Source organism: Schistocerca cancellata, chromosome 5, assembly GCF_023864275.1.
Source record: "Schistocerca cancellata isolate TAMUIC-IGC-003103 chromosome 5, iqSchCanc2.1, whole genome shotgun sequence".
NCBI lineage: Eukaryota > Metazoa > Arthropoda > Insecta > Orthoptera > Acrididae > Schistocerca > Schistocerca cancellata.
This window is the reverse complement of record NC_064630.1, coordinates 162,829,998-162,974,176: the sequence shown is the minus strand read 5'-3', so window position 1 is coordinate 162,974,176 and position 144,179 is coordinate 162,829,998. Positions and strand designations below refer to the sequence as shown.

General features: G+C 43.1%; 1 protein-coding gene and 1 pseudogene across 1 annotated transcript; both read right to left on the bottom strand.

Annotated features, from left to right (window-relative positions):
• Positions 1–31,283: 31,283 nt before the first annotated feature.
• LOC126188417 (myosin-7B-like) lies at positions 31,284–136,811 on the bottom strand. The gene is made up of 9 exons (XM_049930021.1): positions 136,602–136,811; positions 128,412–128,624; positions 110,310–110,524; positions 103,667–103,766; positions 88,446–88,802; positions 71,151–71,438; positions 57,250–57,434; positions 50,200–50,354; positions 31,284–31,402 (listed from the first exon to the last, which is right to left on the bottom strand). The coding sequence occupies exons 1-9, from the start codon at positions 136,809–136,811 to the stop codon at positions 31,284–31,286; spliced, it is 1,842 nt and encodes a 613-aa protein (XP_049785978.1).
• A 5,559-nt stretch (positions 136,812–142,370) lies between these two features.
• Positions 142,371–142,488, bottom strand: LOC126189775 (5S ribosomal RNA; annotated as a pseudogene).
• Between the last annotated feature and the right edge of the window lie 1,691 nt (positions 142,489–144,179).

Below are 144,179 nucleotides of genomic sequence, written 5' to 3'. Positions count from 1 at the left end.
AGGTTGTTGTTCCTGCTCCATATCTTTATTATTTTTGGACCTTGTGATCATTAAAAAAATCACCTCTGTGAATAATGGCCACACTATTTTACATTCAAACAGTTATTGTCTTTAGCTCACCTGGCATAGAGTTCTAAGCTGCATCGATGAGGTGTAGAATTGGCACTGATGAATAGCATGAGCGCTGGTAGTGCCGAACACTGGTCGTGGCATCGGTGTGCGCGAAGCCAGCAACTCAAATGGCAGCCAGTAACAGTGGCGAGTTACTGTATCAGTGTCGGCAGTGGCTGGTTACTGTGTCGATGTTGGCTGGTTACTGCATATGTGAGGGTTGCTTCCTTCCTACACCCAAATCTTGTTAATCGAATCCTACAAACCAATTTTTCCATCTTGTTACTAAGGGTTGCTATGGCAACTCTCAACTTCTTCTTGTCTCAACCTACTCCAAAAAGTTCCTCCTTTTTGAGTCCTGTAATGGGTCACCACATTCTGGCGGTTTCCGGCGACTAGAGGGAGCAATGTGGTGCTTGTGTGCCAGACTCCCACTCCCACTTTATTATTGAGCTTACGTGGAGTTGCTTCGCTGATCTTCTTTTCAGGATAGCCAGCTGCAATTGTCTGCCCAACTTCTTCTCCAAAGATAAGATGCTGTTTTGGAGGAATTTTTTATACTCTTAAAATAACTCTGTACACTCAGGATACTTTTAAACCAATCTCACTATATTTTCACTTCCACAAACAAGACACCATATAAATGATTCACTTTTTTGTAAGCCCAACAACTACTGGTCTGACAGATACTATTGCATACTTTATAACAAATACAATCTAGAAAGCTCTAGCAAGTCCATCATCTAGACATCATGTAAGTAAGTGAATAAGTAAGTGTCTTTTCTTTTCTTTAACAACATCCAACTGTTCTCAATAATGACTGACGTAGCACCGTCACGGAGTACGTTGCATTTGTTCCTTGTGCTGGGCGTGTAACTTCTGAGGCGAGTGCTGTGACTGCCAGCCCAGGCTGATCAACCGTCTGATACATGCCAGTCCTGCACACACATAATCATGGCACCCTAGACACAGTTCCACGTTCACACACTCATCTTAAAAATAACGCATGTTCGAGACGGTGAAAATAGGAGTGTCTCTAGAATTTACCCCAAAATTCTCAAGGTACTACAATGTTGAAATATGGATGCAATTATGGATGGCATTAAATTATCAGCAAGAGTGTGCTTATCAGCTGTCTTAACAAATGAGGTGAGAAATCACTCTAAAAGCTCATGTCATCTATGGGAAGAGAGTGCTCCTGTATATAAGATTTAAGTAGATGTAAGGAAAAGGTGAGAATTACTAATTTCTTGTGTGTTTTTTGATACAGTAAAATATCTAAAGTGCATTTAAGTAAAGGTTTTATACCTGATGATTATTAAAAGGAATTAAAAAACAAATTAACAGCTAACTAAGAAATATTCTTAAAGAGATTTAGTAAGTTAGGCTTTCATATATATGCAGATGGTATTGCTAAAGAAATGTAGAGAACCAAAGATAATGACCACTAGATTTCTACCTAATTTTTAAAACTAAGTGGTTTATAATCATGTTAATAATACTGAGCGGTACAAAATATTGTAATCCAGTAAGAACACATAGGTTCTAAATGAACAAAGTTTAATAAAGCAAAATCTAGGATGAAATATGTTAGTAATGTAAGCCATATGGTGCTGCAAAGTGCATAATGACAAAGAAAGTGTTAGTAAACTAATGTTCATAATAGCTCGGTAGAGTCAATAGGCTATGGAGAAACTTCACCTGGAGACTTTATAAGAATAAGGGTATTAAATTGTGCACATAGTTTCAAAGATTTAAGATGACATGGACCTAATTTTATGGTGTTGGAGAGTCAAGGATAGGGAGACCAATAGAAAGAGGATGGTCTAATGTGTGGTCAGGTGCATCCAGATAATTTTAGATTAGATTCGTTTTTCGTTCCATAGACCCAAAAAATGAGATAATTCTTGTGGGTGTGGAACATGCCAGAAACTACAACATAAAAACATAAAAAAAATTGAATGTAATACTTACTACCCTGATCAGGGGATATTTGAAATAGGTTAATACAAGGCAGTAAAATGGAACAGCTAATATTTACAGAATTAACACACTCTCAGAATGAAACACTGTTAAGCACTATTAATAAATTTATCATTCACAAAATACCTAATATTGACTGTTGTGATGAAGTGTTGTCAAAACTGAAATCTAATAGATATTTTTACTTAAGCTGGCTTAACAGTCTCTATTAAGATATTCATCTATGGAGTAGAAGGAGTTGCCTATCAAAAAGTCTTTCAAACTCTGTTTAAACCATGCTTTACCTGAAACCAAGTTTTTAATGGTTGCTGGCAATTTATTGAAAATGTATGTTCCTGAATATTGGACCCCTTTTTGGACCAAGGTAAGTGATTTTAGGTCTTTATGTAGATTGCTCCTATTCCTAGTATTGATACATTGTATTGAGCTATTGGTTGGAAATAGAGATGTATTACTTGCAAAAAATTTCATTAAGGAATAAATATACTGAGAAGCAGTGGTTAGAATACAAAGTTCCTTGAACAGGTTTCTACAATATGTTCTTGAATTTACACCACACGTGATTCTTATCACATGCTTTTGCACCCTAAAAACTTTTGCTCGGTTTGGTGAGTTGCCCCAGAATATGACCCCAAGTGACACAATAGGACGAAAGTAAGCAAAGTATGCAAGTTTTTCTATATTTATATCTCCTACATCTGACACCATCTCACAGCAAATACAGACTTGTTTGGGTGCTTAAGCAATTCTGTGGTATGCCCTTCCCAACTGAATTTATTATCGAGTTGTAATCCCAGAAATTTAACACTGTCAACCTCTTCAATCTGCATGTCTTTATATGTTATACTCATGATGAAAGGAAATCCCTTACATGTTCTGAACTGCATATAGTGGGTCTTCTCAAAATTTAATGACAGTGAATTAGCTTTAAACCACTTATTAATGTCAGTGAAAATTTGATTAGTAGCTATTTCTAAATCTGTACTTGACTTGCTACTTATTGCAATGTTTGTATCATCTGCAAACAAAACGAACTAACCATCTGGCAATGTAACAGATGAGAGGTCATTAAAGTACACAAGAAAAGCAATAGACCGAAGATGGAACCTTGAGGAACACCACATGTAGTTAATTCCATCAGATTAAGACTGACTGCTTACTGCACAGGTATTTTGAAACAACTCCCTTTGTTTCCTGTTAGATAGACAAGACTCAAACCATTTTGCAGCATTGCCAGTGACACCACAATATTCTAATTTACTTAAGAGAATGCTGGGGTTCAAACAGTCAAAGGCTTTTGACAGGTCACAGAATATGCCAGTAGTCTCTAATTTATTATTATTATCTAATGAATTAAGTACGTTCTCACTGTACGCGTAAATAGCTTTCTCTATATCAGAGCCCTTAAGAAATCCAAACTGTGTCTCGGACAATATATTATTTGCAGTCAGATACTTAAGGAGAGGCTTGAACACAACATTTTCAAATATTTATGAGAAAGCTGGCAAAGGTGAAATTGGTTGATAGTTTTATGGCATCTCTTTATCCCCCTTCTTGTAAAGAGACTTAACTTCAGCATATTTTAGCCAGTCTGGAAATGTTCCACTGATAAGAGATTGATTACACAAATAACTTAAGATAGAACTAAACTCACTTGAGCACTCTTTGATTAACTTTGTTGAAATATTATCATACCCACTGGAATACTTAGTTTTTGAGGATTTTTATGATGGATGCTACTTCTTTGGGAGACGTGAGTGTCATTTCCATTTTACTGAAGTTATTTTTATAGACTGGTCTCGGATACTCCATTGCACTGTTCACCAAACCTGATAACCCCAAGCTGTCAGTAACAGAAATGAAGTACTTGTTCCAGAGGTTTGCAACACTACATGTACTTGTTACCAATGTCTCATTTATTTTTAGAGCTATCTGCTCCTCTTCCTTTTTGGCCCCACATGTCTCTGTCTTCACTATATCCCATACTGTTTTTATTTTGTTACCTGATGTAATTATCTTTTCTCATAATAAAGCTGTTTCAATTTCTCGATTACTTGGTTCAATATTTTGCAGTCTTCTTTGTAATACATTATAATTCTAACATCAGAGCTGTTCCTTGATAGTACATACAGTCTCCTTTTTCTCCTGCATGATATCTTTATGCCTTGTGTAATCCACAGTTTATTGTTTGACTTTTGTGTTATTTGAGTTACCTTCAGGGGAAAACAATTTTAAAAAATGGAGGAAACTTTATTAATGAATGCTTTGTATTTTCTATTTGAGTCAGAAGTATTGTAAACGTCTATCCAGTTCATATCTTTGAGCAATTTCCTGAATTTCTCAATTTTTGATTTATTTGTTACCCTCCTGTACTCGGATTTAATAGATTTTTTATCCTGACATGTTTCAAAATTTAGCATAAGATGCTGCATGTCATGATCAGATAGCCCATTTGCTATTGGTTTTGTGATATGACTTTTTTCCTTAGATATGTCTACAAAGCTCACAGCAAAGTTCACAGTAGGAACTAAATTGAATGATAGTGTTACTGACTGCAATAATTGTTCACTGACAGAGCTTTTCAATAAATCCACATAAAATCCCCAGCAACGACTATTTTGTTGTTTTTTACCATGAGATGGGACAGCAGAGCTTCCAGATTTTTTATGATGAGGTTAAAATTTCCTGTATATACCTACTATTATAAAGGACTTATTATGAAATACTAAGTCTGTTGCACAAGCTTCTAAGTGCTGCTCTAACAAATTTTATTAATATCAATGTTTTTGAAATTAGATCATTTTCTGACAAATATGGCAACTCCTCCTTTCACCATATTTTCTCTACAGAAATAAGAAGCTAACTTGCATCCTGTAACATTTAACATATCTGTACCAGTGGTCACATGATGTTCAGAGAGGCAGATTATATCAACTGGTTTGCTCAACTCTAATTCTTTAACACAAATAAACAACTCATTAAGCTTAATCCTTAGTCCTTGGATATTCTGATGCAATAGTGGTAACTGATTTTGTGCAATGGCTGAATTACAACTGGATGAACCCAATTTTCCTGCCAATTTTTGAGTATCTCTAATTTCAATCAGAGACTGTCTGTATGAGTTGTGTACATTAAAATTTGCTTTCTGGCTGCCTGTTTTATCAATTGAATGTCATTTTCAGGCTGTCTCTGAACATCTTTTGTTTCTGCCCTCCCTACCCTAAAAAAACTGCTGATCTGTCACCTGTAACCAGTGGTACTTTACCACTCATGACAGTGCCCCCCTTAAGTTATTTGCTATTAGCCCAGACAGTTTTCCCTTCCCTTTTCTGTTGAGGTGAAGGTCATGCCTAGTATAGTCCCACCTGCGGATAGAATCAACAGGAACCACACTGATATGAGACCCCATATCTGATCCAAGTAGCAGTTCCACCTCTAAATTAACTCTCCTAACAGAAGAGTTTAAATGAGGCTGGTCATGGCGCCTCAGAACAGACACAAGCCCAACACCAGTATGTCTTGTTGCTGAAGCTATCTTTACCAGGTCACTTTCACTTGAATAATTAGGGTTCCTATCTATGCTGTTGCCTGCCCCACCCACTCTTACCACAGTGTCTTCCTTTGTGAAGTCTTTATAAAGTAAACCTACATCCTCTATCACCTGACTCAGACTTGCACTAGGTTTAAAGAAGCTTGTGACCTGGTAACATGACCCTAGTTTATCCTGCAACAGTTGGCCAACACCTCTACCTCTACCTCTACCTAACAACAAAACTTCCTTCTTCTTCACAGCTTCTTGTGACTTCTTACTTTTCAAACACTTTTTGAAAGTTTTTAGTGTCCTGTCTACTCCTACATCTATTTGTGGCTCATCAGTTTCCAACTGTGACAACAGATCAAACCTGTTCTCCACATTCACAACCACATTCTCTGAGAACATCCTATTCCTATTTCTTTTATAACCTGTTGTCACTTCCCACCTCTCTTTTCCCTTCTCCCCCCTTAACCTTTCCAGATCTTGCTTCAATTTATCTAGTTGTGCCTGAAGGGCAGCAATCTTCTCCCCCTGTTCCACTATCTTCCTGTCTCTACAGCAAATCCTATACAACCAGTGAGTCTTGTTTATTTCCCGAATTCCCACACCGCTACAGTCACCCACATGAAAGAAACTGCAACAACCCTCACACCACACCCCATAACTAACAATCCCACAGCAAGTCATACACTTCTCACACATGGCAAACAAATTTTAGCTTTAGTCTGAGTTAAAACAAGAATAACTTCATAGACTACTCAATTAATATATTAAATTTCTTAGAAAGTTTGGGCCTAAAGGTTGGATACTAATTCATAACTTCTGGAGAAACAAAGACAATATAACCTGTATTGGTTATGTGATGAAACAAAAAGTTAACAAAGAACTGAGCCTGAGGAATGGCCTGTAATGTATTATGATGGTGGAATAGTGAAAGGATAGATGAACCCAGAGGAAGGGATGACCTATATCTGGGTCAGGTGCATCCATGTAAGACATGACCTAAGCCATTCTTTAATGCAGAGTTGTAAGGAAAGGGAATCCACATCACAAAGACAACAATGTATGCACACATTATCTGACTGAAGGTAAGGTGTGAATGCAGTTCTTACAAAGGTATGAACTTGTAATGTGACTGTTAGTCGTGCTAATAAAGTATTCTCCAAGGTAGTCAAAAGTGAATGGACTTAACATGAACAATGATTAATTCTTTGAATCTTCATGTCTGCACATGTTGATTTATGAGCAATGATTAATTCTTTGAATCTTCATGTCTGCACTTGTTGGTTTATGACAAATCTGAGATTGAAGAAAGCAGTAGATAGCAAAATGTCAGTATGTAACTCCTTATGGTAAATAAAAACATGTTCCTGTCTCTACCTAAATACATTTGAGAACCTAGTAATGTTATGTACCATGGTTTAAAGCTGATTACCTTTGAGCAAAATAAATGAAAACATGTTTTAGCCTGATGCAAAAGGACAAATTGATTATTTTTACATGTCAGACAAATCTCAGATTGACTAAATACCTAGTAGCAAGTCAAACTTAAGTACGTTAGGAAGGAATTAACTTGTAAATGAGACTCCTTATACTTTAACTAAGTTAGTGTGAGTACATGCTAAATATTTATATAGAACAGAAAAACAAACCAAATTGATTGTGAGTAAAAATTACTGAGCTTTGAGACATGCTCAACCATGTGATATAGTGTAAAATGAAGCTTATTCTTTTGAAAGTTGAAGCTGAAGAATGAGATAATCTTTGACAAAACGTGTAGATTAGAAAAAGACTGTAATTAATTGTTTAAATTGAGTTTCATGATATCTTTTGTCTAAGTGGGGGAATCTGAAGTGAACATGAGAGTATCTGGAATAATATACTCCACTATTATCCTCTTAGGCTGATGAAAGATGCTTGTGAAAGTAGAAAATGTATTTCACATAGTTTGTAGATAGCATAAATGCAACTGTGAATGTTTTATATTGATATGTGCAGAGATAATGAACAAAGTGTGGACACTAGACATGAGGAAAGCACTATGAAAATTGTGTGCCTCCACCTGCTGTGAAGGGGTCACTTATGCTTTGGTGCTATAGATTGGCAGTGTTTTGGGTGGCATAGAAAAAGGGGCACTGTCTATAATGTCAACACCCAAGAAAACAATCTGATATGCAACTTGCCTTGGTGTATTCTTTGAGGTGACATCATAAGATTCATTCCATAAATGTTGCTTGATTTGAGATTTGCTCACCTAACTGTGTAATAGTTTTATTTGAAAAGGTAGTTAATTCATTTTGTAGCGAGTTGATGTAGTTGTGAGCTCTCTTACAGCTCTCAGTCCTCTGCATATGGTGAAAAAGTCTGCACAATGTAATTAGTGGAACTGAATAGCAGGTCAACAGTGTCATCGAGGTGATCATCAAGCCTGAATAGGATAACTTTCATTATGAATAGCATTGAAGTGACAGATCAAATGAGAAGTTAAACCTTAGTTACAATCCTAAATAAGGGAATCCCACATTGCCCCATTTCAGTCTTAAGATTTTCATGTGTTACATGCCAAGAGACAAATGTTTGAAAATAAGTTAAAAAATAGCAAGAAAATTTGGTTATGTATGGGAATGGAAACAGTTTGTCATTGCATCTGGAATGACCCCTTCACCCCATGTCTACAGATTCTCTTGTTGGGGCAGGAGCAAATCCAGTCACTCTCGGGTTTAAACTAGTTGATTTATTTCTTGGGTTCACCAAACATGGGAGGTCCAATAACCCACATCCAACAGGCCATGGGTGGGTGTCAATCCATAGTTCTTGCCTTTGACTAGAAAGGCTTAGTGTAGCCCAAGAGTGTAGCAGCTTTGTAAGGTAGGCATTCCCAGCCAGTGATGGAGCTACCTCAGTAGTTGGCTCCACAGACTTACAGACTTGTACGGCTATGCTGCATGCGGGAGATGCTGCTTGCCCCAGGAACAGCAGTGATGAAAGCTATGGCATCTGGGGAGTGAACCCAGGTCTCCAATATCTAACTTGGAGACAACAGATGGTAAGTGGACTGATGGCTTGAAGAGTGCTAGTTTGACTCTCTGCCTGTTGAAGCTAATGCTACACCATATGGTGTATGGTCCTATAGAAGATAAACAATGATGATTGCACCAGCAGACAATGGTAGAGTGATGATACTTCTCCAGGCCATGTGGAACCACTCCACAGTTGTTGCTGATTTGAAGCCTTTTGCTGGCTGGGCAGCTAGTACTTTTTTTACATTCCAGGGCCACAAGTACTGACATGCAAATGTCCTAGGCATCACACAACTCATCTGTTGCAATGTTGCAGAAGCATCATGGATCTAACAAAACCACTGCTTGCTGACAGTTGATGGTACCAATCTACTGATGTCAGCTATAATTGCAAAATGTGGCACCAGTATCAATGTGGTTATTAACAGTGGTGGTATGTGCAACCAGTGCCACTACGTTTCTTTTCTCTTTGAAGAATTTGGCCCCCAAATTCTGTGCTGTTGTCGAATTTGTAACTGTCTGGATAATGACTGTTTACTTCACAGACAGTTCATACTGGACACATTTTCAGTTTTTATTGAATCTTGAGTTCCTTATTTTAATTGACCACAGCTTCACATTATAGTCTATACAGACAGGCAAGTCTCCTGTGCTTGTGAGTACTGTTGAATTACATACTTCACTTGGGCATATTGAACTATTAAATATTTATGAAGACTGCTTTGGTTTTTTCCAAGTTTTTGTGCCATTTCTCCATGGGCATTGACACTGTTGGTATAGGCCTGTAGGAGGAAGGATAGATGGTGGGATTTGGATGACTCTCTGCTTGTGGCAGTGTAGATAATGCTTATGGTCAAGACTAAGAAGTGGCTGAAGTACAAGTTCCTAATGTAAGGAATAGATGCTGATACTCTGTTGGATGTACTGGGGTGCCTTTGGATGGATAAATTCACTTCACATGCACATCAGGAGCTGTAACTTCACACTGACTGAGGATGTCACCTCAACTACCCAATGTACTGCATAATGAATTTCTTGTTTTTATCCTTATAAACATAAGGGTTGGTTAGTATTACTCATTATCTGATACAGAACATAGGCAGTTTGGTTTGCTCTTTTTGTGTGCTTTTTTGCTGCTGTAGGGCTTAGGTATTTGCTGCCCTTATCTGATGCCACCCATCTCCCAAGTTTTTTGTAAAACCACAGATGGCTGATACATGTTCCCCAGGGGTACCCTACATTACTCAAAAGTGGAAGGAATTTCTGCCCACAGACAACCTCACAGGGTGACAGTCCTGTCTTTTCACGCCTCTTTGAGGTGTGTGTTGCTACTATATATTGTAGCAAAGCATCTCAGTTTGTGGCCGAGCGGTTCTAGGCGCTACGGTCGCAGGTTCAAATCCTGCCTCGGGCATGGATGTGTGTGCTGTCCTTAGGTTAGTTAGGTTTAAGTAGTTCTAAGTTGTAGGGGACTGATGACCTCAGAAGTTAAGTCCCATAGTGCTCAGAGCCATTTGAGCCATCCCAGTTTGTATGGTGATGGTTATAAAGTCACTCAATATTTTACTCATGATGTTGTGCAACCACTCTGTTGTTCCATTAGATCGTGGGTTGCACTGTGGCAGAATTTTCTCTCTAACAAAGATGTCTTCCCTGCTGAGCAATGTGAGGTAATTACTTATATGTCAACTATTAAAAAAATTGTGTCTTTTCTATTCATATTGTGTGCATGAATTTATGCCAGTGCAGGCCAGTGTTTTTCTACTGATGGGGTAGTACAGATCATTTCTACACTTTTACTTTAAGCTGATGCTCAGGACAAGACACTGACTGTATTGTCAAGAAACCCGTTGCACATTATTAGGATGAGTATGTAAGGAATTTACAATGCATCGTTTATTATATGTGTTTGAATTCCACAATGTTATGTTCTAACCCTTATTGTCTGTTGCCCTTCATTCATAATTTGCAGTATATCATGTGAGAAAAGGCCAAGCTGCATTTCACGTAAGCAATGCTTTTTAAAATCATGCTGATCTGTGAACATAAGCTTTTCAATCTCAAGGAAATTTATTGTGTTCAAACTGAGAATGTGTTCAAGGACTCAGCAGTAAACCAATGTTAGGGATATTGGTCTGTAATTTTTTGGGTCCTTTCTTTTACCCTTGTTATATACAGGAGTTACTGTTCTTTTTTACAGTCACTTCAGGCTTTGTGCTGGGTGAGAAATTCACTATAAATTCAAGCTAAATAATGGGCCAATTTCATAAAGTACTCTTTGTAAAACCAAATTGGAATTCCATTCAGAACTGGCAGCTTATTTGTTTTCAGCTCTTTCAGTTGTTTCTCTATGCCAGGGATGTTTATTACTATGTTGTCCATACAGGAGTTTGTTTGATGGTCAAATGATGGTATGTTTGTATGGTTCTCATGCATGAACATTTTCTTAAAAATTAAAACTTTGGCTTTCATTTTGCTACCTTCAACTGCCACACCATTTGGTCAACAAGTGACTGGATGGAAGCCTTAGACCTACTTAGCAATTTTACACAGGACCAGAATTTTCTTATTTTCCCAGTTTTGCTAAGGTATGAGGGTGATAGTTGTATGCTTCAAACATATTTTCTCACAGATGCATTAATCTCTCATAACCTTTGCTTGTGTCAATTGGGCATTTTCTTTTGAACCAAGAGAGGAACTGCTTTTGCTTCCTCTGCATTTTCTGAATTTCACTGTTAGACCACATTGGGTCTTTTCCATCCATGATCCACTTGAAACTTCCTAGCAGATTAAAACTGTGTGCCAGACTGAGACTCGAACTCAGGACCTTTGCCTTTCGTGGGCAAGTGCTCTACCATCTGAGCTACCCAAGCACGACTCATGACTGGTCCTCACAGCTTTAATTCTGCAAGTACCTTGTCTCCTATCTTCTGTGTGGGTAGCTCAGATGGTAGAGCACTTGCCCATAAAAGGCAAAGGTCCTGAGTTTGAGTCTCAGTCCTGCACACAGTTTTAATCTGCCAGGAAGTTTCATATCAGTGCACACTCCGCTGCAGAGTGAAAATTTCATTCTTGCATAATCGACTTATTTACTATCTGTTTAAATTTTGCCCATATTTTCTCTATGTCCATCTTACTGGAACTAAATGATGTCAATTCATTGTCTGAGTGAGAAGCTAATAACTGCGTATCTGTTGTTTCTAGCAGAAACATTCTCCTAGTCTTCTTGACTGATTTATTAACTTTTGTAACCATAATCTCTATGATGACATCACGATAACTTATCCCTGTCTCTATACTGATGCTGTTGATAAGGTTTGGCCTGTTTTTAGCTGAAAGGTCTAAGATATTTCCATTGCATGTGGGTTGTCAAACCAGTTGCTCAAGACAGTTTTCAGAAAATGTGTTCAAAACTACTTCATAAGACTGTCTGTCTATACCTCTTGCGATGAATCCAATGTATTCTCAATAGGTTAAAGTCATCCCTACAGGTATTGTGCTGCTGGTCACAGATTTTCTGTGAATGACTCTAGAACTTCCGCAGTGGAATTGGGTGGCCAATAAAGACATCCAACAATTAACTTGGTTTCACCTAGACCTGTTATAAGCAACCAGATAGCTTCACTGTCACACTCAGCTTCAAACTCAATACAGACAATATTTTTCTCAGCTACAATGAACACTCCCTCTCCTATGGCATCTATTCTGTCTTTCCAATATATGTTCCATGACCTGCTAGTGATGAGGTAGTAATGGAATGTAAATGGAGAGGAATATTTATTTTATCAACTTAACAAAGCGCTATGGACATTGGAATACTTTGTCTTTGGCGAGTTTCTCCATGATTTTGCTTTTAACTAATACCAGAGATAAGATTTAGAAGAATTTAAATTATGAAGGTTCTCTCTGTTCTCATCAATGATGTGAAAAACCTGTAACAAAATAATAATTAATTGGGATCTTAATATTCAGATTAAACTGTTTGAAAGAGAGAAATATGAGAATTTACATCATTTTGTAGCTGTGCCATTTGCCCCAACGTCATTCAAGTTATGAAGTATGAGCCTCGCCTACCAAGTGATGAAAGGAATATTAATTAAATCTTATATTTGAACACCGCAGGAAAGTGCACTTGTCCATAGCTTCCAAATTCACAGGAGCCAGCCTAATTGTTTCATCAGTTCAGATATAAAATTAATTTCCTGTTTGGTTAGCAGGATTTATGGTGTCCCAAATTTCAAAATCCAATGGTTAACCCATGTCTGAACCACTTTCTCTGCTTGCTGATTTCATAGAGCAATTATGTAACATTAGAAATGATTAGTGAATTAAAACATACAAATTCCACACTTGGTGTTTGTGTGATGGATCCATAAATATCCGTATCAGTCATTTGAAATGGTTGGCAGACCTTCGAAGCAGCAGCCTGGTTACAACTGTCCACTACTTCAGAGGTATGAGCATTGCTTTGGTCTGTTGGGATGGCCTAGCTACTCTCCACTGGGGCATTGTGAGTTTGTTTGATAGGTAAGGGAGGCAAGTCTATTGAAGCTGAGCGCAGCCATAGAGGCAGATTACAGTCAAACTCTTTATTATTACATCAAGCTTGGCAGACAAAAGTGATTGCCCTTGTCTGATCCTGAAATTCCTCTGCACTGTGGTATTCCATCCACACTATGACAATGGAAACAAAAACACCTGATCAAATTTTTAGTACTTCTGATAATTACCTTCATCAAATCAAATTGTTAGCACTTCTGACAGAAAAACTTAAAATGGGAAATAAATACACCTAATTATTGGATCTCATGTCTTCCTTCCTCAGGGAGAAATAAGGAGGTTGGAAAGGAGAGGCATGTCACTGAGACTGTTTTGAGAAAGTCCCATATGTTGTGAAGATTGTCTTCTTGGTGGAATCTATAGAGCACAATGCATGAATTGAATCATGCAGTGTATGATGCTACTACTCATTCTCTACATCTAAATTTATGCTCCGCAAGCCACCTTGCAGTGTTAGTATAGGGTACTTCATGTACGAGGTGTGGCTAGAAAAAAACTGGACTAGTACTGGTGAAACAATAAAACGAATGCAATAAGGCTGAAAGTCGCGTGGCCTGTCACGTGACTCTCGCTCCACCTACTGCTCAAGTTTCATCTGCCTCCTGCACTCAGTCTGCCCGTGGCGTCTGTTTTAAGTAGTTGACGTTTTGTCTGTGCGTCGGAAAATGTTGAGTGTACAGAAAGAACAGCGTGTTAACATCAAATTTTGTTTCAAACTAGGAAAATCTGCAAGTGAAACGTTTGTAATGTTACATCAAGTGTATGGCGATGATTGTTTATCGCGAACACAAGTGTTTGAGTGGTTTAAACGATTTAAAGATGGCCGCGAAGACACCAGTGATGACACTCACACTGGCAGACCATTGTCAGCAAAAACTGATGCAAACATTGAAAAAATCGGTAAACTTGTTCGACAAGATCGCCGTTTAACAATCAGAGCAGTGTCTGAGTTAACAGGAGTTGACAAGGAAAGTGTTAGGCAGATTCTTCATGAAAGTTTCAACATGAACAAAGTGTGTTCAAAAATGGTTCCAAAGTGTCTCACAATTGAACAGAAGGAACGCCGAAGAATGATTTGTTCTGACATCCTGGAAAACATTGAAAGTGATCCCACCTTCTTACAAAATGTTATTACTTGCGATGAATCGTGGTTTTTTACTTACGATCCCGAAACTAAACGCCAATCGATGCATTGGAAAACTCCTGGTTCTCCACGACAAAAAAAGCACGAATGTCAAAATCGAAATTCAAGGCAATGATGATTTTTTTTTGACATCAAAGGGATTGTGCACATTGATTGGGTACCAGAGGGACAAACAGTGAATCAGCATTACTACATTAGCGTCCTGGCTACCCTACGTGAGCGAGTACAGAGAAAACGGAATGATTTGTGGAGAAAAAAGTCATGGATCCTTCACCAAGACAATGCCCCAGCTCACAGTGCGTTGTCAGTGAAGACGTTTTTGGCAAAACACAACATTCCCATCTTAGATCATCCACCCTACTCACCTGATTTGGCCCCCTGTGACTTTTTTCTTTTCCCTAAAGTCAAGTCAGCTTTGAAAGGAACTAGATTTGAGACTGTTGAAGCAGTAAAAGAAAAAGCGACGGAAGTAATGTATGGACTTACCGAAAATGATCTGCAGCATTGCTATGAACACTGGAAAATTCGTATGGAGCGGTGTAGAGACCGAGGAGGAGAGTACATTGAAGGAGATAACATGAAATTGTAAATAAATGTTTTTTCCAGCATCAGTCCGGTTTTTTTCTAGCCGCACCTCGTATCACTGTCATTTTCTCCATTTCCTGTTCCTAATGATGCAAGGGAAGAATGACTGTTGATAGCTTCCATTTGAGTTCAGGTATCTCTAGTTGTACCTTCATTGTCTTTTCATGAGATATGTATATAGGAATTAGCAAAATGTTAGTTGACTCCTGAGAAACATAGGCTCTCAGAATTTTAAATGTAAACCACATCACTATACACGACACCTTTCTTGTAGAATATGCCTTATGATGCATAATGCCTCATTTGAAGTATCTGGAGTTCCCTGAGCATCTCCATTATACTTTTGTGCTTACTAAATATATTTGACAAAAATGTGCTGATCTTTTGCGTATCTTTGCTATATCTCCATTATCAGTCTTATCTGGGAAATGTACCAGACTGACAAGCAATGTTAAAGTATCAGTCACATGAGGGTTTTGCAAGCCATATCCTGCTTTGGTATACTACACATCCTGAGCATTCTGCTGATGAATGTCAGTCTGGAATCTATGTACCCATTAGTAGTTTTATGGGTTAATTTAATTCCTAATTGTATCATCTGCATAATCCCAAATATTTAATAGATATGACTGATTCCAGTGAGAATAACTTAACATCACAGTAATGGATCTGTGGTATTGCAAGTACGAATGATATATCTCCGGCATCGCAAGTTCTTTGACTCCGAACCTAATGTTCCACACCATCTTGGTTGTTCAGTTCACTGTATGATTTGTTGTAGTGTAGACGTCTGTATGAAATATACCAAGTCTTGTAGCAATGAGCGTGTTTCCATGGGCTGCAACCCAACAGAAATCCCACCATGGTGATCCTGGCATGATTTGAGCACACAATCCCACAGTGGTGACACTGAGTAAGAATTTGCACACCGTTTCTTCATATTGCAAGTATTTTCACGTCTACCATACTGGTTTTGTTTAATCCTTCATTCGTTTGGCACGACCATGTATGCTGCTGCACAGTATGTGGATATTGAAGCTCTGCACCTACAATGGGACATTTTGTTTCTTCACCACCACCTGGATTCTACAACACATTTCCTGCAGTTTCGTTGCCTCAACACTTTCACCACCCGACAGTGCAACATGTGACTGCAGACTCTCTAGTGAGTATGCATCGACATATGCATTTCAAAAATGATAATGAAGAGGGCAAAGTTCCTGCATTTCATCATGCTGACATGGATTCTGCATTTTGTGCACAAACCATATATCAGACGCTGGCTGCCTGGGCAACTGTTACAACAGTACTTTACTGCTTCATTGGTTTATGAAATGGACAATGCCTAGTGTGCATCACAAACATTTCCAGTCCAGTTTCTGCTTCCAGTGACCATTTGGCTCCTCAGCGTACTGTACAGGCCCCCACCTGATGTGAACAATGTCCCGCGTAGTGATACTAACTGTGGTTTATGCCCCTCCAAACATGTCCCAGCTCGTCAACAGCCCAGTGGGAACATTTTATTGTGCTGCTCCACACACGTCTGCTCTTCCACCCCCTCCCTGCCACCACAAGTAAACTTGCAGCGGGTTTTGGCTGCAGCCGTTCACCCACTCACTTTTCACGTGGCACCAGCCATTCTTTCTGTGTCAGACTTTCACACTGCGAATGTTGCATCAGACAGTTCTACAGCATCATTTCCTTATGCTTTGGTGTTGTTCTCATCAGCTCCAACAGACTGCTCATGCACACCCTACGCAGTGCCATCTGCATCGGTCCAGCACCCATGTCATACGAGTGATACGAGGGAGTCAGATACAGAACTAGCTGAGCCTTCATCACCACCAGCAGACTACTTACCAACCCTACCCCCACTATCCGAGGACAACCCAGCAATGTGGTTTGCACTGGTGGAGAACTTGTTCAAACTGTACCGTGTCACTGATGACAATTCAAATTTCTTGTGCCTTATGACTCAACTCCTCCCACCATGAACCATGGACCTTGCCGTTGGTGGGGAGGCTTGCGTGCCTCAACAATGCAGATAGCCGTACCGTAGGTGCAACCACAACGGAGAGGTATCTGTTGAGAGGCCAGACAAACATGTGGTTCCTGAAGAGGGGCAGCAGCCTTTTCAGTAGTTGCAGGGGCAACAGTCTGGATGATTGACTGATCTGGCCTTGTAACACTAACCAAAATGGCCTTGCTGTTGTGATACTGCGAACGGCTGAAAGCAAGGGGAAACTACAGCCGTAATTTTTCCTGAGGGCATGCAGCTTTACTGTATGGCTAAATGATGATGGCATCCTCTTGGGTAAAATATTCCGGAGGTAAAATAGTCCCCCATTCGGATCTCCGGGCGGGGACTACTCAAGAGGACGTTGTTATCAGGAGAAAGAAAACTGGCATTCTACGGATCGGAGCGTGGAATGTCAGATCCCTTAATCGGGCAGGTAGGTTAGAAAATTTAAAAAGGGAAATGGATAGGTTAAAGTTAGATATAGTGGGAATTAGTGAAGTTCGGTGGCAGGAGGAACAAGTCTTCTGGTCAGGTGAATACAGGGTTATAATTACAAAATCAAGTAGGGGTAATGCAGGAGTAGGTTTAATAATGAATAAAAAAATAGGAGTGCAGGTAAGCTACTACAAACAGCATAGTGAACGTATTATAGTGGCCAAGATAGATATGAAGTCCATGCCTACTACAGTAGTACAAGTTTATATGCCAACTAGCTCTGCAGATGACGAAGAAATTGAAGAAATGTATGATGAGATAAAATAAATTATTCAGGTAGTGAAGGGAGACGAAAATTTAATATTCATGGGTGACTGGAATTCAACAGTAGGAAAAGGGAGAGAAGGAAACATAGTAGGTGAATATGGATTGGGGCTAAGAAATGAAAGAGGAAGCCGTCTGTTAGAATTTTGCACAGAGCATAACTTAATCATAGCTAACACTTGGTTCAAGAATCATAAAAGAAGGTTGTATACATGGAAGAATCCTGGAGATAGTAAAAGGTATCGGATAGATTATATAATGGTAAGACAGAGATTTAGGAACCAGGTTTTAAATTGTAGGACATTTCCAGGGGCAGATGTGGACTCTGACCACAATCTACTGGTTATGAACTGTAGATTAAAACTGAAGAAACTGCAAAAAGGTGGGAATTTAAGGAGATGGGACCTGGATAAACTGAAAGAGCCAGAGGTTGTACAGGGTTTCAGGGAGAGCATAAGGGAACAATTGACAGGAATGGGGGAAAGAAATACAGTAGAAGAAGACTGGTTAGCTTTGAGAGATGAAGTAGTGAAGGCAGCAGAGGATCAAGTAGGTAAAAAGACGAGGGCTACTAGAAATCCTTGGGTAACAGAAGAAATATTGAATTTAATTGATGAAAGGAGAAAATATAAAAATGCAGTAAATGAAGCAGGCAGAAAGGAATACAAACGTCTGAAAAATAAGATTGACAGGAAGTGCAAAATGGCTAAGCAGGGATGGCTACAGGACAAATGTAAGGATGTAGAGGCTTATCTCACTAGGGGTAAGATAGATATTGCCTACAGGAAAATTAAAAAGACCTTAGGAGAAAAGGAACCACTTGTATGAATATCAAGAGCTCAGATGGAAACCCAGTTATAAGCAGAAAGGTGGAAGAAGTATATAGAGGGTCTATACTAGGGTGATGTACTTGAGCACAATACTATGGAAATGGAAGACGATGTAGATGAAGATGAAATGGGAGATATGATACTGCGTAAAGAGTTTGCCAGAGCACTGAAAGACCTGAGTCGAAACAAGGCCCCCGGAGTAGACAACATTCCATTAGAACTACTGACGGCCTTGGGAGAGCCAGTCCTGACAAAAGTCTACCATCTGGTGGGCAAGGTGTACAAGACAGGCGAAATACCCTCAGACTTCAAGAAGAATATAATAATTCCAATCCCAAAGAAAGCAGGTGTTGACAGATGTGAAAATTACTGAACTATCAGTTTAATAAGTCACAGCTGCAAAATACTAACGTGCATTCTGTACAGACGAATGGAAAAACGGATAGAAGCCGACCTGGGGGAAGATCAGTTTGGATTCCGTAGAAATGTTGGAACACGTGAGGCAATACTGACCTTACGACTTATCTTAGAAGAAAGATTAAGGAAAGGCAAACCCACATTTCTAGCATTTGTAGACTTAGAGAAAGCTTTTGACAATGTTGACTGGAATACTCTCTTTCAAATTCTAAAGGTGGCAGGGGTAAAATACAGGGAGCGAAAGGCTATTTACAATTTGTACAGAAACCAGTTGGCAGTTATAAGAGTCGATGGGCATGAAAGGGAAGCAGTGGTTGGGAAGGGAGTGAGACAGGGTTGTAGCCTCTCCCCGATGTTATTCAATCTGTGTATTGAGCAAGCAGTAAAGGAAACAAAAGAAAAATTTGGAGTAGGTATTAAAATCCAGGGTGAAGAAATAAAAACTTTGAGGTTCGCCGATGACATTGTGATTCTGTCAGGAAGAGCAGTTGAACGGAATGGACAGTGTCTTGAAAGGAGGGTATAAGATGAACATCAACAAAAGCAAAATGAGGATAATGGAATGTAGTCGAATTAAGTCGGGTGATGCTGAGGGAATTAGATTAGGAAATGAGACACTTAAAGTAGTAAAGGAGTTTTGCTATTTGGGGAGCAAAATAACTGATGATGGTCGAAGTAGAGAGGATATAAAATGTAGACTGGCAATGGCAAGGAAAGCATTTCTGAAGAAGAGAAATTTGTTAACATCGAGTATAGATTTAAATGTCAGGATGTCGTTCCTGAAAGTATTTGTATGGAGTGTAGCCATGTATGGAAGTGAAACATGGACAATAAATAGTTTGGACAAGAAGAGAATAGAAGCTTTCGAAATGTGGTGCTACAGAAGAATGTTGAAGATTAGGTGGGTAGATCATGGAACTAATGAGGAGGTATTGAATAGGATTGGGGAGAAGAGAAGTTTGTGGCACAACTTGACTAGAAGAAGGGATCGGTTGGTAGGACATGTCCTGAGGCATCAAGGGATCACAAATTTAGCATTGGAGGGCAGCGTGGAGGGTAAAAATCGTAGAGGGAGACCAAGAGATGAATATACTAAGCAGATTCAGAAGGATGTAGGTTGCAGTAGAGATGAAGGAGCTTGCACAGGATAGATTAGTATGGAGAGCTGCATCAAACCAGTCTCAGGACTGAAGACCACAACAAACAATGACTCAACTGTAGGGGCACACAGATCTCGCTTCCATCGGCCGTCGTAATTTAATTGCAGAAATTGATTGGTAATGTTGATTGCTGCCGACTTACATCATGGGCCTGAATCAAAATGATATTTCATTCAATTTTGATTTGCAATTAAATGCTCTTGTGAAGTTCTCTTTTTTTAACAATATTAAACTTGAGTGGAAATTATTTTTTACGTTAGTGAATGTTAGACTCACTGAATCTTAAAGCATGAACATATAAGTTGAACAATGGAATAAACTTTTCATATTAATTTCCTCGGCTAGTCAGTTCACTTTAAAGCAAAAAACCTTTAGTTATTAATTACAATTGTGGCCCACACATGTACGAGAGTATTTCTTCTTACCTCCATTAACCATTGCATTGTAGTTGGATTCCTGGCTCTGGCTCTTGGCTGTGGTACTGAAAATAAGAATCTTAAAGCTACGTATTTTCTGCAACCTCGGGCAGCTGTGGAAAAAATGTATAATATGTTAATAGCGGGCGAGTTTTTCACTTCCGCTAATTTTTATAAGTTAATATCACCACATATTGGCGTTGTTGGCTGCATTGGCCACTGCGATTGTTGCACTGTAAATTACTCGAATGCAGGTAAATTCAAGGAAGGCGGGCATGAAATCGGGATCGCCTCTTACAAATTAATAGTGCACAATAATATTAAATCAATATATTATTTGCTTAATTAGTACAAATATGCTTACATTTGCCAGCACTTGCAAGATGTCCATCTACATGCAACCAAGACAAGAGAAGAAGTGAAGATGACAAAAAAATTAACAAAAGAGCATATCTTGTTGTCTCTTTAGATCATTTTGTTATATTTCTTTGCCCTCGAAACTTATACAGAGAAATTATTATAATATGAGTACATGAGAAAAATGTATGTTATTCAATTTTTAAATGTCTCTTCTTTACAAATACTGTTTTTTAAGTCTTTTCGTATTATTTCACTGGGGATGCTATAGACTTCAAAGCTATTTATTGATTTTGATAATCTGTGGTAAGGCATGTATATGTGTTTGATGCTTCTTGTATTACAACAATGTACATTTTCCCTATGTTTCACATCTACATCTACATCTACATTTATACTCCACAAGCCACCCAATGGTGTGTGGCGGAGGGCACTTTACGTGCCACTGTCATTACCTCCCTTTCCTGTTCCAGTCGCGTATGGTTTGCGGGAAGAATGACTGTCTGAAAGCCTCTGTGCGCGCTCGAATCTCTCTAATTTTACATTCGTGATCTCCTCGGGAGGTATAAGTAGGGGGAAGCAATATATTTGATACCTCATCCAGAAACGCACCCTCTCGAAACCTGGCGAGCAAGCTATACCGCGATGCAGAGGGCCTCTCTTGCAGAGTCTGCCACTTGAGTTTGCTAAACATCTCCGTAACGCTATCACGGTTACCAAATAACCCTGTGACGAAACGCGCCGCTCTTCTTTGGATCTTCTCTATCTCTTCCGTCAACCCAATCTGGTACGGATCCCACACTAATGAGCAATACTCAAGTATAGGTCGAATGAGTGTTTTGTAAGCCATCTCCGTTGTTGATGGACTACATTTTCTAAGGACTCTCCCAATGAATCTCAACCTGGTACCCGCCTTACCAACAATTAATTTTATATGATCATTCCACTTCAAATCGTTCCGCATGCATACTCCCAGATATTTTACAGAAGTAACTGCTACCAGTGTTTGTTCCGCTATCGTGTAATCATACAATAAAGGATCCTTCTTTCTATGTATTCGCAATACATTACATTTGTCTATGTTAAGGGTCAGTTGCCACTCCCTGCACCAAGTGCCTATCCCCTGCAGATCTTCCTGCATTTCGCTACAATTTTCTAGTGCTGCAACTTCTCTGTATACTACAGCATCATCCGCGAAAAGCCACATGGAACTTCCGACACTATCTACTAGGTCATTTATATATATTGTGAAAAGTAATGGTCCCATAACACTCCCCTGTGGCACGCCAGAGGTTACTTTAACATCTGTAGATGTCTTTCCATTGATAACAACATGCTGTGGTCTGTTTGCTAAAAATTCTTCAATCCAGCCACATAGCTGGTCTGATATTCCGTAGGCTCTTACTTTGTTTATCAGGCGACAGTGCGGAACTGTATCGAACGCCTTCTGGAAGTCAAGGAAAATAGCATCTACCTGGGAGCCTGTATCTAATATTTTCTGGGTCTCATGAACAAATAAAGCGAGTTGGGTCTCACACGATCTCTGTTTCTGGAATCCATGTTGATTCCTACAGAGTAGATTCTGGGTTTCCAAAAATGACATGAAACTCAAGCAAAAAACATGTTCTAAAATTCTACAACAGATCGATGTCAGAGATAGAGGTCTATAGTTTTGCGCATCTGCTCGACGACCCTTCTTGAAGACTGGGACTACCTGTGCTCTTTTCCAATCATTTGGAACCTTCTGCTCCTCTAGAGACTTTTGGTATACAGCTGTTAGAAGGGGGGCAAGTTCTTTCATGTACTCTGTGTAGAATCGAATTGGTATCCTGTCAGGTCCGGTGGACTTTCCTCTGTTGAGTGATTCCAGTTGCTTTTCTATTCCTTGTAGGTTCTTCTTTGTATATATTAGGACATTGTATATATAGAGGTTTATTACTGTCATTATTTTTTGTTCAGTAAATAAGGGTTTGCAGTGAGCCTTATGTTGAGAATTTGTAATTTTCCTAATGGCTTTCTTCTGGAATAATAGGATGTCATGTATATGACTACAATTACCCCACAAGATAATGCCATAGGATATTATACTTTGGAAAAATGCGAAATAAGATGATATGATGTATGATTCAGGTACACAATTTCTGAGTTGTCTTAATAAATAAATTACTCTAGTTAGCTTACTACTAACGTAGTTTACATGTTGGCCCCTGGATAACTTTTCATCTAAATAAACTCCCTGGAATTTAACAGAAATAGGGTCATTAGATAGTGGCTTGTCTCTTAGAGTGAAGATTATCTGTTGAGTTTTATTTTCATTTAGCAAGAAACCATTTGCTCTGAACCAATATGCTGCATGAGTGAGTGTATTTTCAGCACAGGTTTTAAGATCTTTGGAAGATTGTTGCTACTATGTAGAAAAGTCATATCATCTGCATGCAATACAATGGTGGATTTAATAAACAAGGGGAGGTCATTGATCATTATCAGAAACAGGAAGGGGCCCAGTGCAGATCCCTGAATCACACCTACTTTAACATTTTCTATATTTGACATTTCCTTACCAACACAAACTACCTGCTTATGGTTACTGAGATAAGCTTTTAATAGTCTGAGACTGTTTCCTTTGATGTCATAGAATTCTAGTTTCTCTAGTAGCGGTGTGTACTCAACACAGTTGAAGGCCTTGCTTAGGTCACAAAATGAGACCTGAGCAAAGCCCTTGTCCTCAAAAACTTTGAGGATGTAACTGACTACCGTGTCAGTTGTATCAATTGTCAACAGATTCTTCCTAAACCCTTATTGTGTAACATTAATTATCCCTAGGTTCACAAAGTGAGATGATAATTGTTGGTACATGATGCATTCTATTATCTTGGAGAATGCGGGTACTACTGAAATAGGCCTGTAACTAGATGGAGAGTCTTTATCTCCCTTTTTGTATACTGGGATGATCCTAGACAGTTTTAATTCATCAGGAATATATCCCTCAAGTAAGCACTTGTTTATGCAATGGATTAAAGGGTACAGAATGCAGTCACACGTTTTTTTTAGCAATTTGCATGATAAGTCATATATATCTAAGCTATCAGATGATTTCAGTTGTTTTATGATGTCTTGTACAAATCTAGGTGATACTTTGGAGAAGATTAGCAAGCTTGTGTTTAGTGACTGTATACCCCAATTTTGAGAGAGTAACTCTGATGGACTAATGTCTGGTTTGATAATTGTATCTCCTATTTCTCTCACTGAATTAATAAAAAACTCATTGAGTGTTTGAGTTGGGATATTAATTTTGTCTTTTTTAGTATCTGTGGCAGCACTGTTAATTACTTTCCAAGCAGTTTTGCATTTATTGGTGGAATTACGTATGCTGTTGGCAAGGTAGGTTTATTTGGCGTGCAGGATGGCTTTTTTGTATTCATTCCTGCATTCCAAATAGGCTGATTTGGCATTATCAGACTTCATACTATTGTATATGTTGTACAGTAACAAAACTTGTTTTTTTTTTTTAGATCTGTCAGCTGTTTAGGGTACCACACATTTTGTCTGTTTTGAGATCTGGATTTGTGGCTGCTATCCATTTTTTTTATTTTCTTTATGGGAATACTGTGGTTAAATTGGGTCAAGAATGCGTTAAAAAAACTATCAAATATTATTTTGGCTGGCAGGTCATTACTTGATGTGTAATGTCCATCGACACTACAATGGCCAATGTTCATAGTTAAAAATGTTATGTATAAAAACTTTGTACACAAATATATTTACTATAACTTTGTAACAATATGATGTTTGCAAAAGCCATCATTTGATGACTTCATACAAAACGAAATATAAATAAATAAATGTTGTGTCTGTCCCTCTTTGCTGAAGAAGGCTGTGGCCAAAAGCTATATTGAGTGTCTTTTAATTGTGCCTGTCTGCACCTTGACATGTCTTCTTTATGGTAAGTAAGTCATCTGTCTTTTCCTACATTGTTGATATTCCGACTTTACTGTTTCTCCTGAGTGGACTTATCTTTCCTTTGTCTTTCACTTATCTTATCTGCTTGGATTCAGACCTAAGGGGACGTTCTTGTGGAAAACTCATCTTGCTGTAGCAGCTTATAATGTAAGTTGTACTTAAAACCTGAAAAATATAATGGTTATTTTTTCAAAAGAATTTGTGTATGTAGTCAGTCAAATGGTAGTCTGATACCTGGATTGTCTTAAGTAGATATGGGCCTTAACAAAGAATTTTCATTGTTAGCCACCATATTAGAAAAATCTTTAACATTTTTCTTTCAGCTCATCTACAAGACGTGCCGTCGGTTAGGACAATTAACTTTATTTCAGATCCCACGAGCCCAGAGGCAGCTACTTATAATTTAACAATTTTACTTACAGAGTTTCTTTATACAACAAGATAATATCCCAGGCAGAAAAGGTCTGGTCACAGAATTCCAGTTCCATTATAGGATTTCATTTGTAGATGCTACTCTTGTTATCTTATATTGGGGAATCAAGACGTAACCACGATGTTAAGTTACGTATTGCAGTAGTGTATATCGAACAGACTTGGCAAATATTCTCTGGTGCAATAAGCACACGACTTCTCATGAGCCTGGAATAATATCTGTAGTGTTGGGTAAATAAGAAAAGGACAATTATTTATCAATGATTACGTAACTACCCTGAGAACTGAGCTAGTTTACTGAGTGCTTATACATGTTGGGCTAATTTAACAACATATTACACTGTTAATAATATTCCTACATTAGTTATTTCTCTTTTATGCTGAGCCATTGCGTTAATGTGTGTGGCCACAGAGAGCATCCCAGGGTGCCCCAGAGAGCTACAACACCAAGAAGAATCGATTCTTGGCTTCTGGCAAGATCAATGTGAAGTTTTTTTAGTAGATAAGGATTAAGGATAAGGAAAGAAAAAAGAAAAAAAAGCACTCCATCTTCAGGCCATGAGTGGCCTACTGGGACCATCCGACCGCCGTGTCATCCTCAGAGGAGGATGCGGATAGGAGGTGCATGGGGTCAGCACTCCAATCTCCCGGTCGTTATGATGGTATTCTTGACCGAAGCCACTACTATTTGGTCAAGTAGCTCCTCAATTGGCATCATGAGGCTGAGTGCACCCCGAAAAATGGCAACAGCACATGGCAGCTGGATGGTCACCCACCCAAGTGCCGGCCACGCCCAACAGTGCTTAACTTTGGTGATCTCATGAGAACCGGTGTATCCACTGCGGCAAGGCCATTGCTTTAAGGAAGGGAACTTTATTTAATTTCTATAACAATGAGTCAGATCACCAACGAGTGTGATCTTTTTTCAATTGTCAACACCTTTCACCCACACTGAGACAGATTCCAATTAATTTATTTTACGATGATTCCAGGTCCTGAGAATCAAAGGCATAGTTGACATGTAATATGATGAAACCTTATCTCTGTTGTACACTTCACAAATCTGAAACATCCGATAAGCGATGACATCACATGAATTGAAATTATCTAGCCCTTTCACTTTATCGACTTTTGGTCCACGTACAAGAGCAACAGTGACCCAGCCGTTACCGTGTTCATTCGTATCCTTGCTAGCGAGAATGAAGTTCAAAACTCCACCACAAAACATACCAACTACCAACAGTACCTGCATTTTAACAGCTGTCATCCCTTTTACACCAAAAAATCCCTCCCATATAGCCTGGATACTTGGGGATGGTGTATCTGCAGTGACAGAAAGTTCCTTGTTCAGTATGCTGAGGTCTCACCAATGCCTTCACAGACAGGCATTATCCCCCGAACCTGGTCCACAAACAGATCTCCCATGCCATTTCCCCTCACAGCCCCAATACTCCCACCACCCCCAAAAATGAGCCACAAGGGAGTGTCCCCTCTGTCACCCAGTACAACACACAGGACTGGAACAACTGAACCACATCCTTCACCAGGGCTTTGATTACCTATCATCATGCCGTGAAATGGAGGACATCCTACCTGAGATACTTCCCATCCCTCCTAAAGTGGTGTTCCGTCAACCACCCAACCTCCACAACTTCCTAGTCCATCTCTGTGCCAGTCCCAATCCCAACCCCTTGCCACAAGGATCATATCCCCGTAGAAGATCCAGATGCAAAACTTGCCCAATCCACCTACCCAGCACTTCCTATTCCAGTCCTGTCACATGTTTATCCTACCCCGTCAGGGGCTGAGCCACCTGTGAAAGCAGCCATGTAATTTTCCAGCTCTGCTGCAACCATTGCATGACTTTTTATATTGGTATGACTACCAACCAGCTGTCCAGCAGGATAAACAGCCACTGCCAAACTGTGGTGAAGAGCAAAGTAGACCACCTTCTGGCACAACATGCAGCTGAACATAACATGCTTGATTTCAATGGTTGTTTCACTACCTGAGCCATCTGGATCCTTCCCTCCACCACCAGCTTTTCTGCACTGTGCAGATGGGAGTTATCCTTACAACACATTCTCTGCTCCCGTCTTAAAGACTATCTCATTGAAAAAGAGTTTTACAGTGTTGCAGAATACTTATGCCATTAAATTTGTATATATTCTTACTCGTTATCAGTGATGTAACAATGTAAGCTAAAGGTGTAGAAAAATAAGTGATAAAGAATGTTAACACTTTGACATGTCCTATATTACACGTACATTTACTGTACACAATGTAATCTTACAGGATCAAATAAAATTCAGTTCAATTCAATTCTGCTCCCGTAATTTTCCTGGCCTCAACCTATGGTAACATACTCTCCCCACATCCTCCAGCCAACAGTTTCTATCCCCTCTGTCCTGTCATCTGCCCCCCATTCTCATCCACTATCCTGTTTATTTGTAGCTCTCTGCCAACACATCTGCCCATCTTTCCCCAATTATCTCCTTTTTTGTTCTTTTTTTCCCCACCTCCCTGCCCCAAAATGTCCTGATGCTGCACCTGTTGGTAGTCTAGTCCTTGCACACTCCACCAGACAGTCTCTCTCTCTCTCTCTCTCTCTCTCTCTCTCTCCCTCCCTCCCTACCTGTACACCACAATCCCTTCCTCTGCCCCTTCCCCACCTCCTTCAGATTGCTGCTTCAATTCTAGGTGATGTTGCGTTCCAGTCCAAGATGCTGGAGTTGGCGGTTGTGTGTGTCTGAGGTGTGCTTGCTTGTGTTTGTGTGTGTGTTTGAGTGAGTGTGTGTGTGTACTCCGCTTTGCAGCAAGGACTGGGGCTGAAATCTATGTGTGTCTTTTGACTGTGCCTGTCTGCAACTTGATATGTCTTCCTTACGGCAAGTAGCAATCTGTCTTTTCCTACATTGTTGGCATTCCTACCTGGAGTTGCCATTGTTTGATAAATGAATAAAACATTGTTCTAATTCTTTGCCAGTGTTTCAGGTTTCTTTTCTGAAGATGTCCTTTGACATCCCAAACAACACAAGAATGGTATTGAGAGTTTACTAACTGATTTCTGATAAGGAGACAAGTTTTCTTATTTTGGATAAAGGAGCACTAAGCTTCACAAATGCTGTTGATTTTCTAGGAAGTATTTAAGTGCTCTAAGAAGCAAATTCTACTTTCTTCTTTGTCAGTAAATACAATGAAGTTAATGTTATTTTTAATTTTGGTACTTTGGAAGACTGAACAGCATGTCAATAATACAGGGTGATTCAAAAAGAATACCACAACTTTAGGAATTTGAAACTCTGCAACGACAAAAGGCAGAGCTAAGCACTATCTGTCAGCGAATTAAGGGAGCTATAAAGTTTCATTTAGTTGTAAATTTGTTCGCTTGAGGCGCTGTTGACTAGGCATCAGCGTCAGTTGATGCTAAGATGGCGACCGCTCAACAGAAAGCTTTTTGTGTTATTGAGTACGGCAGAAGTGAATCGACGACAGTTGTTCAGCGTGTATTTCGAATGAAGTATGGTGTTAAACCTCCTGATAGGTGGTGTATTAAATGTTGGTATAAACAGTTTACAGAGAATGGGTGTTTGTGCAAAGGGAAAAGTTCTGGACAGCCGAGAACGAGTGATGAAAATGTAGCACGCATCCAGCAAGCATTTGTTCGCAGCCCAGGAAAATCGACTCGCAGAGCTAGCAGAGAGCTGCAAATTCCACAATCAACTGTATGGAGAGTCCTACGAAAAAGGTTAGTTATGAAACCTGAACGTCAACTACCCGAGGCGATGGATCGGCCGCCAGGCAGCCCGTGACAGAGCACTTCATCACTGGCCTCCAAGAAGCCCTGATCTTACCCCCTGCGATTTTTTCTTATGGGGTATGTTAGGGATATGGTGTTTTGGCCACCTGTCCCAGCCACCATTGATGATTTGAAACGAAAAATAACAGCAGCTATCCAAACTGTTACACCTGATATGCTACAGAGAGTGTGGAACGAGTTGGAGTATCGGGTTGATATTGCTCGAGTGTCTGAAGGGGGCCATATTGAACATCTCTGAACTTGTTTTTGAGTGAAAAAAAACCTTTTTAAATACTCTTTGTAATGATGTATAACAGAAGGTTATATTATGTTTCTTTCATTAAATACGCATTTTTAAAGTTGTGGTATTCTTTTTGAATCACCCTGTATAATTAGGTAAGTATAAATTTTGCTGTTGAAAATTTCAATTGTTCAGCCATTTAATATGTAATGCACACTCATTGTACCCTTTTAAAATATGAATTCCCTTTGAATGATTAACATAAACTTACTTTAACTATGATGGTAATGTAGTTCACAAAATGTAGTTCTTCAAAAAAGAATATTAAGAGTGGTGCATGTTTTTATTTGTTTCACATTCCTGAAGAATAATGTGAGTCTGGTTTTCATTCACAAGAGTGCAGTGCATAATCTTTACTTTTTGATAATTTTATTTTTGATTCTCATCAGTAAAATACTGTAATCATTTTGAGAAAACAAATAACATGGAGACAAGCAATTGGAATAAACTATTTGTGCCTTTATAGCATTAAGTGACACACTCTAACATCAATCACAGAAAATCATACAGATGGCTTTGTTGTTCCTTCTAAACAGTGTTTAGCTGTTTGTTCTGTGGTTTCCTGTTTTATGAAGAGCTTTTCACTTTCATCCCTTGGACACAGAGTTAATTTCACAGATTTATGATATTCAGAATGACAGGCTTTTGGTATCAGTTGGTTGAAAGCTTCTTCAAAAAGATATCTTGAAGTAGACAGTTCCTCTGCACACTGTTGTATTATGCATAGCTTTTCGACTCGCAGCTGTTCCACTTGTTCCTTTAACTGCTGTATTTCATTCTCCAGATGAATAGTTTTTGTAAAAATAGTTTCTTGATATTCATTGCTGAAAAAAAAATAGTAATATGTAGGGATTGTAAGAAGACAGACGGGAAACAGGTAATGTCTTTAAACCATTTCTAATTCTAGATTTGACAAACTGTCAAGTTTAAGATCTCGCTTATTTACTGGGGTCAATGTAGTATTATGAAATAGAAATATTTCTTAAAAATTTAAGTATATGTCTTTGCTATAGCTTATGTGGGTTTTGCAGGCCAACTTGAAGTGGTTTCCCAATGTGATAAATGCAAAGTGTCCTGTTTCAAACTGTTAGTCTTCACTTTCTCTACACCACTGTGGTACATTGTAAACAATTATCATTTACATCCCATATACAGGGACACTATCTCTGTAAGGGAAGGGAGAAATGTTTGGTGAAGTAAGAGAAGTATGTCTGAGGACAGAGGTGTGTGAGGTAATTTCAATGAGGATGAAATACTGATATTTTTGAGACTTTCTCCAATGTTGTGCAGAAGGAAACCTGCCTTATTTGTAGTAGCTTGATAAATAATTAAATAGGAAATTAATAAAAATGTAAAGAGCACCTAAGTTTGTATGGTTAAAATAATGGAGATTTAAGAGACAGAAGAATTATGACATACGTGTTGTAGGGAAGTTTAAAATTTCTAAGTACTCAGAATGTAATACCACCTGGATTGTTTTTAAAACAAAACTGTCAAACTATAGTGCAGCCAGAATCAATTGTGTTCTCATAAATATATGTACTGTGAGATCATTTGTCTAAATGGGGGAATTTGTGATGTTACATGACAGTCCAGAGGAATAATGCATACCCTAAGTATTCTTACTGATGAATGATACTCATGGGTGAAAACTATAAAATAATTAACATACAGGAGGGACAAATACTGTGTGGATTTGTTATTTTATTTTGCATCTGGAGAATCACGCAGAGGGATGACGTGTGTCTTCAGTATGATTGTAGTCACTTTGTGAGAGAAAGTTTCTGGATGGATATTGTTATAGAAGCCCCTAGAACTGCTGGCCTACTTGTGAGAAGCATGAAGCCCTCAGAGAATACATATACTCTTGGCAGTAGTTTACTCATACAAAATGTCATTCTGAATCTATTACTTTTTGGATGTAGAGATTTTGTGTTGGAAATTCTGATTTGATGTTTGTGTTATCCAAAGGATTCTGTATATGTTTGTGGACAATATATGGATTATACACTCCTGGAAATGGAAAAAAGAACACATTGACACCGGTGTGTCAGACCCACCATACTTGCTCCGGACACTGCGAGAGGGCTGTACAAGCAATGATCACATGCACGGCACAGCGGACACACCAGGAACCGCGGTGTTGGCCGTCGAATGGCGCTAGCTGCGCAGCATTTGTGCACCGCCGCCGTCAGTGTCAGCCAGTTTGCCGTGGCATATGGAGCTCCATCGCAGCCTTTAACACTGGTAGCATGCCGCGACAGCGTGGACGTGAACCGTATGTGCAGTTGACGGACTTTGAGCGAGGGTGTACAGTGGGCATGCGGGAGGCCGGGTGAACGTACCGCCGAATTGCTCAACACGTGGGGCGTGAGGTCTCCACAGTACATCGATGTTGTCGCCAGTGGTCGGCGGAAGGTGCACGTGCCCGTCGACCTGGGACCGGACCGCAGCGACGCACGGATGCACGCCAAGACCGTAGGAACCTACGCAGTGCCGTAGGGGACCGCACCGCCACTTCCCAGCAAATTAGGGACACTGTTGCTCCTGGGGTATCGGCGAGGACCATTCGCAACCGTCTCCATGAAGCTGGGCTACGGTCCCACACACCGTTAGGCCGTCTTCCGCTCACGCCCCAACATCGTGCAGCCCGCCTCCAGTGGTGTCGCGACAGGCGTGAATGGAGGGACGAATGGAGACGTGTCGTCTTCAGCGACGAGAGTCGCTTCTGCCTTGGTACCAATGATGGTCGTATGCATGTTTGGCACCGTACAGGTGAGCGCCACAATCAGGACTGCATACGACCGAGGCACACAGGGCCAACACCCGGCATCATGGTGTGGGGAGCGATCTCCTACACTGGCCGTACACCACTGGTGATCGTCGAGGGGACACTGAATAGTGCACGGTACATCCAAACCATCATCGAACCCATCGTTCTACCATTCCTAGACCGGCAAGGGAACTTGCTGTTCCAACAGGACAATGCACGTCCGCATGTATCCCGTGCCACCCAACGTGCTCTGGAAGGTGTAAGTCAACTACCCTGGCCAGCAAGATCTCCGGATCTGTCCCCCATTGAGCATGTTTGGGACTGGATGAAGCATCGTCTCACGCAGTCTGCACGTCCAGCACGAACGCTGGTCCAACTGAGGCGCCAGGTGGAAATGGCATGGCAAGCCGTTCCACAGGACTACATCCAGCATCTCTACGATCGTCTCCATGGGAGAATAGCAGCCTGGATTGCTGCGAAAGGTGGATATACACTGTACTAGTGCCGACATTGTGCATGCTCTGTTGCCTGTGTCTATGTGCCTGTGGTTCTGTCAGTGTGATCATGTGATGTATCTGACCCCAGGAATGTGTCAATAAAGTTTCCCCTTCCTGGGACAATGAATTCACGGTGTTCTTATTTCAATTTCCAGGAGTGTATATACGAAAGGTGTTGGTGTAATAATATAAGAAAAGAAAAAGTAATAATATTACATTTCCTTACAGCAATAATCAAGCATGGAGCAGACCAAGTCTTCCATTGCCACATTGAAGGCCACAGTTGAGTAACTGAGAGCCAAAGAAGAACAATATTAAACCTTCATTAATCAATTCATGTCCAACCCAAATGAGATGCTACATGCCTCATCTGGTCCTCACTACACAGGAAGTTTCGTACTAGTTCAGACATTCCTCTTCCACAACACCAAATTGGACTTGTTTGGTCTTTTTGAGCCTACGATTACCATTAACAGTGGCTTGTACTTTTTTCCATATTCTGTCAAAGTGCTCTTTAATTCCTTGGATTGTTAACACATTTTTATCCAGTTGCCAGAGCAGTGAAGCTGTTGGTGATATCTGAAGTGAAGCTAGCAGACTTCCAGCTTCTCTTGAACCACTTGCCCTATCTGGCTGGTCTGATTATAGTCCAGTCATTTACCCTATTCCTAAATTTACTGTTAACAACTGCAGCCCTCAACTGTTCTCATTCTGCTTGTGCTACTGTCAGATCAGTTCTGAATTTTAAGATCAGCTGCTTTTCCTCCATAACCATGGAGCAAACTGTATCTGTAATCTGGAAACCACTATAAATTGCTTGGCAGTGGGTACTCCATATTGTAAAAACCTATTATGGTTTCTTTGCATTCAATTTGCATATGTAGAGAGGAAAAAGTGATTCCTTAAATGCCTCTGTGCATGCTACAATTAGTCTATGTCTTCACAGTCCCTAATAGAGCTATACTTAGGGCTTTTGTTGATACTCTTACATTCCTCAATTGAAGCTATTGAAACTCTTTAAATGGGCTTTCACAGGTTAGGTGGCATCAATCAAGCATCTGCCAGCCCAGATTTTTCAGCATTTCTGTGATGCTCTCCCATCGTCAGACAAATCTGTAACCTTTCATACACTGTTCCTTGCATACTTTCAATGTCCCTTGTTGGTTCTTTTTGGTATGGGTCTCATACACTGGAGCAATATCACAGGATGGTGTGCATGAATTTTTAAGGGATTTCCTTTGTAAACTGATGGTATTTTCCCAGTTTCCTACAAATGAGAGAAAGTTTATCATGTGCTTTATCTATAACTGAGCTCATGTAATTATCCCATTTTAAATCCCTATCAATTTTTATGTCTAGTTTTTGGTATGGTTGACTGATCACTGACATTATAATCACAGGACACTACATAATTTTCATTTTGTAAAATGCATAATTTTACATTTTTGAACATTTAAAGCCCCGTATTTGGAGCAATTTGAAATGTTATCAAGAAATGATTCAATATTTGTGCAGCTTTTTATCAGATAGCACTAATTATAGATGACTGCATCACCTCTGAAATGTTTGAGGTTACTATTAATATATCTGTCAGGTCATCAATATACAAAATGAATAGAAAGAATTCTAAAAAACTTCCCTGGAACACACATGAAGTTTCTTCTAAACCTGTCAATGACTGTCCATGCAGAACAACATGCTATGCCCACACTAACAATAAATACACAATCCAGTCACAAACTTTGCTTGATACTGCATATGACCAAACTTCATTAATAAACGTTGTTGTGGTATTGAGTCAAATACTATTTGGAATTGAAGAAACAGTGCTGTGTGACTGAATTCTACAGCTACATGTATATTCTCCACAGGCCACCATATATTGCATGGCAGAAGGTGTCTTGCACAATTGTTAGACATTTCCTTTCCTTCCCCTGGTGGGACTGCTGGGAATCGATGCCATATGGCCATTTCATTTCATTTTTTCACTGAGTCCAATAATAGCTAGTTTCAATGACAATAATATTATATACTGTTGATAATAAGAACACAGTTCACAAAAATATTCATTAATTTTACATATTGAATTTAGTCAACAGTAATTAAATATTAATGTTCATGAGTTTCATGGTTTACAGTGTGTGTATTCCCATGTGCAGAATGTACATAATGTAAATGTGAGTCAATAATGAGAGCATGTCTAGCATAGGTATAACTTGCTAGCTGTCAAACTCGTGACTGTTTTGTGTGACATCCGACTACTTACAGTCTGGTGCAAGGATAAACTGTTGTTTTGAAAGCTACATTATGTTTTGAAAAGTGGTTAGGTTTTTTTACTGTTTCTGATGACCTACAAGAACCAACAGAATTTTGTATTACAAAAAATGTTGCTGGTTACAAATTTATAAAAATACATCAGCACTATTTTTCTTCTGCAGTTTTAACCTGTATGCCCCTGCCACTGCCTCAACTGTAACTCAAAGATATAGTGGGGGTATGTCCAACAAGGTCTCCAACCTAACAGCAGGAGTGCTGCTAATTGCATTCATTATGGCTAGGCAGGCCAGTTTCTGTACTTTCTTTAGCTCCTTAGCAGCCACCTTCTGTTCTAGTTTATTCCACCACACTGTAGCTCCAAAATTATCATAAGTCTTAACCCAGAGGTGTAGATCCAATGAATGTTCTTGGGAGTAAGACCCTAGTTTCTTCCACAGACCCTAATGGTGTAGATAGAGCATCTTTTGCACCTCTAGCTACGTCACCACCACCTCTGTTGGTAGAATTTTGGCGAAGAGCTAAGATTTCAGTATGTGTCCTAGATATGCTTCATCATGAGTGGTGATCCAACAGTTTTCCTAGGACTAACCCTGAGATACTGTTTCCTACTTCCGTTTCGCACAGTGTTCAGAATGCATTGTGCCAGTGTTCTAAAAGTACTTGCAAGTTTGCCAAGTATTACTTATGATGTTATTATGACTAAACTGACTGCATATCCTTGGCAAAGTTTATCATTAGCTTTTAGCTCTTTATGAGCCCTTTCACCATTAGCTTCCACAGTAGTGAGGTCAAGATCCCACTTTGTCGACACCCTCTAGTGGTGATGATCATTTTCACATCCAAGATGATGGGTTCTACCTATATTCACTCAGGATGGTATTCATCCACCTGTGTATCGTGGTCTTGGTGCCATGACTTCTGCAGCTTTAATTGTGTATTTGAAGGTCATGTTGCTGAAAAGCCCTCAATATACAGGATTTAAGCACTTACTTGAACAAAATATATTTTTGGTGCCAAGTAATTTTCCCTTGTCATTGTCTAATGACAAAATTAAAAAAAAAGGATGAATATGGTGTTCGTGTGATCTCTGGCAGTCTTGTAGAGTGGATGCAAATTGAAAAGTGAGCTTGTATTTTTAACTGATAGAAGCAATAAGCATAAAGTTGTTATTATATTAGTGTTGTCTACATAATTCAGAAACCAATTTTTAAATTATATAATCTGTCTGAAGTTACAGTATTAGCTAATATTGTGAGGGACTTATAAATTAGAAGACTTTTCCTCAGATATAAATGAAAAGTTAAGAGAATGCCTCAGCCTGCTATTACACGTTTCCTAATTGCACTATCATTACTGGAGGCTTAAATCATCCAACTATTGGTTGTAAAAATTACTTTTTTGTAAGTGCTGACCATGACAAGACATCCTTGAAAACAGTACTAAAATTAAACATTTAATTCACTGCATGTTGGTGAACTGCAGCCAAATTTAGAAGAAAAGTTGACCAAGTGTACCTAGTGGAGCAGTTTCATGATGGGAGGGGCACTCCCAGGTACACAAACAATGCACAGGAATTAGTAAAGAAACAGCAAGTCTGCGCTACAGGTGCAACACTTTAAGATGAGATTATAGATATGTAGAAGCTAAATGAAACACTTTTGTCTGTCAGAAGAGCATTACATGATGACTTCAATTATTACCATGGTAGAGCCTTATTGAAAGATCTCTTACAAAACCCAAATAAATTATAGTCACATGTAAAGGGCATCAATGGCACCAAAGTTCATCTTCAGACATCTGAGGATGAGACAGGAACTGAAATTGTTGGTAGGAAAGCAAAAGCAAAATTTCTGAAGTCCATTTTCATATGTTACTTTACAAATGAACAGACAGAAGTACTGCCCAAGGTAATCCTTGTACTACTATAAAGACTAGTGATATATGTAGTAACCATGAAAAGATTGTTAGAAATATTCAGCTTTTGTACATAGTTCTTCATCAGAGGAAGAAAATTCACACACACACACACGCACACACACACACACACACACACACAAACAAACAAACTACTGTTGTCTCCAGACAATAAGAACTGATCAGCTTTCAAACAAAGTCTTAGCATCTATATATGACATTAGCCATATGTGGGTGGGTTCCACTTGCTTGAATGTGTTCGTCTCTGCCAGTCCTTGAATACATTCTTTACCAGGTTCTTGAGAATTATCTCACTTCCCTTGAGCATTGCTTCAGAGTTCTCAAATCGAAAGCCCTGAAGCTTTGCATTTAGTGACTGAGGGGAAAAAATAAAAAAAAAGATCAAGGGGAGCAAGATTGGGGCTATGTTGAATTCAGCCAGAAACTGCATGACTTGATTTGTGACATGAGGCCATGCAGTGTCATGATGAAGTCGCTACCCAGTTCAGGAAAGTTCTGGTCATTTCCTTGCAATGTGCTTTCTCAGCTGCTGCAAAAGTAGTGTGATGGGGATTAGCATGCTGGTAAATTATTCCACAACAGTAAAAAATGTGATCACCATTTTCCCTGCAGATGGAACAACTTTTGTCTGATGGTTTTCCACTCTGCTCTGGCTCATTTTCCTTCAGGATCATAACACTGCAACCATGACTCACCATCGGTGAGAACTGATTCCAGAAATGTATCCCCTCCATCAGCAAAGATAGCTGCATATCATAGCTTGTCTCCATTTGTACAGCCTTTTGTTCAAGAGTCAACAGTAAGGGCACCCCATGGGCACAAACACGAGTTGTACAGAGACGATAATGCATAATCATAAAGAAACTGCCATATGGAACCAGAATGAAATTTTCACTCTGCAGCAGAGTGTGTGCTGATTTTGAAACTTCCTGGCAGATTAAAACTGTGTGCCGGACCGAGACTCAAACTCGGGACCTTTGCCTTTCGCGGGCAAGTGCACTACCAACTGAGCTATCTAAGCCTGACTCACGACCCATCCTCACAATTTTACTTCTGCCATATGGAATTCTCAACAGTTCATTGAGGTTAGATGATTTTACCCACCAACCCTCATAGACAATCACATCAGCTGTATTGATGTTGACTTCAATCACAGCAGAAGCCAAAACAACAGGTCCACTTTGCTTAACACAGACATGCTGACCTTCTTTGAAGTCCTTGAACTCCCTAAACACTGTTACATGAGGTAGTACATCTTCACCATAAACTTGCTACAGATTTTCATGTTCCAGTGGCTGCATGGTTTAAATGAACATAGAATTTTATTACGCTGTACTGCTTCTCTCACATCACCTCCACTGTTTGGTATGTGAAATGCAAAGAGAGTCTGCAAAATAGAGCATTACTACCAACCTACCAATACGAAAGTGCTGTCACCTATGGACATTGTGCAAAAAACCTGTTCTTTTCAAATACTCATGGCTTGGATAGGACACTATCATGGAAACTACACAAAAAAAATCAATCTATCTTACTTGATTAGCCCTCATAACACACAAGAAAATTATTGAAAATACATTTTTGTATGTTGAAGATTCATCATAAGGCTCAGTAATAATACTCACATCAACAAACAGAACTACGCTGCCTGACAAAAAAAAGTGTAGCACACAGAAGGATAGGTGGAAAATTACATGAAACTTCCTGGGTTCAGAGAATGCATGATGTTACTTCATGGATTATAATACTGAATCAAATTTACAAATAACTTGATGATACAAGCCCACTGATCAGTATGAAGTTGCACCCCCTCTGGCCTGAATTCATTCAATTGGAGAGTGTGTCACACAGAAATTTTACCCTCTCCTGAGGCAATCTGTCCTACAATTGTGGTAACTGGTCCTTAATATCTGGAATACTGGCACTGAGGTGGAGTTGAAATCCATGCTGGTCCTATCGCCTTCTACCAGGGATAGATCTGGGGATCTTGCTGGCCATGGGTGTATATCAGTATCACATAGACAATACATGGAGGCATTGCTGTGTGTAGATGAGCACTGTTTGCTGCAAAATGGCACAACTTTACCGTTGCATGAGAGACAACACATGAGGGAACAGGAAGTCCATGATGTGGCATTGTGCTGTCATATATCCTTCAATTACTACTAGGTGTGGCCAGAAGTCATATCCGATGGCTCCCCGTACCGTACCACCAGGAGTAAAACTACTGTGACTTTCCAAAACATTGGAGACTGGGACCTCTCCCCAAGTTGCTGTCATGCTCACCTATGGTGGTGGCCCACAATATTGCAGAACTGTGATTTATTGCTGACCACAATGTAATGCCATTCATTAGCAGTCCATGCATCCCAGCCATGCTAACAGTCCAAACATAGTGTCTGTGTTGTAGTGGAAATGGCAACCAATGTAGGAGATGGTAATTTCCTAGTCTACCTGCAGCTGGTCTCCAAACAATTTTGTGGGATGAGACAGAATATTGCAGGGGGTCCATTACTCTCACTTGGATGGCAGGAGCAGGCATGAAGGGGTTACGGTGTTCTTGGTGCACAATATGGTCATCCTCCCATGTCGTGGTCAGACATGGTTGACCAGTACCTTGACAACAAATATGCCTGCCCTCACATCCCCATGCACTGCAACAACGCAACAATTACGCTCCTTTCAGAACTCTGTCAGGTGCTGGTAATGCCACCTCACACGAGCATGCAGAATCTATATGTCCTTCACTCAGCATCTGACACTGTTCATGCACTTTATGTTCTGTATCAGACCTGGTAAAAACACTAAATGTGAACAACACTAATGCACTCTGTGGCTGTTCTATCTGTCACAAAGAATTCTAAGTCTACCCATTTACACATCTGCAGATGGTGTGTGTGTACAAAGTTCCATTGACATTCAACCATGTCATATTCACTTCTTTTGTCAGGCAGAGTTTTTTGGATACTTGGATATATGATGGCAGATCATGGTACCCTTACAGAAATGGCAGCAATGGACAGGAAAAGACACCATGTGCACTCAGTGTGTATGCCTCGGGGCCTCATTCAACATGTTTAAGTGGCTACTCCAGCAGCCACTAAGGGAACAGCAACCAACTGCAGATTGTGGGACACATTGGAACATATGATGCCTGTCATCTGAGGTCACGCTTGGCTCATTACAGTGACTGGTAAAGAGGTCTGAAAAGACCAGCCTTATGCGTGGAGTTCCAAAGAAGCTCACAATTTGGAGCATTATCCCCAGAGCTGATCATGGCTCTTTGGTTCTGAGGTGAGTGGAGGGACTGCTAGGCTGTGACTTTCTCAACTTGCGCCATTGGTTTGGGAACTGTAGGGCCCCCTAAATGTGTCAGTGTACTACACACCAGAGGCTGCAACTAAGGTAGCAGACTGTGTGTGGGGTACACACAAGGGTTTTTTAGGTTAGGCAACTCTCCATTCGATCAAGATAATGATAGCTGTATGAAACTCAGAAGTATCAGTGTAAGATCAAATGAAATGCCCCCAAAGATGAGAGTATTAAAATCCTAATGGTTAACTGCTGAAGCATTCACAACAAACTGCCTGAGTTTGAAGTGGTCACAAAAAACAGTGAAGCTCATATAATGTTATGCACAGAAAGCTGGTTGCAAACTGAAATCGACAGCAGTGAGATTTTTGGGGAAAATTTAAGTTATATCAAAAGGATAGCTAATGGGAATGGAGGTGGTGTATTTGTCACAGTACACAAGAAATTCTAAACCACCAAGATAGAAACTGAAGCTGCATGTGAGAACTGTTTTGGAAAGACTCTATCAGGGGTCAGCATAAAATGATAATTGAATCCTTCTACTGCCCACCAGACTCATCTTCTTATGTAGTGGAAAACTTTAAAGGAGCCTCACTTCACTTGTACATAAGTTCCCCAATACATATTGTAATTATCTGTGGAGACTTCAATCATCCAACAATTTATTGGGCAAATAACAGTTTTGTTAGTCGTGGGTGTGATAAGACAGCTTGTGAAACATTACTAAAAGCCTTCTCTGAAAACTGCCTACAATAGAGATTTAGGAACCCCACCCATGATGGAAATATATATGATCTAACGGCAACAAACAGACCTGACCTCCTTGAGGATGTCCATATCAAAACTGGTATCAGTGACTATGATGCAGTTGTGGCAACAATGATTACCGAAATACAAAGGATAGCTGAACTAAGCAGGAAAATATTTATATGTAAACTAGATAAAAAAATCAGTAATGTCATGTCTCAATGAGAAACTTGAAATTTTCACACAGGTCAGGAGCACGTAGAGGAACTGTGGTTCAGGTTTAGAAGAATAGTTAACGATGCACTTAACAGATATGAGGGTCATCCATAAAGTAAGTTTCATTTCTATTCCTATCCACGGCGGTGCTATGATCGCAGTTCCGAGCCTGCGCGGCAGGTACTCTGACTCAAGGAGAAGGCATGTACACCATTTTCAGATTGCTGCTGCCAACATGTGTGCTTCTTTATAATGTCAGCCATAATTGAAAATGCCGTCATGTGTGAAATCAGATCTGTGATTCATTTTCTAAATGCAAAGAAAGTTAAACCAAAGGAAATTCATCGGTAAACCTGTGAGGTTTACAGACAAAATGCTACAAATGATTCAATGGTTGGAAGATGGGTTCGACTGTTCAATGAAGGACGATAACGCCCGACCTCACACGGCGAATGTGACCAAACAACTCTTGCGGGAAATTCACTGGGATGCGTTTGATCATCCACCGTACAGCCCAGACCTCACTCCTAGCAACTTTCATCTCTTTTTAAACCTAAAATCTGTCCTTGGTGGTCAACACTTCAACAATGATGACGAACTGAAAGAACATGTTACCACATGGTTGAATACACAGGTGGCAACCTTATATGAAGAAGGCATACAAAAACTTGTGCCACGCTATGACAAGTGCCTACAAAATTTCAGAAGCTATGTAGAAAAGTAGTTTAACAGTTATAGAGTTTTGTACAATAAATATTTTTCCTGTATCTGTACACATTTGTTATTTAACCAACGGAACTTACTTTGTGGATGACCCTCGTATATACTCATAGAATGGTTCATAATCAGAGGGAACCTCCATAGCATACAATAACTCTAAAGAAACTGCTAAAGATATAGAGATTACTGCATAATAGGTGTAAAACAAAGCATAGGCCTGTAGACAGAGTGATGCTGAATGAAACACATTTTGCTGTCACAAGAGCAATGTCTGATGCCTTCAATGACTATTGTGACAGAATATTGTCGAATGATATTTCATAAAACCCAAAGAAATTCTGCTCATATGTAAGGACTGTTAGTGTCACCAGAGTTAGTGTCTAGTGACTAGAGAATGAGACAGGAACTGAAACTGAGGATAGCAAAGCAAAAGCTGACTTGCTTAACTGTTTTCAAATGTTCTTTTACAAAGGAAAACCCATAAGAATTGCCCCAATTTAATCCTCATACCACTGTAAAGATGAATGAAACAAGTTTTTAGTGTCAGTCGTGTTGAGAAACATCTCAAATAATTAAAATTGAATTAAGTTCCACAGTCCAATTGAATCTCTGACAGATTCTGTGCTGAATTTGCAGCTGAGTTAGCACCTCTTCTCAACTGTAATCTATTGTAGATCCTTCAAACAAAAATCTATGCCAAATACTTGGAAAAATGCACAGGTCTCACCTATCTACAAGAAGGGTAATAGAAGTGATCCACTGAACTACAGTCCAATATCCTTGACATCAATTTGTAGTAGAACCTTAGAACATATTCTGAGCTCAAACATAATGAGATGTCTTGAACAAAACGGCATCCTTCAGTGCCAACTGTATGGATTCCGATAACTTCAGTCATGTGAAATCCAACTTGTACTTTTCTCACATGGCATACTGAAAGCATTGGATGAAGGGAGTCAGGTAGATGCAGTATTTTTCGATTCCTGAAAAGCATCTGACTCAGTACCATACCTACACTTACTGTCCAAAGTACAATCATATGGGGCATCAAGTGAAATTTGTGATTGAATTGAGGACCTTTTTGGTAAGATGGTCGCAGCATGTTATAAGGTTGCAGCATGTTTTCTTGGATGGAGAGTCATCGTCAGATGTAGAAGTAAAGTCAGGTGTGTCCCACGGATGTGTGTTGGAACCCTTGCTGTTCACACTATATATTAATGACCTAGCAGACTATATTAATAATAACCTTAGACTTTTTGCAGATGATGCACTTATCAGTAATGAAGTATGTCTGAAAGACACTGCATAAATATTCACTCAGATCTCGAGAACATTTCCGAGTGGTGCAGAGATTGGCAACTTGCTTTAAATGCTCAGAAATGTAAAATTGTGCTCTTCACAAAAGGAAAAGAACATACATCCTATGATTGTAATAGCAATGAATCACTGTTGTAATCAGCCAACTCATATAAATACCGGGTTATAAGACTTAGTAGAGATATGAAATGGAATGATCACATAGGTTCAGTCTTGGGTAAAGCATGTGATAGACTTTGGTTTATTAGTAGAATACTGGGGAAGTGCAATCAGTCTATAAAGGAGATGGCTTACAAATCACTCATGTGACCAACTCTAGAACATTGCTAAAGTGCGTGGGACCCGTACCAAATAGGACCAACTGGGGATATTGAATATATACAGAGAAGGGCAACACAAATGGTCACAGATCTGTTGAATCCATAGGAGAGTGTCTCATAGATACTGAAGAAACTGAACTGGAAGACATTTGAAGATAGATGTAAACCATCCCAAGAAAGTCTATTAACGAAGTTTCAAGAACCGATGTAAAATGATGACTCTAGGAATATACTACAACCCCATTTGTATCACTCACATAGGGATAACGAGAATAAGATTAGAATAATTACATGCTCCATGCATGAATGGAATGGGAAGAAACTCTTAACAGCTGGTACAATGGTAAATACCCTCTGCCATACACTTCATGGTGATTTGCAGAGTATAGATACACATGCAGATCATTTATATAAAATTTACCAGGTGTAAGCAGGACTCACACTATGTGGGTTATGTAAAAATTTAGTCATGTGTGTAGATAGTTTATCCATCCTGGGAAACAAGAATCTCTACAGTTTTTGTCTGTTATCAATATTGGTACTGGCAAGATATTAGTCCTGGGAATTCAATGAATTTCGTGTGATATAATTACAAATTAGAAATTTCTAGATCTTTTGGCTTTACTTCTTCTGTGAAACCTTGCTTCATGCCAAATTTAATGATTCTAAGTCAATAGGAACTCCACTATAGGTTTTGATGCGTGAGTTTGTGAGTACCAAAATATGTAGCATAAATGGCTGTATCTTTTAAATACATTGACTTACAAACTTAAACTTTTCACACTGCCAAGGAAAGATAGACCTTACTATGTGACATAAATTTCAACTGTATATGTCTATCTGTTACTGAGAAAAAAAGGTTCAGAACAGTTGGACAGACAGATAGTCAGATACAAAATGTCAGACAAATAATACAATTACAAATTAACAATATATGGATTTTTTCCCATTACTTGTTTTGTGAAACCTTGTTTCTTGCCAAATTTCATGCTTCTAGGTCAACATGAGTATGTTATAGGTTTTGATGTGTGGGTTTGCGAGTATCAAAATATGGGATCTAAATGGTGGTATCTTTTGTTTGCATTGACTTAGAAGCTTAATTTTTTTACACTGCCGAGGGACCATAGATCTTAGTATGTGACATAATTTTGGACTTGGTATATCTAATGGTTCTTAAGTAAAAGGTTCTTAATGGTCAGACAGACAGACAGATGGACAACAAAGTGTTCCTATAAAATGAATGATAAGGGCTGGTGGGGTTAGGAAAATGGGGAGAGTTTGGAAAAGCTGACCAGAATCCAATCACAGGGAAGTTCTACTGGATGGGATGAGAAGGAAAGGCCAATTATTGGGGACTGCATTGGATGAGATTTGAAAACCTGGGAGTTTAAAGGTGGAAGATAGGTCAATAAGCATGATGGATCAACTCACGATCACAAGGACTAGCTACAAGTTACAGTGTTCTCAGCCAGTCATCTAATTCACACTCCTATCCTGAATTGCATGTATTATGCAAGTGTCTCACTTTCTACTCTAAACCCACACATAATCATGCTGCTTTAGTGAAGGACCTATTTTCCTTCACACATAATGTCAACTGGAAATATCACTATGCAACCCAATCACAAAACCTTTCAACAGGAAATCTGACTCTCCCTTGAATGTACAATTCCAATTTGACCTGCCACCACTAACTCAGAAACACTCCTTATAAGCCTTTCAAGATTTCGTAACATTCAGTATTGCTGCACAACCCTTTCTCAGGTCCCTACAACATTACCCTAACCTGTCCTCTCCAGAATTCCAGGCTCTTCAGTCCCTAGAAACTGCTGACTCCATCATTATCCTCCCAGTGAAAAGCAATCTACTACTATGGTACTTGACCGATGGGAATATATAAGCAAGGTTCTACACCAGCTGTTTGACACTTCTACGTACATCACCTACAGCTCCTTCCTTAAAACCTCAGACCCTCAAATGGACTAATACCTCAATCCATAGAACTTGTTACCCCACCCAAACCACCTATAACCGCCTTTTACCTTCCTCCTGTCTGCCCCCAGTAGCTGAGTGGTCAGTCTGACAGAATGTCTACCTAATGGCCCGGGTTCGATTCCCGGCTGGGTCAGAGATTTTCTCTGCTCAGGGACTGGGTGTTGTGTAGTCCTAATCATCATCATTTCATCCCCATTGATGTGCAAGTCGCCGAAGTGGCGTCAAATTGAAAGACTTGCACCTGGCAAACGGTCTACCCGTCGACAGGCCCTAGTCACATGACATTTACATTTACCTTCCTCCTAAAATCCACAAACCCAATCACCCTGGCCACCCCACAGTTGCTGGCTTTGAAGCACACATTGAACATATATCTGCCCACTCTGAGGGGCACACATTAAAGAGAAAACAGTTCAGAGGCTTGGCAATGGGAACAATGATGGTTTCTTCCTATGCCAGCCTTTTCATGGGTCAGTTGTAGGAGGCTTTCCTGGGATCCTTAAGCTTTCAGCCCATAGTATCGTTTAGATACATTTGTAGAGTTTTGGTAGGTATTGAGTCCCATAAACCAACTTCTTACAGGTTAACATTACTGTGCAAGAGTAAACACTTGACTCCTCCAACTCTGTGGCAAAGCAGACCCAAAGATCATAAATATAGCAAAGACATATACATAGGTATGCACGGAAGTACAGGTTATTACTGTACGATCGCTACACATTGATGACATCTTTGCCATATGGACTCAAGGTGAGGCTGGCCTGTTAAAATTTTTGTAATCTCTAAATACATTCAGCCAACTAAATTTCACATGGTTCTATTCTGTATACCATGCCACTTTCCTTGATCTTGACTTCATCCTTGCCTAGGATCAGCTACACACTTCTCTTCACATTAGATCTACTAACAAACAACAGTACTTACATTTCGACAGTTGTCATCCTTTCTGTATCAAATGTTTCCTCCCATACAGCCTTGGAATTTGAGGCAAACATATTTGTTCAGGTGCAGGCTCCTTACACCAATACAATACCATTCTCACCTCAGTCTTCACTGGATGTAATTATCCCACCAGCCTAGTTCAAAAGCAGATTTCCCAGGCTATCATATCCAGTTCTGGTACTGCTGACCCCTCCAAAATAACAGCTTAAGTATATATCTCTATTCACTCAGTGTTGTCCTGGTCTTGAATGTATTAATCAGCTAATTTGATAAGGCTATGACTTCTAAAATCATACCCTGATATGAAGTCTATTCTGTCTAACATTTTGCCCACCACACCTAGAATAGCTTTTTGATGGCCTCCCCCCCCCCCCCCCCCCAATCTCTACAGTATCCTGGTCAGACACACTCCTTCTGCACCCTTTTCCCTCCTATTCCTGTGACCATCCACCTGTAAGAATTTCCCATTCATCCTCCAACTGCCACCTATACCAGCCGTGTAACTAGCAAGACATACACTGTCACAGGGAGGCGACCTGTGAATGACACTTCATGTACCAGCTGTTATAAACACTGTTTGGCCTTTTATGTTGGTAATACTTCCACCATGTTATTAGTTATGATGAACAGACATAGACAGAGGGTATATAATGGTAAAACACAACATCCTGTTGCTGAGCATGCTATACGACGTGACAGTCATGATGTTGGTGCCTGTTTCACCACACATGCCATCTGGATTCTTCCCCCAGGCAACAGTTTATCAGAATTCCACAGGTTGGAAGTGGCATTACAGTACATCCTTGGCTCTTGCCGCACACCTGGCTTTAATTTACGTTAATATCTTTGCTTTCAGCACTTCTTCTCAGTAACTGTTCTTTTCTTCACCCACTTTTAGTTTTCTGTATCTTTTGTGCTCTGACTTGTCTACTTTTCCCAACCTTCTACCTCTACCACATAAAATACACTTAGCTTTCTGCTCTTATAAACTCTTGAATGATGTTTTGTAAGTAATCTCTGTCTTGCTTATTATCCTATATTCCAACTTTAAGCTCTCAGGTTTTCAAATCTTGTCTGGTGCAGTCCCCAACAATCAACAATCATGCATTCCTTCTCATTCTGTGTCATTGAGTATTCCTCTGTGTCTATGTAACTTGATCCAAACAACCTAAAATTTCTCTTGCTTAGGGTGGCAGTTAATGACTTTTTATAAAATGGTGGGGACTGTGTTTGACAAATTTTCTGTTACAATCCTGGTGTCATCTGTAAACATGATAAATTTGTACTCAACACTGTTCACAGCTGCAGGTAGATTATTAGCATAAATCAGAAACAATAAAGGACCAAGGATAGAAACCTGATGGATTCTGATGAATAATGCCCTAGTCTGATGCTTCCACTACTCCCAATTTGCAGTTCACCTCTTCCAAAATTAGTTTAGTGTCCTGTTAGTAAGACAGCATTTTAGCAGATTACTTAATGGGGCCTTGATGTCCTATTACAAGGCTTTACCTAGTATTAGTTGATGGACCACACAACCAAAGGTTTTAGTCAGATCACAGAAAACACCGGAGGTGAACGGTTCTCACTTATGAACTCTTAAGATATCCTTCACAATGTGAATTCATTTGATCAGTTGATACATTCTCTTGAAAACCAAATTGTCTTTTATTTAAAACATTGAAGTGCCCTGGTGTTTGACAGTCCTAACATGCAACACATTTATGGCTATTTTTGGAAACACTGTAAGAAATGAAATCAATCTGTAATTTTTACATCTGATACATCCCCCTCTCCGCAATATCCTTTATTTCAGGAGTGCTAGTTCTGCAAGGTTCGCAGGAGAGCTTCTGTAAAGTTTGGAAGGTAGGAGACGAGATACTGGCAGAAGTAAAGCTGTGAGTACCGGACGTGAGTCGTGCTTCGGTAGCTCAATTGGTAGAGCACTTGCCCGCGAAAGGCAAAGGTCCTGAGTTCGAGTCTCGGTCGGGCACACAGTTTTAATCTGCCAGGAAGTTTCATATCAGCGCACACTCCGCTGCAGAGTGAAAATTTCATTCTGGAAACATCCCCCAGGCTGTGGCTAAGCCATGTCTCCGCAATATCCTTTCTTTCAGGAGTGCTAGTTCTGCAAGGTTTGCAGGAGAGCTTCTGTAAAGTTTGGAAGGTAGGAGACGAGATACTGGCAGAAGTAAAGCTGTGAGTACCGGACGTGAGTCGTGCTTCGGTAGCTCAGTTGGTAGAGCACTTGCCCGCGAAAGGCAAAGGTCCCGAGTTCGAGTCTTGGTCGGGCACACAGTTTTAATCTGCCAGGAAGTTTCATATCAGTGCACACTCCGCTGCAGAGTGAAAATTTCATTCTGGAAACGTCCCCCAGGCTGTGGCTAAGCCATGTCTCCGCAATATCCTATCTTTCAGGAGTGCTAGTTCTGCAAGGTTTGCAGGAGAGCTTCTGTAAAGTTTGGAAGGTAGGAGACGAGATACTGGCAGAAGTAAAGCTGTGAGTACCGGATGTGAGTCGTGCTTCGGTAGCTCAGTTGGTAGAGCACTTGCCCGCGAAAGGCAAAGGTCCCGAGTTTGAGTCTCGGTCGGGCACACAGTTTTAATCTGCCAGGAAGTTTCATATCAGCACACACTCCGCTGCAGAGTGAAAATTTCATTCTGGAAACATCCCCCAGGCTGTGGCTAAGCCATGTCTCCGCAATATCCTATCTTTCAGGAGTGCTAGTTCTGCAAGGTTCGCAGGAGAGCTTCTGTAAAGTTTGGAAGGTAGGAGACGAGATACTGGCAGAAGTAAAGCTGTGAGTACCGGACGTGAGTCGTGCTTTGGTAGCTCAGTTGGTAGAGCACTTGCCCGCGAAAGGCAAAGGTCCCGAGTTCGAGTCTCGGTCGGGCACACAGTTTTAATCTGCCAGGAAGTTTCATATCAGTGCACACTCCACTGCAGAGTGAAAATTTCATTCTGGAAAAGGGTAGACTTCTACTCAGCATATAGTGGAAATGTTGAATCACAGGCAGGTTCTGTTTGTGACTCATCTTCACTATATGGTGAGTAGTAATCTATTCTTTTCATTATATTGTCATTATTCTATCCTGGATTTTCCATAGTTTAGTAAATATACTGCACACATCTTCTCCCCCCCCCCCCTCCTGTGAGCTCACTTCTTCCTCACCCTATCTCCCTGTTGAGCTTGTATTCCCACCTCTACCTGTTCATTTCTTACCCACTCACTCTCTCTCTTCATCTCGCCCATCCCCCTCTTTTTGTCAATCTCCACTGCTCCCTTTCACTGAACATATCTTCCTAATCCCCCCTCTGTCCATATCCTCCTCCCCCTCTCTGTGCCTATCTTCTCCTATCCCCTCTTTTCTTTTCCACCTGCCCACTATCCCCCCTCCCCTATACCTTTCACCTAACTTTTCCTGCATCTCCCCCCCTCTCACCTCTCTTTCTGTCCATCTCCTCCTCCCCTCTCTGTGCCCATCTCCCGCTCCTCCTCTCAGTGTCTGTACCCTCCTTGCCCTTCTCTCTGACTGCCTCCTCTGCTCCCTTCTACCTCCATCTACTCCACACTCTCTTTGTCCATCTCCTCTGCCCCCCTCTCTTCTCCTCTCTGCTCTCACTATCCATCTTATTCTCTCCTCCCTCTCCATCTCCTCCTCAATCTTCTTTCTGTCCATCACCTCCCCCCCCCCTCCACACGCCCCCCACCACTCACACACTCTCTCTCTCTCTCTCTCTCTCTCGTTCTCTCTCACCTTCTCCCTCTTCTCTGTATGACTGTCTCCTCTTCCCACCTTTTTTTTGTAACCTCTCATGCTCCACCACCACCTTCCCCCTCACTATCCACGTCCTCACCCATCTATCTTTGTTCAGCTGTGCCCATCTGTATGTGTAGCCCTGCAAAGCATGCCTGTACACACACCACATACCTATTGTGCAGGATAGCCTACAATTCAGGAGTAGAAAATAATTTTTGGCTGTGTCTCTGCTCCTATGGGAACTAGGAAGTTCTAACCCCACAGTGCTGATTCTCATACAGCAAGCAGTATGTGAAGCAGTTGCGGTCAAAATCAATCTAGTGGTGTAGGAGGAGATACTGGACATATACTCTTACAGACATATATTTATATACAGGGTGGTCCATTGATCATGACCGGGCCAAATATCTCATGAAATAATGTCAAACAAAAAAACTACAAAGAACACAACTTGTCTAGCTTGAAGGGGGAAACCAGATGGCGCTATGGTTGGCCTGCTAGATGGCGCTGCCATAGGTCAAATGGATATCAACTGCGTTTTTTTAAAAATAGGAACCCAGATTTTTTAATTACATATTTGTGTAGTATGTAAAGAAATCTGAATGTTTTAGTTGGACCACTTCTTTCGCTTTGTGATAGATGGCGCTGTAATAGTCACATATGGCTCACAATTTTAGATGAACAGTTGGTAACAGGGAGGTTTTTTAAATTAAAAATACAGAATGTAGGTATGTCTGAACAATTTATTTCAGTTGTTCCAATGTGATACATGTACCTTTGTGAACTTATAATTTCTGAGAACGCATGCTGTTACAGTGTGATTACCTGTAAATACCACATTAATGCAATAAATGCTCAAAATGATGTCCGTCAACTCAATGCATTTGGCAATACATGTAATGACATTCCTCTCAACAGCGAGTAGTTCGCTTTCTGTAATGTTTGCACATGCATTGACAATGCACTGACGCATATTGTCAGGCATTGTCGGTGGATCAAAATAGCAAATATCCTTCAACTTTCCCCACAGCAAAGAAAGCAGCTTGCCAGAAAATCTCTGTAACATACTCTCATGGCCAGCTGCTGCTGCTCTGTCTAGGGTAGCAGCCTGCCAGGGAATTTCTGTGGCGCACTCTCAAGTTCTCTTACTGATCATAGATAATCCAGTGAACGTGTGTGCTATGGTAGGGTGCTTCGATGACGAATCCACCTGTCATGAAATATGCTATTCAGTACCGCTTCAACCGCATGCGAGCTATGTGCTGGACATCCATCAAGTTGTAAGTACATCGCCATTCTGTCACACAGTGAAACATCTTGTAGTAACATCGGAAGGACATTACGTAGGAAATCAGCATACATTGCACCATTGAGATTGCCATCGATAAAATGGGGGCCAGTTATCCTTCCTCCCATAATGCTGCACCATACATTAACCCGCCAAGGTCACTGATGTTCCACCTGTTGCAGCTATTGTGGATTTTCTGTTGCCCAACAGTGCATATTATGCCGGATTATGTTATCGCTGTTAATGAATGATGCTTTGTCGCTAAATAGAACTCGTGCAAAAAATCTGTCATTGTCCCATAATTTCTCTTGTGCCCAGTGGCAGAACTGTACACGATGTTCAAATTCATCGCCATGCAATTCCTGGTGCATAGAAATATGGTACGGGTGGAATCGATGTTGATGTAGCATTCTCAACACTGACTTTTTTGAGATTCCCAATTCTCGCGCAACTTGTCTGCTACTGATGTGAGGATTAGCCATGACAGCAGCTAAAACACCTACTTGGGCATCATCATTTGTTGCAGGTTGTGGTGGACATTGCACATGTGGCTGAACACTTACTGTTTCCTTAAATAATGTAACTATCCGGCGAACGGTCCGGACACTTGGATGATGCCGTGCAGGATACCGAGCAGCATATGCCTGTTGGGAATTTTGATCACAATAGCCATACATCAACACAATATAGACCTTTTCTGCAATTGGTAAATGGTCCATTTTAACACGGGTAATGTATCACGAAGCAAATATCGTCCGCATTGGCAGAATGTTACATGGTACCATGTACTTAAACATTTGTGACTATACAGTGCCATCTATCACAAAACGAAGAAAGTGGTCCAACTACAACATTCATATTTCTTTATGTACTACACGAATATGTAATAAAAAATGGGGGCTCCTATTTTAAAAAATGCAGTTGACATCTGTTTGACCTATGGCAGTGCCATCTAGCGGGCCAACCATAGTGCTATCTGGTTTCCCCCTTCAAGCTAGACGAGTTTCATTCTTTGTAGTTTTTTTGTTTGATGCTTATTTCGTGAGATATTTGGCCTGGTCACTACCAATGGGCCACCCTGTTTATATTCCTGCAGCTTCACCCAGGTTAGCATTTGAGACTGATATGCTGCACACACTTCCTACACCCCCCTCTCATTGTCTACCTCTTCATCTCCCCTCTTCTTAGTCCACCTCGTCCTCCCACCTCTATCTGCCCATCTCTTCCACCTCACTCACTCTGTCCATCTCCTCCTACTCAATCTCTTTGTCCATCTCTTCTGCCCCCTTTATCTGTTATCTGACCATATATTCCTCCTCCCACCTCTGTCCTATCCTCCTCCACCAATCTCTGCCCATATCCTCCTTCACAAATGGTTCAAATGACTCTGAGCACTTTGGGACTTAACTTCCGAGCTCATCACTCCCCTAGAACTTAGAACTACTTAAGCCTAACTAACCTAAGGACATCACACACATCCATGCCCAAGGCAGGATTCGAACCTGCGACCGTAGCGGTCGCACGGTTCCAGACTGTAGAACCGTTCGGCCACCCCGGCCGGCTCCTCCTTCACTTATCTCCGCCCATCTCATGTGCTCCCCTCTGCACATCTCCTCTTCCCCCTCTTGCTGTATGTTCCCTTCTTGCCCCTCTCCATCCATCTCCTCTGCCCCCTCTACGTCCGTCTCCTCCTCCTCCATACACTCTTTGGCCATCTCCTCTCTCTCTCTCTCTCTCTCTCTCTCTCTCTCTCTCTCTCTCCCCCTCCCCCACCCCCCTCCTCTCCCCTCCACCTTCTCCTCCTTACTCTCTCCGCCCATCTCATCTACCCCTCCCTCTCTATTCATTCCATCCTCATCCCTATATCTGTCCATCACATTCTCCTGCCCCTCTCTCTGTTCATCCCCTCTTCCCCCTTTCCCTGTCAGTCTACTCCTCCCATATTTTTCTGTATCCACCTCATCCTCTCTCAGTAGCCATTTCCTCTCTGTGCACTACCATGCCCATTCACACATGTAACGCTGCAAGGCTTCCTGATGCTAACTTCACAACACACATGTTGTGCACGGCAGCATACATGTCAGGGGTAGAAAACCCTTTTATTTCCATATCTCTGCTTCCATGGAAGTAGGACTTTCTAACCTCACAGTGCTGATTGTCATAGGGTAGTGTGGATATTAAATTTGGTTTAGGAGGATATGCTAAACATATACACATACATCCTGATTTATATGTATAAACAAGGAAGGATTGCATATACTGTTGATTTTGTTACCTGATTGATCAATTTCATCGCTTTAGTTTTTTCAGTCACCTTGTTTAGAATCTTACAATTAATGTTTTAGAAGTTCTTTTGTTTAGTAGCGTTATTTTAAAATCTGCATTCATTGTATTGTTATCATTTCCTTCTACAGTACATTTCGATGGCAAAACTGATCCATGGCTCTCATGTAATTATTTGTTGTGTAGTTTGTAGATTCTTCTTCAGAATTTATTTTGAAGCAAAAATGGAATTTCATTACTTTCTTTCTTTCATTCTTTTCCTTGCTGCTGCACTCAGGATTTGGCATATGTATATTATTTCAAGTGTGTGATCAAATGCCCTTTCTGTTGCTGCAGTTGCCATTTATCCGAGGTAAAGTTGGATGTACCAGTTGTCTGTGCGTTGTATAAGCTATGTTCTGTGTATGACTGTATTTTAATTTTTTGTGTATAATATTTTTTTCAGATAGGAGGTGGGAACAGTCCAGCATTTGCCAAAATGAGTATGGAAACCACCTGAAAATCACATTCAGGCTGTCTGGTGGACCAACCATGTTCAGTAATTTACCATATGGGTTTGATCCTGGTGTCGCTCAGCTTCCTGTCTCATAACCTAGTGTGTTGTGCATTATGTTATATGAGCAGGCATATGCAATTTCATCACTAAGCATATTACATTTAGATATTGGTATCAGGTTCTTAATAAATAGGTGCCCAATCAACTTCCTGAGGGTAGAGTTTAAACTTCTGAATTGTAACATCATTTGTGAGCCTGCTTGTTCACCAGTAGGGTCCCACAGCATCTGAGATATGCTGTGGATAGTGACTCAACATTTGCCCATCCTGGTCAGAAAGGCAACTTTTGACCTGTCCAACAGAAATGTTGTCAGTTTTGTCACTGTCTACAAAGATGTTGTCAATTAGTGTGCTGGAACTGGCAGTGACTCTGGCAGCAAAATTAACGACCACTACTAGGTTAAAAGAACACATCAGGTGTTAAAGATCAGCTTAATGATGTGGGTCTGTTAGAAAATTTATGTTAAAATGACGAAGAACTACTCTATCCATTGGTTTTGATTAAAAGATACATCAGCAGATGATCTGTTTCATACAGTACCAGAGTTTCAGAAGTAACTTTACAAATGGCCACAATTATTACAGTGGAAAAAGTCCACCATTTCAATTGCACATGGCTCAAAATGTTGCTCTGGGCATTATTCCTGATGTCAAGTGCTGTGAAAGGGCACAAAAATTTCTATTCCTCCTTCCCTCATATTATTTCTATAGGTTACACTGCTGGAGTATAGTTTAAAATCTGGAGAGAGCTGGTGGTGTAAATGACAAAGTGATCTTTGAAACAGACAACATCAGCATCAGCATCATTTATCCCTTTTGAGTCCTCCAAGAAAAGAGAAATTTGATCTACTTTACTTGAGAGTCCTTGTAGACTTTGGTGGAAAACTGTCACTCCTTTGGTATTTTGTGAGAATGCATATGTTCACCCAAAAATGATCTGAAGGCTTCAAAACTAATGTCTTATTGTTAACTGTTTCATTTAGGGTATTTTGAGCCTGTAAATTATCAGGATCAGATTGCTGGAGCCATTCAAGGGGGGATATGTTTTGTTTGTGGAGATTTTTTATTTTCTTCTTCTATAATCACTGCATTTATAAGGGTACATAGTGCTTTCTTTTCCTGAACTGTAGGTGCCTGCATGACCATAGGAAACATAGACACTAATTTAAAAAAAGAAGAAGATGAATGAACATCAAGAGCTCAGATGGAAACTCATTACTAAGCGGTGATAGGAAGGTGGAAGAGGAAATAGATGATGATGATGAAGTAAGTGATGTGATACTGTGAGAAGAATTTTGCAGAATACTGAAACATAATTCACCTGGGATAGATCTCACTCCCTTCAAACTGTTAAGATTCTTGTGAGAACCATCTATGACAAAACTGTTTCAGTTGTTGTGGAGATCATACAAGACAGGAAAAATATTATCAATAATCAAGACATCTGTAACAATGCCACTATCAAAAAAAGCTACTGATATGTATTACTTGAAAATAAGTTTAATAAGTCATGGCTGCAAAATACAAACTTGAATCATTTACAGAATAATGTAATAACTGGTAGATGCTGATGATCAATTTCTAGCTGGAAAAGCTTCTGACAGTGCTGAGTGGAATATGTTAATTGAAATTCTGAAGTTACCAGGAATAAAAAATAAGGTGTGCAAAAGGTCTATCTACAACTTCTACAGACATCAGAATGTAGTTGTAAGAGTCAAAGAATGTGAAGGGAGGCAGTAGTTAAGAAGGGAGTGAGAGAGGGATGCAGCCTTTCCTGATTGTTATCAGATCTGTACATGAAGTACATAAAGAAAACCAAGGTCAAATTTGGGAATGGAATTTTAAAGTCCATTAGACAAAAAATAACATTTGACATTTGTTGATGGCTTGTAATCCTGTTAAAAGCAACCTAGGATTTGTCAGATCTTTTCAACAGAAAGGGATAGTACCTAGAAAAGTGGTTAAAAGTTTAAAAGCAACAAAAACAGATCTAGGGTAAAATTGAGTGTAGTTATATTAAATCAAATCATGATCAGGAAATTAGATTAGGTAGTGAGACATGAAAAGGTGTACATGGATGATAGGCAGTATAGATAAAAGACAAACAAACTTCTGAATCAAGCTGCTACAGAAGAATGCTAAAGATTCGATTATAGCTTGGCTAATGATGATGTACTCAATCAACCTGAAGAGAAAAGAATTTTTGGCACACCTTAAATAAAAGAAGTGAAAGGTTCATAGCTTACATTCTGGAACATCAAGGAAGAGTTAATCCGTTAATGTAGGGAAGTGTCGGGCATGAAAATTGAAGAGGGAGACTATGGTTGTACAACCATAGTCTCCCTCTACAATTTTTATGCTTTACTATGACAGACGGTTTCAAGTGGATGTAGTTGCAGTAGCTGGGCGGAAATGAAGATGATAGCACAAGATACAGCAGCATGGACAGCTGCATGAGTCTAGTATTCTGACTGAAGACAACAACAATACTGTATTCAAAATGTGTTGTAGGTTATGAGATACTGACAACAAATTATGCTTAAGAGCAAAAAATTACCATCTCAAGATTATATTTGTAACACTGTGAAACAAAACTGTACGATAACATGCAAAATTGACCTGATTCATATACAGTAAATTCTCATGGGATCATATAAAATTATTATTATGCCTATGGAAGATTTCAGTGATTCACTTTTACAACTCTTTTACTAACGAAGGCCGTGGCCAAAAGCTATATGTGAGTGTCTTTTAATCATGCCTGTCTGCAACTTGACGTGTCTTCTTTACAGTAATTAGCAGTCTATCTTTTCCTAGATTGTTGATATTCCTACCTGGAGTATTCATTGTTTGATTAACATTTGAATGTTGGCAAGTAAGCAATTTAAGTAACGTGTGTCACCATATTGTCGCATACAAACCTTGTTCCAGCAAATGACAGTGCCATCCTGTAACTTGTCACTGTACCATCAATGAAGTAGTCATCATAGTCACATAGCTCTGCTTCTAGAGTGGCAGACACTTGTTGTTCCTCTCGAAGCTGATTCCGCACCTCCTCCAGTTCGCGTTCTGTTTCATCTAGCTTTTGCCCAAGAAACTCTATCATCTGAAACAGCACACATTCACTATTGTAAAGTGGACATGATCATACAGTGCAGAAAGGCCCATTCAGAGTAACTAAAAAGTTGAATTTCCAAATTACTAACTAGTACGAGATGCTTAGAATACTGGAGAAGAGGTTCACCAACATCACTCACTTGGCAAATAAAGACTTATTCTTGTCACAAGGACAATACAATTCGTAGAAGAATAGTGGACATATTCCACCACAGAAACTTAAATTGTTTTTGTTACTGTGGTGTTGTACACATTACTAAACACAAAGCATGCAAGAACGGAGAGTTATCAAAAAGAAAGAGAAGAATAATACTTGAAAACAGAATGCACGAGTCCACTAGAGAGAAAGATGTGAAATACTAAAGCAAATACACATAAAATTTCATCACAAAGTTTCATGAGACTAGACTGGAAGCAGTTTTAATGAAGACAATAGCAGCAGCAGCAGCAGCAGTAGCAGCAGCAACAACAGAGAGGAACTTGAAAAAACTATCTAAAAACAAAGAATAAATACTGAGAGAATAAACAAGTGTGAACAACGGATATACTTTTTCCAAATAGAATTTTGTGCAGCAACGTGCAACATGCTTGGAAGGCAATGTGGCTGGCCTTTTTGCAGTGTAGTAGTTATACCTATAGCTCCAAAATTATGAAGGAGGACACTTGACTGTGAATCTCATAGCTGCACCTGGAGAAGCAAAGGTAGAATTGGAGCAAGTGAGAGCTGTAGTTGGTAGTGATACAATTAGGAGTGGGTTAGAAGATAGAACTTCATGACCAGAACTGCCAAATCTCTCATGAAGTTTATGAGATATTGCAAGTCTGCTAGCTTTAATCTAGATGTCTCGAACAGTTTTGGTGCTCTAGAAACTGTGGAAAAAAGTATCCACAATCAGACAACAGGGTAAACAGTGCATTTCGGGGGTAATAGTAAACATGAAACAAAACGACAAGGAATGTCCTTCTCATAGGTATTATTAGTCATAGGAGGGGAAGGCCAAAATTTGTCCAAAAATTCCTGAGTAATGAATACCACGTAATTTCTATCATTAAGCCCAGTGCAAGACCCAGAGATGTCACCTGTGAGTTGTGCTTCCTGGGGAGATATTTTGACAAAGAACTTAATGTAGCATATTTTTTTTCTTTTTATTGGTGTGGTTGGGGGGGGGGGGGGGGGGGAGGGGAGGCAGGTACAGATTGGACTACAATAACAACCACTTAGCTAAGAATGATGACAGTCACATAAATGAGAACACTGTTCCACTAATGTGAAGATTGTTTCACTCTCTGAGAGAAGCAACAAACTTTGGATGAAGCTTTCTGTGAAACATGTAAGTGCAGAGTTTCAGGATTCACACAACAAGAAGGGGTCACACATGGCTATGGCCGATGTGTTGCCTCTCATATGGCCACACCACACATGGTATGGTCTACATCAGAATGTATTAGGTAAGAGGTTAACTGGACAATTAATTTCCAGTAGAATTCAAAGTAACTACTCATTCATTCTGTTCTCTAGATCCCATCAAATGAGGAGAATCTTCAGGGATGTGAAATGATTCAAGGTGCACAATACAAGAAGTCAAGTAAAGCACAGAAACATAATAAATACACTGTATTAACAATACACTAATTAAAAATAAATTACAACTAGTGCTACTAATATCACAGTGACTATTGTAAGAATCACTTATAGTTACTTTAGCATAAGCATATTAAGAGAAAATGGCTGATTTGGGGAAAAAAAAGATCGCTGTTTCTTTACTGAAACTACTCAGATGCTGTTCATCTGTAATACTTCAAACAAGGAATAAACAGTTTTGATAATTTGTGTTCCCAGGAACATGGTGGAGATATACATCAGTTTCATTCATTTCTAAATCAACTTTATAATTTTTGTAAAGGACTGATTGGAGTCAATACCTGATAAGTTATGGGCCCATAAGAGATTACTGAATTTTCCACACTCATAAAGCAGGAGAGTGTGTTTTATCTAGAGGGTAGTGTACCTAGGAGCACACAATATTTCTTAGTTGATACTTCAATCCAGTGACTGATTTTATAATCTCACGTGAAGGAATGCACAGTAGAGACAGCCATAAGCAGTTTCAATAATTTTTGTTGTTGTTAGATACGAGGTTTTGTTTTTCATGGCATTTGCGAATATTTAATGTTTCACGCATTTAAGAGCTGTATAATAGATTAAAGCTATTTGGAATAAATTGTTAATTCTTCATCAATCTACAGAATTTAATGGTGAGTAAAATGTTATACATTTTTAGAACTATTTGTATAACCCGATTTTCGTCGTGCATTTTCTTGTACCTTGAAAAGTCTTTTACCATGGAATGTGTGATACTTGCAAATGTACTGAGTTCCCTTAATGTCTTAAAAATTTTATCTGTCTTAAAAATGCAAATTTGTGTTACTTTCAAATAGCTTTGTCTTCAAAATGTATTGAACTTGATAATACTTATGCGTAATTTTACTCAGTTAACTGATTACTGGCATGTAGCAGGGTAGTGATGTAACAGATAGACTATTAAATACTGATTTTTTTTAACAAAAAATGGAAAATCCAGGATGGAATGTAACAATATCATGAGAAGGAAAGTTTTCACTCACCATATAGTGGAGATGATGAGTCGCAATAGGCACAACAAAAATATTTTCATACTTAAAGCTTTTGGCCAATGGCCTTTGTCCACACACACACACACACACACACACACACACACACACACACACACACACTCTCTCTCTCTCTGCAGTGTGCAGCTTTAAGTGTGAAAATCTTTTTGTTGTGCCTATTGTGACTCAGCACCTCCGCTGTATGGTGAGTGGCAACTTTCCTTCTCGGATTATTTTTTCTTGTAATTTCTGCAAGCGACTTCAGCACATAAAACATGAATGCCATCATTTAAAAACTGAATAAGAAAATATATTAAACTTTTATCACAGGGATGGCTAGTGGTGAAAGTCTGATAAGTGTACCAACCATCTTTCAGAAACTGATAAATCAAGATCGATAGTATCTACATGGCATGAATTATGATTGTTTGTTTTTCATTTGAGACACCGTATTTTATGTGTGTTCGGCACATTGGTATTGTATTTCTGTTGAGAAATATTCAAGGTTTATTTGCTCAACTAATTGAATGTATCTAAGGTGCCGGTAGCTTTGAGTGGGCAACCACTGTTGAATTTTGAAAGGCCATCTTGTGTGGCTAATTACAATGATTGGAAATATATGACTGAAATGTACCTAAATGTCAAGGACTATGGAGAACAATGGATAAATAAGACCAATTGATACTTCCTGTTGGCTTTGGCAAATGACATCATATCAAGCCATTATGGGAAATAGAGTCCCGCAAAGAACTTCTGACACCACACTAATTGCATTGCCTGACATACATCGCAAAAGCTCGGCTCCGCCCATGGCCCACAGGAAAACAAAATGTCTTAACTTTTTAGTGAGCTGTATAGAGCTTGTATGTATTTAAACATGCAGTTAAGAATAGCTAAACTTGTCAAATAGTCACATGCTCCCTTTCAGAGGTGGTCACTGCTACATGTAGTGCCGGGTTCACACGTGCAACTAACGTGACACCACAGCTTATGTTTTTCTGTAGTGGTAGCGTAAGCTATGTTCATACAATACACCACAAATTCTACGTAGTTTCACAACTTTTATCATGAAATCAACTGAAAACATATGGGTGAGTGTTAATGTTATAGTGCAGGTTATGGCATTAGAGCTGTGACAAGAGTTAAATACGAGGAAGACGAAGCCCAAATGTTATAACCGAAAATAATTTCGTGCAGGGGAAAATCATGGGCACCAACACATTTACAAAAGAAATAACATTCAAAGACAAAAATGCTGTCTGCTATGGCAAAGTAAACAACAACTGGCATGTAAACATCATGTTCAGATACACCACCCTTCCAAGAATCTTGATGTATTTGTTAATGCAGGCATTTCTAATAACTAATTTTTAGTTTAACAGCTGCCACACCACACTCCTAGGCTATTTCCCACATATAATCCACAATTAATACAGTGATTGGTCTCACAAATCACAAAGTTTATATGACTCGCTTTCTTTGGTAACTCATTAAATTTATTTGTCATCCCAAAATCTTTCAAGATTATGGGATAGGCCTACATCATTGGTTTGCAAAACACAAGTTTTATTCTCGTAGTCGTAGAACCTGTAGAAGTGTACCTACCAACTGCTGTTTCGACATTTTTGTAATAAAATGAAAATACACTGAAATTGAATAGAGCACAGCAGCAATTACTCTATGATAACTGTGTTCAAAATACAGCTACCAGGGAGCAGTGGTGAAAGGGAAGTGGTGTAACAAAGCACAACCATGATGAACATTTGTGGCATGACCAAAGTTGCATCTCTTAAGTTGCGCAACTTAAAACTGGGGATTCACACATGCAACTGCAATGTAACTGTAGTATACAACTAGCTGTGGCAACACTTTTGTTGCGTGTATAGATCCGGCTTAAGAGATGTGTCATGTACTGTGAGGCATGCCATAGGGCTTGTCAAGCCCTTAGGTGCTACACAAACACAATTTCAAAATGGCGTGAAAATGTAAACATCAAATGCAGCCTGTTAGAAATTTTTAATAATAAGTATTGAATCTAACAGAACAACCATGGGAGATGGAGGTTTTGGTGAAGATAAAGTAAATTCTAAAATAACAACTGCAAAATGATGATAGTAGAAAAATTGACAAAATGGAACAACCAGAGAAACATGATACAGCTTTAAGTTAAAACCAGAAAATAAGTTAAAACCAGAAAATTAGCAGAAACCAACTGCAACTCAATGTAAAAGACAAATATTGATACAGAAATCCAACATCAGATGGCAGTACAAAATGCCAAAAGGTGTTAGCAATAGACGTAGCCAAAAAATAATGAAAACAAACAAAAGGTGGTATCAACAACATCAATTGACCTGTATTGCTCACTTTAAAAGACTGATACCAATGCAGAAGGCCAAAAGTGTACACAACAGAAACAACTTTAACAATACAAAAAATCAAACTTCCCAAACATAAAATTTTTCATGAAAGAAGTATCGATACTCATAAACAGAAATAACAACGATGAACAAAAAAAAGTGGTTGAACATAGTAAAATAACGCAATTTAACAAACAATTAAAAAACCAAAATAATAAAAACACAAAACTAAACTTTCTAAAAAAAAATGAACAAGGGCATACATGAAACAAACCCAAACCAAAGTTATCCCCTTTCCTGCTCAAAAAGACAGATTGTCAGTGACTCAAATTAACCTTACAAGACAGGGCCTATATATTTTCCCCACAAGCCCTGTAAAGTACGTAACCTGAGGAACACTCTTCTGCCAGCAGTATTCATCAAAATAAGTATGCACGACAGAATAGCTCCTTTGCCTCCTCCCAATAACAGACCTGAGAGCCCCCAATATTCTTAAATAGCATTGTTACAGTATGCAGTCTCGTAGTCCTTAAATTCAATGTTGTAGTTCACAGGGTGATAGTGGCCCTTACTGCCCGACCCCTTATAGACTATTTGTCCCACATTGAGAATGATCACTGGAAATTTATGACAATCGTGAAATATACAGGAATGTTTGCCAACATCCTAAAAGTAATGACCACACCATAAATACAATATAACTGAAAGAACAACTACAGTTAATAGAAGCAAGCATTACCATTTAACACCTATATTCTTTTATAATTTCTGATTCAACAATATTTTCAATCTGTTTCAAATATTGTTGGCAGGAAAAGAGAGATCAGATATGAAATTTTCCTTTGCATATATAATATGAGGGTGTGCTGGAAAGTAATGCCTCTGGATTTTTTATTCTGATCTCAAAATCGGTTGAGGTATTACATGTCATGTACACTACTGGTCAATAAATTGCTGCAACAAGAAGAAATGCAGATGATAAACGGGTATTCATTGGACAAATATATTATACTATAAATGACATGTGATTACATTTTCACGCAATTTGGGTGCATAGATCCTGAGAAATCAGTACCCAGAACAACCACCTCTGGCCGTAATAACGGCCTTGATACGCCTGGGAATTGACTCAAACAGAGCTTGGATGGCATTTACAGGTACAGCTGCCCATGCAGCTTCTACGCAATACCACAGTTCATCGAGAGTAGTGAGTGGCATATTGTGACGAGGCGGTTGCTCGGCCAACATTGACCAGACGTTTTCAATTGGTTAGAGATCTGGAGAATGTGCTGGCCAGGGCAGCAGTCGAAAATTTTCTGTATCCAGAAAGGCCCGTACAGAACGTCCAACATGCGGTCATGAGTTAGCCTGCTGAAATGTAGGGTTTCGCAGGGATTGTATGAAGGGTAGAGCCACGGGTCGTAAAACATCTGAAATGTAACGTCCACTGTTCAAAGTACCATCAATGCAAACAAGAGGTGACCGAGACGTGTAACCAATGGCACCCCATACCATCATGCTGGGTGATATGCCAGTATGGCAATGATGAATACACGCTTCCAAAGTGCGTTCACCTGATGTCGCCAAACATGGATGCGACCATCATGATGCTGTAAACAGAACCTGCATTCATCATCCGAAAAAATGACGTTTTGCCATTCGTGCACCCAGGTTCGTCGTTGAGTACACCATCGCAGGCACTCCTGTCTGTGATGCAGCGTGTAGGGTAACTGCAGCCATGGTCTCTGAGCTGATAGTCCATGCTGCTGCAAACGTCGTCGAACTATTCGTGTAGATGGTTGTTCTCCCCATCTGTTGACCCAGGGATTGAGACGTGGCTGCACGATCCATTACAGCCATGCAGATAATATGCCTGTCATCTCGACTGCTAGTGATACGAGGCCGTTGGGATCCAGCACGGCGTTCTATATTACTCTCCTGAACCCACCGATTCCATAGTCTGTTAACAGTCATTGGATCTCAACCAACACAAGCAGCAATGTCGCGTTACAATAAACCACAATCGCGATAGGCTACAATCCTACCTTTATCAAAGTCGGAAACGCGATGGTACGCATTTCTCCTCCTTACACGAGGCATCACAACAACGTTTCACCAGGAAACGCCGGTCAACTGCTGTTTCTGTATGAGAAATCGGTTGGAAACTTTCCTAATGTCAGCACGTTGTTGGTGTCGCCACCGGCGCCAACCTTGTGTAAATGCTCTGAAAAGCTAATCATTTGCATATCACAGCACCTTCTTCCTGTCGATTAAATTTCGCGTCTGTAGCACGTCATCTTCGTGGTGTAGCAATTTTAATGTCCGGTAGTGTATATTACTCGATGGACATCCCAATTTTCTGATGCAAGTTGTAACCCTCTGCAGTTAGAGAGTTTTGTAACATAATGTAACATAATTCTGTCAGTGCATGAGAGACCTTCAGAAAACTGAAAGTAATTTGAAGAGTTCAGTCTCACATTCAGCATGACAGTTCCAGACTACACACGAGTGCTGCGACATTTGCAACAATGCGACGCCTTGGGTTCACTGCCATCTGTCATACCCCATTGGTCCCGACTTGGTCCTATCTGAATTTCATCTGTTTCCAGAACTTAATGAACACCTTCGAGGATTTCACTGTAACTGTGATGAAGCATTGTAAGCAGAGGTGAGATTGTAGCTCCACTAGCAAAGTCGAGCCATTCTACAGTGCCAATATCAACAAGATGGTCCCTCATTGACAGAAATCTGTTCATCCCCAGGGTGACTGTGTTGATAAATAAATATGTAGACATGAAGAACAGAGATGTAGAATGTTAATGAAGTCCATTTTATTTAAAAAGTTTTAAGAGCTTTCGAATACAAAATTCAGAGCCAGTACTTTTCGGCTCATCCTAGAATTTTAACACGTGACTGCCGCAAGCATAGTGATGGATGTTTCACCACAGGGATGAAGCTCTGCAGTTGATTCCAGCGGCTACAAGAGTCAGACATGCAGTTCTGCTGTGGCCACTAGTAGCCACAAGGCAGTCAAAAAGTTAAATTCCTGTGACTGAAGAAGATTTAGTCATTTTTTCTGTTTTTCCGTCGTTCCTTAGTTGTTTCAAAATTCGTAAAAGTGTGTTCCGTCTATGAACTAATTGAAGGCAGTTTGTTTATTGCCATACGCGTTTCGCTTCTTTTATTTGTCAAGCAGCTTTAGTGGCCAGTAAAACATCTCTCTTTTTATTCATACATTAACTATATTGTAGTTACAATACGTTACTGTGTTACATTTTGTAATGTATTTTTTTTAGGTTAGAATCAGTTCGCTGTTACGATTTCCGGTGCTGTTAGCTCATCTGTGTGGTCCTGGAGATGTGTTCATTAGTCTCCATGCTCCAGTTGGCTGATCTCCGGCGTTCTTTCACCCACATTTGATTCAACACATCGCATACATTACATTTTGTGTTGTGTTTTCGGCGTTTAGTGTTGCCAATTGTCGATGTGTGTGTGTGTGTGTGTGAGAGAGAGAGAGAGAGAGAGAGAGAGAGAGAACGAGGGGAGAGGACATTAATTATTTATTGTTGTTATATTTTGGATCTCTATTTGTTGTTGTTTAAGTGGCCAACATGATCAGAGAGTTGTTTATATGGATTTGGTCATTGAGTACCTTCTTTTTTCATTGCAATGGCTCTTTGTATGTGAAAGTTATTTTGTAATGTCAGGAGCCTTTTGTTGTGATTATTCACTCTAATAGCTGCCATGTCATGATCCATACTGGATGGTTCATGTCCATTTTTTATCAATAAAAAAATTGCCTTCAATTAGTTGGATAGACGGAACACACCTCCACGAATGAAGAAGATCTATTTATCTTGAGGAACAAAACTTATGTTTGACTTGCATGTGGAAAGACGAGAAACTTCTTTTTTTTTAATTTTAACAAAAAGTAATATCCTTACGTGCTTAACTGATAATATTGTGATAAAAACCCTGAAACTTACGTAACATGCCGAAAACAAAAGACATTTTTTGTGTTTTCCTTAATTTGAATATATCTGCATTATATAGAAAGATAGTATATTTACTATTAATAAATTATTTCTGAAAAAAATAAATGAAAAGGATCTGAAGAAAACTCATCTGACATAAAAGTAGATCCTGCAGCTACATATTCCTCTATGGGTGAAGTTAAATCGTGCTTATTGCTATTGCCAACCACCCGAAATTCAACGTCAGCAGGATCCGTACTGGAAATAAAAGCACCAAAAACCCAAACACCAACACCAATTCTTCTTGGGTTTGAAACCGATTGCCAATGACAAGCAGTGACGAGACGTGACGCTAATCTCTGGCTACGAGGGGTACACCATTCCTTGACATGCTGGACAATCCACTTTTGATATCCTACATCATAGCTCCAATCTGTAATTTTCTGAAAAGTCCCTACAAGCGCCGATTCCATACGGACAACCAGCATGTAAGGACCCATTCACTGCCATGACTTATGTCAGAGGTGAAGGGCCACGTGACAGTGTGACACTAGTCCTCACCATCTATAGCACCCCAGAGAGACTAGCTGAAAGCTGAATCACAGTTCTGATCAAAACTCGAGGAGCGAAAGGGCATTGCTCGTTATAAAACAAATCATTGATCATGCAAGACGAGCGAGTACAATGCTCTTTCTTTTCTCTGAATACTTAATAGAAGTGATCGTTGAATTTGGCCACTGTGCACAACGATAATGCCGTCACAGTGAGGACAACGAGCTCAGCTGTCCACCAGATTATATTTAGTGTTGGTGGTTTACCATGGAAAAATTGTCGGACAATGTCAAGGATCTCGGAGTCTTAAGTCAAGTCTGAGGTTAACAGGTATTTTTTTGCTCTAATGGCTACAAAAATCTCAATAAAAATTGACAGAGAACTAAATCCTATAAAACTGAAATCAAATTACAAAATGACACCAACACTGTGGGCGGGATATCAAGGCTATATGGAGAAAGTGCAACAAAATTTGCTCATCTGACAGCTCAAGAAATCAAAGTTAACAATGTAACAATATGGCACAAATTGTAACCAAATTAAGCAACATAAGTTTTGCGGCAGTCTCAGCAAGTAACATGCTGTGAGAATATGGACTGCACTACAGCAATTGCGACACTTACATTTACCCCAAAATCAGCAAACTTTGCGTCCATCGGCACGAGGTGGTGGTAGGGAGACGAGTGACCCTCATGAGGGGTGGGAGATGGGGGGGAGGAGACGTGATCGAATGGGCATGAAACATATATCTCCCTCCACAACTTTCTACCCTTCTTTTTTTTTAAAAAAAAAGAAATAAAGAAAAAACTCTCCGTGGAGGGTATATAATATTTTATAGGTATCTGTTCTGTTGGACATGTCCACCGAAACAGACCCCACTCGTGATGACGCGGCTGGTGCATACATGTATACGAAATAGAGAATGGGGAAAGAAAGGGAAGGGATTGGTGTGAATTCGTGACTTCCAGACGCACAGGGCGTTGTATTAATGCAATGGCGAAAGTTGAAAATTTGCGCTGGATCAAGACTCGAACCCGGATTTACCGCTTCTCATAAATGATTGCCCTAACTGCTTCGGCCATCTGAACATGGCCCACGACTGACTCAAATTTTCAACTTATCTGATGCTGCAATGCAGCATCCCTCATCCAGTAACCCCTACTAGCAAATTATTGATTCCTGCAGGAGTCCAGAAGATATTTGAATACCCACTCTGAATCAAATGTCAAAGAGCCATCACGCTCTTGCAGAAATATGTATATTTCTGTGGTGTCTGTTTGGATGGACATGTCCCAGTCGGTCGGGTTTACGACTTTGAGCACGTATAGAGACGTGGTGGCGCTGATGCAAACATGCCGTCTCCGCAGTGCCCTTGTTGCACTGGATTTAGACCACGCTTTTGATTGCGTTAAACATTGTTTTCTGTGTGCAGTTATGGAACACACTGGTATACCACGCATGTCGGCATCTGTTTTGCTTCGTTTGATCCGTGGGGTGGTAACGAGAATTATGGTAAACGGCTATTTGTCTGCCCCCGTCTGCATCAACAGGTCCGTCAGCCAGGGTTGTCCTCTTTCTGCAATGTTATTCGCCATTGCCCTCGAGCCAGCTCTTCACGGACTGCGGAGACTCTAGGAAGGTCATAGCCTCCGCTCTGTGACCTTTCGATATGGCGCATATGCCGATGATGTGATGTTCTTCGCATGGACTGGTGACGAAATACGAATGGCGCTTTCCTGGCTCCAACAGTATGAGGTGGTGGCAGGCCGTGTGATCAACCTCCGGGAATTATGCTACATGGAGGTGGGCACAGAGGTGGCCCCACGCACACTGTATCCACCGGTACCTGTTGGACATTTGTACCCTCGCCATCACGTATTAGGACGTTTCTCGTGGAGCAAGTTATATGTTGAGGATTATACTGGAGACACGGTATCCGGCAGCAAAGATTTATTATAGTGTTCTCTAACGCTGGAATCCGGCTAAGGACATTGTACAACGCCACCCCACAGTCTACTGGACGCGGGTTTGGCGAACCATCCACGCGCCCTTCCTGCCCACTTTTGTGCGGTCGACGTGGTATGTGGTCGCTAACGAGAAATTTCTGATCCAACGAAGGCTACTTGCCGTTCACCTAACTGATGTGCCCTCATTGTACAACGGTAGATAGGGACTAGACTGAACTGTGGCCCTGCCTGCAAGTGCTGGAAACTTATCCGCTAGATACTGGCTTTCCTCCTAACCCCCTCCTCCCCCCCCCCCCCCCCCCCTATATTTCGATTGTGCTCCTGGACCTCTTTCATCCCGACGCTATTTCCCGATGACCCGGATGAATGTCGTCAATTGGATACAAGGAATAGCGATACATTACATGTACCACGACGGCGAAAAGAAAGTCCTCGATTTGTGGCAATACGTGATCGACGAGTTCCTGGCCTTAACAAACAACAATCCGGAACCTTTTTGCTAACTATTTGGGGTCGTCATTCATGGACCCACCGCCCAGCTGAAGCGTGCCGGGTGTAAGAAGAAGTTGACTTGCAGACCTGATATTTCCACGATTCCCCTATGGTAACAGAAACAGCCTCTGACTGTGTGCAGCGGCCATGGAGACTCCGACGGTTGATGACTGGTGATGCCCAATGTAATGACGACCGCCTCTTACTTGCCGCCTTCTTCGATGAGGTGATCCCAGCAGGCAAGATGGCACTTTTTTGTTCACATTATCGCCATAACTTTTGGCGTATGGCTCCTTTGTTTTTTTTGTTTATTGTATTTTAAAAAATGTGATGGTGCGCTTCAGTGGTAGAACGAGGGAGACATCGTGGCCATGCCTCGGAATTCGACCCGTGCCTGACTGTGCTCCTCAAACAATAAATAAATAAATAAATAAGTAAAAACTAAAATAAAATAAAAAGTATCTTGTTAGGCGGCCCGGGTTCGATTCCCGGGTGATACACTTGTTTTTAATTTACTGTTCTGTTTCAAGAGGTAGAAGAAATGAAATAGTTATTTTTGCCATCAAGCAAACCAAACTCTCCCCTTTTTTTCACAAAAAAACTGTGTGAAAGAAAAGTGGTCTAGAACATGGATCAGCAATTTTGTGAAGCAAAAGAAAAAAAAATTGCAGTTGAGGCAACTACTCATGAGAAGCGGCAAATCCGGGTTCGAATTCCACTCTGGCACAAATTTTCAACTTTCGCCGTTGCATTACCACAATTACCGTGTGTCCGGAAGTCACAATTTCCCATCCATCCCTTCCCTTTTTTTCCCCAGTCTGTATTTTATGTATCTCTATACGGAGGGAACAACTCAATGCTACTGCCAATGTGATGGACGAGAATACGGCTTATTCTATGAGAGAATGGCGGAACTCTGTGGAAACTTCCAACTCTTCGCATACAAAATGCACCTCGACAAGTAAGAGGTTGGCAGGCCAAGGTGGCCGAGCAGTTCTATGCGCTACAGTGTGGAACCGTGCGACCGCCACAGTCGCAGGTTCGAATCCTGCCTCGGGCACGGATGTGTGAGATGTCCTTAGGTTAGTTAGGTTTAAGTAGTTCTAAGTTCTAGGGGACTGATGACCTCAGAAGTTAAGTCCCAAAGTGCTCGGAGCCATTTGAACCATTTGAAGTAAGAGGTTGGTACTGTGATGGGCAGTGTCCTGTCGATTGGTTGGCTTCTTTGCACCAACCTCAGTGGTGGAACGACTCAGTTCTACTAGATACACCAAAGTTTGCAGTGAAAGCGATGGACCTCCCCATACTGGTCAGGCGACATCTCGGTGTCTCATCCTTTGATGTCGAAACAGAATAAGCAAAAATGTTGTGCTCCGTTATTCTCTAGGGACGCCAGTGGTGGCACGACTCCTTTCACCCTGGGCTAGTAGAGGTACCGGTTCTGCCGGTAAATGCACAAAGTGGGCTGCAACCTTACTTTAGAGAAAACAACCCCGCTCCCAGAGGACCTTCACCCTTCCTAATGAGATTCACTGACTGCCTCCTGCCGACAACGAGGACACAGTAACCACATTGGAAGTATATCTTCATACACTCTGTTGAAGATAATCACGAAATGGTATCAAAGATGAATCAATATCGCCTTGTGATACGTGACAGTAATGCCACGCAGTGGGCTCTCAGTGTACGAGCAACATTTTTCCGGTGAGCTCAGGGAACAGGGGTGGACCTTTGACGGCGGCTGCGGGAGCGCGGCGAGCAGCTGGTGGCGCAGCGCCGCCGCCCTCTCGTGGCAGACCTCGAGGCTGGCGGCGAGGCGGGCCGCCTCGCGGTGGCAGCAGACCAGCGCGCCCTCGGCCGCCTCCAGCTTCAGGTCTGCCTCCTTCTGGCGGCGCTCCGCCTGTCTCAGCTGCTCCTCGTCGTCCTCGAACTGCTTCCGCCACTGCACCTCCATGTCCTCCAGTGCCTCCTTCAGCGCGTCCGAGAACGTGCGCTCCCGCTTGGCGAGCTGCGTAACCTGCTGGAGCGAGACCACTCGATGCAGAGTACGTGGCTTACAGGCTGGCGTATTTTTGTTCATTATGCTACTGCCGGGTTGTCTACATCTGGTTCAGATTAACAAACTGATTGGCAGCAAGTAATTTACAGCTCAGCAGCCAATCAGATAATAAGCTTAAGCTACAATTAAGGATGAAACTTACCGGCAGATTAAAACTGTGTGCCCGACCGAGACTCGAACTCGGTACCTTTGCCTTTCGCAGGCAAGTGCTCTACCATCTGAGCTACCGAAGCACGACTCACGCCCGGTACTCACCGCTTTATTTCTGCCAGTACCTCGTCTCCTACCTTCCAAACTTTACAGAAGCTCTCCTGCGAACCCTGCAGAACTAGCACTCCTGAAGGAAAGGATATTGCGGAGACATGGCTTAGCCACAGCCTGGGGGATGTTTCCAGATGAGGTTTGGAAGGTAGGAGACGAGTTACTGGCAGAAGTAAAGCTGTGAGTACCGGGCGTGAGTCGTGCTTCGGTAGCTCAGATGGTAGAGCACTTGCCCGCGAAAGGCAAAGGTCCCGAGTTCGAGTCTCGGTCGGGCACACAGTTTTAATCTGCCAGGAAGTTTCATATCAGCGCACACTTCGCTGCAGAGTGAAAATCTCATTCTGGAAACATCCCCCAGGCTGTGGCTAAGCCATGTCTCCGCAATATCCTTTCTTTCAGGAGTGCTAGTTCTGCAGGGTTCGCAGGAGAGCTTCTGTAAAGTTTGGAAGGTAGGAGACGAGGTACTGGCAGAAGTAAAGCTGTGAGTACCGGGCGTGAGTCGTGCTTCGGTAGCTCAGATGGTAGAGCACTTGCCCGCGAAAGGCAAAGGTCCCGAGTTCGAGTCTCGGTCGGGCATACAGTTTTAATCTGCCAGGAAGTTTCATATCAGCGCACGCTCTGCTGCAGAGTGAAAATCTCATTCTGGAAACATCCCCCAGGCTGTGGCTAAGCCATGTCTCCGCAATATCCTTTCTTTCAGGAGTGCTAGTTCTGCAGGGTTCGCAGGAGAGCTTCTGTAAAGTTTGGAAGGTAGGAGACGAGGTACTCGCAGAAGTAAAGCTGTGAGTACCGGGCCGGGCGTGAGTCGTGCTTCGGTAGCTCAGATGGTAGAGCACTTGCCCGCGAAAGGCAAAGGTCCCGAGTTCGAGTCTCGGTCGGGCACACAGTTTTAATCTGCCAGGAAGTTTCATATCAGCGCACACTCCGCTACAGAGTGAAAGTCTCATTCTGGACAATTAAGGATGTTAGCTACCAGAGGGCATTGATCTACACTGAAGCGCCAAAGGAACTGGTGTAGGTATGCGTATTCAAATACAGAGATACGTAAACAGGCAGAATATGGCCCTGCGGTCGGCAACGCCTAAGTAAGACAACAAATATCTGGCACAGTTGTTAGATCGGTTGCTGCTGCTACAGTGGCAGGTTATTAAGATTTAAGTAAGTTTGAACGTGGTTTTGTAGTCGGCGCACGATCGGTGGGACACAGCATCTCCAAGGTATCGATGAAGTGGGGATTTCCCTGTACGACCATTTCACGAGTGTACCTTGAATATCAGGAATCCGGTAAAACATTAAATCTCGGAAAAATATCCTGCAATAATGGGACCAACGACGACTGAAGAGAATCGTTCAAAGTGACAGAAGTACAACCCTTCTGCAAATTTCTGCAGATTTCAATGCTAGCCATCAGCGAGTGTCAGCCTGTGAACCATTCAACGAAACATCTTCTTTTGGAGCTGAAGGCTGTAATGGTTCTTTATTTACGTAACCATTACGGCACTCCAACCCCAGTTCTCGATACCAGTAATATCGTACTACTTTTCTGCGAAGTAACAGACGTATTTTTGTGACAATATTCACATTTGGTTTTATTAATGTATAGGTACTCCGATGTATCGATATATTACAGTGATATGGTTCTTGTGTGTATTCATTTCTGTGAGACTGTCATAATCTTCGTCTTACTTGTAACCGTTTTGGCACGAATGCGCGCAGAGCAGTCTTTGCTTCACTTTGCAGAAGTTAAGTTGTTATTTCGCGTTGTAAAAGAACAGTCAAGTCTCGTGTTTGGTTAAAGTGGAAATTGAATATATGAATATTGATGAAAAACTGTTTTCTTGATGATATGATAATTAATAAGAAGTATATGTGAATTTACAAGAAGTTTAATAAAAATGTGGATCGTGAACACCAAGTCAAAAATTACTTCTACCATACCATTGTTCTGATCTGGGATTGTTTGATCATTAAGAATTTCCTGAAAAACGCATTTGTTAGGTCTTCAAATATTGCTAAAATACAGATCTGGACCTTCTAGCAGTCAAAGTGGAATCACCCTAGAATCAACAAGATGAGCCATAACAACTTCGACGAAATCTACGTGGGAATCCATTCAAGACAAGTGCCAAAATTAATGACTTTTTTACAGTGACTTCATTATTTCCATTCTGACGATACGATCCACAGCCAATAACTTTGTTGTTGCCCGATGAAGCGAACATATGCTGCGTGAGCAACGTTATTAATCTGATTTCTAACCTATTTTGCAAGTGGTGGTATTGTTAGAAGGCTCACTTGTGTACCCTTCATGACTGCACGACACGAAACTTTATGCCTTGCCTGGGCCCGTCAACACCAACATTGGACTATTGATGACTGGAAACATGTTGCATGGTAGGACGAGTTACGTTCCAAATTGTATCGAGCGGATGGACGTGTACGAGTATGGAGACTAGCTCATGAATCCATGGGCCCTGCATGTCAGTAAGGGACTGCTCAAGCTGGTGGAGGCTCTGTAATGGTGTGGGGCGTGTGCAGTTGGAGTGATATGGGACCCCTGAGAGTACATCTAGATACGAATCTGAACAGGTGACACTAAGGTAATCATCCTGCCTCATCACTTGGATCCATTCGTGTCCATTGTGCATTCCAGTGGACTTAGGCAGTTGCAGCAGGACAATGCGACACTCCACACGTCCAGAATTGCTACAGAGTGGCTCCAGGAACACTCTTCTGAGTTTAAACACTTCCGCTGGTTACTAAACTCCCCATCAAACTGCCCAGACATGAACATTGTTGAGCATATCTGGAATGCCGTACAATGTGCTGTTTAGAAGAGATCTCCCTCTTTCGTACTCTTACGGATTTATGGACAGCCCTGCAGGATTCATGGTGTCATTTCCCTCCAGCACTACTTCAGGCATTAGTAGAGTCTATGCCACATCATGTTGCGGCACTTCTGCACGCTATGTGGGGCCCTACACGATATTATGCAGGTGTACCAGTTTCTTTGGCTCTTCAGTGTAAATCAATGGGAAAGTTGAAAATTCGTGCTGGATTAGGATTTGACCAGTACGCCATCTGGACATAGTGGTTACCACAGTCGCTCAGACTACCATAGCACAGCTCTTGTCAGACCCAAATTCTCAACTTACGTACACACTACTGATGAAGTGACCCTGCTCACTATCCTCATTACTCGTGGCTCGTCTCCGATTCCCGTAAGATTTCGTGCTCGGTGTGCTTCTGCACCGAAGGGGTTATCGGCCATCCTCGCCCTAATTGTATCTGTCGTGTCTGTTCTTCTGGCTATGTCCATTGGCCGTCATAGCCATAATGATATGTATGTGGCGTCTGTTCTTCCGGACATGTTCGGAAGAACAGGCACCATATCACATACATATAATCTCTAAGCACGTCCGACGTTACCCGAATGACACTATTCCAGGATGTTGGATTGGAAGAGGAGGTACTGAAGATGAACTTCATCGCCGGTGGTCTCCAAGGTCTCCAGACCTCACACCTTGTGATTTTCATCTGTTGGGTTGCGTAAAAGACCGCGTTTTTATCGCCCCTAACACTAGTGAAAGTCTGCGACATCGCATTGTTGAAGCTGTGCATTCGATAACGAGAGACCAGCTGCTTCCTTTGTGGCAGGAAATGAGCCATCGGTTTGGTATTTGTCGTGTCTCACATGGTGCACACATTGACTGCATTAAAATTGGAACTTTTCTCTTTGCAGGAACGTTGCAATTGTGTTTCTATCTAGCAGTAAATGTTTGAAAGCTGTTCCTTCTTTTTGAATAACCCTGTATAATGATCTTGGTGGCGCTTTCCATTCTGTTCACTGTTGTCATATCGCTCATCTACCTCAGGTGCCAGCTGACATAGACAGTTGCAGAGAAGATGCTTTCAACCGGTAATGGAAGATAAAACAGATGGTGGGACGGGAGAGATGGCAGTAGTTCTCCAACTACCCGCTTTACAGCGCTGCCGGTATGTTGATAGCGAGCCTTCGTCACGAGTGAAACGTTAATGCCTCCATTGACTCTTTATTTCAACAAACATTAGTTTTTAATACACCTTAATATTATATAGCATGCCAATACTTTTCCATTTTCCCGTAATTCAGATTATGAGTAGTTCCCGAAACTTACATTTCAGGGCTCTATAGTTCTAGCTACAAACCGTCATGTTGTTTCTCTTTGTATTCTCGTCCATCATGTTTGATGACGCACTATGGCCATCGCTCCCTGCCGATTGGGGGAGATGGCCACACCGTCTTCGCGATAGTTAGCCACCTCGTAAAACTTTATTTTTTAGTTTTAACGGGAATTCAGTTTTTTACAGATGTCAACTAAGTATGTACCCAAGACTGGTTCTACTTAAGGCAGATGGGGAGAAGGGGATCTTCAAATTGCTATAAATAAATAAAAACTGATGAGTATTTAGTCAGAAAAGCTTATGAAGAGTTTAATATTTTAAGAAGAACCTTAGAACCAAAAAGTAAAAACCGGTTGCGACTCAAAAACTGCAATGGGTCAGACTGCTTGCTGGGTGTACTCAATGAGGAACGACTTGTCTGTCATATAAGCAAAATCCAAAAAGGACTAATTAGGAGGCTAAAGTGACTTCAGACTCATCAGACGGAATGCAGCACAAGGGAGACTTGAGTGATAAAGTTTATGACACAGAGGAGGAGTGCATTGGTCATGGGTAGGATTACCTGAAAACAAAGGAAAAGAGCGATTGGATTCAGTGCGTCAGGTGCAACTGCTGACTACCCGAATCATGCATTGATGTGTGCCATCAATATGGTAGTGTCATTTGTCGTCTGCCATACAGCTCGACAACCGGTGGTGCCATTTCTTTTCATAGCAGGACTCCTTTGGTTGTCATTCATTGCACTCTTACAGGACAGTGGTACCTCGACCATATTCTATGCTTCGTTTTGTTGCCGTTCGTGGTAAACTATCCTGGGCTTACATTTCAGCGAGATAATGTCTGCCCATATAGGATGAGAGTTAATTTTCACTGCTTGCCTTCGCTTGTCAAACCCTACCCTGGCCAGCAAGACGGCCAGATCTGTTCCCAATTGAGGAGGTTCGGAGCATTATGGGCAAGGCTCTACAACCAGCTCGGGATTTTGAAGGTATAACTCGCCAATTGGACAGAATTTGACATTATATTTCCTAGGAGGACATCCAACAACTGTGACAATCAATGCCAACCCGAATAGCTGCTTTTATAGGGGCCAGAAGTGAACCAACGCGTTATTGACTTGCTCAGTTGGTTAAGCTCATTCTCTTGAACAAATCTTGCAGTTTTTCTGAAATTGTAATCATTTTTTTGTACATGTACTTCACATCTACCGATTTCCTTACCATTTGGAAATCCCTTCGTGTTTTTTTTTTTTTTTTTTTTTTTTTTGTCTTAGTGTGTACACTGACGGAAATGGAAAGTGTTAGACCATGCAGTACCAGACCGATATTTAGCAAACTTTGTGGGGATGTTCTACTTAGTGGATATAATACAGGGTGTTACAAAAAGGTACGTCCAAACTTTCAGGAAACGTTCCTCACACACAAAGAAGGAAAATATGTTATGTGGACATGTGTCCGGAAACGCTTACTTTCCATGTTAGAGCTCATTTTATTACTTCTCTTCAAATCACATTAATCATGGAATGGAAACACACAGCAACAGAACGTACCAGCGTGACTTCAAACACTTTGTTACGGGAAATGTTCAAAATGTCCTCCGTTAGCGAGGATACATGCATCCACCCTCCGTCGCATGGAATCCCTGATGCGCTGATGCAGCCCTGGAGAATGGCGTATTGTAGTATCACAGCCGTTCACAATACGAGCACGAAGAGTCTCTACATTCGGTACCGGGATTGCGTAGAGAAGAGCTTTCAAATGCCCCCATAAATGAAAGTCAAGAGGGTTGAGGTCAGGAGAGCGTGGAGGCCATGGAATTGGTCCGTCTCTACCAATCCATCGGTCACCGAATCTGTTGTTGAGAAGCGTACGAACACTTCGACTGAAATGTACAGGAGCTCCATCGTGCATGAACCACATGTTGTGTCGTACTTGTAAAGGCACATGTTCTAGCAGCACAGGTAGAGTATCCCGTATGAAATCATGATAACGTGCTCCATTGAGCGTAGGTGGACGAAACTAAAATGAGCTCTAACATGGAAATTAAGCGTTTCCGGACACTTGTCCACATAACATATTTCCTTTCTTTGTGTGTGAGGAATGTTTCCTGAAAGTTTGGCCGTACCTTTTTGTAACACCCTGTATATGATTAAACTTTCATTCCATTCGGACCTGATGTCCATCTGCAACGTCAGAAAGAAGTGTATTCCCCAGACTTCTGAATATACCCTTGTACTGATCGTGGCGTGCCATGTCTGAAACACATGCCGTATCAGTTCATGAGGACTGTCAGCTAGAGGCTGGTGTGAAAGTATACATCTTTCCACCACATTCCAGAGATGTTCAACGGGTGACAAATTACGTGATTGAACAAGTCAATTAAAGATCCATAGATTCCTCATGGAATTTGTGGTGTGAACTGCTGTGTGGGGTTTTGTATTGTCCGGTTGGAGCATGCGATTTGATACCCTTGCCTTGAAGGGTATGACAAGACAGTTTTTCATTTTTGACTCATACTGGAAGCATCAGCTTCCCTTCAACAATCACCAAATCAGTTCTGCTATCATACACAATGCTAGTGCACACCATTACTTCAGGAACTGGAGAGGTATGGGTCTCAAGAGCCGCTGCTTCGTGTTACCTGTCACCGCGTCATCTACGGACAGGTTGGCGTCGATTTGACTGCAGCAAGTACAAATGAGACTTATCGTCGAACGCCACAGAATTGCACTCCCAATGGACTCAGTCTCTACGCTATGCAAGTCTCTGATGTCTCTGGTATGCTGTTAGTGGTAAACGACGCACAGCAGGTAGAGATCTCAATCCAGCTTCCAGTAATCTGCTCCCGATGGTTGGTGGTAGCGTTCCACCTGTAGCCTTCGCCCAGATTTTAGCTGTTGTCAGCTGTCTCTTAGTCAGAGCCAGTGATACAATTTTATGATGTTCTCGCGGTGTAGTCTTCCTGCAAGAACACGTGCCTATTCTTCTTTGCCTCACTGTTTGCAATATCAGCAGGTAGCCGGATGTTGGAGCGCACAGCGGAGCTCTAGAAGAACTGGAGAGATGGAAGCAGCTACCGGCCGGTGTGGCCGAGCGGTTCTAGGCGCTTCAGTTCGGAACCGCGCGACCGCTACTGTCGCAGGTTAGAATCCTGCCTCGGGCGTGGATGTGTGTGATGTCCTTAGGTTAGTTAGGTTTAAGTAGTTCTAAGTTCTAGGGGACTGATGACCTCAGATGTTAAGTCCCTTATTGCTCAGAGCCATTTGAACCATTTGGAAGAAACTGCAAGACGGGAGAATCCCTTACGGAAGAGTAATCCAAACTAACGGTAGGCGATCGAAATGCGACATAAGGACTGAGGATAAGACAATAGACTAGGACAAGGACAAACAAGCTTGATGACAACGAGGCGCTAAGCGAAACAAAAATGGTTCAAAAGACTCTGAGCACTATGGGACTTAACATCTGTGGTCATCAGTCCCCTAAAACTTAGAACTACCTAAACCTAACTAACCTAAGGACATCACACACATCCATGCCCGAGGCAGGATTCGAACCTGCGACCGTAGCAGTCGCGCGGTTACGGACTGAGCGCCTAGAACCGCTAGACCACCGCGGCCGGCGCTAAGCGAAACCTTCACCACAATGATGACAACAAGACTAAGAGCAGTGACGAAACAAGTCCAAGATTCGATCAAAGGGAGCAACCGGGAGACGAACAAGGTGGTTATCAAGCAGTCGTAGTACAGCGGAAATAGACCCGACAATATCAAGCGCGAGTACTGCACTGAACAGCTGTGCGCTGGGCGGCCACCTACGAGGCGTGTTTTTTAAGTAAGTACCGTTTTGAAATTAAAAAAGACGTGCTAAGATATCTCAATAATTTTATTTTTACATGAACGCCTGTACCTTAATCTAAGCACTGACACTATGACTTATTACTGTCTGATTCTTCTTTGTTTACCTTGTGTACTGAGTGTTTAAGACGCCTCCGATAATCGTGAGTCCCGCCGACTCTGAAGTACGGGCTGTTATAAGATTTCTTAGTGCTAAAGTCCTAAAAGCGATCGATATTCATCGTGAGATCTGTGCATTTTACGGAAAAAACATTATGAGTAATGGAATGGTAAGAAAGTAGGTGAGAGCATTTAAAGATGGCCGCACAAATGTGCATGATGAACAACGCACAAATGTGCATGATGAACAACGGAGTGGGCGTCCTTCGGTCGTTAATGAAAGTTTGGTGCAGGAAGTGGAGAATAAGGTGAGAGAAAACAGACGCTTTACGATTTCCTCTTTGCGGGATGACTTTCCTAGTATTTCTCGTAGTGTTTTGTATGTCATTGTGACCGAGCACTGGAATTAACCGAAAATTGTGCGCACGTTGGGTATCGAAAATGTTGACGGATGTGCACAAACCAAAAGTTTAGACAGTCCATTGACTTCCCTTGAGCGGTACCACAACGACGGTGATGATTTCTTAAGCCTAATTGTTACGGGCGATGAAACATGGGTGGCCTACTATACACCAGAATCAAAGCAACAGTCTATGGAAGTTGAGCAAGGGCAGCGATTTGCTGCAAGACAATGCCCGTCCGCATATGGCGAATCAGACCAAAGATCTCATCACATCTTTTCGATGGGAAACTCTAGTTCATCCTCCGTACAGCCCCGATCTTGCGCCCAGTGACTACCATCTGTTCCTGCACTTCAAGAAACACCTGGGCGATCAGCCTCTTCAAGACGATGACGAAGTCGAAACAGTGGTGATGCAGTGGTTAACAAGTCAGGCGGCAGACTTCTATGAGGAGGGTATTCAAAAACTGGTACAACGTTATGACAAGTACCTCAATATTGATGGAAATTATGTAGAAAAGTAGATTAAGGTACAGGATTTCATGTGAAAACAAAATTATTGAGATATCTTAGCACGTATTTTTTTAATTTCAAAACGATACTTACTTTAAAAAAAAACACGCCTCGTATACATCGTCTGCGAGGTACGCTACTGAGCGCCGTATTCACGTGACGAGATGCTAGCGCTCTCGCCATGCGACCACAGTGCGGGAGGCTGCGGTGCCCCCTAACGGCCATATAAGTCCATCTCCTCTGACGAGCACTCAACCTCCGTGGTGCCCAATACCAGACTGTTGTCCTGAGGCTACATTATCACCACTCGTTCATCAGTCATCTGCACAGCAGCCAATTGTCTGTGCGATCCGTCGCATGTCCCTCATGCTAATGATTGGACGTTTCTCAAAGTCTGAAAGGTGCACGTTGTAACACGCACTCGATCCCACAAGTAATTCTTGAGTGGAGAGCTGGAGAATTATCCCATTTACAATACCTTAACAACCGCATGCTTTAACAAAAAATGGTTCAAATTGTTCTGAGCACTATGCGACTCAACTGCTGAGGTCATCAGTCGCCTAGAACTTAGAACTAATTAAACCTAACTAACCTAAGGAAATCACACACATCCATGCCCGAGGCAGGATTCGAACCTGCGACCGTAGCGGTCACGCGGTTCCAGACTGAAGCGCCTTTAACCGCACGGCCACACCGGCCGGCGCATGCTTTAACAACCAAATGAGGGGACAGAACAGACAACCCACTTGGACCACTAGGGCGCTCACTAAATGCAGATATGCAAAGCTCAAGAGCTCAAGTATATACAGAGTGTTTCAAAAATGACCGGTATATTTGAAACGCCAATACAAACTAAACGAGCAGCAATAGAAATACACCGTTTGTTGCAATATGCTTGGGACAACAGTACATTTTCAGGCAGACAAACTTTCGGAATTACAGTAGTTACAATTGTCAACAACAGATGGCGCTGCGGTCTGGGAAACTCTATAGTGCGATATTTTCCACATATCCACCATGCGCAGCAATAATATGGCGTAGTCTCTGAATGAAATTACCCGAAACCTTTGACAATGTGTTTGGCGGAATGGCTTCACATGCAGATGAGATGTACTGCTTCAGCTGTTCAATTGTTTCTGGATTCTGGCGGTACACCTGGTCTTTCAAGTGTCCCCACAGAAAGAAGTCACAGGGGTTCATGTCTGGAGAATAGGGAGGCCAATCCACGCCGCCTCCTGTATGTTTCGGATAGCCCAAAGCAATCACACGATCATCGAAATATTCATTCAGGAAATTAAAGACGTCGGCCGTGCGATGTGGCCGGGCACCATCTTGCATAAACCACGAGGTGTTCGCAGTGTCGTCTAAGGCAGTTTGTACCGCCACAAATTCACGAAGAATGTCCAGATAGCGTGATGCAGTAATCGTTTCGGATCTGAAAAATGGGCCAATGATTCCTTTGGAAGAAATGGCGGCCCAGACCAGTACTTTTTGAGGATGCAGGGACGATGGGACTGCAACATGGGGCTTTTCGGTTCCCCATATGCGCCAGTTCTGTTTATTGACGAAGCCGTCCAGGTAAAAATAAGCTTCGTCAGTAAACCAAATGCTGCCCACATGCATATCGCCGTCATCAATCCTGTGCACTATATCGTTAGCGAATGTCTCTCGTGCAGCAATGGTAGCGGCGCTGAGGGGTTGCCGCGTTTGAATTTTGTATGGATAGAGGTGTAAACTCTGGCGCATGAGACGATACGTGGACGTTGGCGTCATTTGGACCGCAGCTGCAACACGGCGAACGGAAACCCGAGGCCGCTGTTGGATCACCTGCTGCACTAGCTGCGCGTTGCCCTTTGTGGTTGCCGTACGCGGTCGCCCTACCTTTCCAGCACGTTCATCCGTCACGTTCCCAGTCCGTTGAAATTTTTCAAACAGATCCTTTATTGTATCGCTTTTCGGTCCTTTGGTTACATTAAACCTCCGTTGAAAACTTCGTCTTGTTGCAACAACACTGTGTTCTAGGCGGTGGAATTCCAACACCAGAAAAATCCTCTGTTCTAAGGAATAAACCATGTTGTCCACAGCACACTTGCACGTTGTGAACAGCACACGCTTACAGCAGAAAGACGACGTACAGAATGGCGCACCCACAGACTGCGTTGTCTTCTATATCTTTCACATCACTTGCAGCGCCATCTGTTGTTGAAAATTGTAACTACTGTAATTTCGAAAGTTTGTCCGCCTGAAAATGTACTGTTGTCCCAAGCATATTGCAACAAACGGTGTATTTCTATCGCTGCTCGTTTAGTTTTTATTGCCGTTTCAAATATACCGGTCATTTTTGAAACACCCTGTACTTGTTGCACAGCGTTCTAAAACTATCATCATCAGCGCCTTTCGACGTAAATGGAGTTCTGTCCGCTAACAATGGACGATTTCGTAATCGCTGAAGCATAATTTCCATTGAGACCTACGCCAACTAGTACGGCCTTAACAGAAAAATCGGCGTTAGCTCCCTTCAGTTCAAGACTGCCATGAGGAATACCAAAGTCAACCTGCAGCCTCATTAATCAACTCAAAAGGAGCTGCGCAGCAAAAATATCCACATTAATATATAACAAACAAAATCTGCAGCAACATCAACCACTCCAAAAGCTGCCTGGATAATCTGTGCAGCACTTGAAGCCCGCGAAAATTCAGTAAGCAATCACAGCAATACAAACGAACTCAACAGCTGCCCAGCTGATCTGAGCAGCACCTAAAACCACTCATAACAACAAAAAGAACTGCTAGAAGGCTAGCGAACACATTGGCTGCCCAGATGATGTGTGCAGCACTTAAAAACCCACGAAAATTCAATCAACAACAGCAACAGCTTAAGCGAATTCAACAGCTGCCCAGCTGATCTGAGCTATATCAGCAGGTAGCCGGATATTGGAGCGCACATCGGAGCTCCAGAAGAACTGGAGAGATGGAAGAACCACTGCTAAATTTAAACAATCAACTGCTACAAAGCTAAAGAACACAATGGCTGTCTAGCTGATCTGTGCAGCGCTTAAAACCACATGAAAATTTAATCGTCAATTAAAACAATTGAAACGAATTCAACCTGCCCAGCTGATCTGAGCAGCAGCTAAAACCACTGATAATAACAAGAACTGCTAGAAAGCTAGCGAGAAGAATGGCTGACCAGGTGACATGTGCAGCGTTTGCAACCCACGAAAATTCACTCAACAACGGCAACAACTTAGGTAAACACAACAGCTGCCAAGGTGATCTAACACCCAAACCTCTAGATGTCAGACATTCAGATCGGTACCAAACGTTGTATGTCGACAGAGCGTCAACCAAACCTCCGATTTAGTTCATGCTGCGTCCTGCCGTCTAGTAGAACATGCTTAAACGGTAATTAAAAGTAGCGCCGGAATTATGGAACACAGGAAAAGCATAACTGTGAGTAATGCATACGTATAGCTTCGGTGGGGAAGTTTGTAGATCGTCGTAACAACGGTCTTGGGCTCAAACCCCAAGAGTGACATTTTTTTTGCTGTATTATACGTGAAAGTGTTACATGGGACTATTAATACTTCCACTCATGTGAGGCAGATGTTTCTTATTCTACTGTTCCGATTGTTTATGTTTATTCTGTGAAACTACAGACGCACTAACTGCTTCGTCACGAGTGGTGTCTTTTCTGTTGCAGATGTCCACAGAACACCACGCCTATCTACGAGGGTAATCCCAAAAGTAAGGTCTCCTATTTTTTATAAGTACATAGACCTGTTTATTTCTACAATGGTTTACATTAGTTTACAGCTTGAAGATTTAGCTATTTTTCGACATAATCACCATTTCTGTCGATTCATTTTTGTAGACGCTGTGGCAGTTTTTGTATGCCCATGCCATACCAGCTCGCCGCCATATCCGCGGCTTTGGCGAAGAAGGATGCCGCCACTGGCGTGATTGTTGCTTGGTCTCAGGTGTAAAGTGGTATGCCCAGGTTTCGTCACCCGTGACAATTGAGTCCAGAAAGTTGTCCTGTTCGGCTGCAAGGCGGTGAAGAAATGCGCGGGAACGATCAGCTCGTTGCCTCATGCGGTCCTCAGTCAGCATGCGTGGCACCCATCCTGCGCACACCTTTCGGTAGTTCAATGTTTTCGCTAAAATTCTGTGAGTGGTGCTTCGGGAAACCTCAGGAACCAACGTGCAGAGATCATCCAGGGTGATCCGCTGATCTTCGCGCATGCTTTGCTCAACCTTCAACACTGTCTCCTCAGAAATTGATGGTGTCCCGCTACTTTGTTTGTCGTGAATTTCAGTCCGACCATCTGCACACTCTCTACACCACTTACGAACATTTTTGACGTCTGTGCACGACTCACCATACACTTCCGTCAATTGGAGATGGATTTCCATCGGCACAGTGCCCTTTGCGTTCAAAAACCGAATAACTGCGCGCAATTCGCGCTTGACGGTAACATCCAACGGGAGCTCCGTTCTCAACGGCTGCCAAGCCAAGACTGGGTGCCTCAGCGCGGCGTGCGCATCTTTGCACAGAGCGCGTGAAGCACTGTTCATAACAGTGTGACCAACTGCCACACAAAAAGGGTTCTGTACTTATAAAAAAATAGGAGACCTTACTTTTGGGACTACCCTCGTATACAAATGTACTCTATACGTTTGCTACTCTGGAGCCGAGCGACCGCTACGGTCGCAGGTTCGAATCCTGCCTCGGGCATGGCTGTGTGTGATGTCCTAAGGTTAGTTAGGTTTAATTAGTTCTAAGTTCTAGGCGACTGATCACCTCAGAAGTTAAGTCGCATAGTGCTCAGAGCCATTTGAATCATTTGAACGTTTGCTACTGTCAACTAACAAAGCCAAAGCAGACTGCCAAAATAACATTTCTAAAACCTCCGAAAAGACCGTTTACGTGTCAGGAAAATGTTCTGCCGCATAACACTTTCAGTCGTAAAAAAATTTTCATCATCGGTGTCTGAATGCAGGACCTTATATACGACTCATCCACGAGAGATCTGCAAGGCAGTTGTTCACAGATAAGCATTTCCTGTTCTCCGTAGTTCTGGTGATACTTTTAATTACCGTCTACGCTTGTTCTAATGGATGACAGCACACAGCACGAACTAAATCGGTGTTTTGATTGATACTCTATCTACATACAACGTTTGATACCGATCTGAGTGTCTGACTTCTGAAGGTTTCTGTGTGAGCAGCACCTAAAACCACTGACAAATTTAAACAACCAACTGCTACAAAGCTAAAGGATACAATGACTGCCCAGCTGATCCGTGCAGCACTTAAAATCACATGAAAGTTTAATCAACAATTAAAACAACTGAAGCGAATGCAACAGCTGCCCAGCTGATATCCGCAGTACCTAAAACCACTGGGCAATTTAAGCAACAAAACTGCTAAAAAGCTAACAAACACAGTGACTGCTCAGCTGATCTAAAGCCACTCAAGACAACCGTCAAGGAACTACCTTGCAAGGAAAGGAAGAGCCAGCACAACCTCGAGCTGCCCCAGAGCACAACGCACCGAAGCACACTTGCCAACAACCTTCAGCCTCGGTGCCGCCCCCGGAGCTCTACACTTTGCAAGAGGGCACTAGCTGCTTACCCTGCGCGCGACAGATCAAACCAGCGAGTCTTTCAAACTAAAGCTCTAGCTGACACGAGCCGAAAGGCGAGAGAGACGTTCGGAGCAAGCGCCATACGATATAGCGTGCACGAGATCTGGGCACGATGTGCTGCGGTATGCCCCTGAAATGTTCCAGTAACGTTAGACACATCCAATAGCCGTCATGTACTCCCATCATTCCTCGTCTGTTTGAATGGATTTTTCCGTTCTGAAAATAAGCTCGCAAAAGGATGAAATTTTAATCAACGTACCCACGGTCATGTACACTACTGGCCATTAAAATTGCCACACCACGAAGATGACATGCTACAGACGCGAAATTAAACCGACAGGAAGAAGATGCTGTGATATGCAAATGATTAGCTTTTCAGAGCATTCACACAAGGTTGGCGCCGGTGGCGACACCTACAACGTGCTGACATGAGGAAAGTCTCCAACCGATTTCTCATACGCAAATAAGAGTTGATCGGCGTTGCCTGGTGTAACGTTGTTGCGATGCCTCGTGTAAGTAGAAGAAATGCGTACCATCACGTTTCCGACTTTGATAAAGGTCTGATTGTAGCCTATCGCGACTGCGGTTTATCGTATCGCGACATTACTACTCGCGTTGGTCGAGATCCAATGACTGTTAGCAGAATATGGAATCGGTGGGTTCAGGAGGGTAATACGGAACGCCGTGCTGGATCCCACCTTCCTCGCAGAACTAGTAGTCGAGATGACAGGCATCTTATCCGCGTGGCTGTAACGGATCGTGCAGCCACGTCTCGATCCCCGAGTCAACAGATGGGGAGAACAACCATCTGCACGAACAGTTCGACAACGTTTGCAGCAGCATGGACTATCAGCTCGGAGACCAAGGCTGCGGTTACCGTTGACGCTGCATGACAGAAAAGAGCGCCTGCGATGGTGTACTCAACGACGAACCTGGGTGCACGAATGACTAAACGTCATTTTTTCGGATGAATCCAGGTTCTGTTTACAGCATCATGATGGTCGCATCCGTGTTTGGCGACGTCGCGGCGAACGGACATTGCAAGCATGTATTCGTCATCGCCATACTGGCGTATCACCTGGCGTGATGCTATGGGGTGCCATTGGTTACACGTCTCGGTCACCTCTTGTTCGCATTGACGGCACTTTCAACAGTGGACGTTACATTTCAGATGTGTTACGACCCGTGGCTCTACGCTTCAGCCGGTCGGGGTGGCCGAGCGGTTCTAGGCGCTACAGTCTGGAACCGCGAGACCACTATGGTCGCAGGTTCGAATCCTGCCTCGGTCATGGATGAGTGTGAGTGTGTGATGTCCTTAGGTTAGTTAGCTTTAAGTAGTTCTAAGTTCTAGAGGACTGATGATCTTAGAAGTTAAGTCCCATAGTGCTCAGAGTAATTTGAACCATCTACGCTTCATTCGATCCTTGGAAAACCCTTCATTTCAGCAGGATAATGCATGATCGCATGTTGCAGGTCCTGTACGGTCCTTTCTGGATACAGAAAATGTTCGACTGCTGCCCTGGCCAGCACATTCTCCAGATCTCTCACCAATTGAAAACGTCTGGTCAATGGCGGCCGAGCAACTGGCTCGTCACAATACGCCAGTCACTACTCTTGATGAACTGTGGCATCGTGTTGAAGCTGCACGGGCAGATGTACCTGTACACGCCATACAAGCTCTGTTTGACTCAATGCCCACGCGTATCAAGGCCGTTATTACGGCCAGAGGTGGTTGTTCTGGGTACTGATTTCTCAGGATCTATGCACCTAAATTGCGTGAAAACGTAATCACATGTCAGTTGTAGTATAATATGTTTGTCAAATGAATACCCGTTAATCATCTGTATTTCTTCTTTGTATAGCAATTTTAATGGCCAGTAGTGTAAATACTGTAGTATCAGTAGAGTTCGCTCAAGGTGTTTGCGGTGTAACACTTTCCATTTTCGTCAGTATAAGTGCATAAGAGACAAGTATGAAAGCAGGCTACTCAGAGGGGGCTTGATGCAGCCGCCGAGCACCTACCGCCGCCACCCTGGAGTGCAGGTCGCGCACGTCTTCGCGCAGGACGGCGTAGTCGGCGGCCTGCCGTTTCCGGGTGGCCTCAGCTTCCTCGAGCAGCGCCCTCGCCTCCTGCAGCTCTGCGGTCACCGTGTGCAGACGCTCCATCAACTCCTCGACCGTAGGCCCCTCTTCGCCGTCGCCGCCCTTCCCCTTCTTGGTACCTGGGTTGCCCGCCTTCTTGGCGTCGCGCTTGACGGACAGCGCGGATGGCTGTGGGGGCGGTGGAGGCGGCCGTACCCTCTCGGCAGCTTCCGCCTCCAGCTGGGCGCGAGCCGCCTTTTCCGCTTGCAGTTCCTTCTCTAGCTCGGCCACACGCAGCTACGGAGAGAGTGCTCCAGTGAGCCTGATTAAAAAACATCAAGAAAGCTGGAGAGCGTCGATATGATTGTTGATGGCCTTCTGCTTGTTCAAAAAGGTACACCCAAATAAATTTACAATACTCGACATTAAAATGTTTCCCGCAGAGTACATTCTTCGTTGGGTGAAACAGATGGAAGTCGGAAGGTGCGAGATCCAGGCTGTAAGGTGGATGAGGAAGAACAGCCCAATAAAGCAACGTGAACTGCTCTCGGGTGAGCAGACTTGTGTGAGACCTTCGGTTGTCATGGAGAGAGAGCCATTAAAATTGCTGCACCAAGAAGAAATGCAGATGATAACGGGTATTCAGTGGACAAATATATTATACTAGAACTGAATTGTGATTACATTTTCACGCAATTTGGGTGCATAGATCCTAAGAAATCAGTACCCAGAACAACCACCTCTGGCCGTAATAGCGGCCTTGATACGCCTGGGCATTGAGTCAAACAGAGCTTGGATGGCGTGTACAGGTACAGCTGCCCATGCAGCTTCAACACGATGCCACAGTTCATCAAGACTAGTGAGTGGTGTATTGTGACGAGCCAGTTGCTCGGCCACCATTGACCAGACGTTTTCAGTTGGTGAGAGATCTGGAGAATGTGCTGACCAGGGCAGCAGTCGAACATTTTCTGAATCCAGAAAGGCCCGTACAGGACGTGCAACATGCGGTCGTACATAATCCTGCTGAAATGTAGGGTTTCGCAGGGATCGAATGAAGGGTAGAGTCACGGATCGTAACACATCTGAAATGTAACGTTCACTGTTCAAAGTGCCGTCAATGCGACCAAGAGGTGACCGAGACGTGTAACCAGTGGCACCCCTTACTATCACGCCGGGTGATACGCCAGTATGGCGATGACGAATACACGCTTCCAGTGTGCGTTCACCGCGATGTCGCCAAACACGCACGCGACCATCGTGATACTGTAAACAGAACCTGGATTCATCTGAAAAAATGACGTTTTGCCATTCGTGCACATAGGTTCGTCGTTGAATACACCAACGCAGGCGCTCCTGTCTGTGATACAGCGTCAAGGGTGACCGCAGCCATGCTCTCCGAGCTGATAGTCCATGCTGCTGCAAACGTCGTCGAACTGTTCGTGCAGATAGTTGTTGGTATTCCAAATGTCCCCATCTGTTGACTCAGGGATGGAGACGTGGCTGCACGATCCGTTACAGCCATGCGGATAAGATGCCTTTCATTTCGACTGCTAGTTGTACGAGGCCGTTGGGATCCAGCAAGGCGTTCCGTATTACCCTTCTGAACCCACCGATTCCATATTCTGCTAACAGTCATTGGATCTCGACCAACGCGAGCAGCAATGTCGCGATACGATAAACCGCAATCGCGATAGGCTACAATCCGACCTTTATCAAAGTCGGAAACGTGATGATACGCATTTCTGCTCCTTACACGAGGCATCACAACAACGTTACACCAGGCGACGCCGGTCAACTGCTGTTTGTGTATGAGAAATCGGTTGGAGACTTTCCTCATGTCAGCACGTTGCAGGTGTCGCCACCGGCGCCAAGCTTGTGTGAATGCTCTGAAAAGCTAATCATTTGCATATCACTCCTGTCGGTTAAATTTCGCGTCTGTAGCACGTCATCTTCGTGGTGTAGCAATTTTAATGGCCAGTAGGGTATTTCAACGGACTTCGTTGTCAGGGCACCACAACATGGATACATCATTTTGAAGATAATACCGCTTCAGTTGTAAGTCCTTTGTTTATTAGCACGTTTTTCATCCTTTTACTGAATTTTAAATCAAGAGCGATTCGTGTAAACCGCAGCGCGGTAGTTTAGGTCACGGCTTTTGTTTTTTGTTTAATAAATTATCGTTTTGTGTCTTAGTTTAAAAATTTTAATAGCTACCATCTTGAACCATTTTACAACCATTAATGTGCTGCTTTTTCATGGACAATGTTGGCACTAATAATAGCGAATTTACGTCGGTTTTTAACACATTAGAAAGGATCACTCAGCACTCTCGTCAGCTCGGTCACCGTTCTACATGTCTAGTTATTCGCGGATGAGCATGCGCGCTCCACACGAACCTTCTCTCCATGTCACTGTATGGTGTGTCCACAGTTCCGTCTAGACACGTCGCCTGTTAGGACACATCCAGTGCGCACACTTAGGGCGGTAACTGCAGCCTTTGCCACCTGACTTTGCAGTGTGTTGCGTTCTGCCGTTCTGACGATTGAGGTGTTTAGGTACGACACGATATTCAGCCTTTTTTCACTTCGTGCCAGTTTCGTGCTAAGCCTTAAAATAGTTTTATGTTGGAAGTTTTTGGGGGATGAAACACAGTCTAAGAGTGAATAACTGGAGGTTTACCAGTATGTTCTTTTCAATGCGTTTTGGATAAATGAAGGACCGTGAGCTGCTTAAGATTAAATAATCCCGTAGATGATCATATAGGACGGATTTTGGTCACTTTTTGTCGGTAGACGGGGACCCATTAACTCACCAGATGCAGTTACTCGTGGTGAGTGGAATTTAGTAGCGTTTTACCAGCTGATAGTTTTTTACTAGGAATTTCTTATTTTTAGTTTTCGTCCTTTCTGGGCATTACGGGGCCGGCCGCTGTGGTCGAGCTGTTCTAGGCGCTTCAGTTTGGAACCACGCTGCTGCTACGGTCGCAGGTTCGAATCCTGCCTCGGGCATGGATGTTTGTGATGTCCTTAGGTTATTAGTTAGGTTTCAGTAGTTCTAAGTCCAGGGGATTGATGACCTCAGATGTTAAGTCCCATAGTGCTTAGAGCCATTTCAACCATTTTTGGCATTACGGGAGCGTATCACGGGAGCGTAAAACGGGAGAGTTCTATGTTATATTACGCTATTTTGTATTTGATGTCCGCTAATTAGCGAAAAATTGCTAACTACGAACACTGTATCATCCTATTCTTTTTTCTCGATCCGAACATGGCATGATTTTGTATGTTTATCCCGTATATCTTTCACGTGGTTTGAGGCGCCTTGTCACGGTCCGCGCGGCTGCCCCGTCGGAGGTTCGAATCCTCCCTCGGGCATTGGTGTGTGTGTTGTCATTACCGTAAGTTAGATTAAGTAGTGCGTAAACTTAGGGACCGATGACCTCAGCAGTTGGGTCCCATAAGACCTTACCACAAATTTCCAAAAATTTACGTTTTCTTGTCTTATATGACTTACATCACTTTTTGTCTTGTCTGTTAATTTGTACACACTGCACCTGATGATACATCTATAATGCTACCAAACCGGTCGTGCTGATAAATAAAGGACTTACAGCTGAAGCAGTCTTATCTTCAAAATAATATTCATTTAATGAAATATAAATTGCATATAAGTGATCTACACTGCCTGACAAAACAGGTGAAACAAACAGAAAACATTTTCACTCGTGTAAGTGATCGCTTTGAAGAATATGAGTATGTCGTGTGCACGTGCGAGTCAGGATTATCAGTACCTGACAAGTCTGTTAATTTGTACACACTGCACCTGATGATACATCTATAATGCTACCAAACCGGTCGTGCTGATAAATAAAGGACTTACAGCTGAAGCGGTCTTATCTTCAAAATAATATTCATTTAATGAAATATAAATTGCACATAAGTGATCTACACTGCCTGACAAAACAGGTGAAACAAACAGAAAACATTTTCGCTCGTGTAAGTGATCGCTTTGAAGAATATGAGTATGTCGTGTGCACGTGCGAGTCAGCATTATCAGTACCTGACAAGGTTTAAAAGGGGCCTCATTATCGCTGTCCATTTGGTTAGCTGGCTGAGTTGTACAGCATCCAGATTTGTGGGGAATTCGTATGTGACAGTGGTCCTGTGTTGGACTGCCTGGGAATGTGAGGGCAAGCATAATCGTCATCAAGGTTCTGGCCGGCGGTGTCTGATCAACCACAGTGATGGATCGCCGAATTGTTCACCAGGCACATCGTTACCGCTTCACATCTGCGCCTGCCATCCGAGCGTAAGTACAGGGTTATTACAGATGATTGAAGCGATTTCACAGCTCTACAATAACTTTATTATTTGAGATATTTCCACAATGCTTTGCACACACATACAAAAACTCAAAAAGTTTTTTTAGGCATTCACAAATGTTCGATATGTGCCCCTTTAGTGATTCGGCAGACATCAAGCCGATAATCAAGTTCCTCCCACACTCGGCGCAGCATGTCCCCATCAATGAGTTCGGAAGCATCGTTGATGCGAGCTCGCAGTTCTGGCACGTTTCTTGGTAGAGGAGGTTTAAACACTGAATCTTTCACATAACCCCACAGAAAGAAATCGCATGGGGTTAAGTCGGGAGAGCGTGGAGGCCATGACATGAATTGCTGATCATGATCTCCACCACGACCTATCCATCGGTTTTCCAATCTCCTGTTTAAGAAATGCCGAACATCATGATGGAAGTGCGGTGGAGCACCATCCTGTTGAGATGAAGTCGGCGCTGTCGGTCTCCAGTTCTGGCATGTGCCAATTTTCCGCGGGCTACGCGTGAATCTTGCCTGCACGCGTTCAACCGTTTCTTCGCTCACTGCAGGCCGACCCGTTGATTTCCCCTTACAGAGGCATCCAGAAGCTTTAAACTGCGCATACCATCGCCGAATGGAGTTAGCAGTTGGTGGATCTTTGTTGAACTTCGTCCTGAAGTGTCGTTGCACTGTTATGACTGACTGATGTGAGTGCATTTCAAGCACGACATATGCTTTCTCGGCTCCTGTCGCCATTTTGTCTCACTGCGCTCTCGAGCGCTCTGACGGCAGAAACCTGAAGTGCGGCTTCAGCCGAACGAAACTTTATGAGTTTTTCTACGTATCTGTAGTGTGCTGTGACCATATGTCAATGAATGGAGCTACGGTGAATTTATGAAATCGCTTCAATCATTTGTAATAGCCCTGTAATGGATTCCCTACAACATTCTGTCTCATGCTGCATCACTAGTTAGAGACCTGCAGCAGCTGATCTAGGGAACTACCGTCCGTTGCACAGGCTGCCGTTAATAACACAACACAAATTGCAGCGTTTGGTGTGGTGGCATGACAGGAACCATGAACTACTGATGAATGACGTTTCAATGTGTTCAGCAATAAATCGCGGTTCTGGACTACCCTGGATGACCATCATTGACAAGTATGACGGCGACGTGGCATGAGGCCCCATTCTTCCAACGTTTGGACAGGCACAGTGGTGCTTCTACTGGCGTCACAGTGTGGAGAACCATCTTGTGTGTGTGGCCCGCATCTCGTGGTCGTGCGGTAGCGTTCTCGCTTCCCACGCCCGGGTTCCCGGGTTCGATTCCCGGCGGGGTCAGGGATTTTCTCTGCCTCGTGATGGCTGGGTGTGTGCTGTCCTTAGGTTAGTTAGGTTTAAGTAGTTCTAAGTTCTAGGGGACTGATGACCATAGATGTTAAGTCCCATAGTGCTCAGAGCCATTTGAACCATCTTGTGTGATTTCAGGTCGTCACGGATGGTAGTGACCGAGGGAACTCTAAATGCACAGTGATACGTCAAGGACATCCTGCGTCCTCATGTGCTACCTCTGATGCCACAGTATCGCGGTGCCATTTATTAACACGATAGTGGTCGTCCACACATGACACTTTTCTCTATAAACTGTCTGTTTGGTGATGACACACTCCCATGCCCAGCACGAGCCCCGTGTCTGCTCCGACAGAACGTGTTTGGGGCCACCGTGTAAGTCAACTCCTTACTAGTCCCAGTTTCCAGGATATGAGGGACCAGTTCGCCTCAGGAGTGGATAGTATAGAATATGGTAAGTGCCTATGGAACCAAACTGCTGAGGTCATCGGTCTCTAAGCATACACACTATTTAATCTAACTTAAACTAACTTATGCAAAGGACAACACAGATCCAAGCCCAAAGGAGGGCTCGAACCTCCGACGGAGGGAGCCGCGTGAACCGTGACAAGGCCCCAGAGACCGCGTGACTACCACTCACGGCACGAGTGGATACAACGGCTTTATGACACCCTTGTCAACTATATCAGTTCATGCAGCCATGTCAAATGTAACATCATACTGATAAGTGGGCTCCTATCGCCAAGTATCGGCATCGCAATCACTAAAATAACGCCACACACCCTCTCAATCCGTGAAGTGTCATTTCTCTTCTCTTCTCCTGGGTGCTTCACTCTTTTGTAAGGCAGTATATATAGACTGAAGAACCAAAGAAACTGGTGCACCTGCCTGATATCGTGTAGGGCCCCCGCGAGCACGCAGAGGTGCCGCAACATGACATGGCATGGACTCGACTAGTGTCTGAAGTAGTGCTGGAGGGAAGTGGCACCACGAATCCTGCAGGGCTGTCCATAAACCCGTAAGAGTACGAGGCGCTGGAGATTTCTTCTGAACAGCATGTTACAACAATGTTCTTTTCTGGGTACTTTGGTGGCCAGCGGGAGTTTTTAAACTCATAAGAGTGTTCCTGGAGCCACTCTGTAGAAATTCTGGACGTGTGGGGTGTCGCATTGCCCTTCCGGAATTTCCCAAGCACGTCGGAATGCACAATGGACGCGAATGGATGCAGGTGATCGGACAGGATGCTGACTTAAGTGTCACCTGTAAGAGTCGTATCTAGACGATCAGTGGTCCCATATCACTCCAACTATACAAGCTCCACACCATTACAGAGCCTCCACCAACTTGAATAGTCCCCTGCTGACATGCAGGATCCATGGATCATGAGGTTGTCTCCATACTCGTACACGTCCGTCCGTTCGATACAATTTGAAACGAGACTCGTCCTACCAGGCAACATGTCTCCAGTCATCAACAGTCCAGTGTCAGTGTTGACGGGCCCAGGCGAGGCGTAAAGCTTTGTATCGTGAGCTCAGCAAGGGTACACGAGTGGGCCTTCGGCTCCGAAAGCCCAAATCGATTATGTTTCGTTGAATGGTTCGCACGCTGACACTTGTTGATGGCCCAGCATTGAAATCTGCAGCAATTTGAGGAAGGGTTGCACGTCTGTCACGTTGAAAGATTCTCTTCAGTCGTTGTTGGTCCCATTCTTGCAGGATCTTTTTCCGTCCACACCGATGTCGGAGATTTGATGTTTTACCTGATTCGTTATATTCACGGTACACTCGTGGAATGGTCATACGGGAAAATTCCCCCCTTCATCGCTGCCTCGTAGATGCTGAGTCCCATCGATCATGCGCCGACTACAAAACCACGTTAAAACTAACTCAACTCATGATAACGTGCCGTTGTAGCTGCAGTAACCGATTTAACAACGGCGCCAGACACTTGTTGTCTTATATAGCCGTTTCCGACTGCAGTGCCGTATCCTGCCTGTTTACATATCTCCGTATTTGAATACGCATGCCTATACCAGTTTCTTTGGCGCTTCGATGTAAATTCCAACAGAAGTTTTAAGAAATTGTTAAGGCTTTCGTGGCTACTTGTTGACAAACTGCCTATTGGCTTCTGTCTCGGGTTCTTCGGCCGACGTTCATCCAATGATTTTTCTGACGTTTCGCCAGCACGAGTGGCTGGCATTGTCAAAGCTTCACCCTCCATTGCCGGTGGTGAACTGGAGGCTAGCTCGCGGCCGCAGGCTATATGTACCTGGCGCGCCAACGTCCGAGGGCTTCTCCGCGGTCATTTCCGGTGCGGTTCTGCTCTTGCTACCTGCGACGGTCGTTCGATGCAGTACGGGAAGCCAGGATCCGTTTACCTTAAGGCTTTCCTCTTTCTTGTTGAAACTGTTCGCGTGTTTTTGGATTTCTACAGCTTCTCTGAACAAGCGCGTGTGATAGTGCTTCTCTACAGACAGAACTTCCGTATCGGCGAATTTTATTACGTGGTCGGTCTCATTCAGTGCGTGCTCTGCCACGGCCGATTTCTCCACCTGCCCCAACCTGCAATGTCGCTTATGCTCTTTGATCCTGGTGTTAATGGATCGTCCAGTCATTCCGACATAAACTTTTCCGCATGTGCAAGGTATACGGTATATTCCCGACATTGCAAGTGGGTCTCTTTTCTCCTTCGCCGATCTAAGACACTCTTTGATCTTCCTTGTCGGTTTGAAAATCGTCTTTACGCCGTGTTTGCACAATATACGGCCGATTCTGTCCGTCACTCTAGGAATGTATGGCAGAAAGGCCGTACCCGACATTTCTTTTTCTGGTTCCTTACTTCGCCGAGTGTTTGGCTCTGTTACACTTCTAATGTAATTTGTGGAGTACCCATTGCTCCTCAGAACAGTTTCCAGGTGTTGCATTTCTCGTTTGAGGTGTTGAGGCTCACATATTCGTCCTGCTCTCGTTACGAGCGTACTAATCATGCCTCTTTTCTGGCTCGGGTGGTGGTTTGACAGTTTGTGCAGGTATCGGTCCGTGTGTGTCGGTTTTCGATACACGCTGTGTCCCAGGTTTTCGCCGTCCCTTGTGACCAGCACATCTAGAAATGGCAGTTTCTTGTCCTTTTCTACTTCCATGGTAAATGTTATGTTGGCATGGAGGCTGTTCAAGTGTCTCAGGAATTCACCGAGCTGGTCTTCACCATGGCTCCACACCACGAAAGTATCATCGACGTACCTGTACCACACCTTAGGTTTGCAAGTCGCCGAGTCCAGAGCCTGTGCTTCGAATTGTTCCATGAAGAAGTTGGCCATCACTGGACTGAGAGGACTACCCATGGCGACGCCTTCCAGCTGTTCGCAGAAATCGCCATTCCACGTGAAATAGCTCGTGGTGAGACATGCATGGAAGAGCTTTTTGATGTCTTGCGGGAACATGGAACCGATGTGATCCAGAGCGTCGCTGAGTGGCACTTTCGTAAATAACGAAACAACATCAAAACTGACCAGGATATCGTTTGGCGCAAGTTTCAGTTTCTTCAGCTTTTCAATGAAATGTCCTGAGTCCTTAATGTATGTGTCGGTCTTTCCCACGTGTGGTTGGAGCAGAGAGGCCAAGTGTTTCGCCAGTTTATACGTTCGTGAGCCAGGAGCGCTAACGCTCGGTCTCAGTGGAACGTTGTTCTTATGGATCTTGGGAAATCCATACAGCCGAGGTGGTAGGGCTTCTGTGTTGCGCATGTTTCTCTGTATGTCCGCCGGCAGAGAAGATGCCTTGATTAATCGATTCGTATTCCGAGTGATACGCTGCGTCGGATCTGCGCTTAGTTTTCGGTACGTCATCGGATCTAATAGGTCTCGGATCTTTTGCTCATAATCTTCGGTCTTCATTACGACGGTCGCATTCCCCTTATCGGCAGGCAGCACCAATATACTCTTGTCGTCGTTGAGATACTTAATGGCTTGTACCTCTTCTTTCTTCATTTTCTGACGTCAGAAAAATCATTAGATGAACGTCGGCCGAAGAACCCGAGACAGAAGCCAATAGGCAGTTTGTCAACAAGTGGCCACGAAAGCCTTAACATTACGCCTCTACGGGGAGGAGATTTGCAGATTGTACCGACGCCTTGACCAACGACGGAAGAAGAAAGGCGACTGATGTCCTCTCTCGCCTTTCTGTCACGGTGCCGAGATGAATGTGCTACACCGAAGTTCTTGAGATGCAAGCGCCTATTCACCACCGCCCAAGCACATCGTATCTACGACAGAATGGAACGAGCTTTTCTTCGTGAGCGAATACATACAACACGGAGAGACTTGGCAAGAACGGATCAGGAACTTCTGGACATTTTCTATCAACTAAGTAGCAGAATGCATCGTGACGACTGGGACAAGATCGACAGCATAACTCACAGGGGCATGCAGAACGAACTCGAGCGCTGCACCGAGCGGCAAAAGAAAAAGTTTGAAAGATGCCGGAAGCAGACCGACAAGGCGATTCCCGACATGTCACACACAGTGGTCAACCTCACTTAACCGCAATTGACCGAAGAGGAAGTGTCTGTTCTTCAAAAAGGAGGGAATTTCGCTATCATCCCGAGAACTATACCTATGGAGGACATCATTGCCAACACCGAAGCAGCCATTCGGACCCTTCCTTGTGAAAGGGCTGAGGAAATACGCACTGAAACAGCCAGGATACTGCGCCGAGCAAAACCACCAGCTTGCAACCTGAAGAAAGAAGAGGTACAAGCCATTAAGAATCTCAACGCCGACAAGAGTATATTGGTACTGCCTGCCGATAAGGGGAATGCGACCGTCGTAATGAAGACCGAAGATTATGAGCAAAAGATCCGAGACCTATTAGATCCGACGACGTACCGAAAACTAAGCGCAGATCCGACGCAGCGTATCACTCGGAATACGAATCGATTAATCAAGGCATCTTCTCTGCCGGCGGACATACAGAGAAACATGCGCAACACAGAAGCCCTACCACCTCGGCTGTATGGATTACCCAAGACCCATAAGAACAACGTTCCACTGAGACCGATCGTTAGCGCTCCTGGCTCACGAACGTATAAACTGGCGAAACACTTGGCCTCTCTGCTCCAGCCACACGTAGGAAAGACCGACACATACATTAAGGACTCAGGACATTTCATTGAGAAGCTGAAGAAACTGAAACTTGCGCCAAACGATATCCTGGTCAGTTTTGATGTTGTTTCGTTATTTACGAAAGTGCCACTCAGCGACGCTCTGGAGCACATCGGTTCCATGTTCCCGCAAGACATCAAAAAGCTCTTCCATGCATGTCTCACCACGAGCTATTTCACGTGGAATGGCGATTTCTGCGAACAGCTGGAAGGCGTCGCCATGGGTAGTCCTCTCAGTCCAGTGATGGCCAACTCCTTCATGGAACAATTCGAAGCACAGGCTCTGGACTCGGCGACTTGCAAACCTAAGGTGTGGTACAGGTACGTCGATGATACTTTCGTGGTGTGGAGCCATGGTGAAGAACAGCTCGGTGAATTCCTGAGACACTTGATGAGCCTCCATGCCAACATAACATTTACCGTGGAAGTAGAAAAGGACAAGAAACTGCCATTTCTAGATGTGCTGGTCACAAGGGACGGCGAAAACCTGGGACACAGCGTGTATCGAAAACCGACACACACGGACCGATACCTGCACAAACTGTTAAACCACCACCCGAGCCAGAAAAGAGGCTTGATTAGTACGCTCGTAACGAGAGCAGGACGAATATGTGAGCCTCAACACCTCAAACGAGAAATGCAACACCTGGAAACTGTTCTGAGGAGCAATGGGTACTCCACAAATTACATTAGAAGTGTAACAGAGCCAAACACTCGGCGAAGTAAGGAACCAGAAAAAGAAATGTCGGGTACGGCCTTTCTGCCATACATTCCTAGAGTGACGGACAGAATCGGCCGTATATTGCGCAAACACGGCGTAAAGACGATTTTCAAACCGACAAGGAAGATCAAAGAGTGTCTTAGATCGGCGAAGGAGAAAAGAGACCCACTTGCAATGTCGGGAATATACCGTATACCTTGCACATGCGGAAAAGTTTATGTCGGAATGACTGGACGATCCATTAACACCAGGATCAAAGAGCATAAGCGACATTGCAGGTTGGGGCAGGTGGAGAAATCGGCCGTGGCAGAGCACGCACTGAATGAGACCGACCACGTAATAAAATTCGCCGATACGGAAGTTCTGTCTGTAGAGAAGCACTATCACACGCGCTTGTTCAGAGAAGCTGTAGAAATCTAAAAACACGCGAACAGTTTCAACAAGAAAGAGGAAAGCCTTAAGGTAAACGGATCCTGGCTTCCCGTACTGCATCGAACGACCGTCGCAGGTAGCAAGAGCAGAACCGCACCGGAAATGACCGCGGAGAAGCCCTCGGACGTTGGCACGCCAGGTACATATAGCCTGCGGCCGCGAGCTAGCCTCCAGTTCACCACCGGCAATGGAGGGTGAAGCTTTGACAATGCCAGCCACTCGTGCTGGCGAAACGTCAGAAAAATCATTAGATGAACGTCGGCCGAAGAACCCGAGACAGAAGCCAATAGGCAGTTTGTCAGAAGTTTTAAGGTTTACGATTATAGATTTAACGTAACAAGGTGAAATCTTTGCAAGACTACGAGTCGATATGTATGAGCAATATGACAGCTAGCGGTCACTTGATGATTTGCTTATTTAGGGGGGGGGGGGGGGGGGGTCGTAGGAGCGCCGGACAATGAGCAGATTGGCGACAGGTACACGTTCTAGGGGAGAGGGTGCTTTTCGTCACCCCAGAAAATGGACTGTGATTAGCTGGAAGTGGGAAAGACCAAGACGTTTTGAACTCTGCGAGCTTTCGAAGATTTGGCGGCTCTGTTCACATTATTTGTGATATTTCACGAGGGGATAAAGACATTCAAGAGGCTAAAAAACTGGCCACGTGCGAGTAGGACTCGGCACTGAAGGTTCCGTACAAACTTAATTTTGTATATAGATATTTCATGCATACTAGGAATCGAGGATCTCGACGAGTTTTGCCTGTTATCGACAGCGATACTGGCACGATATCGATCAGGGGAATTCCAAGACTTTCGAGAAAGTTTTAATTTTAAATTTGAAGTAGGATAACAAATGACAAAATAAATATTTTTTCCGCTTGTTATAATTACAAATTTACAATTTTCTAATTTTTTTTCTTTACTTGTATTGTGAAACCGTGCTTCTTGCTACATTCCATTATTCTAGGTCTACGGGAAGAATCCCATGAGCTTTGATGAGGGAGTTTGCGTATATAAGAACATAAGACATAAATGGCCATATCTTTTGATTGCATTGACTGAGTATCTTACATTTATTACACGGCCGAGGAACCATAGAGCTCATTTCCTTATATAAATTTCAAACTGATACGTCTAGCCATTCCTGAGTAAAAAGGGGCTTAACAGACGGACCGACAGACAGACAGTTGTGATATAATAACAAATTCACAATTTTAGGATTTTTTTCCTTTACTTCTATAGTGGAACCCTGTTTCTTGTCAAATTTCATGGTTCTAGACCAATGAGTTTGCTGGTATCAAAATGTTAAGGAACCATAGACCACAGTATATAACAAATTTCAGCTAGCACGTTCCTGAGAAAAAGGGGTCTTAATAGTAAGTCAGTCAGCCAGACAATCATATCAAATGACAAAAAAAGAACTGATGTGATATAATTACAAATTCACAATTTTTGAATTGTTTCCTTTACTTTACTGTGAAACCTTTCTCCTTGTCAAATTTCATGATTGTGGAACAAAGAGAAGTACCCTGTAGGGTAATACTCCCAGGGTCTTGCAGGCAGGCAGCTGACCTCAGAGGTGCATGAGTGGTTGCCTGCTTGCAGGCGCCTTGGGGTACTTCGCAGGTTCTCTCTGTAGAGGTATATTTTTTAAAATTCTCAATAAATGTGGGCAGCTACTACCGAGTGTTTTGCTGAGCTGGGGGGTCTTAGGGGACCCTTTGTTGCTAAATTATTGCATATGCAATGTTATGCCCCTCCATTATCAGGCCATATGAAGGTGTGACACAGGGGCACTGAAAAAGCTTATTGAGCCTTTGCTGCTTTAGATCACATTCAGATTTCGTCGAGTGGTTTTGGACGTTCTCTAGTGGTTCAAGTCTGTACACGAGAGCAAAAATTACAGTCACCGTGTACTCGAAAGGGGTGCGTTCATGCTCAGTGGGGACGCAGCCCCCAGTGTCTACAGAGAAGGGTTGAAACGTCTGAGTGTGTCAGCAGCATCAAAGGTTGTCAAGAATGTCTTTCCATCGTTCATCACACTGAAAACTGTCGATTTCGGTCGCGAAATGTATGGGAACCACCGTCACTGTTCTCACTGACGCCGTTTATGGCGTCCCTCTGAGACCTTTTCGTTTAAATTCTGAACGGCAATGCTTCGAAATGTTTACCTCGACCACCCATAAAAAAACCGCGTGATTTCAGGGCGCCATCAGAAGGCGTGAAATGTTTGTGAGAAGGGCTGTGATGACCTTTCTATCGTGAGACACGTCCACGGTGGCGTCTGGCAGGATTGTGGTGAAATCTGGTGACAATGTGACACAATTAATCCATTTTTAACGTCACACCAACCTTTTTCCAGATGTGTCGACAACTTGCTGTTTGAAACGTCGTCGAGTCAGAGGGTGATGTCGCAGGGCGCCGCGTTAACATCACTACAGACGAAAGTTGTAGGCTCCTTTGAGCCAAATTTAAAACTTATGCTTTGGAATGGGAGGCAAAAGCGGGGTTCGGAAAAAATGATTCTGCACTGTTGCGCAGTGTATAATATGGTCCAATAGCTATAACAGAGATATCATACAGACATTCAATGGCGCACAGATGCGGTAGTTTGATGCAGACAGGCAGAAATTTAGATTTTGACGTGAGAGATTGCGTCACAAACTATCATTGGCGCAGGTGCTTCAGTTAATTTTTATCTTCCGGGGTGAGGCAGCATTCTGTTCATCACCACATCTTGTGTAAAATTCCATCTAGTTTCATGACACCATAATGAGGTTTTTCTCACAATCACTGGTTGATTATTGAGCATAAAAGAATAATTCAAATGTGTACTCACCAGTGAATTGCTTGACCCTTGGTATGACAATCGTGGATATCGTTAAAATACTGCTCTAGTATTCGGTGTTGCACGTTCTTTCTTACCGCAATGAGTTTCGACTGTTCTGATACTCTTTTGAATGACTTTCTTTTCATTGGATTGCTTCGTTGAAATATGGGGATTTCCGAACTATTTCTCATAGAGTGCTTGCAGAACAAAACCTGAACTAGCCTTGCAGGACTTTGATACCCCTACTCGATTTTACGGTTGGGGAATGACTGCGATTGCTCTTGTTAACAAAATACCGCAACTTGAGCTTTCATGTTTCTCACGAAGAATCACTGCATTTGTCTCTGGCGAGAACTTGCCTGTAGCTGCAGGGTGATGTCTGCGTTACGCCGGCCAGCCTGCGCCACGTTAACCGCGTACTCCTGGTCGCTGGCATCGCAAATCACCGACTCCAGGGCCCTGAAGTCAGAAAAACAACCTACTTACGACCTGCGTGGTGAAAACCTTACCGAGTAGTTACGGCTCACATCGCAAGCACTCCGAGTTTCTCCAAGTATTAAACGTTTAGAACTGTTGATTTCGATATTATTAATAGTACATTACAGTCATCTTGGGGTTGAAGCTCTTTTCTTCCGTGTTTGTTTCAACAATACGTATGTTTTTGGATAGGGTCCGCCTTTAGCAAAACACAATTTTGTTTTTTAACCCAAACATGTTTCACTGCAGTTGCAGCATCTTCAGTGGGCTTTTATTTTTCATCTGTTAAAGATAAAGAGTGTTCTTTGCTGTTTGTATACATGTAGCTATTAGTTTTTAAATCGTAATTGCAGATATTTGAAAAAACACATAAATTACGAATTCATACCTTTTTACAACATGGTGTGGTTTTTCTGATCTACATCTACATCTACATCTATACTCCGCGAGCCACCTTACGGTGTGTGGCGGAGGGTACTTATTGTACCACTATCTGATCCCCCCTTCCCTGTTCCATTCACGAATTGTGCGTGGGAAGAACGACTGCTTGTAAGTCTCCGTATTTGCTCTAATTTCTCGGATCTTTTCGTTGTGATCATTACGCGAGATATACGTGGGCGGTAGTAATATGTTGCCCATCTCTTCCCGGAATGTGCTCTCTCGTAATTTCGATAATAAACCTCTCCGTATTGCGTAACGCCTTTCTTGAAGTGTCCGCCACTGGAGCTTGTTCAGCATCTCCGTAACGCTCTCGCGCTGACTAAATGTCCCCATGACGAATCGCGCTGCTTTTCGCTGGATCATGTCTATCTCTTCTATTAATCCAACCTGGTAAGGGTCCCATACTGATGAGCAATACTCAAGAATCGGACGAACAAGCGTTTTGTAAGCTACTTCTTTCGTCGATGAGTCACATTTTCTTAGAATTCTTCCTATGAATCTCAGCCTGGCGCCTGCTTTTCCCACTATTTGTTTTATGTGATCATTCCACTTCAGATCGCTCCGGATAGTAACTCCTAAGTATTTTACGGTCGTTACCGCTTCCAATGATTTACCACCTATGGCATAATCGTACTGGAATGGATTTCTGCCCCTATGTATGCGCATTATATTACATTTATCTACGTTTAGGGAAAGCTGCCAGCTGTCGCACCATGCATTAATCCTCTGCAGGTCTTCCTGGAGTACGTAAGAGTCTTCTGATGTTGCTACTTTCTTGTAGACAACCGTGTCATCTGCAAATAGCCTCACGGAGCTACCGATGTTGTCAACTAAGTCATTTATGTATATTGTAAACAATAAAGGTCCTATCACGCTTCCTTGCGGTACTCCCGAAATTACCTCTACATCTGCAGATTTTGAACCGTTAAGAATGACATGTTGTGTTCTTTCTTCTAGGAAATCCTGAATCCAATCACAAACCTGGTCCGATATTCCGTAAGCTCGTATTTTTTTCATTAAACGTAAGTGCGGAACCGTATCAAATGCCTTCCTGAAGTCCAGGAATACGGCATCAATCTGCTCGCCAGTGTCTACGGCACTGTGAATTTCTTGGGCAAATAGGGCGAGCTGAGTTTCACATGATCTCTGTTTGCGGAATCCATGTTGGTTATGATGAAGGAGATTTGTATTATCTAAGAACGTCATAATACGAGAACACAAAACATGTTCCATTATTCTACAACAGATTGACGTAAGCGAAATAGGCCTATAATTATTCGCATCTGATTTATGACCCTTCTTGAAAATGGGAACGACCTGCGCTTTCTTCCAGTCGCTAGGTACTTTACGTTCTTCCAGCGATCTACGATAAATTGCTGATAGAAAGGGGGCAAGTTCTTTAGCATAATCACTGTAGAATCTTAAGGGTATCTCGTCTGGTCCGGATGCTTTTCCGCTACTAAGTGATAGCAGTTGCTTTTCAATTCCGATATCGTTTATTTCAATATTTTCTATAGTGACCGTTTTGTTCCACAGTTTGTCATATGCAAACACTTATTCCTTAAAGTAGATCAATTGCTTAAGCCAAAATTACGATTTGAAAACTTGTTAGTTCTATGCCTGAAATTATTTAATTCTATGTGTGTGTGTGTGTGTGTGTGTGTGTGTGTGTGTGTGTCTGTCTGTTTACATAATGTTTCACTTACATTTTCCTTTTAATCATCTTCATCACTGTCAGACACTATGTATTGAGTCACTGTCACTGTAACTGTTTCACTGCTTCACCAGCTGTAAATACAAAACTAATAATTGAAGAAAATTATCAGAAAAAAAGCCATAGTGGGAGGCAAACAAGTGATTAATGAGTACACAGCTCCCTGCAATGGCACTTTGTTCTCTTCCCTCAAAGAATTATTAGACAAGACCAACCAATAGAGCTCTCAACCCCCCCCCCCCCCCCCCCACCACCATCCCAGCGCCTCCCCCCCTCCCCCCCCACACAAAACAATTCTAAAATCTACTGTCACACACACTCTCTCTCTCCCTCCTTTTCACCTTTTCACACACAGACACACACAAACACACACACACACAGACACACACACACACACACACACACACACACACACACACAGACACACTAAATCCTAAAAACTACTGTCACACGTAAATAAATAAAATAAAATAAATAAATAAAATATATCCCCAAACTTACTGTCAGCCTCACTCTCTCTCTCTCTCTCTCTCTCTCTCTCTCCCTTTTCACACATACGGAGACATACACACACACACAAAAGAATAAGAATCACAGACACCTCTGAAAGATTCAGAACAACTGCCAGGAACACTTTCAACTGTTCCACTGTCAGCCATCTTGTTTTTACACATTCAATTGTTCCACTGCTCACCATGTTTGTATTTACAGGTGGTAAAGCAATGAAACAGTTACAGTGACAGTGACAGTGGAATCTCAATATATAGTGTCTCACAGTAATGAAGATGATTAAAAGGAAAATGTAAGTGAAACGTTATGTAAATAGACACACACACACTCACACACACACACACACACACACACACACACAGACACACACACACACACACACACACACACACAGAATTAAATAATTTCAGGAATAGAAATAACAAGTTTTCAAATCGTAATTTTGGCTTAAACAATTTATCACTTTAAGGTATAAGTGGCTGCAGATGACAAACTGTGGAACAAAACGGTCACTGTAGAAACACAACACATCAGAAAAACCACACCATGTGGTAAAAAGGTATGAATTCGTAATTAATATGTTTTTTGCAAATATCTGTAATTACGATTTAAAAACTAATAGCTACATGTATACAAACAGCAAAGAACACTCTTTATCTTTAACAGATGAAAAATAAAAGCCTACTGAAGATGCAGCAACTGCAGTGAAACATGTTTGGGTTAAAAAACAAAATCGTGTTTCGCTAAAGGTGGACCCTATCCAAAAACATACGTATAGTACATTACAGGTTTGCTTTGAAAACAGCTGTATGATAGAAGAGAGAGCATCTACGCTACGCGATCAAAACTGTTCAGACTGCCCTATGTAGCGCGGAGTAGACGACTAGATGTCACGAGAAGGGGACTCGACAGTAGAAATGGAGACGGGGAGTACCGTGTTGTAAGTAGAGAAGCAGTAACGGCAGAACGGGTAGAATTCGAGAACTAAGTGACTTCGAACGAGTAGTCGTCTGAGTAAAAAATCCACCAGGGAGATTCCAACCCTTCTAAAGCTGCCTCGAAGGAACAACCACAGTTATTTTAAATATGTTCCTAACGAAAAATTGTTAAAAATTGTTTGAACAGAGTTACTAGAAATTGCAGAGGAAGAATGAAGTCTACGAGAACTCCTCACAAAAAGAGAAGTTAGACAGAAATTTACTCGTGCACCTAGGGATACTTGCTAAGCTGGAAAGAGAGGAAACGTAGCAGTCGACGAAGAATAAAAGAAGATATTTAGGTTGTTTCAGGTTAGAGGTTTGATGGGATGGTAAATAGATTAGTACAAGATAGGTGACTTGGAACCAATACAAACGTACGTACATGAACAGACACAAAATGTACTCGTAAAATATTAAATAAAAGTAGAATCCACTTTTCCAGTTTCTGGGCACGTGGGTGATAAGAAATGTTTTCTCTGCCTGGTTATTGATGTGACGGGATAAAGTCTTTCTAAAATTTCTTTGTAGTAATATTGGTTAACTGTTTGTTCAGGAGGCACCCACTCTTCATGAACAATTCCCTTGGAATCAAAGAAGCACGCAAGCACTTTTGACTTTGACATGCGAGCTGTTTTGGTCTGGGTGATCTCTTTGAGCACCATGGCGAACTTTGGCGTTTTGTCTCTGGATCGTACCGAAAAAACCGACTTTCATCACCAGTGATAACACGGCTCAACCATTCTGGATTGATTTCCGTTTGCTCTGACAGATCGGCTGCCACATTTTTCCGTGTTTCTCGCTGTTGTGGTATGATATTTTTGGGGACCATTTTTGCACAAATCTTTGTCATACCAATATCTTCAGTTATTATTAGACGAATCGTTTCTCGATTGATGTTCAGTTCTTCTGCAATCATTTTCACGGATAATCTTCGATCAGATCGTACGAGTTCACGCACCCTGGCTAAGTTGACATCCGTCCGTGAGGTTGATGGTCGTCCACTGAAGTCCTCATCTTCAACATTCGTTCTGCCTTCACTAAACAGTTTATGCCAACGAAAAACTTGAGCTCTTGACATAACCTCCTCTCCAAAAGCCTTCTGAAGTTTACCGTAAGTCGTCGTCGCGTTTTCACCTAATTTAATGCAAAAAGAAATGGTATACTGTTGCGCAATATTATGCGCTTCCATTTCCGTGACGAGAGACACAAACACGTGTTAACTTATTACAGCAAAACCCACGACTGAGCAGTTGCATCGATGTGCCGCTTGGACTAGAAGCAGCTTATAGACCAAGGTAAAAGATATTGTGCCTACGCAAGCCTGCAGGGTTGCCACATCTTGCAAAGAAAATCATTCTCATTACTTTATTGTCGCATCTCGTATGTGAGATAATGGTTTGTTGAGAATAACATTCCTGAAATGGACTGGCCTGGCGAGTGTCCCGACGTGAAACCAATGTAACACCTTTGGGATGAGCTAGAGCGCCGACTTTGCTCCAGAACCCAGTGTCCAAAGTCACTATCTTCTCTGGTTTCAGCTCTCGAGGAAGACTGGTTTGCCAATCCTCCACAGACATTAAGACACCTCATTAAAAGTGTCCCAAACACAGTTAACGCCATCATACCTCCTAATATCATGTCAGACCTCCTTTTGCCTGGTGTAGTGTAGCAACTCGACGTGTCATGGACTCAACAAGTTGTTGGAAGTCCCCTGCAGAAATAGTGACCCAAGCTGCATCTAAAGCCGTCCAGAATTTTGAAAGTATTGCCGGTGCAGTATTTTGTTCACGAATGCCCTCTCCATTGTGTTCCACAGATGTTCTATGGGATATATGTTGGGCGATCTGGGTGGCCAAATAATTCGCTCGAATACCCAGAATGATCTTCAAACCTGTCGCTTACAACTGTGGCCTGTCATTGTTGTTTGGGACTGTGAAGTACATGAATGGCTGAAAATGATCTCCAAGTAGCCGAACGTTAGCATTTGCAGTCAATGATCGGTTCAGTTAGACTAGAGGACCCAGACTATTCCATGTAAACACAGCCCACACCATTATGGAGCCACCACCAGTTTGCGCAGTGCCTTGTTGACACCTTGGGTCCATGGCTTCGAGGAGTCTGCGCCATACTCGAATCCTACCATCAGCTTTTGCGAACTGAAAACGGGACTCGTCTGACCAGTGCACGGTTTTCCAGTCGTCTAGGATCCAACCGATATGGTCACGAGACCAGGAAAAGCGCTGCAGGCAATGTCACTCGTGTCGGTCGTCTGCTGCAATAGCCCATTAACGGCAAATCTCGCCGCACTGTTCTAACGGATACTGACGTCATACGTCCCACATTGATTTCTGCGGTTATTTCACCCAGTGTTGCTTGTCTGTTAGCACTGACAACTCTACGCAAGCGCCGCTGCTCTCGGCCGTTAAGTGAAGGCCGTTGGCCACTGCGTTGTCCGTGGTGAGAGGTAATGCCTGAAATTGGTATTGTCGGCACACTCTTTACACCGTGGATAGTGGAATACTGCATTCCCTAACGATTTCCGAAATGGAATGTCCCTTGCGTCTAGCTGCAACTACAATTCCGCGTTCAAAATCTGTTAGTTCCCATTTGCGACCATAATCACGTCGGAAACATTTTCACATGAATCATCCGAATACAAATGACAGCTCCGCCAATGCACCACCATTTTATACCTTGTGTACGCGTTACTACCGCCATTTGTATATGTGTATATCGCTATACCATGACTTTTCTCACCTCAACGTAAAGGGGAAGGGTGGACACGCTTCATATTTATCAACACTGATATGTGTCTGATACGTTTGAACAAATAGTGTACAGTACCGAGCTACGCTGGAGAAGTGGCCAAGGACAGCTTACTTGTGCGCCAGGGCGTAGTCGCGCTCCAGCTCGGTTTGGCGCTTGTTTGCTCGTTCCAGCTGGCCGTCGGCCTCCTCCAGCTGCTGGCGATAAGTGTTGGCCATGTCCAGAGCCTTCTGAACCCTGTCGGTCAGCCTGTTCTTCTCTTCCCGCAGACGGCGCACCTCGGTCTTCAAAGATACCACGTCTGAGTCTTCACCTCGTTCCTGAATCTCCTGCAAGCAATTCATGTTGTCAGTTGTACTCGTCGCTGTAGAGATTTTTAGGAACTTAGCATTGGCTGTGTTGCACTACGGTTTGTAGCGGAATGGGCCTTGGTCTTGATGGAAGATACTAATTGCCAGAAAATAAAGAAAAAGAAACAGGAGCCACTGCTAGAAATGTACAGAGTGTTCAGCACAGAGGTTACAAATTTTCAAGAGAGATAGAGTACACCTGGATTATGAAAAATTACATACCAACGCATGGTTGAAAACACGTTCCTGGCGCAGTAGTGACGGCACAAAACGCAAGAAAGATAGGACACGAACAATGTGAGGAAACACATTTATTATGCTTAGTACAGCAGAAATCGTGACAATTGCTGCACTCTGCATTATCGCCTTTCTTATGTAATGGAGGGATTATTTCCATGCTCCAATCCTTAGGTATTTCTTTCTTTATCCATATTTCCTTTATTAATTCATTAATAAAGGAAATATTCTCTTTCCCCAAACTTTAATAATTCGACCTCTATATCATCTTCTCCTGCTGCTTCATTATTCTTTAAGTTTTTAACTGCATTCTTCACTTCCTCTTAGTCTGGTGGTTCGACTTCCTGCTCCTCTACTTCTTATTCTAATTCCAGTTCAAAGTTCAGTTCCTCCTTTTCCTCATTCGAGGTTTCCTTTCTGTTTCCTCCTACATATCCATCAAGTAACTCAGCAAAATACTCCTGCCATCTTCTCGTAGCTTCGCTTTTAACTTCAACAGTTTCCATCTTGAGATCAGATCTTCTTATTGGTACAAGTGCTAGAGAAATTTTATGAATATGACAAGCAACTACATCAGTTGTACATTGATTTTGAACAAGCGTACGACAGCATAAACAGGAATAAAAAAGTATGAAGGATTTTAGAATCCCACTGAAACTAGTGAAGCTGATCCAAATGACCATGAAGGCAACAGTATGCAAGGTATGAATAAAGGAAGAGTTGTCGGGAGAGTTCCATGTGTGGAGTGGGCTGCTGCAGGGAGACGTGATCTCTGTGTTACTCTGTAACTTTGCACTAGAGAAGATAATTCGGCAAATGCCAACAAAGCCAGGAGGAACGATATTTAACCAGCAGGTCCAAGTAGGACATACGTTGATGATGTAGCATTAATTGCAAGGAATATCAAAGCCTTGAAGGATAATTTTACTACATTGGAAGGAGCAGCGTGGATGTTAAGGACTGGTAGTTCTGTAACACCCCACCTGTCACTTAGCTGGTTTTTGCGTGTGTTCACCCCAACTAATTGACTGACAGATCAACAGAGTGTGCAAAACTGCCGCAATATCGGGTAACGCAAAAAAGTAATATGGCCCTGTGACTCCTGATTGAACTGCGGTGGCAGTGTTGACATTAATTTATTCAGAATTGATCACTTTTAATTAAAAAAGGGGTGCACATTGATGTTATATTCAGCTATTGAACACCAGATGCAAATGTTGAACATAAAATTAATTAAGAAAGTGACTTGGAATTTCAACTACTTGATTGAAAACAGATGCAGTCGATTAGCACAAATTTATTTTTTTACTCCCGACCTTCAATCATCACATTACAAGACTCTCCTATCAGGCAGTGGTAATAAATTGCGTTTGCGTGGAGTAAAGCGTGACAACTCAAAAGTAATTCCTATCGACTGACCCAGGCATAATGCAAAGTGCGAGAAGAATTCTACAATACATGGCCCATGAAATCCTCGTGGAAACTTTGCCGACGTGATGCAACAAATTAATCAGTGGCCGGAGCGGGCGCTATATCACCGAATACAGTGTGGCGGAGTGGCATTGTTGTGTGGACGTCGGCTGACCTCGTGGTGCTGCAAGGCTGTGCTCGTCTATTCACTCCTAGCTATCTTGCTCAGTGCATAGATGAACCAAAACTTTCTATCTCCAAGGTCAATCGTTCCATTTGCTAAGTCCTAAGCTGAGTAAAGAACGCCACGTCTACGCTCTAGGCAAGCTGGGAACGGAAGACCTCTACGGAGACTTCTCACAGTCCACTCTTCGCCTCGGTTTCCCCTCCAGCAAAATCACTTACGCCAATTGCAGCGCAAGTCGCATTAATTATGCGTCGCTTCCCAGTGCTGACCAATGCCTGCTCTGGGAAGTGAACAAATTCCCACAAAATTTCCCTTCCTCTCAACTTCTATTTTGCTCCTCCTAGGCCACCCATCAAGGTTAGCGTCTGCACAAACACCAAGTTTTCCGGAATTCTGACTCCTAGGAGAGTACTTCAAATTCCTTGGTCTTACATTCCCATTGGAGGCCGGCGTATTTCATTCTGTCGCTCTTCACCTGATTTTCTTCAGACCTTGTGGACCGTGAATTCAGCGTGAAGTTGCTATAGTCATGAACACGCATATTTTGACCTCTGTCGACCGCTCCACCGTGGCTTTGCGCGGCTTTCTCGCATGTTTCACAGAAAACAGGATGACCGACATTTATCAACAGGTGTACAAGTTCTCCGTCTGTTTCCCAGTACACTAGCATGGAGTCGGGGTCAACCACCCACTCACTGTTACTGATCTTAAGGTGGCTGGAGGTCGTGCACCGTTACCGCTTTCTCAGAGCTTGAGCCGCCCTAAGCTGCCTATTGTCGCTTCCCTTAGCCGCTCCCCCGGTGGCCATGGTTAATGAGTACTTCCCTGGGATAAACTAGCCTCCAGTAAATCGATGCGTTTCCACAAAGTTTTCATGTCGTATGAATTACTTTAAAACCATCACCCAACATTAATTATTCCATTACGTCCATACTATACCCTCTACAAGATGCATTGTGCCTTGTCAGTCATTTTTGTTCAGCCCTACTGTTCGCTCAACGTGAGTTAGGTGATCTTTAATGACTTCATGTAAGGGGCATAGTTCTTGCCATCTTACAGTTCAAATGGCTCAAATGGCTCTGAGCACTATGGGACTTAACATCTGAGGTCATCAGTCCCCTAGAACATAGAACTACTTAAACCTAAGGACATCACACACATCCACTTCCGAGGCAGGATTCGAACCTGCGACCGTAGCGGTCGCACGGTTCCAGACTGAAGCGCCTAGAAACTCTCGGCCACAGCGGCCGCCCCTGGACTGGTAGTTAACGTGGGTAAAACAAAGTATAGAAAAGTTTAAATACCTAGGTTCGATAATATTGATTGGCTGGACATTTAAAAAGAATGCCAGAAATTCGAAGTGTTAAGAAAGTGTTTATAGGAATGCTCGAAGGCAGAAGGAGAAGAGGAAGACCCAAGAAAAAGTGGCTTGAAGATATGGAAGAGGATCTCAAAGCAGTGGGAGTCAGAAATTGGAGAAGGAAGGCTATGGATACAGAAGAAGAGAGGCAAGTGACAAAGGAGGCCAAGGTTCTACAAGGACTATAGTGCCGAACAGTACGTAAGTAAATACAGTGGAAACCAACAAATAAAAACAAAAACAGTCAATGATTGTCATCAAAGGAGGTGTTCGAAATTACAACCCTGGACCGTAATGCAGGCCTCACATCCTTGGCGCATGGAAGATCTAATGTTCTGGACGACAATGGTGGCGTCCTTGGCTACCCCAGCAGCTGCCACCAGGAGTGCAACAATTTCGTTAGCACTATTAATGGGAGTTTCGTACACCAGTGTCTTGACGTATCCCCATAGGAAGTAGTCAAGGCAAGTGAGGCCTGGCGACCTCGCAGGCCAACGTACTGGACCACCCTGTCTGATCCAATATTTGTGATACGTTGCATTTAGGTGGGGCAACGGCTTTGCCACAGTGGAGGCACCGAAGTTAAGCGCTGTCGGGCGTGGCCGGAACTTGGATGTGTGACCATCCAGCCGCCATGCGCTGTTGCCATTTTTCGGGGTGCACTCAGCCTCTGATGCCAATTTAGGAGCTACTCGACTGAATAGTAGCGGCTCCGGTCAAAGAAAACCATCATAACGACCGGGAGAGCGGTGTGCTGACCACACGCCCCTCCTATCCGCATCCTCAGCTTGAGGATGACACGGCGGTCGGATGGTCCCGATAGGCCACTTGCGGCCTGAAGACGGAGTGCATTTAGCTGGCGACACACATCAAGGCTGTAAAGTGAGGCCCGTCATGCTGAAACAATGTGGTAGAACGGATCACAGCGGGTACGTATGCCTCGTCCAATAGCTGCGGCAATACTTGATGAAGAAAGATGAGATAGGCTGCACTTGTTAAAGTTTGGGTAACAAGTACGGCGCGACGAAGTGGTCCCCGATGATGCCGGCCCACACGTTGAATGAAAACCGTCTTTAGGATGCGCGGATGTTTGTTGCGTATGAGATCTCATCCGACCAGACATGGGTGTTACATGTGTTGAACATTCCCTCGCTCATGAAAACCGCTCCTTCGGCGAACAAAATGGTTGCACGGGTGAATGCCACTGTGCAGAGGCCACTCTTGGAGCAAAGTCGTCTTCGTCTTCGTGGTGCGTCTGGCACTGGTGAATGGAGCCATCATGGAGGATCCGCCTGATGCTGCTGTGAGAAATTCCGACATGACTGTCTATTGCCCGCTTACTCGCACCGGCGAACGTTCTGTACCAGCCCCAGCACAGTGTCCTCGTTGGCTACAGTTGTTACTGGCCGCTGACGTTGTTGTCTCCCGTCGCTGAAAGAACCCCTTTTGGACAATCTCCTGCGCGAGTGTGCAAAGAAGGTGAGACAGGGAGTTTGCCTCGTGCCGTAATGTTGGGCAAACAACCGCTGTGTGTCTCACCCAGTGCAATTAGCGGCCCCACATGCTACGTGCATATCAGCGAGCTCCGTGTTCGTGTAACGTCCCATCCTACTTCCGCTCCGTCGGCCGGCGAAATGAAGCTTCACAGTGAGCGCCGACCGTAACGATCACGCATATGCCGCCTCATCTGACGTTGCGGTGTTCATAGTGCCGTCTACCGCGTATTCCAGCCAAAGTCTTCCCAGCACTTCAGCCGTACTGACGAAGAGAACAAGACAAATGCTATAACCCGATTTTTCAGAAACATTGCTCAGTGGAAGAGGGGTCAAAGTAGGCAACACATGTCTCGTCTTCCGAGAAAACGACGGTCAAAGTTTTTTAGGTGCTTTATGTGCCTTTTAGCGAGTAAATAGTTCACTGAAGCTGTGGCGCAGTTACTAGCGTCACGGCTTTACATTTTCGCCTCCTTGTTCGAAAGCCGATTATTATTTTAATTTCTTCTTCATTTACCTACCCATGTACGTTACACATCACTACACGCATGTTTCCAATGTATATTGAAATAATGTCCTTATTCGTCTAGTAACTGTACACTATGTGATCAAAAGTATTCGGACACCTGGCTGCAAATGACTTACAAGTTCGTGGCGCCCCCCATCGGGAATGCTGGAAGTCAATATGGTGTTGGCCCACCACTGGCCTTGATGGCGCTTCCACTCTCGCAGGCATACGTTCAATAAGGTGCCGGAAGGTTTCTTGGGGAATGGCAGCCCATTCTTCACGGAGTGCTGCGCTGAGGAAAGATATCGATGTCGGTCGGTGAGGCCTGGCACGAAGTCGGCGTTCCAAAACATCCCAAAGGTGTTCTATAGGGTTCAGGTCAGGACTCTGTGCCGGCCAGTCCAATACATGGATGTTATTGTCGTGTAACCACTCCGTCACAGGCCGTGCATTATGAACAGGTGCTCGATCGTGTTGAAAGATGCACTCACCATCCCCGAATTCCTCTTCAACAATGGGAAGCAAGCATGTGGTTAAAACGTCAATGTAGACCTGTGCTGTGATAGTGTCACGCTAAAAAAACGAGGAGTGCAAGCCCCCTCCATGAAAAACACGACCACACCATAACACAGCCACCTCCAAATTTTACTGTTGCCACTACACACGATGACAGATGACGTTCACCGGACACTCGCCATACCCACACCCTGCCATCGGATAACAACATTGTGTACCGTGATTCGTAACTCCACACAACGTTTTTTTCCACTGTTCAATTGTCCAATGTTTACGCGCAGTACACCAAGCGAGGCGTCGTTTGTCATTTACCGGCGTGATGTGTGGCTTAAGCACAGCCGCTCGACCATGAAATCCAAGTTGTCTCACCTCCCGCCTACCTGTCATAGTACTTGCAGTGGATCCCGATGCAGTCTGGAATTCCTGTGTGATGATCTGGATGGATCTCTGCCTATTACAAATTACGACCCTGTTTAACGGTTAGCAGTCTCTGTCAGTCAATAGACGAGGACGGCCTGTACGCTTTTGTGCTGTACGTGGCCCTCCACGTTTCCACTTCACTGTTACATCGAAAACAGTAGACCTAGGGATGTTTACGGGTGTGGAAATCTCGCGTACAGACGTTTGTCAGTAGTGACACCCAGTCACCTGACCACGTTCGAAGCCTATGAGTTCCACGGAGCGCCCCATTCTGCTCTCTCACAATGTCCAAAGACTACTGAGGTCGCTGATATGGAGTACCTGGCATTAGGTGGCAGCACAATGCACCTAATATGAAAAACGTATGTTTTGGGGGGTGTTCAAATGGTTCAAACGGCTCTGAGCACTATGGGACTTAACATCTCAGGTCATCAGTCGCCTAGAACTTAGAACTACTTAAACCTAACTAACTTAAGGACATCACACACATCCATGCCCGAGGCAGGATTCGAACCTCCGACCGTAGCAGTCGCGCGGCTCCGGACTGAAGGGTATAGGACCCCTCGGCCACCGCGGGCGGTTTTTGGGGTGTCCGGATAGTTTTGATCACATAGTGTAAGTCTGGTGAATGAATTTTGAAAAAATAAATGAATAAGTTAATTGTTTGAAATTGTTTTCGGTGAAATTCTTGTGGTGTACCACGATTCATAATCAGCTGCAAGCGCCAGTTCTCGATAAAGTGATCCATTATGCGTGGTTTGCCGCGAAATTATTTCCAACGCGTGAAATCATCAGCAGTATTAACGACGTTTCAGTCCCGAGTGAGATGTGCCTGAAGAAATGTGTTCGGAATTTGCATGTTCCGAATGTTTCCAAGCTCGATGTCAACCAAGGGAATTCACCAAGTCTTTGTGAAGAATAAAAATAAAAATGAAATATAAGAAGTAAGATAAGAATTAATATAAGAATGTGAAAATTTAAAAAGTGTTTGACCCCTTCAAATATCATAAACACATATATAATAAATAAATAACCCTTACTGTGAAACCCAGGTGGAATTTCACAATTAATATGACGCTCTCGTATCCACTAAATTGATAAGAAACATTCGCGTAGTAACCTTCTACGAACTTGAGTAGGTAAATGAACACAAGGTAAACAAATAAAAATATTAATCGAGTTTCGAGCGCGGGGCGCATAATTGAGAGCCCGCGAAGCAGTCACTGTGCCACTATTTCGGCTGAAGTAATCCCCCGCCAACAAGCTCATACACTACATCGTAAACGTTGATCTTGTTTTCCCAGAAAGGTTCTAGTGTCTACGGATAAGTCAAGACACGTGTTCACTTACTTTGACTCCTCTTCACTGAGCGAAGTTTCTGCGAAATCGGGATATCGCACTTGGTGCGTTCTCCTCGTAAGCATAATGAACTGTTTTCTCACTCTGGTCGTGTGTCCTACCTTTATTGTGTTTTGTGTCGTCACTACCTCCCCAGGACCATGCCTTGCTATGTAATTTTCCGGCGGCTAGGTTTACTCTCTCTCTCTCTCTCTCTCTCTCTCTACCTCTCCTCAAAGTTTGGAACCGCTGTGCTAAACACCCTGCACATCTACGCGAGACGTAAAATGAGCTTATCGGACAAGATATTAGCCCCCCGTTAAAAGAACACAGTGGTCACTTTAGAGGCTGTAGTTGTTGTAGAACTGGCAGCAGGTGGTCATGCAGCCCTCCGCCACTGACGCAGGCCATGGCAGCGAAGTGGAGTGAAAGTGTCAGTCCATTTTACGGAATTCACGCAGTAAAAGGAGTGGACGTGGAGACGCGACAGAATGACTGAAAGGAGTTATCATGTCTACATGTGCCGAAGACCACCCGTGAATGAAGTTGTCCAATTTGCTGCTGTAACGACGTGAACAGCCTGAGGTGTCTACAAGGAGTGGTGTACCACTCACAGATGTGTAACACTGCGTAAGAACAGTGGTCGTAAAAAAAAAAAAAATGAGAATCGGTTTCAAACCCGACAGTGACTGCGGCTGTCAGCAAATGCAGGTCCATATCAACCATATTCCGAGGGAACGTTGTGAAGGGAAGTACATGCAATGGACATATTGAGTCGGGTACCCTGAAAATGGCCATTTCTCACAGCGGCGCATGAAGCATCGCGTCTTCAGTGGGCAAGATAACACAGCAACTGTGTATTAGCTGACTGGAGTTGAGTAATATGGTCCTACGAATCCCGATGTTGTGTCTTTTCAAATGATTTACGGCGTCTACTGTACCAACGTTCTAATGAGGCGTTGTGTGAAGAGTGCCATTCCGGCCGATTCTGTGATGTTTTGACGTTGTTGCTCTTACCAAGGCTTGGGACCACTCGTTCAGAGTACTATGGACGTGAACTAGGATTTTCGAAAATTCTTGATGACCAATTGTTACCTTTCTTAGGTGCATCCATTCCTGCTTTGCTGAATCGTAGGACAACTGCCGATCTGTCCGTAAAAAAACTATCGAGAACAGTCTCAGCTGCAGGTTCACCTACCACTTATTTTTAAAGGTAACGGCCTTGCCGCAGTGGTTACACCGGTTCCCGTGAGATCACCGAAGTTAAGCGCTGTCGGGCGTGGTCGGCACTTGGAGGGGTAACCATCCAGGCCGCCATGCGCTGTCGTCATTTTTCGGGGTGCACTCAGCCTCGTGATGCCAATTGAGGAGCTACTCGACCGAATAGTAGCGGATTCGGTCAAGAATACCATCTTACGCCTGGGAGAGCGGTGTGCTGACCCCACTCCCCTCCTATCCGTATCCTCCACCGAGGATGAGACGGCGGTCGTATGGTCCTGGTAGGCCACTCGTGGCCTGAAGACAGAGTGCTTTCCATTTATTTTAAAAGCTACCGGTTTCAGAAATATAATACGCCATCATCAGACATCGAGATGCTGTCGTGTGCTAATGTTGCATGTGCATAAGCTGGTGCACAGATTGGTTATTTTTACATACTACATCCATACGTCTGTCAATGGAAAATTCAGCCGCGATCAACGATAGAGAGCCTGATGATGGTATATTATATCGCTGAAACGGGCAGCCTGAAAGTAAATTGACGCAGTCACATCGATTAAATATCTAGGCGTAATGCTGCAAAGCGATGTGAAATACAATGAGTACGTCAGGTTGGTAGAAAGGAAGGCTAATGCTCTACTTCATGTTATTGGGAGAATTTTGGGAAAGCGGAGCTCATCTGCAAAGGAGGCGGCTTATACAATACTAGTGCGACCCATTCTTGAGTAGTGTTCGAATATTTGGAATCCCGACCAGTTCGCATTAAAGGAAGACATTGAACCAGTTCATAGGCGTGCTGCTACATTTGTTACTTGTAGATTCGATCAGAACGCAAGTATTACGGAGATGTTTCATGGAGTGAAATTGGGAATCCCTGGAGGGAAGACTGCGGGCTTTAAAAAAAATCTGATTTAAAAAAATCTGCTCAATAGATTAGGACCTCTATTGATAGCATGTGTTAGTTGTGAAAATTACTGCGTAACTTCAGTATTTCCAGAAACCTACTTGCGGAAAAAAAATCGATCTCACACTGTGTTTTGTGAGAGGTTCACTATACAGAAATCTCTACTGATTTTGCAAAGGTTTTTACACTTCGCTTAGTATGCTGAATGACAGAGAGCAAAGGAATTACCACTTTGTAGGATACAAATCCTGGATGAGCCCCCAACTACGGGCTTGGAAAAAAAAAAAAATGTGACACTCATCTACGTACCCTCAGATTCAGAGTTGAAATATTAAAAGTTTTGGCTGGTTTCGTTGTGTAAGGGCTCGATACGTAGTTGCCACATTACAGGCCAAATACTGCTGAGTCTGCAGTATAAAATGTGAATATACACATGAATCGAATGGTCGAAGGGTCCTATCACTCGGCAATTGCAAATTTTGAATGTAACATAGAAATTTATAAATGAGAGATTGCAATTAAATAAAATGTGCAGGTGCAATTCGTTTAACGACTTTAAATGATGAGTACGATAGCAGAAGTACCTTTAAGAATGCTTTTATTACTACAAAACACTTATTGGTGTCGATGGTCCAGCAATTAAATAAAATATAAGTTGAATAACAGGGAAACAATAGATTCCTACTTCACGTAATTAGTTATGAACAACAACATAGCTCACGAGATATTCACTTCTAAACGTATACTTCTTCACTGCAGAAGCCACGGGAATCTCACAAGTGCACAAGTCGGCACTACGATATATTTCTATCTCCCGAGACCACGCGCAAACTGCTCAACACTCTCCAAGTATTTCCTGCGACCGTCCATTGCGCCTTCCCGTCCAGTACTCCCCCGTGTCCTGTGCGACCCGATGCTCCTACCCCACTCTCATACAGTATCTCCATTGACTTCGGTAGTCGCCTACCGTAGTAACGAGCACTGTGTTTGGCTAGAGCGCTCCCGCCATGTCTCCAAGCCAACACACACACACACACAAACCTATTGAAACACATACGAAATACTGGATTTACATTTAAATAATTTGAAATTAAATAAATATTCCTATGGCTGGACCATAAACACGCTCTAACACATATTATTAAATACATAAAAAAATTAAATAAACATATCAATGGAATAGAAACAAAAGTACGTCAGAAGCCTAATGTCTCTGTGCTTTCTAAAACACAATAAATATTTGACCAATTTCTTCATGAATAGTATATATCGTATATAAGCAAAGATATAGACGAATAGATATATTTATAAGTATGCTGCTACAGTTTTTTTGTGTAACTGTGGATTACTTATGGCCTGACGCAATCAATAGTAATTGACCACTTTGACCTCCAATAACTCATGTACTGTTGAAGTTACATCCCTGTAATTCATAACAATTTGGGTTTATACTAATAGCTTTCTAAAGACATGTCGATCGACAAAATCGGATGAACCGTTTAGATTTTGGAAATTCTTTGCTGGGTGTTACTTGTATATTTTACAGTCAGATACAAACTTTAAAATAATAAAGATATTGAAAATCTGATTACACCATCAGAATCGTCATGCACATAATAGTAATGTACATATTTCTTTTTGAGGTATCATGATTCCTCTGGCTATTATTAATTTATGCATGAACTTGTAAGCATAGATGCTAGTATCCGACGCCAAGGTCGATAGTAGACAGGGGTCGATTGTCGAGCGCTGCAGGAGGCAGTGAGACTAGTGTTGAGTGCGGAGTAGTACTGGAGAGTGTCGAGCGAGCGGTGGTGCTGGAGAGACAGGCAAGAATGGTGGTCGAGTGAGTTGTAAGCGGTAAAATTCCCTGGAGTATGACGAGTGAGCACGTCCCCCTGATCGTCGTGGGGTTGACCCTCACTAATAGCGATTCGCGAGTGATATGAAACAGAAAGTGGCAAGTGCCGAATTACGTGTTTCGCGTCAACCGCGTCGGCCAGCAACAACCATGGATTGCAGTGAGGATTGTTGTGAATGTTAACCATCAGCACTGCGTGTGACGAAGTACTGAAAATCAGTAACCAGTAAACAGATATAACCGTAATTAGACGTGTAAGGCGAAGATAGCAACTGCCTCAGTATTTGTGTGTTCGTAGAAAATATATATGTTTGTACATCGCAACCTTTATGGTCCTTAATAATAGACAGTTTGTACACAGCAACCTTTATGCTCCTTAATAATAGACAAACTTTCAATCATTCTACTATTCAGTTGCTAAACAGCCGCACTCGGTTGAAATACCCCCGAAACCACAGCAGAAAAACCGATAGCCTTTCATCCATTAAGCACACGGTCATATAATCATAATAATTAACTCTTTGGCGGCTTGGTAAATTACACAAAACCCAATAAAGGAATTAAACGGGGGTGTTTCGAACTGTGAAATGTCTGCCATTATGGTATCACAAAGTCCGCCATCTCTGGCACTCCCGACATACAAATTTCCTTCATTGACACAAAGCCCGTTCATCGACACAGTGTTGTTGTTGTTGTGTTCTTCAGTCCTGAGACTGGTTTGATGCAGCTCTCCATGCTACTCTATCCCGTGCAAGCTTCTTCATCTCCCAGTACCTACTGCACCTACATCCTTCTGAATCTGCTTAGTGTATTCATCTCTTGGTCTCCCTCTACGATTTTTACCCTCCACGCTGCCCTCCAATGCTAAATTTGTGACCCCTTGATGCCTCAGGACATGTCCTACCAACCGATCCCTTCTTCTAGTCAAGTTGTGCCACAAACTTCTCTTCTCCCCAATCCTATTCAATACCTCCTCATTAGTTATGTGATCTACCCACCTAATCTTCAACATTCTTCTGTAGCACCACATTTCGAAAGCTTTTATTCTCTTCTTGTCCAGACTATTTAATTGTCCATGTTTCACTTCCATACATGGCTACACTCCATACAAATACTTTCAGAAACGACTTCCTGACATTGCACGACACAGTGTCAACATGGAATTCCCAGCCACATGGTTGGCCTGGACCACGCACTGGGGCTACCCCTCTTGCTCCAGCTAATGTTTGGCACCACGCGGTTGCTGACGAGCCCCGGCTTCCCGAGCAGCCTGTGCGGCCTCGCCAACTCCGAAATTAAAATATTTTCAGGGCGCCACAACTCTCCCCTTACCTCACAAGACGACACTGTTTGCAAGAGGCACTATTGCGGAAATTTTGAGAACAGGCATTCGAGATCGACTGCAGATCGATGTTACTGCCGCCAAGGTACATTTCGTGTAAGGACCACGAGGGAAGATACAAGAAACTAGGGGTCGTACGGAGGCTTTTAGACTGTAATTTTTTCCTGACCGTATTTTCGAGTGAAAAAAGGAAGTAAATGACTAGTAGTGGTATGTGGTATCCTCCGTCGTGCACCGTACGGTGGTTTGTGCCATATGTATGTACACTAAAGGGCCAAAGAAACTGGTACAGCCATGTGTATTCAAATACAAAGATATGTAAACAGGCAGAATACGGCGCTGTGGTCGGCAACGCCTATATGCGACAACCAGTGTCTGCCGCAGTTTTTAAATCGGCTACTGCTGCTACAATGGAAGGTTATCATGAGTTTCAATGTGGTGCTTCAGTTGGTGCATGAGCACAGCATCTCCAAGGTAGCGATGAAGTGGGGATTTTACCATATGACCACTTCGCGAGTGTACCGTGAACATCAGGAATTCGATGAAACATCATATCTCTAGCATCAATGCGAAAGTTAAAAGATCCTGCAAGAACGGGACCAACAACAACTGAAGAGAACTGAAAACGTGACAGAAGTGCAACCCTTACGCAAATTGCTGCAGATTTCAATGCTGGACCATCAACAAGTGTCAGCGTGCGAACCATTCAACGAAACAGCTTCGATATGGGCTTTCGGAGCCGAAGGTCCACTCGTGTACCCTTCATGAATGCACGGCACAAAGCTTTACGCCTCGCCTGTTGATGACTGGAGACATTTTGCCTGGTAGGATGAGTCTCATTTCAAATTGTAACAAGCGGATCGACGTGTACGTTTATGAAGACAACCTCTTGAATCCATGGACCCTGCATGTCAGCAGGTGACTGTTCAAGCTGGTGGAGGCTCTGTAGGTGTGTGGGGCTTGTGCAGTTGGAGTGATATAGGACCCCTGGTACGTCTAGATACGACTCGGACAGGTGACACGTACGTAAGCATCCTGTCTGATCACCTACATCCATTCATGTCCATTGTGCATTCCAACGGACTTACACAATTCCAGCAGCACAATGTGACATCCCTCAAGTCCAGAATTGCTACAGGGTGGCTCTTCTGAGTTTAAGCACTTCCGCTGGCTGCCAAATACCCAAGACATGAATATTATTGAGCATATCTGGGATGCCTTGGACTGTGCTGTTCAGAAGAGGTCTCCACCCCCTCGTACTCTTACGGATTTATGGACATCCCTGCAGGATTCATGGTGTCAGTTCCCTCCAGCACTACTTCAGACGTTAGACGAGTCCATGCCACGTCTTGTTGCGGCACTTCTGCGTGCTCGCGGGGGCCCTACACGATATTAGGAAGGTGTACCAGTTTCTTTTGCTCTTAACTGTATATGTAGTTATAAAGAAATCCGTTGGAGTGTGGGTATCAGATCCAAAAGAGCGGAACTCAGCACCGTAATGTTTAATATAACCGATCTAACGGTTTGGAAGATGTCAGTTGTAAATGTGTGAACCTCCAGACACCAATGTGGTGATGCTCCATCTTGCTGAAATATGTAATCTGTGGTGTCCATGTCACGGTGTGGTGTTAGTCATTGCTCAACTATTTCCAGTTAATGTTTGTCGAAACAGCTCAGTAATGAAATATTGAAGTTTCTTTTATTAGGTTGGTGCACAAGTTCGTAGCGTCTTTCCATAAATTTAATGACTACAACAGACACAAATAGCCGGCCGGAGTGGCCGAATGGTTCTAGGCGCTACAGTCTGAAGCCGCGCGACCGCTACGGTCGCAGGTTCGAATCCTACCTCGGGCATGGATGTGTGTGTTGTCCTTAGGTTAGTTAGGTTTAAGTAGTTCTAAGTTCTAGGGGACTGATGACCTTAGCAGTTAAGTCCCATAGTGCTCAGAGCCATTTGTTTAGACACAAATAGCAGAGACGTTATTCGTCAATAGTATATTCTCCTTCACTATTTACAACTCTCTGCCAAGGCTGGGATAACTTTTCGACTCCGCGACTGTAGAAATCATTCGATTTTGATGCGAAGAACTCATCCAGCCATGTTAGGACCGCATTTTCATCCGGAAAGGAAGGCTGTTCGACAGGGTGCAACTTTGAGGGCGCAAGATGAGTGGAACATGGTGGGTGCTGAATGACTTTTGTGAGCTCGCAGTATGCGGACGAGAATATCGTGGAGTAACATCGCTTCACCCAGTCTTCCTGGTTGCTGTTCTTGGACTGCGTCTGCAAGAAGTCTCAGTTGTTGACAATAAATGTCAACAGTGTCGGTTATACCTCAGGGAAGTAGTTCGTAGTACACCATACCTTCACTGTTCGACCAGATGCGCGCAGGTTTTTATACGGGAAGTTGCTGCTATGTTTGGGCTCAAGCATTCGTTTCTTTTCCTTATGTTAGCATAAATATACCATTTCTCGTCACCAGTGAGGATACAGGATAGGAATGGTCGCCGTTGTTCTCGATGCAAGCTATGACGAGCGAGCAGAGTTGCACATATGGCCATCAAGCTGATTTGTGTCATTTTGGCTCAGAGCATGCAATATCCATATATCCGATTTCTTAACCTCTCCCATTGCTTGGAAATGTCGCACGATGGTGGAATGATCACATTTGACAATTCTCGAGTGCACTGACGTGGGTCATTGTGGATTAATGCACTTAAATGATCTTCACAAAACCCAGAAAGTCTTCCTGAACATGAAGAGTCACAAATGTTAAAACGATTCTCCTAAAGACGAGAAAACCATTTTCTTGCATTGCTCTGACCAACTCAGGCCAATGGCATTATACCGATACAAAGTACAAATGTTTCTGGCTGCCTGCACTGCTGTCATTCTTCTTCTGAACTCAAACAAAGAATACGACGGAAATGTTCCGATTTCTCCTCTTGGCCCTCCATTTTCTAGCATCCACAGCTCCACTCGCAACCCCCAAAAAAGATTGGTGGTAAGTTCTTATGGAACCAAACTGCTGAGGTCATCGGTCCCTAAGCCTACACACTACTTGATCTACACTACTGGCCATTAAAATTGCTACACCACGAAGATGACGTGCTACAGACGCGAAATTTAACCGACAGGAAGAAGATGCTGTGATATGCAAATTATTAACTTTTCAGAGCATTCACACAAGGTTGGAGCCGATGGCGACACCTACAACGTGCTGACATGAGGAAAGTTTCCAACCGATTTCTCATACACAAACAGCAGTTGACCGGCGTTGCCTGGTGAAACGTTGTTGCGATGGCTCGTGTAAGGAATAGAAATGCGTACCATCACGTTTTCGACTTTGATAAAGGTCGGATTGTAATCTATCGCGATTGCGGTTTATCGTACCGTGACATATCTGCTCGCGTTGGTCGAGATCCTATGACTGTTAGCAGAATATGGATTAGGTGGGTTCAGAAGGGTAATACGGAACGCCGTGCTGGATCCAAAAGGCCTCGTATCACTAGCAGTCGAGGTAATAGGCATCTTATCCGCGTGGCTGTAACGGGTCGTGTAGCCACGTTTCGATCCCTGAGTCAACAGATGGGGACGTTTGCAAGACAACAACCATCTGCACGAACAATTCGACGACGTTTGCAGCAGCATGGACTATCAGCTCGGGGACCATGGCTGCGGTTACCCTTGACGCTGCCTCACAGATAGGAGAGCCTGCGACGGTGTACTCAACGACAATCTTGGGTGCACGAATGGCAAAACGTCGTTTTTTCGGATGAATCCAGGTTCTGTTTACAGCATCATGATGGTCGCATCCGTGTTTGGCGACATGGCGGTGATCGCACATTGGAAGCGTTTATTCGTCATGGCCATACTGGCGTATCACCCGGCGTGGTGGTATGGGGTGTCATTGGTTACACCTTTTGTTCGCATTGACGGCACTTTGAACAGTGGAAGTTACATTTTAGATGTGTTACGACCCATAGCTCTACCCTTCATTCGATCCCTGCGAAACCCTACATTTTAGCAGGATAATGCACGACCGCATGTTGCAGGTCCTGTATGGGCCTTTCTGGATACAGAAAATGTTCGACTGCTGTCCTGGCTAGCACATTCTCCAGATCTCTCACCAATTGAAAACAACTGGTCAATGGCGGCCGAGCAACTGGCTCGTCACAATACGCTAGTCACTACTCTCGATGAACTGTGGTATCGTGTTGAAGCTGCATGGGCAGCTGTACCTGTACACGCCATCCAAGCTCTGTTTGACTCAATGCCCAGGCGTATCAAGGCCGTTATTACTGATTTCTCAGGATCTATGCACCCAAATTGCGTGAAAATGTAATCACATGTCAGTTCTAGTATAATATATTTGTCCAATGAATACCCGTTTATCATGTGCACTTGTTCTTGGTGTAGCAATTTTAATGGCCAGTAGTGTGACTTAAACTAACTTACGCTATTAAGAACACACACACCCATGTCCGAGGGAGAACTCGTACTACGACAACGTGTAAACACAAATAGCAACAGCGAACTATAAATAAAAAACTAAACTGAACTCCGTCCCAGGTCATGAAAGTCCAAAGGTAGCGACCGGCCGCCGTGTCATCCTCAACCCACAGGCGTCATTGGATGCGGATATGGTGTGGCATGTGGTCAGCACACTTCTCTTCCTGCCGTTATGCCAGTTTATGAGACCGGAGCCGCTACTTCTCAGTCAAGTAGCTCCTCCGTTTGTCTCACAAAGGCTGAGTGCACCCCGCTTGCCAAAAGCGCTCGCAGACCGGGTGGTCACTCATCCAAGTGCTAGGCCAGTCCGACAGCACTTAAATTCGGTGATCTGACGGGAACTGGTGTAACCATTGCGGCAAGGCCGTTGCCATAAATAAAAAATGCCAATCGATAAATGAACTCACATCGACCGGAATGCCAACGTGCAAAAGAAAAACGCTACGCACTTATGCACCAACCTAGTACGTTCTCTGTAAATGTTATCGCCGTATCGCTGTGCACTGAATTGATTTTGAATTGTCCTGAACACAGAATCCGGAGTGGCGTGTGCTGCGTACCTGGAGCGTGTGCTGGAGGGCGTCCACCTGGTCCCTCAGAGAGACGATGGCGGCGGCTGCTAGGTCGGACTCCGGGCCCAGACCGGCTGCGGCGGCCGCGCCGGGCAGCAGGTACCGGAAGTGGCGCCACTGTTTCTGGCGGTAGCTCTCCTGCAGCGCCTGCAGCTGCGCCTCCACCTCGGCCAGACGTCCTTCCGCCCTCGCCGTCGCCGTCTGTCATGGGCATGACAACAGCACAGCGATGGCATTGCTCAATTTGTAATGCGAAGAGTAGAAGAGAAATCACGAATCGACCACCACAAGGTGCACTACTGTTTCTCACGTCTGAGGGCTAAGCGTGACGTTTCAATTATGAATCCGAATAAAATCAAACGGGTTCCATTAAACACTGTGATGGCGTGTGCTGTGACCACCGACTCAGAGAATGAGACTCACAGAACCGGCGGCGCCAAATACTCGCAGCAAGCAGCCGAGCACACCACAGCAGACCAGTGACAAAACCGCCGCGTCACTTTACGGGGCGTGATCCTTTTGTCTCTGGTGCGGAATAAAGCTGCCCGCACCGTGACAGTAACCCAGTCTACATACAGGGTGTTTCAAAAATGACTGGTAAATTTGAAACGGCAATAAAAACTAAACGAGCAGCGATAGAAATACACCGTTTGTTGCAATATACTTGGGACAACAGTACATTTTCAGGCGGACAAACTTTCGAAATTACAGTAGTTACAATTTTCAACAACAGATGGCGCTGCAAGTGATGTGAAAGATATAGAAGACAACGCAGTCGGTGTGTACGCCATTCTGTACGTCGTCTTTCTGCTGTAAGCGTGTGCTGTTCACAACGTGCAAGTGTGCTGTAGACAACATGGTTTATTCCTTAGAACAGAGGATTTTTCTGGTGTTGGAATTCCACCGCCTAGAACACAGTGTTGTTGCAACAAGACGAAGTTTTCAACGGAGGTTTAATGTAACGAAAGGACCGAAAAGCGATACAATAAAGGATCTGTTTGAAAAATTTCAACGGACTGGGAACGTGACGGATGAACGTGCTGGAAAGGTAGAGCGACCGCGTACGGCAACCACAGAGGGCAACGCGCAGCTAGTGGAGCAGGTGATCCAACAGCGGTCTCGGGTTTCCGTTCGCCGTGTTGCAGCTGCGGTCCAAATGACGCCAACGTCCACGTATCGTCTCATGCGCCAGAGTTTACACCTCTATCCATACAAAATCCAAACGCGGCAGCCCCTCAGTGCTGCTACCATTGCTGCACGAGAGACATTCGCTAACGATATAGTGCACAGGATTGATGACGGCGATATGCATGTGGGCAGCATTTGGTTTACTGACGAAGCTTATTTTTACCTGGACGGCTTCGTCAATAAACAGAACTGGCGCATATGAGGAACCGAAAAGCCCCATGTTGCAGTCCCATCGTCCATGCATCCTCAAAAAGTACTGGTCTGGGCCGCCATTTCTTCCAAAGGAATCATTGGCCCATTTTTCAGATCCGAAACGATTACTGCATTACGCTATCTGGACATTCTTCGTGAATTTGTGGCGGTACAAACTGCCTTAGACGACACTGCGAACACCTCGTGGTCTATGCAAGATGGTGCCCGGCCACATCGCACGGACGACGTCTTTAATTTCCTGAATGAATATTTCGATGATCGTGTGATTGCTTTGGGCTATCCGAAACATACAGGAGGCGGCGTGGATTGGCCTCCCTATTCGCCAGACATGAACCCCTGTGACTTCTTTCTGTGGGGACACTTGAACGACCAGGTGTACCGCCAGAATCCAGAAACAATTGAACAGCTGAAGCAGTACATCTCATCTGCATGTGAAGCCATTCCGCCAGACACGTTGTCAAAGGTTTCGGGTAATTTCATTCAGAGACTACGCCATATTATTGCTACGCATGGTGGATATGTGGAAAATATCGTACTATAGAGTTTCCCAGACCGCAGCGCCATCTGTTGTTGAAAATTGTAACTACTGTTATTTCGAATGTTCGTCTGCCTGAAAATGTACTGTTGTCCCAAGCATATTGCAACAAACGGTGTATTTCTATCTCTGCTCGTTTAGTTTTTATTGCCGTTTCAAATATACCGGTCATTTTTGAAACACCCTGTACTTGCAATGCTCTAACTGTTCCTGACAGCTGCGCTTGCATATCAGTAGTTTTGCTGTGATGAGTGACGGCTAGTAAGTAAACTACTGTAATCTCTTAGGCTTTCTGGGCGATTCGTTTTAATCTCGTTGAGTTCGGGTGTTCTGACGGTCGTCCGCTTCCACCCAACAACGTATTTCGAGGCCGTAAGTCGACGTCTTCATCAGGTATTCCCTGACACTGTCTCAGGGAACACTTGATAAAGACGTCGACTTACAGAGTCGTGTTGGGAAGACGCGAACCACCGGCGGAATACCCGATGTCAACGAGACGTTCGTGCAATAACATCAGCTGCCGTCCTGTGTTTGTCTGTTCGGTAAAGCATAACTCGTGATGTGCGTACCCACTCTTCACCTCCCTAGCTGTCCCAACGCACGATACACCGGGAAATGCAGTGTCGCTGCCGAACAGTGCGTACAAAGGAGCATGAGCAGGAGCGTACGTCTGTGCATCGTGCTACTGCAGTAGCTGTGCATTATACACAGTGCACATTATCCAACAAACAGAATGGAAGTATAGATTACTGACTGAATCAGTCAGTTAAAGCATTTTCACAAATATGATAAAGGTCAAAAGTCAAAGAGTAAATAACTCTTAACCGCCCGGCTAGCCGCGCGGTCTATCGAGTTGCTTCCCGAGCGGGAAGACGTGCCGGTTCCCGGCACGAATCCTCCCGGCGGATTAGTGTCGAAGTCCGGTGTGTCGGCCAGTCTGTGGATGGTTTTTAAGGCGGTTGTCCATCTACATCGGCGAATGCGGGCTGGTTCCCCTTATTCCTCCTCAGTTACACTGTGTTGGCGATTGCTGCGCAAACACCGTTTCCACGTACGCGTACACCACAAATTCTCTACCAAGCTAACATTTGGGGTTGCGATCTGAAGTTTCCCCGGAGTATTTCCAATTTGAACATCTCTCGAGCATCCGACCGGGTAGCGTCGTAATTTCTCCACAATATTTCGGCAGACGTACACGCTGCCATCTTCAGGTGGTTCCTGACGAATGCTCTGGTGTTCCTCTCGACGCCCTATATCTACTAGCCGTTACCCGTCCACCGTTCCTCTCCTGGTGTCTTCGGTGCGGCCGGCGCGGCGGCTACTGGAGGTGGTGGGGGAAGCGGCGCCTGGGTCTGAACTAGGGTCTGCAGTCTCCCTGTTGCCACCGTCGGGGGCGGTCCTCGATCTCTGGGACCGCGTCTTTCTCTCCAGGCTGAGTGCAGGGTTCCAAGCCTGACTATGTTGAAGGCCGCTGTCTTTATTAATTAGATCTTGCTGTAGTCGGATTTCGATGGCCTCTTTAGTAACGCAGTCCCAGAAGTAGGAGGATTGACAGAAAAATGGTTCAAATGGCTCTGAGTACTATGGGACTTAACTTCTGAGGTCATCAGTCCCCTAGAACTTAGAACTACTTAAACCTAACTAATCTAAGGACATCACACACATCCATACCCGAGATAGGATTCGAACCTGCGACCGTAGCGGTCACGCGGTTCCAGACTGAAGCGCCTAGAATCGCACGGCCACACCGGCCGGCTTGGATTGACAGAGTATTTTTGTTTTTTCATAGACCATAGTATGGCCAGTCTTTATACAATGGTCAGCCACGGCTGATTTAGTGGCCTGGCGTAATTCGGTATGGGGCTTGTGTTCGCGGCACCTCTCTTCTACAGTGCGGACTGTCTCCCCAATGTATGATTTTCCGCACTGACAGGGAATTTGATAAACGCCTGGTTTTCGAAGTCGTAGGTCATCTTTCACTGAACCCAGAAGAGTCAAGGTTTTTGCTGGGGGTCTGAATACACATTTTACATTGAGTTTCCCCAGGAGTCTACCGATTCTTCTTGAGGTGTTTCCGACAAACAGAATGCACGCCAATGACCTGTGTCTTCTGTTTCTTCTCCTTGTTCTCTTGGCGCGGTCTGTCTGAGTGCGTGTCTTATTTGCTTCTGGTTGTACCCATATTTCCGAAATGTTGTCTCGAGGTGCTGCAGATCTGCCGGAAGGCTCTCCTGATCGCAGATCGGTCGTACTCTGTGAACAAGTGTGTGCAAAACGTCTTCATGCTGGGAGTTGTGGGGGCAACTGAAGGCATTTTGGTACAAATCGGTGTGTGTAGGTTTTCTGTATACACTGTGTCCCAGCTTGCCGTCAGGTTTCCGTTTCACCAGGACGTCAAGAAACGGTAGGGCACCATCCTGCTCCACCTCCATCGTGAACTGTATGTTGGAGTGCAGCGAGATGAGGTGTTCGAGAAATTCATTTAAGCTGTTCCGTCCATGTGGCCAAACAACGAACGTGTCATCCACTTAGCGGAAGAAACAAGTTGGTTTTTGTTTGGCTTCTTCTAGTGCCTTCTTCTCGTAATTCTCCATAAAAAAAGTTGGCTACAACCGGTGAAAGCGGGCATCCCATGGCGACGCCATCTGTATGTTCAACCTTGACTCTACTGGGTTCAGTGAAAAATGACCTAGGCCTTCGAAAACCAGGCGTTTATCAAATTCCCCATCAGTGCGGAAAGTTATACATTGTTGAGACAGTCCGCACTGTAGAAGAGAGGTGCCGCGAACACAAGCGCCATACCGAATTACGCCAGGCCACTAAATCAGCCGTGGTTGACCATTGTATAAAGACTGGCCATACTATGGACTATGAAAAAACAAAAATACTCTGTCAATCCTCCTACTTCTGGGACTGCGTTAACTAAAGAGGCCATGAAATCCGTCAATAGGATGATCTAATTAATAAATACAGCGGCCTTCAACATAGTCAGGCTTGGAACCCTGCACTCAGCCTGGAGAGAAAGATGCGGTCCCAGAGATCGAGGACCGCCCACGACGGTGGCAACAGAGAGACTGCAGACCCCACCACCCCCAGTAGCCGCCGTGCCGGCCGCACCGAAGACACCAGGAGAGGAACGGTGGAGGGGTAACGGCTAGTATATATAGGGCGCCGAGAGGAACAGCACAGCATTCGTCAGGAACCACCTGAAGATGGTAAGCGTGTACGTCTGCCGAAATATTGTGGAGAAATTGCGACGCTACCCGGTCGGATATCCGAGAACTGTTCAATTTGGGTTTGCACTCGTCTGGTATGAGACGTCCCGGGGGGGGTGGGGGTTCCATTGGGGGCCGAACCGCACAAAAACCCTTGGTTCTGTATGGGGCGGCGGTGGGGCGGGTGAGCTGCTGCGCCCTGTTGTGGGGTTATGAGCCACTGAGGGCTACGGCGGGACGAAGCCTATCTGTCGTTTCTAGGTCCCCATATTAATACAATACAATACAAATAACTCTTTCAAAGGGTAAATAATTTTCCAAAATTCGTGTAATATTCTTCAAATTTTTCGAATGTCGCCTATGTCCTTCCTCAGCGGTCAAGCTGTCTCCATACTAAATTTTGTCGAAATCGGTTCAGCGGCTTAGTCAAGAGAACGTAAGACACAAAGTTATTTTCGCATTTGTAATAATAGTACGGGTAAACTTTCAGTTATGTTACCGGTATCTTTTCTTTTCCGTGATGAGCATTTGGTGAAATAAAGCCTACAAGGTGTCCCAAGTCATGCTTAAGTTACCTGTGAAAACCCTACGAAAGAGATTACCGTGTTCAAACAGACAAACAGACAACTACAGCGCCCGCATCTCGTGGTCGTGCGGTAGCGTTCTCGCTTCCCACGCCCGGTTTCCCGGGTTCGATTCCCGGCGGGGTCGGGGATTTTCTCTGCCTCGTGATGGCTGGGTGTTGTGTGCTGTCCTTAGGTTAGTTAGGTTTAAGTAGTTCTAAGTTATAGGGGACTGATGACCATAGATGTTAAGTCCCATATTGCTCAGAGCCATTTGAACCATTTGAACAACTACAGCGATTTTAGGTGAACTTCAGTCTTGATATCTTTTTGCTCAGTGATCGAATTTTGATGAAATAAAATCTATACGGCGCTCCAAGCGATGCTCAAATTACCTTCAAAAATTCCATGATAATTCGTCTAATAGTTCTGGGGAGGCGTGTTCGAAGAGACAGACAGTCGCGACAGTTTTAGACATTTAGTGCTTGCATAGATGCGCTGACTACCTTCTTGTTGACAAGCTAGGTTGCGAACGTGGGTTATGTTTGTTGTTTGACTCGATTTCTCATAGCAATAAGACTGACTTGGGCTTTATTTCCAGATTTAACAATGTATCTCAGTGCTCATTCATTGGATAATTGTAACCAGCCAGAAGATTGTATTGTGCACCGAACTCTCAATCTGTACCGAACTAGTAACCAGTGTTTTCGTTCAAGTAAAAGGATTGGAAACAAATTTCCTACAGTGCTTATTCACACTTCAATGCGAAACATTTTATCCCAGCGATGGATAACTTGGCAGGAACCTTGGTTGTAGAAGCTGGTAACTATTCTATTTTATCGCTTGCGCCTTTGTCCCGCATTGTGCGTGGGGTTGGCGTGGTTAATTCGGGGTTGGCATGTTAATGTGAAGGGGTGGCCGGATGCCGTTCCTGCCGCCACCCAAGGACGGAATCAGACTACCCCATCTGCTGCGTCCAGTTGAAATCATGGAAAAGTGCGCGGATGTGTTTCAAATGTCTGTGTGTCGTGTAACTGAGGCGGGACGTGGAGACCAGCCCGGTATTCATCTAGAGGGATGTGGAAAATCGCCTAAAAACCACATCCAGGCTGGCTGGCACACTGGCCCTCATCGTTAATCCGGCGGGCGGATTCGATCCGGGGTCGGCGCGCCTACCCGAGTCCAGGAAGCTTGTAGAAGCTGTAACGCCACCTATTAATTTTAATGTTTATTTTCGGAACTCGGACGAATGAAATGGGTGGCGACTACACCCAGATACGAAGACGGATACCGAATTTTTACCGCGTTTCTGAGCCGACCCTGTGCTTACAGGGATCTGTTAGTACTAGACTGATAAAATTCACTTAACTGAAGCACAGTTTATTTATTTCTGAAACAAGTATTAGGTACCTAGCCTGCTTCACACCTTGGGCTACGCTACAGATCAGTTTGTCGCCACAGCTAGTTTTTTTCCAGTCACATTCGTTGGCTTTGCTAATTCACGGCCAAACTGTCACATCCTAACCCAGTCTAGACCTCGGACTACGCTACAGATCAATCGACCACAGTTACATTTTGCTTCTACTCACATTCGTTGGCTTCGCCATTTAACAACCAAACTGTCACAGTTCAACCTAATGTCGACATCAGGCTACACTACAGATCAACGCATCGCAGCTAGATCAATTCTGCAAGTTCCTGCACTTACCGAAAGTGGCGCTACTTTTGCCGGTCTGCATGTAAGTAGTGCTACTACAGCCCCCAGCTAACGCTGTTAATTCTCCTTTGTTCCATAGTAATATTTAAGTTTAGCCAAGCTTCTGAAATGTGGCGCTAAGTAATAATGCTGAAGACTAGATGGGTAGATCGGGTAAGTAATGAAGTGCTGCGGAATCGAAACAGAGAGAAAAGAAATTTGTGGCAAGTCTTAGCTAAAACACAAGGTCGGTTGATAGGACAATTCTGAGGACCCAAGGAAAAATAGATTCGGGAAGGAAAAGTTGGCCGGCCGCGGTGGTCTAGCGGTTCTGGCGCTGCAGTCCGGAACCGCGGGACTGCTACGGTCGCAGGTTCGAATCCTGCCTCGGGCATGTGTGTGTGTGATGTCCTTAGGTTAGTTAGATTTAAGTAGTTCTAAGTTCTAGGGGACTTATGACCTAAGATGTTGAGTCCCATAGTGCTCAGAGCCATTTGAACCATTTGAAGGAAAAGATGTGTGGACAGTAAGTGGCTTCAAGTGGATATAGGCTGCAGTAGTTACGCAAATTTGAAAAAACTCCGTAAGAGAGACTAGCGTGAAGAGGTGCATCCAGCCAGTGTTTGTACTGAAGATCACAAGCCTGCTCGTAGACTCCGAACGTTATATTACGCCTTTAAATATTATGACGAATATTTTACTCTGCTGCAACCCCGCAGCCCACCCCCACGAGCCTACGGCCAAACAGTGTGCTAGACGGTGGCGTACCTGGTCCTCAGCAACGTCCGTCTTGTCTGCAGCTCCCCCTGATGCCTTCGTCTTGCCGTCCTCTAATGGTTTCTTCCGCAGTTGATTGTTCTCGGTGACTTTTGCATCCTTTTGAGACCGACACTTTTTGATGGATTGGGTGGACTTACTTTTTGGCTTTGAAATCGCATGAGATTCTGATTTGCACTCACAAGTACTTTTTCTGTCCATTTTGACCCGTGTGTTATACCTCTGGGCTGCCTCAGTGGAATGGACTTTGTTACTGTTACGCGTTACCATGGATTCTGCTGTTGGTTTTCAGCTGTCTGAATCCGTTACCATGTCACCAATAAAATGACTTTTCTGCGTACACATAATCACTCGAAGCTGATACGCAGAACGTCTAGCAGAAGAAATTTATCTCAGTCACAAGTGTATATCGCTATTTCTGCCGTTGAAATACACATTTTCCCCCAAAAATACAAGTGACAATGCCACAGTGCGCTCGAAAAACTTGAGGAATTCAATTTCGGGCAGCAATGTTTGTTTCTTCAGATATGTAAATCATTGGAAAAATGCTATTTGGTCAAATTCTCATTCGGTTTCTTTATGAAAGAACTCATGAAATAACGATTTTCCTTTATTTACATTTTACACTACGTGTTTCTGGAACTGATTCCGATTTCAAATGCGCACTTGCAAGTTCCGTGCAAAATATTAGCAAAGAGGAAGTTGTGTCGGTAGTCGAAACAGTTATTTTATAAACGAACCAGTTGTTTTCACAGACGCGGGATTTTACCAATTTCTAATGGACTTATCGTTGGTTTAGACATAAATTATCTTTTTAATGCGTGCTGTGTGTGAGAAACAAAATACTGTCTCTTCGGTATCGGCGTTAATTGTAACGTTACGTGTTTTAATAGACCTTTCATTTCGAAATGTGGAGGACACTGCAGGTCTTGATGTTGCACCAGATTTACAAGATATTTTTGAAGAGAGCGTACTGAAAGTGAAGTTCTTCCCTTGCGCTTCAATATGCAAAAAATTGGCTCAGGAACTTACGCATCCTACCACTACTATTTCTTGTTTCGTTTTGTAGTGGTGGGAATTTTTTTGTTTAATAGGTTAATCGTTATATCTGAATTATTGTATGTGACGCTATGCGGAAATACTAAGCTGCTACTGGTACATACTGCTGAATAACCTTTAACTGTAACTATAATTTGTGTAGCAATATTTGTATGTAATGGCTTTGAGCTGTCCTGTTTAGATGCATTCGAATTTATATTAGTTATGTATCAAACCGACTGTGATAGTTTACCGTACCCCGTTCAGCATGCTTTCTGAGAATTGGTTATGTTTTATGTAAACTGAAGGTGGAGGGGGAGAAAGGAAAGGAACTATTCATGTCAGCTGCATCGGGTCTTTACGCGGAATCAGCGGTGACGAGTGAAATGTGTACGTGATCTGGATTCGAACTCAGCATCAAAGGGCGGGACGGGGGCAAAGTGGGCAGGAGTCGCAACCCGTGTTCGGGGCACCACGTCCCGTTCCGACCCTCCAGGAACCAAGGAGAGCGTAGGGAACGTGGAGTAGAGGTGCAATGAACATCAATGATTCATTTATTTATTTCCTTTTTCTTTTTTTTAAGTTACTGTAATACCACTGAGAATAGCGGGAAACCTGCGTCGCGAGGAGGAGGGCGCGACAAGACGTCAGGCTCATGGAGACTATCGACGTATAGTTTTTCCAAGAAGAATATTCCGATGACCAGAGAATATATCGGTTCTAAGAGTGGAAGAGGTGGGAATCACTCTTCATGACAGGAACACCCCAGCTCTGGGGTGGGTTAGGGAAGACACTGCAAAGGAAATTGGAGAAAAATCGTCTGTATTTTGGGCTGGGGACAATTGCACAATGTCGTTCACTATGGAACTGCCGTAATCAAGGACACTTTTCTCGCCATGAGCAAACAAGTAGTGAGCTACGTGTCCAAAAGTCCACTTCACGGATTTCGTTTTCGCTTGCTGGAAGTATCCCGCGTCCGGAAAGAGGAGCAGTTGAGTAAGTATCTGATAAGTAGTCTTACGGATAATTAGGGACAACTTCTGTCGCACCAATAACCAGACATCTCTTCCAGATCTGCACAAAACATCACAGGCGACATACATCGGAGCGTCTGCGAGGTGAATCAAGTGCAGGCGAGACCGGCATACTTCCTTCCCAACTGACAGTAAGGTACGATGCAGACTGGACGCCAGTGTGTAGTTAAGGAGCGCACACCGATCACCAAACGGCACGCCAGTCGACGTGGGGATGCTTCCCCTGAACCACATTTGGTGGCCTGTGTTGCTGAAGAAACCCACAGATAGCCTTCGTGGATGTCAAAGTGCGTTGGCATTATCACAGTACGGACGTAGCTTAGTTCGAGGAAAAAATGGCGGAAGTAAAAGGAGGGCAGCTTGAGTCCGAAACTGGGAATAGGTGCAGACACAGAAGAGTGGCGCAAGGGCCTCGCAATAGGCTGGTACGGCGCGTATGACAAAGGCGCTACAACGCCGTGCGAGAGCCAATGAAAAGGGCTATCGCTGTGTCAGGCACATGATACAAACACAAACCACCACTGCACCGAGGGAGGGCGGGAGGGTGAGGGTCTCGTACCTTATCTTGAAAAGCAATCCGTGGCAAGCAAATGAACCCAATGCCGCTAGCATGCGGCGGCCCATGAATGGCGAATAGGAAGTGTCTGTGCCAAGTGGTGCACACGCGGCGCCAATTATGCATTTACATATTGCGTCCGTTGTAGAAGATAGAGTGCTCGTAAACGTTGATCTAAGAGCCCAGTACGTAGCTGGCAAAGTAGGCGCCGCCAGTTGAGGACAATCGTGCGCTGCAGGTCACTTGCGAAGTCGAGTCCTAAGCATCGGATAGTGGCATCTACACACAATGGAGCAGCGCTTTCTGCCGGAATCCCCGCAGCTATAGCCATGGCTCTCGATTTGCGAAAGTTCGCCTGGACACAGTGTTTATCGCAAATGCGCGGACTGTCTCGGTACGCTACTCGGCCGACCCACATTCCCTGCGCCACCTATCCGCAGTCCCTGTGAAACGTCCCCTTTGAAAAATTAAGAATGACTATGCTGGTATAACCGTAAACATCCTACTTACACCTGTCCGTATCCTCCATGCCCGCTACTTTGAGATTCCCACAGGAGGTCGGACATAATTGTGCATTAGCACTGAAGGTGGATTTATTGCCGATCGAGGCGAATCAGTTGTATAAATATGTGGTGTCTATTCTTTTGGACATGTCCGAAAAGCAGACACCACATATTTATATAGTTAGTTATGTGATTTGCATGAAATGTATTGTAAGATTCACATTGTAGCTAAACTTAGTTACTGCAGTCATCACTTGAGGTATATAGCTAATGTGTATTTTCCGGACCGAGCGAGGTGGCGCAGTGGTTAGCACACTGGACTCGCATTCGGGAGGACGACGGTTCAATCCCGTCTCCGGCCATCCTGATTTAGGTTTTCCGTGATTTCCCTAAATCGCTTCAGGCAAATGCCGGGATGGTTCCTTTGAAAGAGCACGGCCGATTTCCTTCCCCATCCTTCCCTCACCCGAGCTTGCGCTCCGTCTCTAATGACCTCGTCGTCGACGGGACGTTAAACACTAATCTCCTGCTCCTCCTGTATTTTCCGGTCTACCTTCGAATTATTTATAATGAATACATATCTTTTTGTTCGTTCTGTGTATCTTTGTCTACACTACAGCTGTAGAGGTTGTAAAGTATGTATGTAGACCTGTAAACGGATCCTAGCCAAGGCTCGACATACGTTACGTACCAAGAATAATGGAGATCTAAGCCTTGTGCGCAATTTCTGGTTAAGCCACCTTACAAAGACAATTGAAAATTTAAAAATTATAGGGTCGCCACCAGCTCAAGCCGTTTCTAATAATTAAGAAAAGATCGAACTGGAAATTATCAGTTTAATTACATTAAGCATTTAATTATAAGAATTCGAGTTTTTAAAGAAACTAACAAGATGAACAGCATTGTATGTTGTAGATCAATGAGCTTGTTTAATTAAATGTGATAATTTCTTAATTTTGAGACAGCACACCGTTCACTTTGATTTTTCCTCCCATTTTTGCGTATCACAAGCAAGCAGCTTAACTTAAAAAAAATCAGGGAATAGAAAATTAATTCGAAAACTCGCATCAGTGAGAAAGATAAAGGACGCAAATTTTATCTTTTACGTAGCACATTTGTTTCATTATTGAATTTGATGCACATCCTATGAATACACATGACTGGTGCTTGAATAAAAAAGTTTAACCAAATAATTCGCAAGAAATTGTAGAATCGAGAAATTAAAAAGGAAAAACACACAAAATGGAAGTGGAACACAATAATTCAATCATCCCATCTACATACCCACGACTGTCCGAAAGGAACAAAGCAAGTTCCACACTTTTAATTTCAACCACCATCATCGCCGATTTTTAACAAAATAATTACGCCACATTTCGAAAATACATAACTACACTCGCTTCAGTTAAGCTGAAGTATTTAAATATGCCACGAATTTAACAGGGAAGTTCTAATTCGACCTACTTCCTATCAGCAGAAACCCTCTCTAGGAGCTACGAACTGTAGTCACCAACCGCTAGCTGCAGTGTGTCCTTTCTCCACCGAGCACCGCCTAACTACCGGTGCAACAGAAGCTACCAGAGGGGAAGGCTTCCGCCACCAACCTGACAGACAAACCAACCTCAGACTAAAAGGGGTAAACCTCTCTGTCCAGGTACTGGGATCCTAAGTTGGTCATCCTGTGCTAACCTCCAAACGAGAAGCAAACTTCACCTGCTCCTAGCAGACGACTACCAACTCAGCGTCCCCCACAGAAGAAAACCGAAACCACTCTTAAAAACACTCGTTCAGTCACATACACGCACACATAGGGTAGGGTGAAGGAAAAAACGTAATAAATACAGGTCATGATTTCCTATGGAACACAAAAAAATCAAACATAATATCATTTAATAAGCCTTGGTTTGATTGCTCTGTTTTTCTGGGAGAGTTAGAGAAGCAAACCGCAATCAGGCGGTGGACAGAATAGGATGCACAGAACCCTGTGAGACAAGCGTCTATAAAACGATTCCACAGAGACGTTTCAGGGTCTTTTTGCAACACTTGAGTCGATATCTTTCCAAGAAATGCTTCTCTTATTGATATTTGTTTGATGATAACAGCTATAATTCCAATTGTTCCCAGTGTAGTAAAATATCGTATTAAAAGAGACTTATTTATGTTACAAAATATCTCCAATCGTACGTCGCCATATTCGTCACGTTGTTTATGGCAACTGTCACATAGTCTCTATATCAGTGGTCAAAGCTGAGGACCAGTATCGGAATTTCCCCTCAATCGCTCAATTACGAACAGAAATCTATGTTTAAAGAAACATATGAAAATCATTGAAAAAGAGCTATTTAAAATTATGACACATTTCATTAAAGATTTTGTAATTAGGGTGAGAGATTCATAAAATACAACAAAATTCATTAAAGATTAATACTAAACTGAACTCCGTCCGAACAGGCCATGAAGGCCCAACGGTGTCCTTCTCAGCCCACAGGCGTGATTGGCTACTGATATGGAGGGGCATGTTGTCAGCACACCGCTCTCCCAGCCGTATGTCAGTTTACGAGACCGGAGCCGCTACTTCTCAGTCAAGTAACTCCTCAATTTGCCTCACAAGGGCTGAATGCACCCGGCTTGCCAGCAGCACTCGGCAGCCCGGATGGTCACCCATCCAAGTGCTAGCCCAGCCCGACAGCGCTTAAATTCGGTGATCTGACGGGAACCAGTGTTACCACTGCGGCAAGGCCGTTGGCGTTAAGATTTAATTGCATATGGTTATTCGAACAAATACGTTTATCATCGCTTTTCCTAAAAGTGTCTTTCAGTGTTTGGAACTGATTTAGCGTCAAACTGTAGTAATTTTGAACTTGAACAAATGTTTCTAATACCCGCCTCGACAGCCGCGCGCGTTAAACGGCCACCTCCTGCACGGAGCGCTGTGCCTGCTCCGGATCGAATCCGCCTGGCGGATCGATGTGCCGCCCGGCCTCGTTGTGGTTTTTAGGCGGCTTCCCACATCCCCCTAGGTGAATGCCCATCTGACACTGAAGTCCCGCCTCAGTTACACGATTCCCGAACATTTAGAACATTTTCGATCACTTTCATATGAATCACACTACTCACAGACATTAAGAGGTACACATATTCCGCCACAGGGAAAGGGGGTGGGCGTAGAGACAGGATTGGCATCTGGACAGCCCTTAAATTAATCATGCAAAATCCGTTAATAACCATGTCGACAATGCGTTGACGTGGGACTCGGGCAAAAGAAGAACAACACATGTTTCTAATCTTGCTGGCAAATTTTGTTATCCAGTCTGTCATGACGCGAAGCCGGCCGGAGTGGCCACGCGGTTAAAGGCGCTTCGGTCTGGAACCGCGCGACCGCTACGGTCGCAGGTTCGAATCCTGCCTCGGGCATGGATGTGTGTGATGTCCTTAGGTTAGTTAGGTTTAAGTAGTTCTAAGTCTAGGGGACTGATGACCTAAGATGTTAAGTCCCATAGTGCTCAAAGCCATTTGAACCATTTGAACCATGACGTGAAACTAGTGCTTTTATTGGTCTGTGTTGTTAAGTGTACTACGTTTTTATCATAATTAACTCGTCTATGACGAGAATACGGATCTTAAATTAGTTGCACAAGGGCACCTGATCACCCCTTCAATTAACCATGCTAATTCCGTTAACAACCATATCGCCCTGCGTTGATGCGGAACAAAGGCACAAGAAAAAGGAAGAACGAATGTTTCTAATCTTGCTGGGAATTTTATTATCTAATCTGTCGTGATGTGAAGGTACAGCGTTTATTTGTCTATGTTGTCAAGTAAACTACGTTGTTTATCACAATCAAGTTGTCTATGGCAAGAATATGAATCATGAATTAGTTACACAAGGAAGTTTTCTGTATAGCCATTTCATTTTTCTTAGTAGTTTTCCTGCAACATATTTCAGTATTAAAGTGCCTCATTTTGAATTTTCCTCGAGTAGAAGATGACTAAAATTTTCATGTCCACTATTTTTTCGTAATGTATCATTTGAGGCTAAACAAGATTTCTTTTAAAGGCTGAACTATAGTTGTAGGTGCTCTGATAAACACTCGCCAGTCAATAGGCAGAGCGAAATCGATTGCGTACAAGGTAGAGACACTTTAATACCAAATTTTAAAAGAAAATTGGCGAAGGATTCCAACAAAGTCCCTAAATTCACTGTTCTGCAAAGCTTCTGCGCTCAAATTATATTCGGAACCGAGAACTGGACGAAAATCTAAGTAGAAAGATTCGAAATATTTAACGGGGAGTGGAACACACATCGAACAAGTTAGACATAAAAGTATGGGGAGTGTTTATCGCAATCGACAAAAATATTGAGTCTAGTGGAATCGAGTTTGAGCTTGACTGCGAAGTTATATGGAAGAGATAAACTGCTCTAGATGAACTCAAATTA

Excerpts from the sequence above, each read along its gene's own strand:
- LOC126188417 (XM_049930021.1), bottom strand. The coding sequence starts at position 136,811 with ATGGACAGAAAAAGTACTTGTGAGTGCAAATCAGAATCTCATGCGATT. Across the intron at positions 71,439-88,445 it reads TGCACTCCAGGGTGGCGGCG|GTTACGCAGCTCGCCAAGCG; the intron begins GTAGGTGCTCGG and ends TCGCTCCAGCAG. Across the intron at positions 57,435-71,150 it reads TCCCGCAGCCGCCGTCAAAG|ATGATAGAGTTTCTTGGGCA; the intron begins GTCCACCCCTGT and ends GTGCTGTTTCAG.